Raw genomic sequence first — 144,179 nt, forward strand, 5'->3', positions numbered from 1 at the left:
TGTCTTTCCAGCCAACCCTGATGTTGAACACAACATCACCGCGCAGCTGGGTGCAACTACAGTATCGCCTTCCAAATCGGTCAGAAATCTAGGGGTAACCATCGACAACAGACTACATTTCACAGACCACATCTCAAAGACCGCAAGATCATGTAGATTTACACTCTACAATATCAGGAAAATAAGACCCTTCCTCTCTGAACATGCCACACAACTGCTTGTCCAGTCACTTGTCATAACTAGAATGGACTACTGTAACACTCTCATTGCAGGCCTCCCTGCATGTGCAACTAGACCCCTCCAAATGATCCAGAATGCAGCAGCACGTCTGGTCTTTAATGAACCAAAGAGAGCGCATGTTACACCACTCCTTGTCTCTCTCCACTGGCTACCGGTTGATGCACGTATCAAATTCAAGGCTCTGATGCTGGCATACAGAACAGTTACTGGGTCTGCTCCAGCATACCTAAAATAATTTATGCAGAGCTACGCGCCCACTAGACGTCTGCGGTCGGCTAAGGAACGTCGCCTTGTTGTACCAACACAAAGAGGCACCAAAACACTTTCCCGGACTTTCAGCTTCATCATACCACGTTGGTGGAACGACCTTCCCAACTCCATCCGTGAAGCTGACTCACTCTCTGTCTTCAAAAAACGACTAAAAACGCATCTTTTCCATGAGCACTTAACCAGTCATTAAAAAAAATCAAATAAAAAAAATAAAAAAATAAAATTCTGTTGCACTTTATTCTGTTTTGAGTACTATTATGATGCTAGTGATACTTTGTAATACAGCACTTTTCATACCACTGTCTCCTAAGATGATTCGCTTTTGTTTTCCTCTCTTGTAAGTCACTTTGGATAAAAGCATCTGCCAAATGAATAAATGTAAATGTAAAATTGTAAATTATTCCCTAATAATATCTACATTAAAAAAATGTATGACACTGTCTTTGCCACAACCTAAAAACGCAATTGAAGCCTCAAGTCACAGGTCTTACCATGTTCTAGTTTTAATCTGAGGGTGATAACGCTCTACTTTGTGTTTTATAGATGATTTGTTTAGACAATGTCAAGTGAATTTTCTAAAACATCTTCAAAAACCTGTCAGATTACCACATTCATTCAGTTCCTTTACAATGTACACACATTAGCTCTTTATCTTAAGCTTGATTCACTGAAAATGGCTCCATTAATGTTTTCACATTCACAATTATGAATGACATAAGATTCACGTACTGTACATGATATATTTTCAATTCAAAATGACGAATTTTGCCAAATGGTGAATAGTTTTCACCCTTGGAAATGAATGTCGGTCGGTACAACATTTTAATCATAAAACAGTGGGTAAATTTTGCATGTTTAGTTAGATACTTACATCTTTCATGACACTAACACTATTAACCTGAACTGCTTGCTGATGCACGCCGCTGGAATAATCCACAAAGTTCCCGCTTAGCTTCTGAAACTTGAGTCCCACCTTCATCAATTTGATTGATCTCATATGACACTGACGAGCGGTGTTAGACTACTGAGCACACTAAAAATTAAACTTTTTTTAAACCATAATGTTATTCCTGCAACAACTTAATGACAATTAGACAGCGGTGCATAATGGACTGCAGCAGAACAGCAACAAGGATATCAATTATTTGGGGGGACAATCAGGCCATATTTGATTATTGGGGGGGGGACTTGTCCCCCTCAATGTATCTTGTGGTTACGGCCCTGCCCAGAGGTGAGCAAAATCGGACAAAGCCTTCCTTTGGGGACATTTTGTGACATCCTCATTTGGAAGACCAATCCATAGATAAATTAAATAATTATGTCTATAAATGTCTAATAATGCTAAAAGTTTTCTGTTAGGTTTAAGGTGTGGGTTAGGGTCAGTTTATAGGAATAATAGCTAGCTTTATATAAAAACAATAGCTGAGCAAACAAACAAACAAACAAAATGCACCATAAAAGTACATTAAAAAAAAAACAACTCCAAGTCCATATGACTAACCTTTTAACTGTCCCCAAAATCTCCAAGTAGACGTTTCATAAAAATTCATTTTTATGAACATTTTAAAATAAAAATGCCACATTTTTATTTTTCATTTTAGTTTTTTTCTGTTTTGATTCTGTAATGTAATTACTGTACATTAGGAACAATGGATAAGTTAAAATACTATCTATCTATCTCTCTATCTATCAGTCTGTCTGTCTGTCGTAGCTCTCTCCTCTCAAGCGCTTTCCTGTAGCGACATCCAGCGGATTTTGAAGGAAACGCAAGCGCTGCCAATTTTCCCCAGTGTGGGCTGCGCCTTTAACACATTCGCTCACATACTCTGTCACATTTCTTAGCTGCCAATAAACATATTTCAGAGTATATATGTTTCATGTGAAGTATATAGCTTTAGGTTTCATTTTTTGGTATTTTAAAACGGCATACTCACTCAAAACTGTCATTAATAGTATTATATTACTTGCCCACATTGTAGAGTAGTTTGTGTCGTGTGGGGAAAGTTGCGCGGGTAGCTTCAGTGCTCGTGAATCACAATCCGAATCACAATGTGATGAACACGGAGGATCATATCAAACACACCATATCTCGTGATATCAAACACATCACACCACACATGCTCCCGATGCTCCTGAACGGAACAAACGTGCGCGGACACTTCATGCGTCTCCATTCAAGCTGATGACAAGAGGATCATGAATAAGAAGATGAAGATCTATTAACGGAGAAGGTAAAGTAACTCTTGCATGAAGAATCTTTCCCTGGCATCTTACCACGCTAATAAAATTGATCAAAAATTACCATAGTATTCTAGATAGATGAGTAGGCTACTAATATGTGTGTGTGTGTGTGTGTGTGATATATATATATATATATATATATATATATATATATATATATATATATATATATATATATATTGTGTGTGTTTCCTTTAAAGTATCTTGGAGTACTATGTAAATGCCATGGTAGGGGTGATATCAGCTAATGTAGTCCACTTTTGGGTATATCATCTAGAAAAGCACTAAAATGTCTGTGCGTCCTTTCCAGACTGCTCTTTGTGTGTTAATTTAGGTCTCTTATATCATTTTATTTTAATAAATAAATAAATAAATAAAAAATAATAATAATATGTAACAGAAAACAAATGTTTAAGCCCAAAGAACTATTTAAATGTCAGAAGTCCCCCTTCGTGTCATCATTGCTTTGTTCAGGTAAAATGGGCAAGTTAATCTGTATAGTAAAACCATCACTGTGAACAGAGAAATGTACCCTTTAAATTCATTTACAATTATTTCCAATTTAATTATTGCATTCCTAAAAGTGTATTATGGAATTACAAATAAATGTGTTAAAATGTGTGTAGTGGGGGAGGCTGAGTTGAGAGAGATGAGGTGGATTTAAAAAATATGTAACTTTAAAAGGCAACTTTCCTTACTTAAAGTCACTCAGCTTATTGTTATCATTCTGTGTGAAGCTGCTTGTGTGTGTGTGTGTGGACTTTGAGACCAAAATACTTTTTTGTTCTGTAAAGACTTTATATAGCATCAGCATGGCTAATTAGCAGTTGTGATTGTAATTTCTTTTCAATAGCAATTTTATTTGTAAATGTACTTGTTTTTACTCACAACAGTTGTAATAAAAAAAAAAAGGCATGAGAGTGCCTGTGTAGGCAAAAAGGAGGCATGAATGTGTGTTAGGGGGTTGTGTGTGATGGGTACTGTGTTCGAACAATACTAACATAACACAATAAACTTACATTTGGATTCTTTCAATATTATTTTAGTTGTTTTAATGAAAGGAACCATGAAAATATCTCTGTAAGCCAGTTTTGCAGTGCTTGGAGATTAAATCTTAAAGGGATAGTTCACCCAAAAATGAAAATTCTCTCATCATTTACTGACCCTCATGCCATCCCAGATGTGTATGACCGTCTTTCTTCAGCAGAACACAAACAAAGATTTTTAGAAGAATATCTCAGCTCTGTTGGTCCATACAATGCAAGTGAATGGGTGCCAAATATTTGAAGCTCCAAAAAGCAGATAAAGGCAGCATAAAATTCATCCATATGACTCCAGTGGATTAAGCCTTTTGAAACAAAAGGATAGATACCCTCTGCATAGATAGTCATACGTAGATACCTTATTAGCAGCTGTTCCTATGGACTGTGATATTGTTTCCACACAAAAGCAGTTCATGCAGCAGTCTGAGCAAGGTGCTCGGTCTGAGGCATCTCCTCTATTCACTTGCATTTAAACCAATTCAAACAGCTCTCCTTTTTGACTGTTCCAAGATGGCGTAGCAGTTGACGTATCCAAACTAGCCGAATGAGGCATCTATGTATGAATATATATGCTCCTCTGTTGTACACCACACTGCACTTCCGTATTTTCCGTATTTCATGCATCAGTTCTCGCGTCAATTTGCCAACGTACTTGCGTCACGCGAGAGGCTGCGTGACATCGACCTCTTTAAATATTGTTCTATTCCTTACACACACCTTGCGTTTTGCTTCAGAAGACATTTATTAATCCACTGGAGTCATATGGATTACTTTTATGATGGCTATATGTGCCTTTTTCAAAAATTTGGTACCCATTCACTTTGCATTGTATGGACCTACAGAGCTGAAATATTCTTCCAAAGATCTTTGTTTGTGTTCAGCAGAAGAAAGACAGTCATACACATCTGAGATGGCATGAGGGTGAGTGAATGATGAGAGAAGCTTCATTTCTGGGTGAACTATTCCTTTAAATAACAACGATAGTCTAGCCTTTTCTGGCCCATTTCACCTGATGGCCCACTTTAGCTGACATTACCCTACATGAATATGGTATCATCAGTCAGTACCATGGTATACTGTATAACAAGTATCATACTATTACCATCTGAGAGTTTTTACAAATATGCATTTTGATTCTCAAGCACTAAAAGGTCAATCTGATTAGCTTGATTTATCTTGTACTGGGGATTCCTGTTCTTTGCTGGGGTAAATAAGGAAACCATTGGGCCCAATTTGCACTGTGAGTAATTTTTTCCATATTGAGCAGTTATTTTCATATTGCTGTCCAAAGAATGTAGAACATATTTTAATAGTCTGATGCAAAAATTTGTTTAACAAAACCTTGTGCTTTTGGCATAGATTTTTATATTTTTTATTTTTTTATGGTAAATTGTTTATTCAACACAGCCTGTAAAGTCAACATGATATTAGATGATTATTTGTACATATACAGTATACTGTATAATCCTAAACATTTTGTTTGCATATCATCTGTAGTGGTTGATACTAGTGGGAAGCAGTCAGATGGGTTTTTTTTTTTTTTTTCTACAGTGATTCTCGGTGGCCAATTCACTTGCTTTTTAAAGTTGACCAATGAACTCTGAAATGATTTAGATTTCTCAAATTTCCCAAGACTTTTGAGAAAAGTTTCCTATTTGTTCTAGTTGCATTTTTAGTATGTACAGTAAAGGTTTGTTGCCTGGTGGTATTTTGACAGAAAAACTGAAGCGCCTGCAAGCATCTTTGTCTGCGGGGGTGGGAGTGTGAAAAGTGTGGTAGAAAGCCTCCTTGGAGAACACACACACACACACACACACACACACACACACAGTCTGTTCTCACTTTTGCACTGGCTTTATTCACAGCACATTGACTCATACTGTAGATGAAACTCATATTCTGTTTTACATTGCCATAATGACCACTCTAAAACAGTGATGTCATCTGAACTGTTATACAGACGTAACACCTTTGCCATTATTCTATTTTTGAAAAAAGGTGTGCTAGCCTTCACAGTTGAAAAACCATGAGATTTATTTGTTAACGTAAAGGAATAGTTCAGCCAACACTAAAAAATACTCCCATCCTGTAGACATTCTTTCTTACGAGAAAAAAATCTGTGGAGAAATTTTGAAGATTGTTGACATTGCTCTTTTCCATTTACTGTAATGAAAGAAAACTGTGACCAGTAGCTGTTCATTTACCATAACTCTCAAATCTCATTAGCATATGCACATATTGAAACTTGGTGTGTGACTATAGTGTGTAACAATTTTTTTTTATTTATTTATTTGGTTCCTGGGTAGTAAGTGTTATTTCCTAATTACTTATGCCTCAAAAGTATAGAAAATGGCTATTATTCCCCATAAACTTTGCTTTTGTGACCAGGACCTATTTCCCAGAACATTCCAGATAGATTCAGTGCTGAGTAAACTTGGAGTAACTTCTAGACCTTTCCAGTAATATAAATAGTAGTATAAATACAGGGGCCTTAAGCCCACCAGTTCAGTTTATTTCCAGCTGCCTAAGTGGCTACATATCTGCATTTTTCTGAGATGGCATCAAGAGGCTGCAAGCATCCGGCAGACGCATTTTGCTATGTCTGCGGCCAATTTATCAAGATAAGAGCGAAAAAGTGCTCCGTGGAAGCATCTGCTAAGATGTGCGTGGCCTACAAGGCATATTTCGGCATGCCTGTCGGGGATCAAAACAAACCCAGTATATTTAAAACTGGGCACCTCATTTCACCTGCGAGCACTGCAAAAAAACTCTGGAAGGTAAAATGGACAATTGTGCTCGGAATTTTTAAAATGGTAAAAGATTTTAATTTTAAAATGTTTTACAATTTTCAATATTATTGAAAAAATATATCATGTATGAAAAATGTTGCGAGAATCTCTTACACATTAGTCATGGGTGAAATAAATGTATTTTTGTAGGATGGTACAGTGGGGAAAAGAGAGCCATGAAGTTCGCTATCCCAAGAATTTTGCGGAACCCACTGACCACTCAAGCAACTGCTACTTCTGCATGGTGGACCCTTCCAAATGTCGGACTGGCAAGAATGCACCTGCTATCACATATCCGGACCTTCCTTCATCCATCACCCCAGTGCCACACTGCCATGAGCTCCCCGTACCCACTCCTGCAGAGAGCAGCCATCTTTAGAAGAGCAGCAAGTCAGAGAGCGAGGAAGACATTGTAGATCCAGATGACCATTTCAGAGGTGGAGCTGAGGAGAGAAGCCCATACTACCCCAACCAAAAAGACCTCAATGACTTGATTAGAGATCTTGGTCTCACAAAGTCCAATGCCGAGCTTTTGACATCTAGGCTCAAGCAGTGGAACTTGTTGGATGAAAATATGCAAGTCGCAGATCAGAGGAAGCATCACCAACATTTTTCCAGCTTCTTCACCCGTCAAGATGGGCTCTGCTTCTGCCACAGTGTGACCAGTCTGTTCGAGGCAATCAGAATTGCCTGTAACCAGAATGAGTGGCGCCTCTTCATTGACAGCTCATCCAGGAGCCTCAAAGCCGTGCTGCTCCATAATGGTAACAAGTACCCGTCTCTTCCCTTGGCTCACTCGGTGCACCTCAAAAAGGATTACAACAGCATCAAGACCTTGCTGGACGCCTTGAAGTATGATGAGTACATTTGGGGGCTGATTCGTGAAAGTGATTTACAGTATAATCATAAATCTTGAAAAACAACTCACTTCTAAATCTTTTGTAGTCATTTTTGTATTACTTTAGTATAAATACATGTTAATTTGGATTCATATGTTGTTGTTTTTTCTGACTTTATGTGAACGAAACGACACAAATTTGCCCATTTTCTCATTGGAAATAGGTACATTTCAAAATATCACTGTCCTGGTCACAAAAGCAAAGTTTGTGTGGAATAACAGCCATTTTCTATACTTTTGAGGCATAAGCAATAAGGAAATAACACTTACTGTACTACCCAGGAACAAACATTGTGTTACATAGTGCTATCAGTTACGAGACATGTAAGGACCAATGATGGTTGGTGGCTTGACAACAAACCTGGCTTGATGTGTCTTGACACACCAAGTTTGAATAATGTGATTACAAATGAGATTAGAGAGCTTCAGCAGAAGGGAAGATTTTCAGTGAATATTTATTTTGATCCATTTCTTACACAAAGGGTTGTATAGAGCTGTTCAGCCATGATGTCAATTTGTAGGCGAACCTGTAAGTCTAATTCACCATGGGTTCAGTTTTTATATTGGGGTTTTTCAACTTACGAGTAAAATAAGGTCTGTGGTAAACATTACTTGAGGATATGTGGACGTTTTGTTCTACAACATAAATTACACATTTTCATACCTCAAATGTGAATTCTGAAGCTGCCCGTGTGTTTTTAAAAATATATATAATTCAATACGGCTTCAAAATTCACGTTTGATGTGTGACTGTGTGTAATTTATGTTGTAGAACAAAACATCCATGTATCGTTATGCTTGATCCCACTGAGAGTGACACACTCCAGCTTAGTAGGTGGCGGTAATGTGCCATAACTGCTAATAAACATCACAAGAAAAGACACTTTCTTGCCTGTGACAGCGCTATGGATCATGAAAAAACTTAATAGTACATAAATAAAAAGCAATGGTGTTTATATTGGAATTGCTGTTGTATTCAGTTCATAGATGTATTGTATTGTCAGTGCTGTCTTGTTCAGTACACAGCAATATCATATTGGCTGGATAGCTAGCTAGTGGCTACCGAGCTATATAACTGGTTTCCAGCTGCTAGCCAGCTAATACCAGAGATCTTCTATATAGAGATAACACCCTCCACGTTTTTAACATTGGGGAGAACTTAACGGTCAGCTTGGACCACGTGAGTCTTCTCTGGCCAAACAGCTGAGAGAGTTTCAAGACAGTTTTTTTAGTTTTTGTTGCACTTTTTCTTGTGGTAGATTTTGAGATATATCTATATTGGTTAACATATTTTGGGAATGTAATGTTTGTGGAATATGTTTCAGTGAGCAGGAAAAAGAGCACGCTTTTGCTGCTGCAGATTTCGGCACGAGAGTTTTAATCTATTCAATATATATATATATTATTTTATATCAGCATTGTTGGGCACACACAGAAGTCATAATAGTCATTACATTAATATAATTAAATATATAATATATTTATCATTACAATTTATTTAAGTCTAAATCTATTTAAATTTAATTGAATCCTACAAGCCAAAGGGGAAAAAACATGTATCTATTTATTTTTGTTTTTATTAGATAATATACAATATTGTACAAAATTCATCATATTTTAGTACTAAACACTTACTTTAATTCAGGAGACAGTAAATAAAAGAATCTCTGTAGGCTGGTAATAATGCCGTAACTGAGTCCTACCTGTCGCTTCATACTCTACTCTGACATCTCTTATAAAACAGCTATTTTATTGTAGTAAACTCCACACATAGTTAATCTCAAAAGGATTGTTTAGTGTAAAACATGTTGAAGATTAGTGGGCAGGTGGTCAATTAAATAAGTGATGAGCTGTTTCCTCATAAAAGCAGTTTATTCAGCACACAGATGCATCTCCTCCATAGACATCCGTTCAAAAAAATGGCCTCTTGTCTCCTCGCCAGCATACCGCTGCGTTATGCATTTTGATGCTAACCTTGTAGGCTCCATTTTAGAATGGCTCTGCTAATACTTCTTAACCAGCTGATTTCATGATTGTAATTCAGTTAGCTAGTGGTGTGTATAACTTATGAACTGCTTGCATTTTTAGCGAGACGATCATCTAGATGTAGAGATTAGGCTAAATATTGAAAATAACTCAAAAGTTTATCATTGATATACACTGGTGGCCAAAAGGTTAGAATAATGTACAGATTTTGCTCTTATGGAAAGAATTGGCACTTTTATTCACCAAAGTGGCATTCAGCTGATCACAATGTATAGTCAGAATATTAATAATGTGAAAAATTACTATTACAATTTGAAAAAAATGGTCAGAACTTCTTAAACTACTTCAAAGAGTTCTCATCAAAAAATCCTCCACGTACAGCAATGAAAATCCTTGGCATTCTAGCTGTCAGTTTGTCCAGATACTCAGGTGACATTTCACCCCACGCTTCCTGTAGCACTTGCCATAGATGTGGCTGTCTTGTCGGACACTTCTCACGCACCTTACAGTCTAGCTGATCCCACAAATGGTCAATGGGGTTAAGATCCATAACACTCTTTTCTAATTATCTGTTGTCCAATGTCTGTGTTTCTTTGCCCACTCTAACCTTTTCTTTTTGTTTTTCTATTTCAAAAGTGGCTTTTTCTTTGTAATTCTTCCCATAAGACCTGCACCCCTGAGTCTTCTCTTTACTGTTGTACACAAAACTGATGTTGAGCAGGTAGATTTCAATGAAGCTGTCAGCTGAGGACATGTGAGGTGTCTATTTCACAAACTAGAGATTCTGATGTACTTATCCTCTTGTTTAGTTGTATCTGGGCCTTCCACATCTCTTTCTGTCCTTGTATGAGCCAGTTGTCCTTTGCCTTTGAAGACTGTAGTGTACACCTTTGTATGAAATCTTCAGTTTTTTGTCAGTTTCAAGCATTATATAGCCTTCATTCCTCAAAGAAATTATTAACTGATGAACTTCTAGAGAAAGCTGTTTATTTTTTATAAAATTTTATAATATTGACCTTAAGACATGCCAGTCTATTGCATACTGTGGCACTTCAAAAACAGACACAAAGACAATGTTAAGCTTCATTTAACGAACCAAATAGCTTTCAACTGTGTTTGATATAATGGCAAGTGATTTTCTAGCACCAAATGAGCAATTTAGCATGATTACTCAAGGATGAGGTGTTGGAGTGTTGGCTGCTGGAAATGGGGCCTGTCTAGATTTGATCAAATATGACTTTTTTCAAATAGTGATGGTGCTGTTTTTTTACATCAGTAATGTTCTGACTATACTTTGTGATCAGTTGAATGCCACTTTGGTAAATTAAAGTACCAATTAAAGTTCCTTCCGAAACAGCAAATTCTGTACATTATTCCAAACTTTTGGCTGCCAAAATCTTCTCGAAGTTGCTTATTTTTTAATGATTTTCATTACAAGAAAACTCCAAATACTTTTAATGGATACTTATTTTGGAACTTTTAATGGATATATCTGTCTTAGTTCTGAACCTATCTCTGCTGTGTGTGATGCTCTCATGGTGTCTACTGATTGCCAGTATGTCACAATGATCTTTGATAGTGACAACAGAACAGTTTTACAGTGTGGGGCATTAACATATAACTTCAGCATATAACTTTCAAAAGTGTGGCAAAGGTCTCTTTTATAATAAAATATCGGTGATCGGAATTGGCCGATCACAGTGTTACATTATTGGTGATTGGTATTAACTCAAATTTCCTGATCAGTGCACCACTAATACTAAGTGGATAGGGAGGGGCTATCAGTGCGACTTATACATGGCTGGGACAAGCTCTGCATGATTTGGACAAAAAGTCATATTGCGATTATTTTGAAAAATATTGCGATTTATGATAGAAAAAATAAAGTGGTAGTGTTTTTCACATGTTCAACTGCCAAAAGACTACTGGGGTTTTCACACTTGAGTCCTCTTAAAAAGAACCAAACTGAGAACTTTTTTTCAATTTACCCACAAACAAATATGTATATAAACAGTGAAACAAAGAGAAAACAACTACTTCTTCATATTCAAATTGTACCCATCCACCTTGTACCTGTTCTCCAATACCAGTCTCCAATATTCTTTTCATCTTTTCATCTATTTGTCCGATGCCGAAGTTTTTATCAGCAGCTCTGTCAAAACAGGTTATATGTATGCTTTCTGCTCAATGTCCCTGTTGGTAATACCATAGTTGTTTCCTAGTTTTTGCTGTCAAAAATACTGTTGTTTAATTGAATAATTAAATGAACACAAAATATTCCATTTTACTCTTTACTACAGGCCTTAAAAACAAGTAGGCTCATAAAAACTATTCTCTACTGTATATAAAATAGCCCTAAAGAACGAGGCTTAATGTCAAACTGAAGTTGAACTGATAACACATTGGTGTAATTAAACTTAAAGTGAAAGTTTTGGTTCCCTATCTGTCACTCACTCGACGTTGGTGTCGATGTAGTGACACTAGTGGTCACTCTTGGGAGCCCGAGACACCTCTGGTCTTTGATAAAAGGCCAATGAAAATTGGCGAGTGGTATTTGCATGCCCGGACATACAGGTATAAAAGGAGCTGGTATGCAACCACTCATTCAGATTTTCTCTTCAGAGCCGAACGGTCATGCTCATTGAGCTGAATACTACTGTTCATTCACCTCTGCTGGATCTGACGGCGCATTTCAGCGGCTTCTCCCCCCTCTGCACTGGTGCACTGCAGAGAACGCCCCTGGGCGCTTCGGCAGAAAAACTAGAGAGTATATTTTCTGAAAGAGCATTTTTCCCCTCTAAAAGAGTATATATTTCTCTAAAAGAGCACACACACAGAACGTCTTTTTAAAAACGCGTCTTTTTAAAGATGCTTTTCCGATTGTGTGTTATTCCTGGTTGTGCTCATTATCTCTCGCCTTCTAACGGTCACGATCACTGTCTTTTGTGTCTGGGCACTGCTCACGCAGAGACAGCGTTCGTGGATGGTCATGTTCTCATTGTGAGAATATGTCCATGGCAACGTTGCGGTCGCGGCTCGCCTTCGTAAGAAGGCGGCCAAGGGCTATTCGGCAATCCCCCGGTGAATAAAGGCGCTCGCGGTGCACCTATGCCTGCAGAGCGCCGCCACCTGGCGCGGGTGCTCAAAGCCCCCGTCCAAGGCCTGTAGGTTTATGTCGTCTCTGACAGCCAAGGCCTACGGTGCCACTGGACAAGCCGCCTCCGCCCTGCATGCCATGGCTCTACTGCAAGTCCGCCAAGGCGCTAAAGGAACTGCACGAGGGTAGTTCCGCCCCGGGATTGATGCAGGAACTGCGCTCGGCGACCGACCTCACTCTCCGAGCGACGGAGGTCACGTTGCGGTCTCTCGGGCGGACGATGGCCACACTAGTGGTCCAGGAGCGCCACCTTTGGCTCAACCTGGTCGAGATGGGTGAGGCCGACAAGACACGATTCCTTGCTGCCCCCATTTCCCAGGTGGGCATATTCGGCGACACCGTCGAGGACTTTGCCCAGCAGTTCTCGATAGTAGAGCAGTAGATGGATGCTAGCCGGCATATCCTGCCCCGGCGCGGCTCAAGATCCCGCACACCGTCTACTCATTGCCAAGGGTCGTCCCCCTGTGGTGACTGCACCGGCTCCACCGCAGCCCGTCCCTTCGGCCCGGCCCCGGCGTGGAGCCCACCGCAGGAAGCAGACGCCACCCGTCTCGCGGCCGCCCAGAACCTGTGAAAGGCTTCAAAGTGCCCTTGAGACGGGTGACGCCGCGAGGCCCCACCTGCCGGTACATCCGATGACGTTGTCCCTTTGGTCCCCCTTGCGCGGAACTTGGACGCATGGCTTGCGCTTTCCAATCCATCACGAGGGCTGGTCCGGACCGTCCGACTCGGCTGCGCGATTCACTTCGCCGGGCATCCGCCTAGGTTCAGCGGTGTCCACTTCACCTTGGTGAAAGACGAAAACGCTGCTACCTTGCGCAGAGATCGCTACCCTCCTACGGAAGGGCGCGATAGAACCTGTCCCTCCAGCCGAGATGAAGGGGTTTTTGCAGCCCCTACTTCATCGTACCGAAAAAAGGTGGTGGGTTGAGGCCAATCTTGGACCTGTGAGTTCTGAACTAGGCTTTACACAGACTCCCGTTCAAGATGCTGACGCAAAAACGCATTCTGGCGAGCGTCCGGCATCAAGATTGGTTCGCAGCAGTAGACCTGAAGGATGCGTACTTCTACGCCTCAATCCTTCCTCGACACAGACCCTTCCTGCGGTTCGCATTCGAGGGTCAGGCGTATCAGTACAAAGTCCTCCTTTTCGGCCTGTCCCTGTCTCCTCGCGTCTATACGTAGGTCGCCGAGGCTGCCCTTGCCCCGTTAAGGGAGGTGGGCATTCGCATTCTCAACTATCTCGACGACTGGCTAATCCTAGCTCACTCTCGAGATATGTTGTGCGCACACAGGGACCTGGTGCTCTCACACCTCAGCTGACTAGGGCTTCGGGTCAACTGGGAAAAGAGCAAGCTCCTCCCGGTTCAGAGCATCTCTTTTCTTGGTTTGGAGTTGGACTCAGTCTCCTTGACCGCGCGCCTTACGAACGAGCGCGCCCAGTTGGTGCTGGCCTGTTTGAAGGCGTTCAGCATTCCACTGAAATTTCTTCAGAGGCTCCTGGGGCATATGGCATCCTCGGCGGTGGCCACCCCGCTCGGGTTGATGCATATGAGGCCGCTTCAGCACTGGCTCCAGACTCGAGTCCCGAGATGGCCATGGTGCCACAGGACACACCGCGTGGCCATCACGTTGGTCTGTAACCGTCTTTTCAGCCCTTGGACCGACCTCTCGTTCCTACGGGCAGGTGTTCCTCTAGAACTGGTCCCCAGGCACGTCTTGGTCACGACAGACGCCTCCAAAATGGGCTGGGGCGCCGTTTGCAACAGGCACGCAGCCGCCGGCCTCTGGACGGGTCCGCAACTGCATTGGCACATCAACTACCTCGAGTTGTTGGCAATTCTACTCCACTGTGGAGGTTTCGGCCATTGATCCAGGGCAAGCATGTGTTAGTTCAGACAGACAACACGACAACGGTAGCATATGTCAACCACCAAGGTGGTTTGCACTCTCGTTGTATGTCACAACTCGCCCGCCGTCTCCTTCTCTGAAGTCAGCAGCACCTCAAGTCGCTGCAAGCCACTCACATCCCGGGCAACCTCAGCACTACGGCGGACGTGCCGTCACAACAGGTTACCCTCAGGGGAGAGTGGAGACTCCACCTTCAGGTGGTCCAGCTGATTTGGAGTCGATTCGACAGGCACAGGTGCACCTGTTCGCCTCCCAAGAATCCTCCCCACTGCCCGCTCTGGTACGCCCTGACCGAGGCCTCCCTCGGCATAGACGTGCTGGCACACAGCTAGCCCCCTGGCATTCACAAATATGCGTTTCCCCCAGTGAGCCTGCTTGCACAGACCCTGTGCAAGGTCAGGGAGGACGAGGAGCAGGTCATCCTGGTAGCACCCTACTGGCCCGCCCAGACGTGGTGCTCGGACCTCATGCTCCTCGCGACAGCTCCCCCCTGGCACCATCCGGCACCCGCGCCCAGACCTCTGGAATCTCCATGTCTGGCCCCTGGACGGGATGCAGAAGACCTAAGCTGTCTCCCACCTGCGATGGTAGACACGATCACTCAGGCTAGGGCTCCCTCTACGAGGCGCCAGTATGCCTTTAAGTGGCGTCTGTTCGCTAAGTGGTGTTCTTCCTGTCGGGAAGACCCCCAGAGATGCACAGTCATATCAGTGCTTTCCTTCCTGCAAGAGAGGTTGGAAGGGAGGCTGTCCCCTTCCACCTTGAAGGTGTACATTGCTGCCATAGCAGCACACCACGACGCAGTCGACGGTAAGTCCTTAGGGAAGCACAACCTGATCATCAGGTTCCTAAGAGGCACCAGGAGGCTGAATCCCTCCAGGCCGCGCCTCGTTCCCTCATCGGACCTCTGTAGTTCTTCAGGGTCTACAGAGAGCCCCCTCTGAGCCTTTGCAGTCAGCTGAGCTTAAGGCACTCTCCTTGAAGACTGCCCTCCTGACTGCGCTCACTTCCATCAAGAGGGTAGGTGAACTGCAAGCGTTCTCTGTCAGCGAAACGTGCCTGGAGTTCGGTTCAGGTTACTCTCACGTGATCCTGAGACCCTGACCGGGCTATGTGCCCAAGGTTCCCACCACCCCTTTAGGGACTAGGTGGTGAACCTGCAAGTGCTGCCCCAGGAGGAGGCAGACCCAACCCTGTCGTCGCTGTGTGCGGTGCGCGCTTTACGCATCTATTTGGATTGCACACAGAGCTTTAGAATCTCTGAGCAGCTCTTTGTCTGCTTTTGGTACACAGCGGAAAGGAAGCGCTGTCTCCAAGCAGAGGATCGCCCACTGGCTCGTTGATGCCATAACTATGGCATATCTCGCCCAAAACATGCTGCCCCCGGTAGGGCTACGAGCCCATTCTACCCGTGGTGTAGCGGCTTCTTGGGCCTTGGCCAGAGGTCTTTCTTGGGCAGAGCCCTCTGCCCCAGTCTCCATGTTTGTAGTAACTCCTCCCCCATTGGGCAGGATCTACCTTGAAGGCTCTCCACATGGTTGGAAAGACAATGTGATGTATTCTTCCACTTAAATATCCCCCCCTCTCTTGGGGCGAGGTGTGGTCTCCGCGGTGTCCTCCCCTTGGGAGGGACACCCCCCGACTAGACCTGGCGGCCCAGTCGGATAATCCCCCTTCTTTTTTAGGGAGTGGAAAAAGAGAAGGGGAAAAGAGGCCACGACTGGGTTAAGCCTATCTCTATCTTTGGGTAGTCGACTTGTCCCCAAAAAGGGCTGTTCGACACTCATAACTGTGTTGGGGGAGGTTACGTGTTGACCTGGTGTGCTGGCAATGAAGCACACAGCAAGTCTGCCCACCACACACCGCCAGTTCACGTAACACAGTTCAGCCTTGTGGCGTTTTGTATAGGGACCCCTAGTATCACTACATCGACACCAACGTCGAGTGAGTGACAGATAGGGAATGTCATGGTTACTGGTGTAACCTCCATTCCCTGATGGAGGGAACGAGACGTTGGTCCCTCCTGCCACAACGCTGAACTACCTGCTGAAATGGCCGGACCTTATATTGGCTCCTCAGCATAAAACCTGAATGAGTGGTTGCATACCAGCTCCTTTTATACCTGTATGTCCGGGGGAGTGGCATGCAAATACCACTCACCAATTTTCATTGGCCTTTTATCAAAGACCAGAGGTGTCTCGGGCTCCCAAGAGTGACCCCTAGTGTCACTACATCAACACCAGCGTCTCGTTCCCTCCATGAGGTTACACCAGTAACCATGACGTTAGTTTGTCACCATTTAATTACATTTTTATTTATTATTTTATTATATTTCATTTAACAATGCAGTATATTATAGTATCTAAATATTTTATATAGAGGTATTATATGTACGTTCCTTCCTTTTCATTTTGTTGGATGTTGGTAGTATTAGTTCTGCTTTCATTTGTTGCCACTGGGAATGTAATAAGGGCGACACACTCTCTAAAGTTTCTAGACTCTACAGGTGCTACAATGCTGTTTGCTCAGCAATCATTTATTAAAGATGTTTGAATTATACCTCATCATGTGTTATGTATTATTATTATGACATCTGTGCCTGACGGAGACTGAGATGCTGCTACTGCAGATGATAATAACTTCACCCAGGACACGCTGGTTTAGTGTAAATAAAGCACTTAGCGCATGTAAGCAAACGGAACCGAACTCTGAGCTCTTCTGTTACTCTAAGCATGAGATGTTTTTGTGGAGCACAGAACCGCTCTGAAAACATTGTAATAATGCTCTAACTTCATATAGACTGGACAGAGCAGCGCAAATAAACTTTGAGCTGACAATTTATTTATTAAATCGCAGCCTTTTGCGATTTAACAGTCGCACGAGGTCATATCGCGATTTCGATTTTATTTTGATTAATTGTGCAGCCCTAGCTAGGACCCATTCGTGTTTTTTTTCTCTCTCAACAATGGGATTTTGGCAAGGTGTGACTTACTGTTAGTGTGATTTTCAGGAAAATAAGGAACTGGATTAGGATGTTTCCCCCCTGAACTTCCCTCAGCATGATTTGTGTTTTGACATGTCAGGAACACCTGCAGCAAAATTAACACTCAATCTGAGTGGGTTCACCGTCTCCCCTGGTTTAGACATGATCACACGGGAAGTTGTTTCCAACAGTTCCGGTACCCTAAGATCGGCCACATTATGCTGACTCACTAACAAGCCCCTTTTCTTATCAGACATTTTTGCATCGGCTCCAGCGTGTTAACCTTCCCCTTGTGGTGTGGCCGGAAGCATGTTGCATCAGCAGTGTGGAAGACCCGGATTCTGAATTAATCGCGCTCGCATAATCAGTGACGAGTGCAATTCAGAAATTTTCATACTAACATTACGTTTTTACACCACTGATAGTTAGGCTTAGGTTTGGGGTTTGGATACAGTTTATAAGTGTGCTTTTGCACTTGGTTTGATTGCTTGGCTGACCCCTAATTTGTTTTCTCCCCCTCCCCTTTACACCTGGAAAATGCAAGTAGGTATAGCTGCAGGCCGGAGACCTCCAAATGGGGGTGAAATTTCCAAAAGAGGGCAGGGTTATTCCAGAAGGGGGCGGGGTCACTCCAAAAGGGGGGTTGCGCCAACTCCAAAAAGGGATGCCACTTCCACTCACGGTTAAGGTTAGGGAAAGGGCTAGGTAAGGGCTCCCTATATCTTTAATGGCAGGTTGGAGCTCCTTTCCCTTTTTGGAGCACTGCCTACAGCTATACCCTTCTCGGAAAATGGAGCTCACATGTGCCCAGGGCCGGCCCGTGGCATAGGCGACATAGGCGGTTGCCTAGAGAACAAAATGACATCGAGGTGCTGCACAAGTTTTTTTTTTTTGTTGTTGTTTACAGAAGTGCGCCCTCTTGTGATGACAGTGCACCCCTCTACCCATATACAGAGCACTAGTGTTATGCGATTATTTTATAATCGGATCCTTATCATAGTATGTGGACAAAATGAGTGAAAAAAGAACCAAATTATCAGGTGCACAAGGCAGGAAGCAGCACAAAGAAATCACAAGTTAACGACTGTCCTATTGATGTTTATTTACTACTTTGAAATAGCTTATTTAGAACCTCTTAACTGGCACTGACACTGTGGGCCATTTTTTGCTTGTTTTATTTAAGTTTAGTGCAAGTTAAGTGCAGTGTATTTTCTTTAAAATAAACTTGCGTTTTAAAATGTTGTTTTAATTTCAGTTATATTGCTGCTTGCTTTCACTTCACTAAAAAACTCCTAAGTGTCTTCTTTTAAAAGAGACCATGATTAGGACTGTAGTCTAAAGCATTCATGCTAAGCACTCTCAGTTAGAGCACCCTCATTTGCAGACCAGGGTAAACTACTGCCCGTGGGTCAATTTATCATGAACATTTTTAATTAGATCTTTCATTTATCTGGCTTTGGGATCCATAAGCTTTTAATATGCTCAGGGTTTCCAGATAATAGATGCAACACCCCAGTCAGAGATTTATACATGCACAAATAGGAAATATTTCGCCATACTTAATTTATGCAATCTGGCAACCATGTATGCGAGTGTGTGCGCTCTCTCCTTTTCAAAAAAAAAATAAAATAAAATACTTAGTGCTCAATAGTGAAATATTCTGCTCAAAGAAAAGTGTGATGCAGCCACTCCGTGTACATTCGTGAGGCTGCGTGTGCTGTTTAGTGCTAAGTCTGCGAGCAGACCTTTTCACTGATGAACTTTAGTAAAATCCCAATAGATCTTCGCATCATTCGCACACGGAGGGGACACACGAGCAAAACCAAGTGAGAGAGGAAAATGTTTGTTCTTTGTGTTAATTGTAAAATGCTGAAGTCCCTCACACCTTTATGCGAATGTTACTCTGTGTCATGAAGCCTGTTTTATTCAGTTGTTTGCTGAATGGGATGCCAAACAAACCATTGATGAGACTCACATCATGACCCATGAGCATGTAAAGGGGTTGATAATGTTTTCAGAATAAAACAACTTAATCCACTTTGCATCAAACATTAAAATAAGCTTTTAGAATCTATAATTTCAGAATGTTTTATTTTACTATTAAACCAAACTCCTGATGTAGAGTGTTAAATTGAATACTAAATTACCACTGCATTGAAGTATGGTAAAATAAACAATTAATAATTGTATTCAGCCTTTATTCATTTTTAGTAGCACATGATAGAAAAGTAGCAGCAAAACTTCAAGCAGTCGCAGAATGGTCCCATCAGTCTGTATACACTTCAGAAAAATTGTGCATCATTCATTGAGTGCATGAGTGCACTTCTACTTCTGGGCTTTAAAGATACAACTATGCAGAAATGTATCTTCTCTCTTCCAGGATCTACTTAACGGCTGATGTGGCCCCAGTACCAAAATAATCGCACGCACCTGCTCAATTGAACATGTAAGAATACATAAATTGGCAAGCAGATTTCCTTGAATCCCAACAAACACAAAAATCCCTGCATTTTGTGAACACACAAAATGCTGCATCAATGTATGTCCTAATCTGCAGGTGCAGCATTTTGCTCTCATTTTCAGCGACATGTGGAAAAAAAACAAAAAACGAAGCAGTAAATGTCAATCTAAAATCTCGCCTAGAGCGCCAACAGAGCCTGGGCCAGCCCTGCATGTGCCCATCCACCCAACAGCACTTTGGCCACTAGGGACAGTGTTTCGGTAAGACAGACCGATTTTAACTAAAGAAAAGTCAACCTACTGATTCCGATTTCACTGTAAGGTCAGTCTGGCTTAGGAAAATTTTTAACTGCCCTCACCTAACTATTATTTTTTAAATGTTTTATTTATTTATTTTTTGCTTATTGAGAGCTCTTTACCAAATATTTTTCCCATACACTTTTTACAAAGACACATATAGCCACTTTCGACTATTGTGAGCTCTTCAGCTTTGCTGTAGGGATGCATCATTTGATTATTGTGGAGAGAGACAGAGAGAAATTTGTTTTTGGATGTACATATAAAATGAAAAAAGTTTTGAGCTCATATTGTGATCTCTGACTGTTGATTGCAAACTTTGGAACCGTATCTTAGCAAATATGAGAACAGTTTTAGACATTGTTGAGATCTGTCTATCTCCAATTGAAATGTTACTGTAAAGAGATCTTATCTGTGATTTTTCTTTCATACGAATAGTGCTCCAAAGTAAAGCCCCTCATCTCTGTTTCTGTTTTCTCCCATTTGTCAATTCTGTCATTCTGTAATATGACTTTAAGGACAGCTTTATATTCAGGCTCCTCAGTGGGCAGCTGGCATTAGGACCCCTGATTTTACACATCCCACCTCATCTTATCCGTCACTTTAGGCCTTTTTTAGACACATGCACAATCCGCCACGGCTGCGGTGTGTCATCTTTCATCATGAGCTTAAAAAGACTATGACACCATCAGTGCACTAATAATGAAACGCATATAGACAGATTTAAGACAAATGACATGCAATCATTTAACAATTGAAAAGCAGATTTTTTTGATAATGGGAGTTGCTGGCACACTTTAACAACTGAATAGAACTGACCAGAACTGAATAGAATTGAACACTGAACTGTGCTGAACTGAACTGAGTTTCATTGAATTGAACTGAGTTGAATCGAAATAAAATGAACTCTAAATGAATTAAGTTGATCTTAACTGAACAATAAATTGTTAAACTGAACTAAACAGTCAAATTGTTGAGTTGAATTAAGTTGAGATTAATTTAACTAAACTGAACTGAGCTGAACTGTGTTGAGTTGGATTGAACTGAAATGAGCTGAATTAAGTCAAGCTGAGTTTTATTTAATTGAACTGAATTAAATTTAACTAAATTAACTATGTTCTTAATTCTCAATTGTAGATTTGGGATCAGTCTGTACAGTATGGGCCTTTAAGTAAGAATATTTTGTTTCAATTGGGTCATAAAAATATTAATGTTTCACTCGGACAAACTGTCAAATTGTGAAGCAATATATTGTTTCCTGACGTCTTTCCTTGACTATATGTTCCACATGCCCACATTTCTCACTGCCATCCTCATATACCACAATCTCTCAGTGATACTGTTACTTTCTCTCTGTCTCTCTGAGCTGCATTATTCTGACAGCTGCTGCTGCTCATTTTACTGTTGAAGGTGCAGTGTTGTCGTCCTCTGCATGGTTTCCTGTCTCTTTCCTTACTCCCTCCATTCTCTCTCTCTTTCTCTCATTGTGGAAGTTACTGGAAATGTTGAGAGAGGTCTTACAGAAGTGCAGCAATTGTGAAGCCATCTGACAGCCTACACCAATCAGCCACAACATTAAAACCACTAAGCCTAATATTGTGTAGGTCCCCATCGTGCCGCCAAAATAGCGCCAACCCGCATCTCAGAATAGCATTCTGAGATGCTATTCTTCTCATCACAGTTGTACAGAGTGGTTATCTGAGTTACCGTAGACTTACTGTGGCCATTCTCTGTTGACGTCTCTCATCAACAAGGCATTTCCATCCACAGAATTGCCACTCACTGGATGTTTTTTTTTTTATTTTGGCACCATCTGGAGTAAATTCTAGAGACTGTTGGGCGTGAAAATCCCAGAAGATCACAGAAATACTCAAACCAGCCCATCTGGCACCAACAAACATCCATGCGATTATCTAATCAGCCAATCATGTGGCAGCAGTGCAGTGCATAAAATCATGCAGATATGAGTCATGAGCCTCAGTTAATTTTCACATCAACCATCAGAATGGGGGAAAAAATGTGATCTCAGTGATTTGGAGCGTGGCATGATTGTTGATTTTCCTTAATATTTTGACATATAAGAGGTCTATCTACTATAAAAACATACTGTAAATTTCAGAACTCAAAACTTAATCCCCAAAACGTAATCCCCAATGCAATAAAATAATTAATTTAACCAAACTGCGAAAAGGGCTGGTTCTTTACTTGAAAACCAAAGGGGACTCACCTGGACTATTTTGAATTATTTTTGTATTTAAACATGCACTACATAGGCTTTGACCACTTGATACATGTCTGATGGATTGGATGGATTCTCCTATTCAGAGTTGTAACTTGACACTTCGTCTTTTAAAAGTGGCCCAAGATACAGTATGTATCAAGCAGTCAAAGATGGCTGTCTGTGCATGTTTAAATATAAAAATAATTGAAAATAGTCTAGATGGGTCCCCTTTGGTTTTCAGGAATAGTTAGGCCACATTAGGCCTTGTTTGTCCTTCTCTCTCAGTTTACAATCTGAAGCAGTGGGCGGTGCTAAGGGTATGTTGATGTAAAAGTAGGCATTGATGTTTTTGAGCTGTAGAGGCAGTCATGAATTAATGTATCCCTAGTGACGTATGGAAGTAGCGGAAGTAGAGAACGATGAGTTTTTGCAGCTTGGTTTCAATAAATGCTTTTAGTGCATTTGGGATTAAGATTTGAGTTTTGACATTTACAGTATGTTTTTATAGTAGAAAGACCTCTTATATGTCAAAATATCAAGGAAAATTTGATTCCTCATGACATGACCCCTTTAAGCGCAAATGTAAAGTTTACATAGAAATAGTTGGATGGAAACTCTGCAGTTTCTGTCTTTGCCTTTTAATTCCTTAAATAAATTTCCAGAGAACTGAAAGTGAAATTGTCCCTGCTAATAAAGTATCCTGGAGAGAAATTTCAGAGCAGTGTTTGGCTGACGAAGGTCCAGTGACTAAAACTTTGCTAAATACATTTTGATACTCTTTGCAAGCCAAGATGGTGTGCGGGATTTTTTTTCATTTTTTTGTTTTTTCATTTCATTTACTTTGCTAGAGCAGTGTTTGGGAAAGCCTTTTTGTTATGTGCTCGTCTGAGCTCTCCCAAAATATTTACTCTGAGAATAGATGGTATGAAAGTGAACAGATTGTAAACGAGTGGGATAAATACAGATTTTGTGGGGAAAAAAAGTGAATTCAGCAACAGGAAGTTGAAAGTTCTGCTGCTGAAATCAGTCTGCACTTACCGAAATTCAAAACACTGCAGTGGATGAAGCTGAAAGTGCTGTTGTGGTGAAATGTCCACATGGTGGCACTAAAGGCAAGTTCTATTTCTAGTTGTAGATGATAAAATACGGTCAACAGGAATGCATATTTTATTAACCAAACACACTGTTGTTTACGGAAGATATAATTACTTCCTGGTTTCCATGGGGCTTATGAACCCATGTCTTGAAGATTGCTCACGCAGTGCGCTACCAGTAGGCCACAGGTAAATGTAAACTTATTTTAATTGATGCAAAGATGTCTAATGGGGGAATGCTGTTTGTCAGGAATTTGTGAGATGGGGGAAGGACTTGTCAGTAATTTGGCAGAAGAGGTTCCATTTCAGGGTAAATGATCATTCGGAAGCAGCATGTCGATTTCCTGTGTGATCATGTTGAATGGGATGCGGTGGTTGGTACATTATACTGTATTTAGATTTGATATACTGTATATTATATTTGGTGGATATATATAGATATATATACACTCACTGAAAACTTCATTAGGAACACCTGTACTCCTACTTATTCATGCAATTATCTAATCAGCCAATCGTGTGGCCTTTTTTGCAATTAATAATATCAGGCATATATGGGTCAGGAGCTTCAGTTCAGTTCATCAACCTTCAGAATGGGGAAAAAATTTGATCTCAGTGTTTTTGACCATGGCATGATTGTTGGTGCCAGATGGGCTGATTTGATTATTTCTGTAACTGCTGATCTCCAACGGAGAATGGGCAGACTGGTTCGAGCTGACATTAAGGCTACGGTAACTCAGATAACCCCTCTGTACAATTGTAATGAGCAGAACAGCATCTCAGAATGCACCACACGTCAAACCTAGAGGCGGATGGGATTAAACAGCAGAAGACCACGTTGGGTTCCACTTCTGTCAGCCAAGAAAAAAAAAAGCTTAGGCTGCAGTGGGCACAGGCACATCAAAACTGGGCAATTGCAGACTGGAAAAACATAGCCTGGTCTGATGAATCACAATTTCTACTGAGACACACAGATGATAGGGTCAGAATTTGGTGCAAACAGCATGAATCCATGGACCCAACCTGCCTTGTGTCAACAGTCCAGGATGGTGGCGGTTTTTTAATGGTGTGGGGAATATTTTCTTGGCACACTTCGGGCCCGTTAATACCAGTCAATCATTGCTTGAATGCCAAAGCCTATTTGAGTATTGTTGCTAATCATGTGCATCCCTTCATGGCTACAATTTACCCATCTTCTAATGGCAACTTCCAGCATGATATTGCACCATGTCACATGAGTTCACTATTCTTCAGTAACCTTCCCAGTCAACGAATCTGCATCCAATAGAACACCTTTGGGATGTGGTTGAATGGGAGATTCACAGCATGAATGGGCAGCTGAAAAATCTGCAGAAATTGCGTGATGCAATCATGTCAACATGGACCAGAAACTCAAAGGAATGTTTCCAACATCTTGTGGAATCCATGCCATGAAGAATTGAGGCTTTTTTTAGAGCAAAGGGAGGTCCTACCCAGTATTAGTATAGTGTTCCTAATAAAGTTTTCAGTGAGTGTATATGGATACATATTTGTAAATCAACCTAGACCTGGTCAGAATGGATGATGTTTCAAAATAAACATACTAATATAAAATGAGGGACATTATAAAAAGAACAAATATGACTAACTATACTTTAAAAAACTGACTACGGCCAAAATTGATCTTTATTAAGTCTTTAACTTAAGTACTATAAGCCCTTCTGTGATAGTGTGTAACATTTTTATATTTGTACAATAACTTGTAGCGGTTACAAATGTTTGGAATTGTGGTAATGTGTGAATGCGTAATATAATGTAACACACTCTTCAGGAAGCATAATGGCCAAATAAAAAGCACATTAATATCATCTCAATCTTACTTGGGCTAGGCGGGGTGTTTAGCTTTAACTTACATCTCCCCATGTTTTCTCGATCCTTCTAATGTCTTCTTGCCGTGAAGTTAGACAAAATCGAAGGGGTGATGCCAAATTAGAACATGATTATACGCAGTCAAACAAAATCACAATGTGCAACAGAGATTTCTGAATAAACAACTTAATTCAACCTTACGACCTCAGTAGGTAAATATTCAAGCCAAAAATGAATACCTCAGGAAAATTTAACTTTTTAATACATTTTAATGACCCTTTATTTCCGCACTGTAATTACAGATTTCATAATACTTTTTAATGACAAGCAGATACCCTGGGTAAAATATGAAGGCCAACCAATTCACACTTTATAAATAAAGGTGTACTGGGGGCCTGGGTAGCTCAGCGAGTAAAGAAGCTGACTACCACCCCTGGAGTTGCGAGTTCAAATCCAGGGCATACTGAGTGACTCCAGCCAGGTCTCCTAAGCAACCAAATTGGCCCGGTTGCTAGGGAGGGTAGAGTCACATGGGGTAACCTCCTCATGGTCGCTATAATGTGGTTCGCTCTCGGTGGGGTGTGTGGTGAGTTGTGCATGGATGCCGCGGCGAATAGCTTGAAGCCTCTACACGCGCTATGTCTCTGCAGTAATGCGCTCAACAAGCCACATGATAAGATGCGCGGATTGACGGTCTCAGACGTGGAAGCAACTGAGATTCGTCCTCCGCCACCCAGATTGAGGCAAGTCACTATGACACCACGAGGACTTAGAGCACAATGGGAATTGGGCATTCCAAATTGGGGAGAAATAGGAGAGGAAATCAAAAAAAAAATTTGTATAAATAAATAAATAAAGGTGTACCAATGGAGCAGCCTATGTGTTGTCAGAGAAGACCAATCGATTCTTTACATACTGTGTGCAATGATAAGTTAAACCTCTGCATCCTGAAATAAATCTTATGTAACACACCATGATAAACTGTTTCAAGCATCTGCAACGAAGAGGCAATAGCATTCCTAAATAAAATATCACCATAGTCTAGTACAGATAAAGAAGTAGCAGTTTCTTTTTGGCAACAAAAGAAAAACAGGACTTATTATTGTACAGACAGCTTGGGCTGTTCAGTTATTGGAGTAATAAAGATGTGTGTGTGTGTGCGTGCGTGCTTGTGTGTGTGTGCACGTGTGAGAGAGAGAGAGTGCGCAAGAGAGGAGCGCAGTTGATAGTGTGTAATGTGTCACTGACAAAAAGACTGTGCTAATCTCACACGTGTCACTTCTACAAGTCTCAACAATGTCTCAAACAGATTTGCTAGGATGCCAAAGTCTGCAATCAAAAGTCAGATATGTCAATATTTTTACATTAACATGTATTCAGTTAGCAGATGCTTTTATCCAAAGCTACTTACAAATGAGGAATACAGTAAAAGCAAATCATCCTAATGAGGCAATAATATAAGAAGTGCTGCAATACAAAGTCATGGAGGTTCTTGAAAATTGCAAGAGACTTGGCTCCTTGGGTGAAGTTAGAAAGGTTGTTCCACAAGCAAGGAACAATGGAAGTGAAAGTCCAGGAAAGTAATTTTGCACCTCGATAAGATGGAACACTGAGGCGCTGCTCACAAACTGATCGGAGGCTTCTGGAGTGCACAGACTTGAAGAAGTGAGTCTAGAAAGGGGGGTGCGGAGCCAGTAACTGTTCTATGTGCTAGCATCAATGCCTTGAATTTGATGTGAGCGATCATCGGCAGCCAGTTCAGTGAGAAGAAGATAGGCGAGATGTGCACACTCTAGTGCTTGTTGAAGACCAAGAGGGCCGTGGGTTTTGAATCATTTGCAGCGATTTGATTGTACATGCAGGAAGACCTGTCAGAAGAGCATTGCAGTAGTCCATTCTAGATATAATAAGGGACTGGACAAGGAGTTGTGTAGCATGCTAAGACAGGAAATGTCTGATCTTCCTAATGTTGTACAATGCAAGTCTGCATGATCGAGCTGTCTTTGAGATGTGATCTGTTCAACAGATCGTCGAACACTACCCCAAGGTTTCTGGCTGTGCTGGATTGTATAATCATTGACAAGCCTAGCTGAATAATGAACTCAAAACATTTTCTGTAAAGCTGCTTTGAAACGATATGTATTGTGAAAACTAGGGTTGGGTTTTGATACAGATTTCCCAAAATGATTGCGATTTTAATTCGATATCGATTCATAGGTTTTTTTTTTTTTTTTATAATGTCCCTTTTGCTTACCTATGAAAGAAATGCTCTCCCAGCTAATGCTGTTAAAGGGATAGTTCACCCAAAAATGAAAATTATGACATATGAAATATATGACTTTCTTAAGCAGAACACATTTGAAGAAAAATAGAAAAATATCTCAGCTCAGTAGGTCCTTATAATGCAAGTGGATGGTAACACGATTTTTGATGCTCCAAAAAGCACAGACAATCAGCCTTAATGTCATCCAAACGACTCCAGTGGTTAAATTAATGTCTTAGAAAGTGATACGATTGCTTTTGGTGTGAAAAAGATCAATATTTAAGTACTTTTTAACTATAAATCATCGCGTCCGGTAAGCAGCAGTATGCATGTTTACAAGAGGGCTGAGGGTACGCGGTCTTTCCAGCGATGGCATGGCAACGTTCCATTTGTTGCAGCAGATGCTCTGCTTTGTTTAAATTTGCTTCAGTTTGTTTACGCTGTTTGGTCAGTACAGCATTCCTGCAACTCAGTTGGAAACAGCACTGCTCTTCCGGGTGTGTTGCGCATGCGTCACTTCTCGCATGAACATGCCAACGCCAGTACGTCACACGAGAGACCACGTGGCCTCAGCCCTCTCATGAGCGTGCATACTGCTGCGTAACGGAAGCGATGAATTATAGTTACTTACTTGGACTTAAATATTTATCTTTTTCACACAAAAATTATCATATCGCTTTATAAGACATTCATTTGGATGACGTTAATGCTGATTGTCTGTGCTTTTTGGATCCTCAAAAATTGCGTTACCTACTATCTACTTTCTTTATAAGGACCTACTGAGCTGAGATATTTTAACTTTTTTCTTCAGATGTGTTCTGCTGAAGAAAGGAAGTCATATACATCTGGGATGGCATGAGGGTGAGTAAATGATGAGACCATTTTCGTTTTTGGGTGAACTATCCCTTTAATTATACAGGAGAACTTATAAATAGGTGCATTACGAAAATAAAAATTTTACTAATTATATTTTATTAGCTTTTCATAATTTTGGTCACATCATGGCTTTTTAAAAATGAACAAATCCATGTATTCAATAAATAAATAAGATATTATATTTAATATATTATTTTTTGTTACATGTTTATTGTTTAATTGCATAATTTGTACATTGATTGACAAACCGGTTCTGTCTCTTTATCAAAACCGTCATTTCTGTAAAGAGCATTTGTAGATGAGTGGATGTTAACGAGAGAAGGCTTTATCTCATCTGTGCCATGCATGATTAGAATTAAATGTTTATTTTTTGTTGTTTTTGATCAATAACTGACTGTAGAGACAAAAAGGGTATTAAAAGAGACATTATTCAATGACAAATGGGTCATGTGGATCTCGTTTGTGGATGCATTTCACGGACCAACTTTTACCCTCAACACGCAGGGAAAGGATCTCGCTGCTGAATGCACCACTATACTACACAATTACTGGTTAGTGAAATCTAAACATTTACCAGCCAGTTGCCAAATATATACATTCTAGTCGCATAGTACAAAATTTGGTTGCAAATGCAAGTGATTTCCTCTCATTGTAGTGGATTGTTACGCATAGAGTAGGAGACTGATCTGGGGATTTAAGAATCGATATCGTTCAAAGAAGATTGCGATGCATTGGAAAATCAGTATTTTTACCCACGCCTAGCGAAAACCATTATACAAGTAAAAATTACTTAACTTGACCTTTCTAATCAAATTCTCCCAAGACAAAATTATCTCTCCACAGTAATTTTTTGTCAGCATTTGCCTGATTTGTTTCTATTTCTGTTTCCTCTTATAGAATTTTAGGAGAAACCTCTGAGACAAAGTTGATACTTAAAAGAATCACCTGAACTCTGAAACAGAGCAACCAATGAGCAATAACATTTTCCTCTGGGAAGTATTGGGAATCTAATACATAGGAATCTGAAAACAGCAAGACATTTTTGTGCTTATAAAAATTCAAAAACTCTGAATTGATTCGTAATTGTTATCTTTCTGATCTCAGACTTAAAAATAGCTTCGAGGAAAAAAAAGTTTTTCAAGAGGAGAAACTCACTGCTTGAATTTAACTCAACTCCCTCCATCTAGTTTTTCTTCTCTTCCTGTGTTTCTTACTGTACATAGCTTAATTGCATAACTGCATGTGTAGGCTGCTTAGGGTGTTATATAAGGAGGCCTACGCTACCAGTGGGTATCACTGCTCTATCGCTCTCTATTCTCTCATGTTGTACGGTTTGCATTATGAAGGTTACTGACCCATCTGTATTTTATGGATAGATTTGCGTGCTGATGGCACTCATTCTCATGTTATCTTTCAGTGGTTTAGTGATTGAGTTTGTTGGTGGGAAAGTCACCCAGGTTGGTAATGTGATGTTTACATAATAAACTCTCTCCATTAACCTCCAGTAGGTGATAGAGGTGTAAAATGTACACATGGAATAAACAAAGGAATATTGAGAGCTTGGATTGAGTTGTAATGTATTTGCTTGCTATTTTCACAGTCTTTTTAATTCACATAGTTCCATTCTGTAAATACACAGAAATCACATTAACTGCTGCCTAGCTGTCTACATAGGCATCAGCTTTGTTAGACCCCGTTTCCACCTGGTATTACGATGCATCTCAGGTGATCCGATCCCATTTGGTCAGGTGAGACACATCGCTATTTACACCTCGTCACTTAAATGTGTCTCCTGTGACCACTTGTGTTCGGATTTGGAAGGGAGGGTCTCTGTTTCATGACGACATACATCAATCACTATGTCAGTGTGTTACTGCCTGATATTAAAGCTCAGCAAATTCAGAAAAGACAAATAAAGTTAGAAAAAAAACGGTTGAAATTTAATCAAATGCAACATGTCAAGCAGAATTGTCCATTAATTTTGTGTAATACCTGTATTAAAGGAGCTTCAGATGTTCGTGCTTCTCATCGTTGTTGATAACAGACATACTGAAGAAGATCCATGAAGCTCTCCTGATTGTGTATGTATCCGCTTTTTTACATTTTCAAATCGGACAGTTATTTCCTTTTAAAGCCACTCATAAACAGGGGGCAGTGGTGGCTCAGCAGTTAAGGCTCCAGGTTACTGATCAGAAGGTCAGGGGTTCAAGCCCCAGCACTGCCAAGATGCCACTGTTGGGCCCTTGAGCAAGGCCCTTGACCCTGCCTGCTGCAGGGGTGCCATATCATGGCTGACCCTGCACTCTGACCCCAGCTTAGCTGGGATATGTGAAGAGAAAAAAAAAAAAAAAGAATTTCACTGTATATGTGCAAATGTATAATGTGTGATAAATAAATAAAATTATTATAATATAAATTATAAACAGCAAAGTTTAAACTCTTGTTTAAGCACAGCGGTTGATTGACAGGTGAGGGGTGGTGCTTCACTGCTTCCGGGACACATACAGGACAGAATAGCATTTACACCTATAATGCAATCTGGTCACATGTGTTTTTGACCACATTCATATGTGAACAAACCGTTTTAGACCCTGTTTATACCTGTATTTAGGGCTGCATGTGTAGAACTGAACAGAAAGTCCTGCAGACTTCTGCAAAAATTGGAACACACGTCATTCATCAAGGCCACATCCACACCAAGCCGTTTAAGTTTCTAAACTCCGTTTTCAGTTTCCAAATGTAATTCGTTTTCAAAAGTATGCAGTTATGGAAAGCGTTTATTGAAAGTCTCCATTTTTGGGGGAAGGAAAATTCTGTTCCAGTGCAGATGAGAGGCGTAAACTTAGCAAAATCAATGTAATTTCAAATGAAAACATACTGTATTTCTGTGGACATGACCAAAGTCCTTTGCATATTTGTTAAATATTATTTGGTATAATTTGATCATGTTTTGAGCTGCCAACATGAGTACAGTACTCTGAGCTCCATTTCACACATTTGACCATGTTTAAATCCAGCATTAAAAAACAGCATTCACATATTTCCACATATATCCACATATCCTCCCCAAAAATCATTGAAATGATTTGAAATACTCTACATAGGCAGCAACTCCACATTACACAATTTGCACTCCTCACATGAAGCACACAGGAGACTCAACTCACAATGGATTTCAGTTGAGTTTAGTGTTAGCAAGTTACTAAGCTAACAATGCAACCAGTATTTTGTCATTGTCACGATTTACGTCAAACACGGAAGTGGTGGCAAAAAAAAAAAAAAAAAAACAGAGCGAAGAATAAGCAAAACAATGTTATCTAGGCTTAACTTTTGAAAAAATGTATTCACCTTTATTACAGCCATAAACTGAGCTAGCTACTGAAACTAACTGATGCTTAGCATTTATTGTTGTAGTATACACACGTTTTAGTCCAATAGCGATACAAACAGAACATCCCCTGCCATGCAGGCCCTTACAGAAATTTTAAACAAGCCGCAAACTTGCAGCAAATTTGCCACTTGTTATTTTCACATGCAAATGAGCTTTTGATTCACACAAATATTTGCCAGAAGTTAGCTGCTCTTCGCCGGTAGTGGTGAACCTCCGGCAAACCTTTCGCAACATTGGACAATTTTCCGCAAGTTTGCCGCAAAGGTTATTTGCATGTGAAAATTAGAATTTGCGGCAAATTTGCCATGAACTCTTAATTTTCATAAGGGGGTGCAGTTTGCAGTCAGTATGTAGGGTTCTATTCAGATGTGATCATCCTGTGCTCTATTCCCTTCGAAGACTTCACCCTCCATTTTGAGAGTTCAAGATGGCCGAAAGGTGTAGGACTCATAAATAACAGTCATTTGGAAGTCTTTAAAAAAAAAAGTCATTCTTATTGTAATCTCTGTTTGGAACAACTCTACAACATGGCTACCATAATTTGAAGTGGGCAATAAACAGAACAAAATTGTATGACATGACTTTATGCTATTTAGTCATGAGATCCAATGAGATTTGATGTTATTGATGTAGCTGCCATATTTGATTCAAGTGCTTTATTAATATGATTTGATTTGACAGTGAATTACGACTTGAATTTCATTCTGTTCGTCGCACAAAGTTATTGTCAGAAGAATTGGAATATAGTGCATGTACCATTTATTTTTAATTTGGTTTTTGTGCTTTTGTCCATTTTTCGCTTAAATTATGGTTTTAAATCAGCTTTTGTGTTACACGGTAGGAAGAATGTCATATGGGTTTGGAATTACATTAGAATGAGTAAATAATGACAGAATTTTAATTTTTGGTTTTACTCTTCCTTTAATTTTAGATTAATGTAAAATAATGACAGAATTTTCATTTATGGGTGAACTATTCCTTTAATTTGTGGGTTTCAAAAACAGGATAAAAATAACATGAAGTGCTCTCTGACTCTGCCTGAGAAAGAAAGGGCAATAGAGAGAGACATTAAAACATCCTCTCCACTTTGCCAACAGTTCCTTGCCTTTTTAGCAAATTGTGTCTTTTGTGTGTATGTGTGTGTTACGGGTGAGTAGGTGTCTGTGGCTGAGTGGGACTGCCTGGTAGGACGTGTAGGCATCTGTTGCCATGGCAACCATCTGCCGTTATGTATAAGCATCCTCTCGGGCTGCCCACACAGTGCCATCGTAATGAGAGACCGTTTGAAGAATTGACTGCCGTACTGTTCATTGTCTGAGTGTTTTTGTGTTGGTCCAGACAGAATCTGCAGACTTTTTTGCCACTTCTGCACTGATTTTAAGGGATTAAAACATAGTAAATTATGTTAAACAGTGCTCCGAGTACTGGCATGAATAGAGTAAATTAATTTTTGGTGTCCATTAGAAGCACAAATTATGTTTACTTTTTCCGAGAACTATTAGATATGTTGGATAAACTATTTTATTATACAACCCTCTGAAATACTTTTAATAGTGGCATTTAGTGGTGAAATATTTCTGAATAATGCTTGTTAGACCCCGCTTATGGATTGTGTGTGTGATTTTTGTTAAGCATTTAAATAACTGATTACTTTAATAACTTATTTTAAATCATTTTAAGTCATCTTTCAGCCCCTTGAAAGTTTGCTGAGGCCCCCTAGACAGCCCCGGCCCCCTGGTTGAGAACCACTGAATTAGAACATGTACATCTGATGGTCAACAGCTAGTGTACAGTGGATCAGCTCTAATTTACATTATATAAATTACAATATACAATATTGTATAATTACTGTATATAAAAATATACATTTCTATAATCTTATATTAATTCAATATATGTTTATCAATTACTACAGACTAACATGAAAAACAGGCTAGCCCTTACTAACTAATGTAGTTTTTTGTTTGTTTTAATTTTTTCATGTTATAAATATTGTCTGTATAATTTTGATGTTTATCTAATATTGGAAATAAAAATAAAAAAATCGCACAAATCCGGGTTTTTAACCTGTTGGTTGGTACTCAATTCATGGAAAGTACACTCTACTACTGTACACTACTGTGGCTAATCATTGTCATGTCTGGTTCCGGATGTAAAAATCCCATTCATTTTTTCCATACACTAACTGATTTTCAACAAAAACTTTCAGTTCTCCGGATTGAGTCGGTTTCATCCCATGTAGTGGCAGGCACAAGCAGGTAAGTTCTGGGACAGCTAAAGGTTAAAAAACCTTTAAAGACAGACCTACCGTGAACTCTCTGAGGTTGTTCATTGAAGGTATATGCTTTTTTAAAGCCATCAATCTGCGATATTTCAACTTTATTGTTTAAAAATCGTGTTTATGTGTGGAATTCCTGGTGAACAACTACACTATACCCAAAATCCTGAAGAGAGATCCACCAATCAGAGAACCACAGCCAACAAAGCCCGCCAAAGAGGTCTAGCAGCGAGTGCACACTTCCATGACGCACTGTGAATGATGCATTCGAATCTCCCTACACCCTGAAACTACATTTATATTTGTTTATATCAGAATATTTTTCAAAAAACTTAAAATATCTTGTTTCTATACTTATCAACTAACTAAAATCAATAGTTTTATATATTTCCATTGTTTTTTATTAGATTACGTATTCACAATGCTTCATGGGGTTGTAGTTCATTTGTGAAAGACAGTAAGTACACAAGTAAAGTCTTGTACCTTTATCATTTTGTCTGATTTTCAAATACTTTTTTGCTTCAAATCAAAGTTTGTAATGTTGTGATTCACCCCGGAGCTGGTTGGTTTGGTTCATGGCTTAGAACTTAGAAAAGCCTATAGAAAAATTAAATGGAAAAAATAATTTGGGAACACAAATGGCTGAAAAGGTGGATGGGCACTGTTGTGCTCTATTGTGTAAAAATCTTAGGTCTGTGGGCGCAGGAGCTGTGTTGGCCTGGTTTTATGTCTGTTTGCTCATTTGTTGACCCCTGTTCTCTGCATTATAGATGGACTTGTCTCTCCAGAGGAGTTTGAGTGTTCTGGATCGTCTCCTCCTCACACACTCCATATGGTTGCAGCTGTCAGTCAACCTTGACTCCGCCTACCAAATCCTACAGCGAGAGATAGTAGGGGTGGGACAATCCCAATCAGTCACTGAGCATCAATTCACTATAACAGTTACAATTACAATTAATCATCTAATCACATAACTTGGTATGACTAGCATAGCAGTAGTAAAATGACTGTAATTAGCAGCTAATAAGCCAATTATACTTATGTACATACACAGCCAAATACCATCAGCAGTGTTGGATGTAACACATTAAATGAAAAGTAATCTGATCTGTAATCAAGTAATGAAGTAATTTAGACACTACTCTTTTTTTTTTTTTCCAACAATCCCACTGCGCTTATTGTGTCTAATTTTCATGAGTTGCACATACTATTTAAATTAACATTGGTTACTTTAAAGTTAAAATTTCATGGTTTCATTTAAATGGTTGCGCTTTCTTAGGTTGGCATTTAACAATATTTAGGGTTGCAGGTCCAACGTAGAGTCAAATGCTCAAGAGTTAGTACAGTACTTTGTAAAATGCTCTGATACCAAAAAGCAATGCTGTGCTGCTTATGTACAGTGTCTGCTGTGTTAATGTCCTACAATATAAATTATGTATTTTGATTTAATGGTTTCTTGGTGATCAGCTGTTGTGTCCTGAATTTGATGTCATCAAAAATTATCTTAACAGTTCATAAAAATATCAGTTTCACCTCAAATCATCAGTCACACTCTACTGGGCTTGACAATTAGCTTTACTAAATATACAGGTATCGGTATCATTGAGTACCAAAAGAAAATAACTGACAGACTAAAATGACTTTACCTATATTAATTCTGAACATTAATACACTATAAAAATAATCATAAAAAATAAAATAATAAATTAAAAAGATTTTTAAAAAACAAGGTGGGAAGCCCAAAGTAATATTCAGTCAGAGGGCCCAGAATTTCTAGCTATGGTCCAGCACTTGAACTGCTCTAAAATGGCTGAAAACAGAGTATCAAGAGCCCGCGGGTGAAAACAGAACAGCGCGTCACCTGTTCACTTTGAACTGCATGCACAGACCATGTATTAATTTGATTAAATCACAGACTTTTTTGCTTTAATAATTACATAAGACATATCGTAATTTGTTTTGTTATTTAGATTAATTGTGCAGCCCCAAAGGATGATGAAATTTGTCTAAAGATGTGTTATTTAGGAAATGTAGTGGCCAAAGCACATTAAAATCATCACAATATTCAAGATATTGCTACATTTTTATATCCCCAACAAAAATCATTGTAATTATATCGTGAATATTAATTATAGGTTATACGTATTTTGCTTATATGTAATGGTAGAACGTCCTGGTTACTTTTGTGACCTCCATTCCCTGATGGAGGGAACGAGACGTTGTATCGATGTAGTGACACTAGGGGTCCCTATACAAAACGCCACAACTAGCTGAACTGTGTTACGTGAAGTGGCGGTGTGTGACGGGCAGGCTGCTGTGTGCCTCGTAGCCAGCGCACCAGGCCGTCACGTAACCTCCCCCAACGCTCTTTATGAGCGTCGAACAGTCCTTCAGGAACAAGTCGACTGCTCAACAAATAGGGACAGGCTGGCCCAGCCGAGGCCTCTTTTCCTCTCCCAAGGGGAAGACACCATGGAGACCACACCCCGCCCAAAAAAGGGGGGGTACTTCAAGTGGAAATACATCACATGGTCTTACCGAGTCTTGTCAGAAGTATGTCATGTGGAAAGTCGCATGGTAGGTCCTACCCAAGGGGGGAGGAGTTTCTACAAGCATGGCGACCGGAGCAGAGGGCCCTCTGCTCAAGGAAGTTTACCAAGAGGGAAACAATTTTACGGAAGATATAACACACGGGGTTACCTATGGGGAACCACCACATGCGGAGCACCTACCTCAGTACAGGGCCTTACCAGCGCACTTACTGAGCCGGCAGTGAGTTTCTCCGCAAACTCGACTGCCACAGGGCTAAGGAGGAAAGTCATCCAGGGATCACAGTCTGTGAACACTACTGGGAGTCAAGAGCATACGTCTTCCCCTCAAGGGAGGGGAAAGACACTATGCACAAGCAGTACACCTGGCCAGCTGTCCCAGAACTTACCTGCTTGTGCCTGTCACTACATGGGATGAAACCGACTCAACCCAGAGATTGTAGAACCTCGCAAATGTGTTTGGTGTTGCCCAGCCCGCTGCTCTGCAGATGTCTGCCAAAGAGGCGCCAATGGCCAGGGCCCAGGAGGCCGCCACACTCTTGGTAGAGTGGGCTCGTAACCCCGCAGGGGGTGGCACGTCCTGAGCTTGATATGCAATAGCGATGGCATCAATGACCCAGTGGGCGATCCTCTGTTTGGAGACAGCGCTTCCTTTCCGCTGTCCACCAAATCAGACAAAGAGCTGTTCGGAGCTTCTAAAGCTCTGCGTGCGATCCAAATAGATGCGTAAAGCTCACACCGAACACAGCAATGCCAAGGCTGGGCCTGCCTCCTCTTGGGGCAGTGCTTGCTGGTTCACCACCTGATCCCCTAAAGGGGTCGTGGGAACCTTGGGCACATAGCCCGGTCGGGGTCTCAGGATCAGAGAGTAATCCAGACCAAATTCCAAGTGCAATTCGCTGACAGAGAATGCTTGCAGTCAGGAGGGCAGTCTTGAAAGAGAGTGCTTTAAGCTCAGCTGACTCCAAGGGCTCAAAGGGAGCTCCCTGTAGACCCTGCAGGACTATAGAGAGGTCCCAAGGGGGAACGAGGCGCGGTCTAGAGGGGTTCAACCTCCTAGCGCCTCTCAGGAACCTGATGATCAAGTCGTGCTTCCCCAAATACTTACCATCTACTGCATCATGATGAGCCGAAATAGTGGCTAAATACACCTTCAAGGTAGAGGGGGACAGCCGCCCCTCCAACCTCTCCTGCAGGAAGGAAAGTACTGATCTGACTGCGCACCTCTTCGCACTTAGCGAACAGACGCCACTTCAAGGCATACAGGCACCTCGTAGAGGGAGCCCTAGCCTGAGTGATCGTGTCTTTCACAGCAGACGGTAGGCCACTTAAGTCCTCCACATCCCGTCCAAGGGCCAGACGTGGTGATTCCAGAGGTCTGGTCGCGGATGCCAGATGGTGCCCCGTCCCTGAGAAAGAAGGTCCTTCCTCAGGGGAACTCACCAGGGGGGGCTGTCGTGAGGAGCGTGAGATCCAAGAACCATGTCTGGGTGGGCCAGTAGGGTGCTACTAGAATGACCTGCTCCCCGTCCTCCCTGACCTTGCACAGGATCTGTGCAAGTAGGCGCACTGGGGGAAATGCATACTTGCGTAATCCTGGGGGCCAGCTGTGTGGCAATGCGTCTATACCGAGAGGTGCCTTGGTCAGGGCGTACCAAAGCGGGCAGTGGGAGGATTCCCGGGAAGCAAACAGGTCTACCTGTGCTTGACCGAATCGACTCCAAATCAGCTGGACCACCTGAGGATGGAGTGTCCACTCTCCACTGAGGGTAAACTGATGTGACAGTGCATCCGCTGCAGTGTTGAGGTCGCCCGGGATGTGAGTGGCTCGTGGCGACTGCGCTGCTGACTCCAGAGGAGGAGACGGCGGGCGAGTTGTGACATATGATTGGAGCATAGCCTTGGCGGTCTTCGCTGTGTTGTCCGTCCTGACCAACACATGCTTGCCCTGGATCAACGGCCAAAACCTCCACAAGGTGGCAGTACTGCCAACAACTCTAGGCAGTTGTTGTGCCAACGCAGCTGCAGGCCAGTCCAAGAACCGGTGGCTGTGTGCCCGTTGCATACGGCGCCCCAGCCCATCTTGGAGGCGTCTGTTGTAACCACGACACATTTGGAGACCTGCTCTAGGGGAACCCCTGCCCATAGAAATGCCAGGTCTGTCCAAGGGCTGAAGAGGCGGCGACAGATTGGCATGATCTGTAAAAGGTGCCTCCCATGACCTCGTCAGCTCCTTATGCACTTCTGGGAAGAAAGGAACAGGGGAGGGGCGCGGCTGTGAGCGGCGCCCCGAGCCCAGGAACCAATCGTCGAGCCGTGAGGGTTCAGGGGAGAGTGGAGGGTTCCACCCTAGCCCGACGCTCACGGCCACCCGGGAAAGCATGTCCGTCATTTCCGCGTCGGCCTGAGACTGGGCAACCGTTCCGGAAGGTGAAAACCCAGCCGAAGCCTCAGCGCCTGTGGGACGAGCCCACTCTCCGATGCTGCGCTCGATAACTCATCATCTTCCGGGGCACCAAACGAGATGTCGAATCCGCCCTGAGATGAGCCGGCGATCTTGTCAGAGCATGCGATCGGGGCAAGCAAGGGTGTTGGGGAATGGTCCCCGGTGGAGGTGGTCCCATTGAGGTCCCCAAATCGGCCCCAGTGCTAATCGGCACAGCCTCATACCCGTAAGTAGAAGGACCGAGGCGGGGAGCCGCTGGGGTGGCTTGCTTTCTTATGAATGCAAACCGCGACCGCAACGTCGCCATGGTCATTTTCTCGCAATGAGAACATGATTCATCCACGAACGATGTCTCCGCGTGGGCAGCGCCCAGACATGTAAGACAGCGATCGTGGCCGTCGAAAGCGGAGAGATAGCGACCGCGACCAAGAATAACACACAAAAGGAAGGGCATCTTTAAAAAGATGTGCCGTGTGTGCCGCTCTTTTATGAATGGAAAATATACTCTTTTTCAGAATATACTATTTTTTGCTCTGCCGAAGCGCCCAGGGGCGTTCTCTGCACTGTACAGGCACAGAGGGGGAGAAGCCGCTGAAATGCGCCATCAAATCCAGCAGTCTTTAGCGAGGTGAGTTTTTCTAGAGGTATTGTATTCAGTGCACTGAATGCAACCGCTCAGCTCTGAAGAGAAAATCTGAATGAGTGGTTGCATACCAGCTCCTTTTATACCCGTATGTCCAGGGGAGTGGCATGCAAATTCCACTCGCCAATTCTCATTGGCCTTTTTTCAAAGATCAGAGGTGTTTCGGGCTCCCAAGAGTGACCCCTAGTGTCACTACATCGACACAACTTCGAGTGAGTGACAGATAGGTAAACATGGTTACTTATATTTTATGTTACAAACCAGAGACTAAAAACGAAATGTTTTTCATTTCGGTTCGTTCTGAACAAAACTGTATTTTTTCGTTCCGGTTCAGAAGTTCCGCAGCTTCCTTTCCAAAAGGTTACCGGTTAGAACAAAATAACAGAACGTTAATAACGTTCTTTTAAAATGACAGTATCTGCACTAAGGGCTGGGTGAAATACCAGTTGCAGTATTGCCAGATCTCACAAAAGAAACAAGCAACGTGGTTTGGGAAAAAAAAGCCCAAAATAAGCCACTTGCCCCAACAAAATAACCGAAAATAATCAGTAAATTTTTTGTGTGTGGTGGATTTAGCGGCATAGAAATCATAACAAGCAGTTAATTAACAGTTAAGTATAATTTTGTTTACAGATCTGCTTCTCAGTCAAAACCCGTCTGCATCAAATCTGTATTAATGCATCATATCTTACAGTAATTAAGTGAAGACTTAGAAATGACAACTGAGAAATGTACTTTTACCTCTAATAATATTTTCCTTGTATCTGTATTGTGCATGTATATGTAGTATTTATACATAGTTGTTAAAAAGGTCTTCATTCAGAAAATGTGACATCCACAACAGGCAATTAGGCAAAGAAATGTGTGATGCAGCAGTTTCCTTCAGGATCAAAAAACATGTTTCATTTTTTCAGGCAACATGAAGTTGTGTAGTTCCAAAAATGTACTGTGATTAATCCTTTGGCCTTTAATTTCATGAAAAAAATATCAGAACAAAATGAACTGGTTATAACCACTTACCAGCATTTAAAAATAAAGTTTTCTCTCCAGAACAATTGAAAATCTCTTTGTTCCAGTTTTTGATTACGTTCTGCTAAAAAGTTTGTTCATTTTCGGTTTTCGTTTCGTTCCTTTTTTAGTCCCTGTTATAAACTATATTCTATTTATTAGTTCTTAAACTAAAAGCACAATTTGGTTTCTAAGAAATGAGTTGCATGATTAGTGTACTGACAGAATAACTAGTAATCAAAAGTAATCTAATTACAATCTAGAAAACTAGGTAAGCACAGAAATTTTGGCTAACAAATTTTTTAGGCCAGATGCAATAAAGTGACATTTTCGGTTTTGAGCTGAAATAGTAAAAAGGTGAAAATACTGCCAGAAAATCTGAACAGAAACTGTTACTTTAAAGTCCAATAACTGAAACACTGACATAGTGGAAAAACAGCTTTCATTTGACATAGTCCTGGTTTAATTACTTCTAATGTAAATGCCAGCTGATGATGGATAATATTGATAGTAACAAGGTCACACTTACAGGTGAGCCACTATGCACACCTTCCTGTGTGTGTGTGGTGAAAAACCAAACGTACGAGTGCAAATGCAATAAAAACTCACTGTACTTTATAGATATGTCCTGCTGTTAAATATCCCCACCAACTGTTTGACTCTGCATTAGTGGTGTCAAACACGGCTCGTGAAGGACTCCAATCCTTCAACACGCAGAATAAATCAGTAGGGATAAAGGAGTTTAGTACTCGCAGTCTCGCACATTTGTGCAAATTTGCACTTTTCATCTGTAAATCTGTACATTGTTTATGTTTTTTATCTTATTATATCATATATAATGAGTTTTAATTAATTGTACCTGTTTTTCCTCTGTCCGTAGACATTTCTGGTGTGTAAATGTAGTGCCTCCCACAGGAAAGTTCTGTGTGTGCGAGTGCAGGAGGCCAGTGTGAGTGTGTCACAGTATCCCATCCGTGAGGAAGACTCAAGTGAGTTTAACACATCACACCCACACACACATGTTCAGTTTTATATCATGCCCTGCCTCCCATAAATTTCTAGACTTGTTATAGATGAACTTAAACTGTTAAGCTGTTTTAGGATTCCCATACATTTGGTCCGCACAAAGATTGCAAAATTGTTAATTATTTTAAAGAAATAACCACCATATGAGACACGCTCTCACAATTTCTGTATTAAACAATAGCTAAGGTTGGCAGACATAGTTTTATATCAGGTAACATTTTAAAAGAGTTCACTGTGCTTTGTCTCTGTTCAGCGTTTTCTTTAGAAAGTTCAGCCCTGAGCTTCCCAGATCTCTGCAGATTAGTGGCCTTTTACACCGTCAGCAGGTACAATAAACCAACAAACTTTACAGGACAATGATTCATGTAGAGAAAATGAGTATTTCTCATTATGTAATTGCCACATATAATCAACTCTTTGTGTGTGTGTGTGTGTGTGTGTGTGTGTGTGTGTGTGTGTGTGTGTTTCCAGGGATGTATTGCCTTTCCCATTGGAGCTCCCAGAAGCAATTGCACAGGCCACAACACACACACAGCTAGAAAGCATTTCGCATCTGGGTTTTGGTAAGATACATAGATATAGACCGATTGAATAGAATAGAGGCAGAACAGAATTGAATAGAAAAGAAAAGAAAAGAAAACAGTGTAAAAAAGTACAAAAGAATAGAATGCAAATGAATAAATTAGAAAAGAGCAGAATAGAACATAATATAATAGAACAGAACACAAAAAATAAAGTAGAATGGATTACATTAGAGCATAACAGAACAAAATAGAACCGAACAGAAAAGAAAAGAAATTTAATAACTAATGTTTTTTTTAAAAAATTGAGCTGTCAGAATTAACACGTTAACACTTGCGATTAATTTAAAAAGATGAACGCGTTAATTTTTCTTAATCGCGATTAACGCATTTACCCTTAATACGCATAAACACTTGTGTGAAGGGCGGAACCTTTGTAATATGTCCGCCCAGAGTCATTACACTGACACACACTTAATAAAAAGACAGAGTGCCAGAGCCCTTCTACCAAGATGAGCCTACAAGCTTAGCATAAAATAGCATAATGCGGCGGTCCCATTGACATTCTATGGGTGGTACTGTTGTAATACTATCCTATGATAGAGCCATGGAGGTTGTTATTTCAGTAAATAAAAGAATCTCTGACAGCTTACCTGTCAGTGATAAAATGATGGAGACAGGAGCTTTTAGCGCTATTTGATGTACAAAACAAATCCAAATGGGACTTGTAAGGGCATTGTAATTACAACAGAAGCAAGTGAAGTCTGAACTATCACCTAAACGTAGAATGAGACGTTTTTGTCTGGAAGCGCTTTTCATGGTGATTTCAAAGCAGCTCTGGACGCTAGCGTTGACGCTCTAACGTGAATCATGAACGCAGCTTCACGATTGCTGTAACAAAGAGGATAGTCACAGTCTACTGGCAGATTAATATTGCGGAGGATGAGAGATTAAGAGATTTAATGCCCATTGCAATGAATATGCAAAGTTCTTTCAATTAGTCAAACTCTCATTTAGACTTTGGGAAATGTTTAATGTTAATTTAATTATTGTGATTAACTACAAAAAAAATATGCGATTTAATCGCGATTCAAATGTTTAATTGACTGACAGCACTAATTTTAAATTATTAATCGTGAGATTTGAGAAATAATTCATGATCTAAAAGTCTGTTTACCATCTCTATATCTATTTTGTCTCTCTTTCAGACTTCTGGAGCTCCCAGACATCCTCTGGCCTTCCTAATGGACCCCCTCCACCCTCAGCACCCCACCGGACATCCAGAGTGTTTAGCCCCTGTTTCATCAACCCCCTTTTCCTGCAACCGCCCCAACCCAGCAGAGCCGCCTCACACAAGCGCCACCGCTTTAAACGCAGCCTAAGGGTCCGGGTGTCCAATGAAACTTCTCTCAGTCTGTCGGGCGGAGAATCTGACCCAACCCAGGGTGAGACGCATGGACAGAATTCTAGCCAGGGAGGTCCGAGACGGACTGGTGGAATGAATGTCCTCAGGAGGACCCTGGCACTGTCTCCAACTTCAGAAGAGGAGGACGAACAGATGTTGGGACATATACCGCCTGTAAGTATGTGAACTCTTGGTTGATCATGATTTTGCAAGGTAGATTATATTCTTGTATCAACATGCTTGTTGGTTTTGTGACCAGTATTTATGGTTAGGGATAGGCCTTGGACTTGATCAACATTCCTATTAACCATTTTTATGTATAGAAAAAGGTTAGTCTTAGGGCTATGGTTGGGGCTTGTACAACATTCTTAACTTATCATTACACCCTGATTTAAGGGTAGTTAAGGTTAAGTTTATGACTAGGACTATGTAATGTTGCCAGTAATGTTGTTCCAGGACCAACAAAAGATTTTGATCTAGGAACATATTCTAGATGGCTAAATCATGGTCACCGTACCCAAGTGGCTTAGCATGACTAGACATGTTCCTGTGTTAATATCCTTGATGGATTAGGGCTAGGATTACGGCAGAAGCTTGAAAAGCATTCCTAACAGCCAGTTACATTTTATGGATAGGGTTAGGCTGGTAAGGTAAAGCATTATATGGATAATACTTATCAACCAATCAAATTATAGGGATGGGAAAGTGTAGAGTTAGGCTTACAGCTGTGGTTAAGGCTTGTCCAACATTCAGATCAATTTATCATGATCATCCCTATGATTTTAGGGTAGTTAATGGTTAGGGTTAGGGATAGTGTAAGGACTAGGACTATGTTTTACAGTAGTGTTGTTTCAGGACCAACACAAGAAACACATCCTACATGGCTAAATCACAGCCACCATGCATGCGAGCATGGGTGGAGAGAGGTCAGCGCAAATATAACCTTTACTGATTGAACCGCCTCTTACAAACAATGTAATGATATTCCACATACCGTGCCTACACTACACTGTAGTTATGAAAGGTTGTGACCGGGATATGTTTTTGAAAGTATTTTTGTAATGCCAAGTGGTCAAATGAACTTTGTTTTACCTCACCCCCTCCTAGAGCAACTCTTTACCCCAACAAGGCAATGCTGAAAACAAAGATCCCGAAGATGGTGAGGTTTGTCTTGCTTTGGAGAGGACTCGAGCTCCTTCCCTTGCCGAACTGGACAGTAATAGTTCCTTCAGCAGTCTGGAGGAGGAGGATGCCCAAGCAGACTCCACCCACCAGTGGCCCCCTGCCACAAGGGGAACCCGTTTTCCCTCCGCAAACCCAACCTCAACTCTTCGCCGCATGACCGCTGCTTTTGTCTGTGTGTTTGCTCCTGAACGGCGAGTGGCTCGATTAGTGGATGAACTCTCCTGTGACAGACGGTCCACGTTTGGATCATTGGTGCAGGACTTCTTAGAGAAACAGAGGCAAGAGATGGAGGCCTCAACACAGACTTCTACTGTGGAGCTGCTTCAGGAAGTGAGGCGATTTCTGTCCCAAGCCAAAAGCCTTCTTCTTGAAGCAGGAGAAATAGAGCCTCCAATTGAGACGTTGGTGCCAGAGAACGAGAAAGGTAAGGAGGCATCACTGTTTTGGTAAGTTGTTACTTAGTAGACACTTTAATCCAAAGTGATTTAGACCCAAAATATAATCTATGTCAATGCAAACTCTTATGCAAGATCGATTTCTACAAATTGCTGCATCCAGCACTGCCACAAGGGGCGCTATAACAAGTATTAGTGCCATCTTCCACAGTTAAGTCACAGTTTTTATTTGTATAGTGCTTTTTTCTTTTTTTTACAAATCACATAGTTTCAAAGCAGCTTTACAGAAAATTATGCTGTAACAGAAAATTATGCTGTAATGTCTTTAATGACTTTAAATCCTCACTGAGCAGTTTAAAAGAAAACATGCTTTAAAGATTATTTGTCTTTATGCCCTCAGTGAGCAAGCCAAAGGCGACTGTGACAAGGAACCCAGAACTCCATAAGATGTTATTTAATGGAAAAAAAACATGCTCAGTTGGGGGAGCCAGTTCCCCTCTGGCTAAACAGCATGAATATAATGCCAATGTTAGTCATCTATGTGTAATAAAAAGTCATGTATTAATTGAGTCAACTGAGTAGATGTTGGTGGGCAATGATTAAAACTAAAGGATATTGACTGAACTGTAAGATTAATAATTAAGTGTCTTTGAAGTCCATTCCGAATTGACTGTGAAAGTGCACGTAGATGCAGTTTCCTTTTTTATTTGGCTGATGAAGGCTATAGTTGGAATTAATTTATTGTCTGTATTCCATTTTAAGAGAGTATAGTACATCTTATGACCAAGATGAAGCCAGAGGCAGTTCATTTCCGGTGAAGTCCATCCTAAGTCCAAGGTGCAGGCAGTGGCCAGTGAAGTATCCCTTGTTATTTGGTAGGAGTTGGCAGCAGTTCATCCTCTGTGAAGTCTATTGCAATAGATTAAAGTGATGCAGTCAGTGATAATTGAAGCACCCCTTGCTGTCTGGTTGGCAATGCCTGCAGTTAGTAGTCATTGCTCAGGGACATATAGCGGTGGGAGTCGAACATTGGGCTGGACCAAATCTGGATCTAGCAGGCTCTGATATGTATCCTGAGGATGAGACAGTGAAGCAAGTAGAATAATATTAGTGGAGATGCCACTGACTTTAAAGCAGAATTATAGAATATAAGAAATGTTTCTGGTTCTGGCAGATCTGACTAATGCAGCATAACTACAGGTTTTAGGATAAGTTAGGTGTATGCCTGGCTGAAGATATGAGTCTTTATTCTAGACTTAAACTGGAGTGTGTCTGAGTCCTGAACAGTGTTAGGAAGGCAATTCCATAGTTTAGGAGCAAAATCGGAAAAGGATCTACATCCTTTTGTTTATTTTGATATTCTAGGTACTATTAACAGGCTGGAATTTTGTGATCATGGTGAATGTGATGGGTTATAGCACAATAGAATGTCACTTAAGTACTGAGGAGCTAGGCCACTCAAACCTTAATCCAAAGTTATTGGAAATATTTTAAAATTAATGCAAAACTTAACAGGTAGTCAATGTATTGGGCTGATATGATGATATTTCTTGGTTCAGTTAGCACTCTAGCTGCAGCATTTTGAACTAACTGAAGCTTATTTATTGAGTTTGCAGAACATCCACCCAGTAGTGCATTACAATAATCTAGTCTTGTGATCATGAATGCATGAGTTAGCTTTTCGTCATCAGAAACACATGTGACGTGGTCGAAGAATGCTGTACTGCAAACACTGGAAATGTGATTTTCAATGAATAGATTGCTATCAAACATAAAACACAAGTAGCTATCATCTGCAGCAAGGAATACTTCATCACTCTATAACAACAATAAAAACCCACAAAAATGCCAGACATCAAAAGCGCTGAGGAAACGGGGACGAAACAAGCACTACTTGCAAAATGCTCTTCTACGCAGATCCGAGATAAATAGACAGATCACAAAAGATAAAAGAGTCTACGAGGAGATACAGCAGGAAATGATGCATGCCGGTGTTTGGTGTCCTCTGCAGCTGATTGAGTTATTAGATTTGCCAACTTTGTTAGCTTTCCTTACACTCTTCAAATCTTATTTTGTGCATTGTTTTATTCAGTAAGGGGACTACCCACTAAGTTAGGAAGATCGTGGCTCTCTGTTTAGTAAACCAGTGGCATTCTCAATCAAGACGTAAACATTATATTATTTGCTGTGGAAAAAATCCAAATACAGCCATCTGCTACATCAATGTTAATAACGATTCCACTGTTACAGTTTATAGAACTTATCAAGTTAAGCCACATTGAAAAGTATATTCAAAATAATGTAATTTCGTTACCTGCCATCTTGAGAGTTGATGTCGTCCCTGGCAATCCTGATTAGCAATGTAATACAGTAAAAGCAAAGCACAGGCTCGGCACGAGAACCACTGCAATTTCAGTGGAAAAGGGCTACCAGTGAATCATATATAAGGAGAAAAGCAGAGAACCTAATACTGAGCCTTGTGGCACTCCATACTTTGCTTTTCAGTAAAAGTCAACATAGATAGGAGGACACTAACATTTTCTAGTATTTTAGACTTAAATGGGAGATTTGAGATTGGTCTATAATTAGCAAATTCTCCAAGATCAAGCTGTGGTTTCTTGTTATGCGGTTTGATAACAGCCAGCTTAAAACTTCTGGGGACATGTCCTAATTTATATAGCAAGGAGTTAATAATATTGAGAAGAGGCCCTGAGATTACAGGAAACACCTCTTTCAGTAGCTTAGTGTGTAGAGGGGCTAGCATACATGTTGTTGATTTTGATGCTTTAATAAGTTTTGTTAGCTCTTTCTGACCTTATAACAGCAAAGGACTGCAGTTGCTCTCAGGAAATACTATGAGAAACTGTCTTCTGAAATGCTGTGGCAGACGATTGCATAATTCCAATTTTCTTTCTGGTGGTCTCAATTTTATTAGTGAAGAAATTCAAGTCATTACTGCTGTGCTGCAAGGGAATATCTGGATCAGTTGAAGCTTTGCTCCTTGTCAATTTAGCCACAGTACTGAATAAATACCTAGGATTGTTGTGGTTGTTTTTCTATAAGTTTGCTTAAAGATGCAGACCTGGCAGCTTTTAGAGCCTTTCTGAAGCTAGCTACTATACTTCTATGCACTGTGGAACACCTCTAATTTTGTACTCTTCCACTTGAGCTCCATTTTTCGAGCTGCTCTCTTGAGAACATGAGTGTGATCATTGTACCACGGTGTGGGGCTTTTCTCTTTAACTTTCTTTAATCAAATGGGGGCAACACTCTTTAGAGTGCTAGAGAGAGATGTATCTATATTCTTTGTTACTAAATCAAGTTCTTCTGAACTTTTTAGCTTACTGAGTATTTAAGACAAATCTGGAAGATTATTAGTGAAGCTATCTTTAGTGGTCGAAAGAATAGTTCTACCTGATCGATAACACGGCACAGATTGAATGGCAGCTTCTACTGTCATGATCCTGCCACTTCTGTTGATCTTGTTTATAATTTTTGTGGCTGGATCCTGACACTCATGTTTTTTGTTGTATGAGTGCATGTGGCTTTGTTGGTTTTTCATTGCCATGTGCACATCGTATCTGCTGTGTCTTAAGTGAAACCCAGCCCCTTCGTTTGCCTGGTTATCTAGTCATCTGTTATACCTGCCCTGTCTCGCTAACCTCCTAATTTCTTATTTAATCTCCCTGTGTTCTCTGTCTTGTGCCAGTTCGCTGTGGGATGTTTGTTGTGGATAATTTCTACCAGAAAGACTCTGAATAAATTAGAATAATCATGATATGGGGTAGAAAATTTTCCTTTGGCGTAAGCCCAGTCCTACGGTTCAGCATTCAGAATTTTAACTTCAACCGTCAGATCCTGCTGGAAGATGATGACAGCAGGGGAGAATAACTTACCCCTACAACAGGACCTTAACTGGTGGTGAAGGGGTGGATGGGGGGTGAAACCAGTGCACAAGACAAATGATGAATGACACCTGCGGAACTTATAAAGCAGATACTGAATTTTGATTGGATGAGACACCTTAATTTAATGAATGGTGTAATGCTACCCTAAGTCTTCCTGACAAAATTACTGTTGCACTTCCATTTCTACCAGAAGGACTTGGAATGAATGAGAATAATGATGATATGGGGGAAAAATAAGCCCCGTCCTATGGTTCAGCATTCAGAATTTTTGCTCGAACCGTCAGATCCTGCAGGAAGACAATGATGGCAGGGGAGATGAACCTACCCCAAAAGGAATTTATTATTATAGGAATATTATTTATTTATTTATTTATTTATTTATTTATTTATATTTGAACACAAATAACCAGAAACACAAATACCTTAATTTACCTGCTACTTAAATGTTACTGCCCGATGAGGACCATAGCAGCAACTGCATAGATAAGAATATAGAACGATTAGGCAGAAAACACACCAAAGTTGCTGCATCTTGGAACGCTAGTCTCACAGCCAAAAAGACACGCTGCAGTTTCCGCATTTGGACGGCACATTACGCTGTTTAGGAGAAGCTGTGGAATAGTTTACCACTGTCTATTAGGTCCTCCGCCTCTATTAATATGTTTAAAACCCACCTCAAGAATCATCAGTTTTCTTTGGCCTTTGAAATGTAATGGCCATTTTTATGTTTTGATATTTGGTTTTAATGTTTTGAAATGTGCATATAAATAACTTGAACTTGAAAACTTAGATGACTGAAGGTTGAAGAACTGATGAATGCCACAAGAAGCAGATCAAGAGGGCAAATATGTAAATGCGAGCTATGATGAGATGAAGATACCTTAGCTTTGTCGAAGTCTTAGTAAAAAAGAAACACAAATTGATTCATGAAGTGTGAAGCTTAATCGACTAAATATTAGGTATCTGCTTCAAAAGAATATACCTAAAACTGTCCCAGAACAGTGAAATCTTACACAGAGTGAAAATACCATCACTTACCTAATTATAAGATGTTGACAAAGCATGCATTGAGAACCATTTAATAGAAATGTTTAACATATTGCCAGAATAGAACCAAGTACAGAAGCTTAGACAATAATTCCAGTATCAATAATGAAAAACACCACTGTTAAATGTTATTAGATGCATTAAGTCAGATTAGCCAGGTACACTCAAAATAGATGACTGCCCATCTTAAGAATATTAAAATTACAATTCAGTGTACACTCATAGAAGCGGAGTGTAAAACTTTGTCGAAACACCATGACAAACGCCAATGACAAATTCTCCAAAAGATTAATTATGATGTCAAAAGCATCATAACCACTCCACAGTCAAAATAATTAATATACCATTAAATAATTTGCAAAAATCTCACACATGGACCTTAGCAATAAACGGCATGACACATAATGAACCATGCGATAGTTAAATGCAATTATTAGGTTAGCACAATTGAAAGGCCTTGCACTACCAGCACATATCTGAAAAAATAAACACAAATCTGTAAATGTCATGAATTGCTGTACTAGATAAAAAGGGGAAAGGGATATCAGGAATTGAAAAAGTATATATTATCTAAAATGAGCAGACAATAAAATTAAAACATATAAATTATTTAATAAGGAAGAAGCATAGAAAAATGCCTTGGAAGGGTGTTTCATTACTATTTGAATATTTATCATGATCTAACATCAAGGGACATATTTGTCACCATATTTGAAATGGCCCAGGCATGCTGCTCTGTTATTTGAGTGTAATTCAGTAATTTTGTTTCACAACATCCTACCACCAGGAGTCAGAAGGCACAAAGCAGCCTATGAGCATTTACCTTTAAGAGAACAGCGTACGTAAACATGCGAAGTAAATCAAAATCTACGTGATTTCACGTGCGATTGGAGTGACGAGAGAAACACGAGACTTGACAGGAACTTGAAGGAGATACACTGCCTGGCCAAAACAAATTTTTGCATACTCTAAAATTTCATTGGACCGCATTTAGCTTTGATTACAGCATGCATTCAGCGTAGCATTGTTTCGACAATCTTATGCAATGTCACAACATTTATTTCCATCCAGAGATGCATTAAGTTTTGTCCAAGATCTTGTATTGATGATGGGAGAGTTGAACCACTCCATAAAGTCTTCTCCAGCACATCCCAAACCTCAATGGGGTTAAGGTCAGGACTCTATGGTTGCCAATGCATGTGTGAAAATTATTCCTCATGCTCCCTGAACCACTCTTTCACAATTTGAGCCTGAGGAATCTTGGCATTGTCATCCTGGAATATGCCCATGCTGTCAGGGAAGAAAAAATCCATTGCTGGGATAACCTGGTCATTCACTATTTTCAGGTACTCAGCTGACTTCATTTTATTGCCGCATAACGTTATTGAGCCTAAATCTGACCAATTGAAGCAACCCCACATCATAACACTGCCTCCAGAGGCTTGTACAGTGGGCACTATAATGGTTACATCACTTCATGCGTTTCCCTTCTTACCCTGGCGTGCCTATCGCTTTGGAATAGGGTAAATCTGGACTCATCAGACCACATGACCTTTTTCCATTGCTCCACAGTCAATCTTTATGCTCCCTAGCAAATTGAAGTCGTTTTTTCTGATTAGCCTCACTAACGAGTGGCTTTCTTTTGGCCACAAAGCTGTTTAGTCCCAATCACATTGTGCATGTGGAAATGCTCTTACTTTCACTATTAAACATAGCCGTGAGTTCTACTGTCGATTTTTTACGATGTGACTCCACCAAGCGTTTTGATCATTCAAGATTTTTTTCCGTCCACATTTCTTCCGCGAAGCTGATGGTTCACCACTATCCTTCCAGGTTTTAATAATGCATTGGACAGTTCTTAACACAATTCCAGTGATTTCAGCAATATCCTTAGTTGTTTTATTTGCTTGATGCAGGCCAATAATTTGCCCCTTCTGAAACACAGTAACATCTTTTCCACAACCACAGGATACGTCTTCCAACATGGTTGTTTAAGAAATGAGAAGCTACACACTGCATCAGTTATGGTTAAAATAATTGATGCCAGCTGAAACATATTAATCACTGCAATAATGATCCAATCATAGGCTCTTAAGTATCTGCTTATTTAAATCCAAACGGTGACTTTTTTGTTTTTTTGGCCAGGCAGTGTAATCAGACCAAGTACACTGAAGTACTATGCATAATCGATGTGTATGATATAGAAACTGATTTCCCAATGCAGGAATATAATCAGGCATGCAAACACTGTTGATATGAGCAATGAAAACCTCAACAAGGCTCACCCACATTACACGCCGCCACGCTGGAAAAACATACCAAGTACGCTTGAAAATGAAACCTTGCCGCTTGAAAAGCCATACTGATATGAATATATGATGATGAGGGAATTGAGATCATTGATAGCAAAACCTAAACTCCAATGACCACCAGCTAGATGTAATTGAAAAATTGTTCCCCCAAGAAAAGAAAAAACTTTGGACTTGCATGTCTTGCTGTTGAGACCAGCTGCATAGATCAATGTGAATGTCTAGGTGAGTAAACCAGCAATATATAATCCAAATATGAAGCGATTGTTTGCTTGAAAAGCAAAGCAGCATGAATGAAGATTATGTTTCACTCATATGCGAATGAGTGAAACCAGTGCGCATGACAAACAATGAACAACACCTGCAGAACTTATAAAGCAGATGCTGAATTATGATTGGATCCTACCCCGTGTCTTCCTGACAGAATTTCCGCTGCGCTTCCATTTTCCTGTGATGTGCACTCATGAGAGGGATGACGTAAGCTCGTTGGTAAGGTCACGCGTCACGTGGAGGAGGAGTCAGGAAGCGCGCCATTGTTTACATTGTTTTTTTATTATTATTATTTGGAAATTATTATTATTATTTTATATATATATTGTTTTTAAATTGTTTTGGACTGTTTTGGTTTGTGAACGGCACAAGTTTCTCTTGTAAACAATGACACGCTTCCTGACTCCTCCACGTGACGCGTGACCTTACCAACGAGCTTACGTCATCCCTCGCATGAGCGCACATCACAGAGATGTACGGAAGCGAACATTTCTAGTTAAAAAGTATATAAGTATTGTTTTGTTTGCGCTTCCATTTTCCTGTTAGGTCTCTGTCGGTTGTTCTCCTTGGTTTTGGATCCCTGTCGGTTCCTAATAAGAAGCCTGTCTAGTTTCCCTGTTGGTCCTACAGTGGATATAAAAAGTCTACACACCCCTGTTAAAACAGCAGATAAATCATATAATAATTTTTGCACCTTTAATGTAAAAATTACAACCTATGCAATACCACTGAAAAAAAAAAGTGACACATTTCAGAGAAAAAAATAAAAGTGTGCATACCCTTTTATAATTGGGTATGTGGCTGTGTTTAGAATCAACCAATCTTCAAGCTCATGTGAAATAGTACAAACCTGCCTTCACCTGAAGTGACTCTGATTAACTCCAAATAAATCTCAGCTGTTCTTGTAGGATTTTTCTGACATCTTCTTGGTTGCATGCTACTACAAGAGCCATGGGCCACAAAGAGCTTACAAAGCATCAACAGGATCTCATTATTGAAAGGTATCGCTCAGGTGAGGGCTAAAAAACATTTCCAAGGCATTAGATATACCATGGAACACAGTGAAGACAGTCATCAACAAGTAGAGAAAGTATGACAAAACAGTGACATTATCAAGAACAGGACGTCCCTCCAAAATTGATGAGAAGACAAAGAGAACACTGGTCAGGGAGGCTGTCAAGAGGCCTATAGTAACATTAAAGGAGCTGCAGCTCTTTCTGGCAAGTACTGGTTGCTCCCTACATGTGACAACTATCTCCCATATTCTTCTCTGTTTGGGCTAAGGGGCAGGGTGGCAAGATGCAAGGCTTTTCCGTCAAAAGAAACATCCAAGCCCAGCTAAACTTTGCAAAACATATATCCAGTCTCCCAAAACCATGTGGAAAAATGCGTTATGTTCTGATGAGACCAAGATTGAACTTTTTGCCCCAAATTGTAAAAGGTACACTGTCGTTCAATAGTTTGGGGTCACTTACTCATTCTTTATTATTATTTTTTCTTCACATTTTAGAATCAGAGTGAAGACATCAAAACTATGGAATAACAGAAATGGGATTATGGGAATTATGTTGTGACTAAAAAAATCCAAAAATATGTTATATTTTAGCATCTTCAAAGTAGCCACTCTTTGCTTAGAATTTGCAGAAACGTACTCTTGGCATTTTCTCAACCAACTTCTTGAGGTATCACACTGGGATGCTTTTAAAACTGTATTAAATGAGTTCCCATCTATGTTGGGCACTTATTGGCTGCTTTTCTTTATTATTCGGTCCAAGTCATCCATTTCAAAAACTTTTTTTTTTTTAAATAACATTTTATTTTTGTAATGAAATAAATTAATATGTTGGCACAATTATATTTTTGTCTACAAAACTAATTTCAAACATTTAAGCATACGCCTTCAGATCAAAAGGTTTTTAAGATCATGAGAAACATTTCAGTCAAGTGACCCCAAACTTTTGAATGGCAGTGTATGTTTGGCACAAAAACAACACAGCACATCAGCAAATGAACACCATACCCACATTGAAGCATGGTGGTGGCAGCATCATGCTTTAGGGCTGCTTTTCTTCAGCTGGAACTGGGGCTTTAGTGAAGGTGGTGGGAATCATGAATAGCTCCAAGTACCAGTCAGTTTTGACACAGAACCTTCTGGCATCTGCACAATTGCACAATGACAACTCTCCTTCACTGTAAGAATCTGGGGAGAGAGAGAAGAAACATCCAAGTTATAAAACCTGGTAAAGTTATTAGATTCCCAACCTGCAGCCGGACAGATGTCCTCCAAGGACAACCCTTCTTCCAAACCCAGGAGGAAGCCGAACTCCTGGTAGAGTGGGCATTAACACCCATGGGACACTGATTGCCTTGCGAATCAAAATCGAGCGCAATGCGTGGAAAATAAAGTGAGAAAATCTTTGCTTGGAGATGGCCAAACCTTTTGAAATGCCTCCAAAGCAGATGAAAAGCTGATCTGTCAGCCTAAATTGACTCGCACTGTCAAAGTATATGCCTAACACCCTCACAGGACATAGCATGCGTAGTCTCTGTGCCTTGTCCGATTCAAATGGAGGAGGATTTGTTGAAAGCGTATTAGGTTACAACCTGATCTCTAAATGCAGTGGCCAGAACCTTGGGCACATAACCATTCCTAGGCTTGAGAATTACTTTTGACAAGCTGGGTCTGAATTCTAAGCAAATATCATGGAGAGACAGGGCCTGAAGATCCTCAACACGTTTGTCTAAAGCCAAAGCAAGTAACAGCACGGTCTTCAAAGAGAGTACGCGCAAGCTTACTGCATCCAGTGACCCAAACAGAGAACCTGTAAGCGCATTCAGTACAATGCATAAAGTACAATCTTCACATAGCTAGCACGGCTAAGAATAGCGCGTACTGGGAGATGTAAGAGACCATGTCGCCACATGTGATGAGTGACTCCCAAGTTGACCCAACATTGGAGAGGTCTCATATGTAATAAGGCCATGGGGTTACAGCAGCCACAGCGGCCCTGTGGAACCCACTGGAACTGTTGCAGTGGTAGGTCTATCCCTCACTTGAACTCGTCAAGCACCAGAGGATTGATTGAGTGCATTTGTCAGCCAGATGTGGTAACATGGCCACCGAATTGAGTTTCATTCCAATATGAAAACTTGCCGACTGGCACCAGTATGCTATCAATATGCCAATTGACTTTGAAGCCCAAGTGCTCCAGATGTGCAAGCAGCCGATACCTGTGCCTGCATTGTTCCTCAGATTGTGCTTATAGCAACCAATTGTCAAGGCAGTTCAATACAAGGACACCACTCAGCCTCAACAGAAAAAGCGCAGAACCCACTGATTTCATAAATGTGTGGGGAGCCAGGGGCAAACTGAAGTTCAGGATTTTGAACTGGTATGCAGTCTTCTCAAAGGCGAATCTCAGAAATGGCCTGAGGCTATCTGAAAATGAAAGGACGCGTCTTTCAGAATGGTTGACACGAACCAGTCCAGAGGAAGAATGTGAGACATAATCTGTCTCTTGAGTAATCATCTTAAACAGACACTTCCTGAGTGTCTGATTTCGCATTTCTGCTGTCGGTACGCTATGTCAATCTCCACTGAACGTGATGGTATCAAGTGTGCAGATCGCCACAGCCGTACTGGACAGGCTGGGATGGGAGAAAGTATTTTGACATCGGAAACAATTACACACATCAGCTTTAAAAAGCAATGTTTTCCAATAATTACTTTAAGAAGCAAAATCTTCCTATGTTTAGCTATGTTATTTTGGAAAACTCCACTTCGGTTATTATACCTTGGTTAGAAGTTAGACTCAAGTTGAAATGAAATTTTATTTTATAGATTTTTTTATATATACAGTATATTATGGAAGAATCAAAACACTAAATGAAAAACATCCAGTATTTTATAATTTGTGTCCCTGGAAGAACTAAGATGAGTTATCATGAGTTATCTCCCCCAAATCAAAGCAAGCAATTTTAAAACCGACCCATATCTCTGGGTCTGTAGGGATGGATGCTGTTTCAGATTTTAGTGGAGGCATTTGCATTTTCCTCTTTGCATTTATCATTAGCACATAGCACATTCCCACGCATACTTCAGGAAGCACAGAGAGAGAGAGAGAGCGAGAGAGAGAAGAGGAGATGGGTGTGATATTTCCTTTTTGCTATAATGTGTCTGGCTCTTTCTTGTTCTGTACAAACAATAATTTGTATTGAACAGAGGAGCTTATTTATCTATTGTCAAGCTGCTCAGTGGCATAAGCGTGTTAAAATAGTGCTGGAGCAAATATTGTACATGTTCAGAAGAAATTAGAATTAGGCACAGATTACTGATTAATAGGCATATGTGGAATCTGTACACTTATTTTACATGTTCTGTGTTGTATTGGAAATCTGCAGAATTTTGCAGAATGCTTTTAAATATGGTAAAAATAAAAGCATTAAACTGAGAGGACTACACTTTTATTGGTACTTAAGAGCATTATCAAATTAGCCAAACTATTTAAAAGAATGTTCTGGTTTTAATACAAGTTAAGCTTTGTCAATAAATTTGCACTTTTAATGGAAGTCTATGGGGCAAGGTGTTGCACAGGGATAGACGTTAAAATACACATTGTTTCAAAAATATAACCACCAGACTTAAACATTATACATGTTGAAATGAGAGTAGTCTTATAAAAACACTTAGTAACCTTGTCTGTGGAATGTCATGACCGTGTAAATCTGGTTAACAAGGTAACTTTTACCCAACACATGCAAGGATACCAGAAAGGAAGTGATTACACACAGAAAAATCCACCCACAAGAATTACACAAGTAATGGCGTACGGGATGCCGCTGCAGCCCCCATGATGGGTGGGGGTTGGGGGGCAACCCTACAACCCTAATCCTAGGAAGACAACTTTACAACTCAACACATTTTTATGCATAATACTAGAATAAGTGTTTTCACAATAATACATGCTGCTTTAAACCCTCAGAAATGCCTTCCATTGTGAGTGCAGTACTGTAAACACAATTTTGGTTTATTTTTACAAACTGATGAATGAGTCAAAATTGCCACAGATACTGTCCATAGAACTTAACTTGTTTTGAACCTTAAACATTTCTTTAATAAATATGCATGTGACGGGAAGTTTGTGAATGGCAGCTATTCAAATTCTGCAGCCACAGAGTTCATGTGGGCCTTCTGTTGACCATTTCTCCCCAAGTTAACAACACACATGCACAAAAGAAACTCTGCAACATGCAGACTTATTATCCTCTTCCTTTACTGTCATGTGACCCACAGATCTAGCACTGGAAAAGGCTCTGTTTGGCTGCGTGTTAAAACCATTGAAGGTTCAGATGCAGCAGACGCTTGTCTCTCTTCACACAAGGGATGGCTCTTTACAGAGGATCACTGACAGTATGCTGGCCTGCCAGGAGGGGGCACTAGAGCATCTGGGTGTACGAGTGGGGGTCCTTGACGTTCATGGCATAGAAAGAGCAAAGAAAAAACTCACGTTAATGCAACGCAGCCATTCGCCAATTGACAAGGTGTTGCTTTTGCTGCAGGTGTGCAAGAGTGTGTACAGAGCCATGGGTACAAAGCCTGGTGAGTAAAGATTTACTGTCACAGCTGTAATTTATAACTTTCTAAATAGTTTATAGTTAGGAATAGGACTTCCCAATTAACTGTTAAATTTAAATAGATAGTCTGAAATAAATTCATAGTTAAATAAATAGAATTATCATTTTGGGGTGAAATTTTTATTTTGGGGTTAATCCATGAAAAGTTTACTATCCTATTTTCTTTCTACAGATAATGAAGTGGGGTCTGAGGACTTCCTACCAGCATTGTCTTATGTGCTAGTTCAGTGTAATATCCCGCAACTGCTGCTAGAGACGGAGTACATGATGGAGCTGCTGGATCCATTATGGCTGACAGGAGAAGGTAAAAAATCACCTCAAAAACAAAATGCTCTTTTGCAAACCCTTGTGATCTGGTTACCAAGACAGCATTTTTTAGCATCATATGCAGACTCCCAAAAATTTACTTTAACCAGAGAAATTATAAGGGGATGAAGGCTGTTGTCCCACCTTATAGTTGAAAGAGCCAGTTACTTGTTTACTATAAAATGTGCATGCACATTAGCTGGAAAAGCCTGAAAAATAGCTATTTTTTGTTTTATTTTAGCTACATAGTTACTGTGTACATATTATCATTTTTTTGCGACATTAGGGTTTTGCACTTCGTAGCACATGGCAACAGCCTATTCACAATGTGAGTTATGTATTTAGCAAGCAACTTATTTCAAGTTCAGCTGTGCCTTCACTTCATAGTCTGTGCAGCCCTACTGTTGAAATTGTCAGTAGACAAATGTCAGATTCAGTTCAGTTGTGCATCTGCATTACCGTGAGGTGCGAGCACTCTTTACAGAGCACGCTCACTTAGAAATTAGCCACCTGCCAGTAAAACAGTGTGTGGGTACCTGATTGAGTCAATACTTTATACTACCTGTACTGCAGAAGGCTGGTATTGTAACATCTTTTTAATATTAGTATCCACTTGGTACCAAGTTCTGGTACTTTTAACATTCATATTTGGTGCCCATGAAGAGCAGTTCCATTTTAATTAGGATGCTGCCTTAGCACATCTAAGTCAGGGTAGATGCTAGTGTTGGGTTCACGCCCATTTTAGTCAAGTCCGATGTCTATCTGCATGGGTTTTGGAAAATACATACAGTTGTGCTCAAAAGTTTGCATACCCTGGCAGATTGTGAAATTTTGGCAGTGATTTTGAAAATATGAATGATCATGCAAATTATTTAAGGATAGCGATCATATGAAGCCATTTATTATCATATAGTTGTTTGGCTCCTTTTTAAATCATAATGATAACAGAAATCACCCAAATGGCCCTGATCAAAAGTTTACATACCCTTGAATGTTTGGCCTTGTTACAGACACACAAGGTAACACACACAGGTTTAAATGGCAATTAAAGGTTAATTTCCCACACCTGTGGCTTTTTAAATTGCAATTAGTGTCTGTGTATAAATAGTCAATGAGTTTGTTAGCTCTCACATGGATTCACTGTGCAGGCTAGATACTGAGCCATGGGGAGCAGAAAAGAACTGTCAAAAGACCTGCGTAACAAGGTAATGGAACTTTATAAAGATGGAAAAGGATATAAAAAGATATCCAAAGCCTTGAAAATGCCAGTCAGTACTGTTCAATCACTTATTAAGAAGTGGAAAATTCGGGGATCTCTTGACCTAGCCAAGGTCACATAGACCAAGAAAGATTTCAGCCACAACTGCCAGAAGAATTGTTCGGGATACAAAGAAAAACCCACAGGTAACCCACAGAACAAAATTGAGCTGCATGGTCGAGTTGCCAGAAAGAAGCCTTTACTGCGCCAATGCCACAAAAAACCCAGTTACAATATGCCCGACAACACCTTGACACGCCTCACAGCTTCTGGCATACTGTAATTTGGAGTGACGAGACCAAAATAGAGCTTTATGGTCACAACCATAAACGCTATGTTTGGAGAGGGGTCAACAAGGCCTATAGTGAAAAGAATACCATCCCCACTGTGAAGCATGGTGGTGGATCACTGATGTTTTGGGGGTGTGTGAGCTCTAAAGGCACGGGGAATCTTGTGAAAATTGATGGCAAGATGAATGCAGCATGTTATCAGAAAATACTGGCAGACAATTTGCATTCTTCTGCATGAAAGCTGTGCATGGGACGCTCTTGGACATTCCAGCACGACAATGACCCTAAGCACAAGGCCAAGTTGACCCTCCAGTGGTTACAGCAGAAAAAGGTGAAGGTTCTGGAGTGGCCATCACAGTCTCCTGACCTTAATATCATCGAGCCACTCTGGGGAGATCTCAAACGTGCGGTTCATGCAAGATGACCAAAGACTTTGCATGACCTGGAGGCATTTTGCCAAGACGAATGGGCAGCTATACCACCTGCAAGAATTTGGGGCCTCATAGACAACTATTACAAAAGACTGCACGCTGTCATTGATGCTAAAGGGGGCAATACACAGTATTAAGATCTAAGGGTATGCAGACTTTTGAACAGGGGTCATTTAATTTTTTTCTTTGTTGCCATGTTTTGTTTTATGATTGTGCTATTTTGTTATAACCTACAGTTGAATATGAATCCCATAAGAAATTAAAGAAATGTGTTTTGCCTGCTCACTCATGTTTTCTTTAAAAATGGTACATATATTACCAATTCTCCAAGGGTATGCAAACTTTTGAGCACAACTGTACAAATGATTAAATATACTAGTAATTAGTACTCTCTGAGAAATAATATTAAACAATTTGACAGCAAATGCTACTTCCATAACACAGAAAAAGCCCACATTACTAGTTCATTTGCAGATTTGCTTGTGCTATCAAAACCCTGCTGCATCCACGTACACAGCTCTTTGCAGCAGGTGCTGCCAAAGATAGAAATATTTGATCTTTTATTGGGTGACAGCGGTGCCCGCAATACAACCATTATCAGGAATCTTCAAAAACTAACCATAGAACATTTCACTGAGCTCTTGGAAAAGTCTTAGAAATATATTTTTTTTTTAATTTTTCATTAGCTAAACGATCAACACCAATTAACTCAACGCTACAACCCTGTAGACTGTAGGCAGTTCATTAGGGTTTGAAAAAGGATTAAAGATATTAGAGAGTTCTGCTAATTTGTTGTCATTTTAAACTTTTAAGCATGCAGACATTTGTGCAGAGCCCTGAATTTTCTTTTAAACCATGATTTTACACCCTCCCCTGGGGAACAGGTAAACGTAAAAGTAGGATATACAGGCTTGTCATGACGTCTTTGTGGTTTTTCTTCCTTTACAGGTGGATACTACTTGACAAGTGTTTATGCCAGTCTATGGCTGATTCAGAGCATGCCTGGGAGCATGCCCACCTGTAGTTTGACCAGTGAGGCTCAAGAGAGCTTGAGGAAGTGGAGCAGGAGGCGGGGCCAAGAAGCAAAAACCCAGAAGGACAGTCAGCAGAAACAGGTTGAAACCAAGACACATACACCAACCGTCTTAATTGTTCCTTTTCTTTACTACACTCTTTAATTCACTAATAGCCAGATTATCAGGAAGAATTCTTTAAATGAGAATTCAGATTTCTGAAAATAACAACTTGGTGTGAAAAAGTTTGAAGACCCCTGCTTTAACCTCCTGAGACCCGAGCGTGAGTGCCGTGTGCATTTTCTATTTCCCTTTTTTGATTTGTAACTAGTAGCACCTAATAAACATGCAACAAAAAACAAACAAAAAATTCTAGAGAAAATAGTTCTCCTAAAAATTGATGGCAGCTTATGTGGACAGCAGGACTAATTTTAAATAATACCAAGTTGTAGAAAGTGATTTTTTTTATTTTTTTTTATTTTATTTTTTTTTATCAATTGTTTATGATGTTTGCAGTAGTGTTGGTTATTTATGTTTTTGAGATGTTACAGACATAACATCAGAAATTAGCATAATTAATTTGGATTTAAAGTAATGACCAGCCTCATCCAATCACTGCCAGTGCCAACCATGTTAAAATAAAATTATACATTATAAATTCTGAATCTATGTACTGATTACCATTGTTCCGTGTCTGCCAAACATGATGAGTGGTCCAAACATCATCTGCAGGCTGAAACTGAACTTTTGGTCAGATTTTAGGAGTGAATGCACTTAGCTTCATAGGGAGCTATAGGATGCTCCCTTGCTCCCCATTTAGTGAATGACTTAACCTCCAGTGTGCTGTCTGTCTACACTGGTCTCAGAACAGTTCGAAATGCACCATATTTTAATCCCAACTCCATATTAACCTCTGAAAGCAACATTTTTCAGCTTTTGGATGAACCCATTGATTCTCAATGTGATAATGCACAGTAAATATAGGATTTCTAAGGAAAACATTTGCTAAAGTACACATTAGTGTACATTGTGTTTAGCCAGAGATTATTTAGCAGAGATGAGTCACTTCTATTTAAATGAATGTCCCTTATTTTAAGTAGATAGGAGCTGCACTGGCATGACTGGAAATAGCCCCCGAGGGCATTCCAAAGATGGCCGACAGTGGACTGACATGCTAGAAGGACTTTGGTTTAGCAGAGTAGCGTTTCGTGATAAATCGCTCAAATTTAAAAAATGGCATATCAGATGACACTAGAGACTTTAATCTTTTGACTCTTTTAAACAAGTTTCAATGTAAAAACCTAATCAGGTTTCTTACCACATGTAGTTTTCTTGGCATTTCTCCCAAAGATAAACTCCGCTGTGAACTGTGCCATGTCGTTTTGTCAGATGACTCCGTACATCGAAAGGTGAACCCTTTACTGATATCACAGAGTCTCCTAAACTGAGATCAGTCAGTTTAAATTTATTTAAATTGTGTGTTGCGTTTAGCAAAGTGAAAATACAATGTCCACGCATGTGTACGCGGGGTCGCGAGAGGTTAAACCGCTTTGTCAACACGTAACTTCCGTAATGTGACGTATTTCTGAGTGAAACAGAATATCAAGACATGATCTAGGGCGGGGCTTGATTTTATCCATCAAGATTTGATTGGATCATGAGGTGATGTAACATGCTTCGATATTATTGGATATAATTGTTTTCCCCCGCTACAACCTTGATAAGGACAGTAGAAGAATAGTCATTTCAGAGACAGAGGAAGAGCCTTGCTGAATTTTTTATTCAAGTTTTCTAATTATTTCTCAGTACTTGTTGTATAGTTCTCAAATCCACCCCTAACTCTGTGTGTTTGTGTTTCTTGTGTAGAGGTTCGTCCGCGTGTTATTCCAGGATGACAGTCGTAGTGCAGTGCGGACAATTCTCTGGAAGGCAGGGGATAACATAGATGTGCTGGCCCAAACCTGCGCTGGTCTGTTTGGTGTGAGTGATCCCCAGCACTATTGTCTGTTCTGGAGGAGTGAAGGGGAGATGCGTCCTCTACCTGCCCATGTTCAGCCCCATGAGCTGGGCATGCATGAGGGTGGATCTCTATCGTACCTCCGCTCCGATCACGACTTTAGCAAAATGCGCAGACTGACTCGAGGGGGCGCAGTCGATCTTGGGGAGTCAGTGTGTGAGGAGTGAAGAGAAACAGGTGTAGAATTACTTTTTTGCTACATTTGTGGCGATTTGGATGTCACAAGTATTTGAATGCTGTATATATGTCTATGGATGATGGTGATTATTTTTTGCGTGCATGTGTGTTCGTGTGGGTGTGTTGTGTGTTATAAATCAGAAAGCACAACACCATTTTAGATGAAATGAAACAGATTATTCATAGGTGTGACTTGGTAATAATGCAAAAAGCAATATCTGCCAAACGAGAGGATCTGGAAAGAGTTCAGCTATTTGAGATTTAATAGTAACTTATCGATTGACTTGCCAGAAGTGTGTATTGCCAAACAACAATACCAAAGTATTGAATATGAATAAAAAATATTTATAAAAACATGTTTAAAAAGTACATAATATATGTATGCATCTGTGATGCTCTGTGTTTGGGTCATTCTCAGGAGATGGTTCCATTTGCCATTTGCTGTGTGTCCCCATGACTTACTTTAGATATAATTAACAGAATACTGAACTTTAGGAACATTACTTGTTGCTAACTTGTTTAGTGTGTAATGCAAAAAAAAAATAATAATAATTGGAAAATTAGCCAATCGGCATATCTTCATTGATCCCCATTACATTTAATGGGCTATAATGTGCATCTCAAATTGTACACATTTTGTAGTCTAGTAGGGTGAGTAATATGTTTACCCTGACAATGCAATGAAAAGAAGTGTACTACGAGTACCCAGATGTGTGTAATGTGGGACACTTCATCTCTCTGCAGTCACCTTTGCCCTACATACACACCAGGAATAAATGTACCAGTGAACTTGTGAAAAGCAACATTTATGTAAAAATGCATTGTTATTTATTCTGTAGCTGTGTCCCACTATGCACTCGGCTATCTATTGTATACATTTTCAACGTGTAATATGTCCCAAATGGAAGCATTCATCATTCAACACCTGAAGGAAGTGACGTTTCAAATGCATGCGATGTGTTGCCTCTAGCTTTAGTGCGTTAGCCAACCTCAGTTCAACACTTATCTCTCAAATAATGTACACCGTCACACAGCGTGTGATGATGGCAAAGCATTCTACTAACATTTGCAAGGTGCTAGTAGCTATTTTCACCATTAATTACAATTGTTTTGTCAGGCCAACATTGTGGCCAGGTTATCTCACCCCTTCCGCTATTAAGGTAAATGTATTTGACATGCTGTTCATAGTGGAGGGGCTTGAGAGCGGGACTGACCTTGAGCACTGTCTGATATTACTGTCTGTAATTCCTCCCCCCAAAGAGCGCATTTAGGTGATGACCAGCCATGTGAGCTCTGAGAAATCCTGGATAAAGACCGGCCCTTGGAGCACCAAAATGGCAAGTAGCAGAAGACAGACTGGAGATGAAATGGATAGGAGGAGATGGGGACTGCAGCTATAATGGCATAGGGAATGGGATAATGTGAAACAGTTAAGGAGAAAACACACAGTTGTGGTGGCGTGGGACGCTCAGTAGGATAGGGCTTCAGCATGTGAAGCATGGGGGTGGCAGCATCATGTTATGGGGGTGCTTTGCTGCAGGAGGTACTGATGCACTTCACAAAATAGATGGCATCATGTGGATATATTGAAGCAACATCTTCAGCAGAAGATTGGTAAAATACTGCTGTGGCAGTATTGGCTGACAGAGGGGCCTTACATGGCTACTGTGGTAGCTGAGTATTGCATCCCTGTGTTAATGCCAGGGTGGGTGAGGGGTAACCCTCGTCGTGCAATCTAAAGTTACGAGCTGAGTACGACGTCACTGCGCTGACAGTAGCAGAAAGCAGAATAGTTGATGCAACGCTACAATTTCAGCGTTTGATATTCATGTATGATAGACCTCCTGCAGTCTGGCCTCAGCGGGATCAAAGCTTCCTAGAACCTTTTAAGGGATTAGAAGAGAGCTGTTTAACACACCTGCATTTCTGCCAGAGAACACTGCTTAAGACCCTGTAAACAATGTCCTCCTCTGGCTGTACAGTACGTGATAAGCCAATATTATTTAGCTATATACAAGGTACAGAAGGAACTGTTGCAAGCAGAATTGGGATGGATTTACCTGTATTTCCTTAAAGGGTTTGTCCAGAGTTATCCAAAGCGACTTAAAAATGAGGAACATAGCAAGCAATTAGTCACACAAAGTTCAACAATATCTGCAGTGTTGTACTGCCAAGTTCTCAAGGTGGCTAGAGTAGTATAGGTGCTAGCGCATTAGTAGTTGGGAGGAAGAGTGCCCAGTGTATTGTTGAATGAGCTACATATCGAGATCTCAGTGGCATTTGAGCAGAAGAACCCGATCAGACTTGGGAATGTAAGGTTTTAGAATTATTAAAAAATTTCCACAATTGATCAATTGCCAGAGCAGATACTGTTGTGATGAAAAGTTATGAGGAGAGGGGCTGAACAGAGAAAGGTAACTAGCACAGGTAGAAGCCCAGAGCAGCTGGCATGTGCGGAGACAGCCTCACGCTACGGTCTGCTCTAGGATAAGGAAGATAGAAATGTAAAAAGCAGCGGTCGCTAAAATGGAAAGAATTGTGAGCTGCTGTGGTAGCTCCTGTTCAACAGCAACACTACTTGAGATGAGGAACATCTTGTTGGATGAGGAACAGCTTGAACATTGAGAAGAGAGCCATGGAAGCGTGTCACGGGTGAGTAGATGGGGACAAATGCCGGAACACTCATTGCCGGAGCAAGGGAAGCAGCCGCATATACACTGATGAGCCAAAACTTCATCCTCCGCGTGCCACCAAAACAGCGCAGATCCACGGATGCATGGACTCTACAAGACCCCTGAAGGTGTCCTATGTTATCTGGCACCAAGACATTAGCAGCAGATCCTTCAAGTCTTGTAAGTTGCGAGGTGGATCCGCTGTGGATCGGACTTGTTGGTCTAGCACATCCCACAGATGCTCAATCGGATTGATATCTGGGGAATTTGGAGGCCAGGGCAACACCTTGAACTATTCATTATGTTCCTCAAACCATTCCCGAACAATGTGTGCAGTGTGGCAGGGCGCATTATCCTGCTGAAAGAGGCCACTGCCATCAGGGAATACCTTTGCCATGAAGGGGTATACCTGGTATGCAACAATGTTTAGGTAGCTGGCATGTGTCAAATTGACATCTACATGAATGGACGGACCCAGGGTTTCCCAGCAGGACATTGCCCAGTGCATCACACTCCCTCCACTGCCTTGTCATCTTCCCACAGTGCATCCTGGTGCCATTACTTCCCCAGGTAAACAGCACACACGTACACAGCCTTCCAAGTGATTTAAAGGAAAACAGGACTCATCGGACCGGGCAACATTCTTCCACTGCTCCAAGGTCGAGTTCAGCCGACCGGGAGCACCCTACAAGTCTTGCCGTTTCAGAGATGCTCTGACTCAGTCGTCTGACCATAACCATTTCGCCCTTGTCAAAGTCGCTCAGGTCTTTACTCCTGCCCATTTCTCCTGCATTCAACACATTGACTATGAGAACTGATTGTTCGCTTACTATCTAATCTACCCAGACCTTTACATGTGGCCTTGTTAGGAGATGATCAACATTATTCGCTTCACCTGTGAGTGGTCATAATTTTTCGGCTCGTCAGTGTATATCCTTTGGATATGATTGGCAAGCCAAGATGAACAAGATTCTCCTGAACTGACATTTGGAACTTCATTTATTGGAATTGAAATATCATGTTTCAGTGTCTTTTTTACTTTTTTGAGTAGGTTTATATATATATATATATATATATATATATATATATATATATATATATATATATATATATATATAAAATATGATTTATTGTCTGAGAAAATGCAGAATTTGTCCCTGTACTTTCTGTTCAACCCCACTATGCTGTGACATTGCCCCTTTTAGAAATAATGTTTGATTTTTCTGGGAGTGACTTTTTTTTTTTTTTACCACACAATTCAAACAGAAGCAATTTTCTCTTCCAGTTTTTCATCAGTACTTTTTTATGTTTACACTTATATTGCCTTTGTCTTACCATATATATATATATATATATATATATATATATATATATATATATATATATACACTGATCAGCCACAACATTAAAACCACCTGCCTAATATTGCGTAGGTCCCTCTTGTGCTGCCAAAACAGTGCCAACCCACATCTCAGAATAGCATTGTTCTCACCAAAATTGTACAGAGTGGTTATCTGAGTTACCATAGAGTTTGTCAGTTCGAACCAGTCTGGCCATCCTCTGTTGACCTCTCTCATTAAAAACAAGGCATTTCCATCCACAGAACTGCCCCTCACTGGATATTTTTTTGTTTTTGGCACGATTCTGAGTAAATTCTAAAGACTGTGTGTGAAAATCCCAGGAGATCAGCAGTTACAGAAATACTCAACCAGCCCAAATGCTATTCTGAGATGCGGGTTGGTGCTGTTTTGGCAGCACGAGGGAGACCTACACAATAATAGGCTGGTGTTTTAATGTTGTGGCTGATCAGTGTGTATATATACTGTATGTGTATGAGATATATATATATATATATATATATATATATATATATATATATATACACACACACACAGTTGAAGTCAGAAGTTTACATACACCTTAGCTAAATACATTTAAACTCAGTTTTTCACAATTCCTGACATTTAATTGTAGAAAAATTCCCTGTTTTAGGTCAGTTAGGATCACTACATTATTTTAAGAATGTGAAATGTCAGAATAATAGTAGAGAAAATGATTTATTTCAGCTTTTATTTCTTTCATCACATTCCCAGTGGGTCAGAAGTTTACATACACTTTGTTAGTATTTGGTAGCATTGCCACAAGCTTCTCACAATAAGTTGCTGGAATTTTGGCCCATTCCTCCAGACTGAACTGGTGTAACTGAGTCAGGTTTGTAGGCCTCCTTGCTCGCACATGCTTTTTCAGTTCTGCCCACCAATTTTCTATCAGATTGAGGTCAGGGCTTCGTGATGGCCACTCCAATACCTTGATTTTGTTGTCCTTAAGCCATTTTGCCACAATTTGGAGGTATATTTGGGGTCATTGTCCATTTGGAAGACCCATTTGCGATGAAGTCTTGAGATGTTGCTTCAATATATCCACATGATGCCATCTATTTTGTGAAGTGCATCAGTACCTCCTGCAGCAAAGCACCCCCATAACATGATGCTGCCACCCCCATGCTTCACGGTTGGTATGGTGTTCTTTGGCTTGCAAGCTTCTCTCTTTTTCCTCCAAACATAACGATGGTCATTATGGCGAAACAGTTCCATTTTTGTTTCATCAGACCAGAGGACATTTCTCCAAAAAGTAAGATCTTTGTCCCCATGTGCACTTGCAAACTGTTATCTGGCTTTTTATGGCAGTTTTGGAGCAGTGGCTTCTTCCTTGCTGAGCAGCCTTTCAGGTTATGTTGATATATGACTTGTTTTACTGTGGATATAGATACTTGTCTACCTGTTTCCTCCAGCATCTTCACAAGGTCCTTTGCTGTTGTTCTGGGATTGATGTGCATTTTTCGTACCAAACTACATTCATCTCTAGGAGACAGAATGCGTCTCCTTCTTGAGCGGTATGATGGCTGCGTGGTCCCATGTTGTTTATGCTTGCGTACTATTGCTTGTACAGATGAACATGGTATCTTCAGGCTTTTACAACAAATATTGTACCCATTTATCTATGATGGTTACTGGCGAAGGTGGGAAACCAGTAACTTTTTTTAAATTTATTAGTATTAGCATAAATGTGATCATTTCCTGAGAATAACCCATGCGGTATTAGGACTATGTTGTGAGCTACAGTGGTGTGAAAAAGTGTTTGCCCCTTCCTGATTTCTTATTTTTTTGCATGTTTGTCACACTTAAATGTTTCAGATCATCAAACAAGTAGTCAAAGATAACACAAGTAAACACAAAATGCAGTTTTTAAATGAAGGTTGTTATTATTAAGGGAAAACAAAATCCAAACCTACATGGCCCTGTGTGAAAAAGTGATTGCCCCCTAAACCTAATAACTGGTTGGGCCACCCTTAGCAGCAACAACTGCAATCAAGCGTTTGCGATAACTTGCAATGAGTCTTTTACAGCGCTGTGGAGGAATTTTTGCCCACTCATCTTTGCAGAATTGTTGTAATTCAGCCACATTGGAGGGTTTTCGAGCATGAACTGCCTTTTTAAGGTCATGCCACAGCATCTCAATAGGATTCAGGTCAGGACTTTGACTAGGCCACTCCAAAGTCTTCATTTTGTTTTTCTTCAGCCATTCAGAGGTGGACTTGCTGGTGTGTTTTGGATCATTGTCCTGCTGCAGAACACAAGTTCACTTCAGCTTGAGGTCACGAACAGATGGCCGGACATTCTCCTTCAGGATTTTTTGGTAGACAGCAGAATTCATGGTTCCATTTATCACAGCAAGTCTTCCAGGTCCTGAAGCAGCAAAACAGCCCCAGACCATCACACTACCACCACCATATTTTACTGTTGGTATGATGTTCTTTTTCTGAAATGCGGTGTTACTTTTACGCCAGATGTAATGGGACACACACCTTCCAAAAAGTTCAACTTTTGTCTCGTCAGTCCACAGAGTATTTTCCCAAAAGTCTTGGGGATCATCAAGATGTTTTCTGGCAAAAATGAGACAAGCCTTAATGTTCTTTTTGCTCGGCAGTGGTTTTCGTCTTGGAACTCTGCCATGCAGGCCGTTTTTGCCCAGTCTCTTTCTTATGGTGGAGTCATGAACACTGACCTTAACTGAGGCAAGTGAGGCCTGCAGTTCTTTGGATGTTGTTGTGGGGTCTTTTGTGACCTCTTGGATGAGTCATCGCTGTGCTCTTGGGGTAATTTTGGTCGGCCGGCCACTCCTGGGAAGGTTCACCACTGTTCCATGTTTTTGCCATTTGTGGATAATGGCTCTCACTGTGGTTCTCTGGAGTCCCAAAGCTTTAGAAATGGCTTTATAACCTTTTCCAGACTGATAGATCTCAATTACTTTCTTTCTCATTTGTTCCTGAATTTCTTTGGATCTTGGCATGATGTCTAGCTTTTGAAGATCTTTTGGTCTACTTCACTTTGTCAGGCAGGTCCTATTTAAGTGATTTCTTGATTGAGAACAGGTGTGGCAGTAATAATAACCCTTAATAATAACAACCTTCATTTAAAAACTGCATTTTGTGTTTACTTGTGTTATCTTTGACTAATATTTAAACTTGCTTGATGATCTGAAACATTTAAGTGTGACAAACATGCAAAAAAATAAGAAATCAGGAAGGGGGCAAACACTTTTTCACACCACTGTATGTGAGTTTTACAATAACACTACTGGTACTACAGCTTTCACTGACTGCTCACTTGTACGAGTATTACTTGGAAGGCACCAGCTATTTTATTTGCTGAGCATTTATTAAATGAACAGTCGTGAATCACCACTGAACTGATTTTTGTGTTTATTCGATGAATTCTATCATGTTCTTCAGAAATCAGATTATTTCAGTGTTTGAAGAATGTACAGTAGTGAAAATGTTACATCATAATCAATTGTAAATCAGACTCCAATGAATTAATCGGATGTATTTCATGTGTTCAGCCTGAATAATGCATCATGCCGAATTCACTGAATGTACAACTGTAATTTCACTCTATGGTGGGCAGATAAACATGGTGACACTGTCAGAGACTTAAGTTTGATTTATGACTGCTTACTCATACCAGGAAGAAAAGCTGTTAAAGGAATAGGTCACCCAAAAGTAGAAATTCTGTACTCATACTCACATACTCATAATCTCATGTCTTTTGAAATCAGTATGACTTTCTTGATGTGTGGAAGACAAAATTAGTTATTTGTAGTAGAATGTCCAAGCTCCTCTTTTCCTCTCAATAAAAGCAAATGGAGACCACGGCTGTCAAGTAAGATTTTCAGTGAATAATAACTTAACTTTCATTCTGTTCCTCACCCAAAGCCATATGGCTTCAGAATACTAGGAATATAGTGCAAGTAGTACTTCTGTGATGCTTTTATGGTGTTTATTTTATTTATTTTATTTGTCTTTTATGGGGCTTGACAGACTCTGGTCACCATCCACTTTCATTGTATGGTGCTTTCATTCTGCTTCTCCTTAGGTGTTCCATGTGTAAAAAAAAAAAAAAAAAAATCGTATTTGGAGTGTGGTGAGTTAATTATGACTATTTATATTTTTGGGTGAACTATCCCTTTAAGTCAGGAGATTTCCCTGTTAGTTTGGCGAAAGGTAGGTGATACTGAGTAATTTCACATACTGGTTTTAGTTTTAATCTAAAAACTGTTCCATCAAATGCTATTTTACTGAACTTAATTTAATGTGACATTGTAACATTTGTTTTCTCCCGTGTATTAACTATAATGTAATTCTTATTCTACATGGGTTTCTGATGATGAATTCAGTTTTCTTTGCTGGATCGCTTTCATTGCTGGATCAGTTGAACTCTTGATATTTGACCTCTGCATGCATTTGTTTGTGACACAGTTCATTTTGATGCATGAATGAATGTCATGCATCTCATCTGAGCACAATTTCTTTATATGTTTACTGCCTACAGAAAGGTGCTGTATGCTTATTCACTGACTTACAATATTAAACTTGAATGTGGATGCTTACTGTTCAAGTCTATCTCTATGGAGCTTTTCAGTGTTTTTCTGGGTGAATTACTTGCAGGGAAAATAACATAGGAAAGTTTGTGGTGTTTATCATCAAAGTAAATAACGTGTGTTTGTAGTCCACTAGATGGCAGCAGTAATTTAGTAATCATTTCTAATGTAGTTTTGAGAATGTTGTCCTACTTTGGAGCAACAAGTTGTTGTATGTTAATTTCTTTGAAAAACAAGAGAGATCTAAGTATTGTGCAGACACAGTAAGTACTCAATCAGTTTTAGTTTTTTTTTTAGTTTTAGCCATCATTCATTATGCCATCTAAAAACCATTTGTTACTTTTTCTGTCTGAAAAAAAGTGATCTTTTTTTTTTTTTTTAAAGGTGCACACATTTTGTTCCTCATAAAAAAAATAAATAAATAAATAAAAATCACATCCACACTTATCCGTTTAAGTTTGAAAACTTACTGAGTGCACCTTTAATATATACAAATGTGTTAATGCTGAAATGTGTAATTTTTGAGCCACCAAACGAAATTGCAAAAATAAACATTGTCTTCAAACCTCTTGTTCAAACAATCCCCCATCTGCCATTGATCGAACAAATAGATTACCACTCACGCCATTGGTTGAGTCAATGGACCCTTTTTACAGGCAGTGTTCATGCGTTTCTGCATTATGTAGAAGCGTAAATCTAAAACTTTTTCCTATTAAATTTAGTTTTAAATATTTAGTGTAAAATTCTAACATTACTCTATAGATTTTTTAATTAATGACAGGGTAAAATAATACATTTAGCACACATGCAAATTATTTTGTATTTTTTGAAAAAACAATATGGAGTAACTTTTATTATTTCCTCTTATGTAAAGTTGTGAAAATGTAAAAATGGACTTTTTCTTTTGCTGTTGGAGCAAATGGGCACACTTTCCCATTCACTGCTAGTTAAGTTTACCCTGCTTCAGTATATTTGACATCCAGGTTCCAAACCAGGAAATGTAAAAAATTTTTTTTTTAAAGGGTCCATGGCTGGACAGGCCGCTCATAACAAACAATTTTTATAGTGCCACATAAACAGTGTTTGCTTGGATAGGAGAAAGTATTTTAACATGAAAAAGAAATTATATTTAACATTTAGCCAGGCTAAATCCCTCCATTTACACATTCCCAGAAGAATAGCAAAACCTGAAAGAAATGCATTGCTAAATGTTCCCACATAGAAAAAGGTTCATAAATTGACCAAATATAGTCTTAAGGGAAAAGTGTACTTAAGTGTTACAATTATGTTATATTAGTAACAATGGATGTGAATACAAGCTTTTGTGTGTATGAAGAATCCCATTCTTGCTCTCTCATCGTAGACCACCTCCCAGTTTGTCCAGCACCTTTAGGCCTTTCTCCTCGTAGTCCGCTCTTGACATCCAGAAATTCTCTTTATCTTTCATGATGTTGGCCAACACCGCCCCACCCATAAACACCATGTGTTTACGCCGTGGAGGGTCTTCAATACGGATTTTAAATTTCTGTGTGAGAATAAGTGAGAGAAAGAGAAGTGAAAAGTGTATTCTAAATGAGTCCACATTCACACTAATAGATGGCAGCCTATGAATGCATTGTTAAAGATAATTGTTACTTCGCAAAACCTTCACAATGCATTCCTTCAAAGGTGACGGGAAGTTTACTCAGAATTGATGTCCGGCGTAAGAACATGTGGACAATTGCGTTTCAGATCGCACATGGAACGGTGATTTGTTGCATGCGCAGTAAGGGGATTTAAGCATTTTCATACGTTTTATTGTGGACAAGCTACTTTTGGAAAACACATAAAAATGGCAGTGTAGGAGCCTGAGTAGCTCAGCGAGTAAAGACGCTGACTACAATCCCTGGTTGTAGTGCTGAGTGACTCCAGCCAAGTCTCCTAGGCAACCAAATTGGCCCGGTTGCTAGGGAGGTTAGAGTCACATGGGGTAACCTCCTCGTGGTCGCTATAATGTGGTTTGCTCTCGGTGGGGCACGTGGCGAGTTGTGCATGGATGCCGCGGAGAATAGCTTGAAGCCTCTACACGCGCTAATAATGCGCTCAACAAGCCACATGATAAGATGCGCGGATTGACGGTTTCAGACGCGGAGGCAACTGAGATTCGTCCTCCGCCACCCAGATTGAGGCGAGTCACTACGCCACCACAAGGACTTAGAGCGCATTGGGAATTGGGCATTCCAAATTGGGGAGAAAAAGGGGTGAAAATAAAAAAAAAACAACAACAAAAAAACGGCAGTGTGGATGGAGAGCGTTTCGAAAACTAAAACGCCATTTTCAAATGTATCCAGATTAATATGGATGTAGTCTAAGCTATCACTAAGACGGGATTGCTAGCTTCGGACCAAATGTTGGTTTTCAGATATTGATAAACTTATATTTCCCATAAATTAAAGAAAAATAATTGTTAGATTTTTTTCCTTACAATAACTTTGTTAACGTGTTTGGTCGAGCTTTATGCGGAAACAGGATTGTATGGAAAATGTGAAACGCAGCTGAAAGAAATTACAGCTAAATTTTATGTTTTTAGTAATATAAAGTTTATTTAACAGATTAGGTCAAAAGTTTAGTTTTATAATTGTAATTGTTGAATATAGTTGAGAAGGTAGAACAGGCTAAAATCACCATTTTAAGGAGGGTTGTGTTTAAAACTACACAGTTTTCATGCTATGTTCATTCTATATTAGTTAAAGCTGAAGTGTGTGATTTCTACGCTACTAGCATCACCAAAAGGAATTGCAAAAATAAACATTGTTTTCAAACAGCCTTCCGAATACCTGCCATTGATCAAACAAACAGATAGCCCCGCCCCCAACTCATGCATTGGTTGAGTCAGTGTTGATGTGTTGGGCTAGACAGGTCACTCAAAACAGAGACAGTGTTTACAGTTATGGAGAAACTTAACCTATAAATGGCTTACTTTACTTCTAGTTTTCTCTGCACAGTAAGCTGGGATAGTAGAAAGTATAAGATAAGAGATGACCCCAATTTTTGTACCCTGTTCGAGAAAAGTGCCAATATAGATACATGTATTGTGTGTTTCAGTGGATAAAGCAATGTGCATTTAAAATGATCACTTTAACAGTTATAACTATTACTATTAATTGGATAACAATGGATGAAAATGGGAAGTCACCAAATATGGAACTGAGTCAGAGAAAGTGGAACTTAGCATATTAGCAACACACATATTAGCATTGAGCTTACAGAGAGTTTCTCAGTGTCTCCCTTCAGAACTCTCTCCAGGTAAAGCTGCTTGATTTCACGCTCCAAACGGGAAGGAAGTCCAGGGTACATGGTGCTGCCTCCAGACAGGACTATGTGCTTGTAAAAGTCCGCCCTTCAGATGGACAATAACACATGAAGCGCATGAACCACATTAAAAGAATATTTCAGGTTAAATACAACTTAATGCTGTCAAATACTACAAACGATAATCTCTCAGTTTGTAAAAACATATCTACACTTTTGTAGGGCACTTCCAATGGAGGCAAGTGTACTCAAGGGTCTGAAGGCAGAAATGTGTAGGCCATGTTTTGTTAAAGCATTTACATTAATACTTCAGTTCAAAATTGAGCTGTCTAAATTGTCCTTTTCTTGGTGGGTGTTTCTTTTGCACAGATATTTTGTAAAAGTTGCCAGGTATATCAGATTATGGTCATTGCATGATTTGAAAGACTGGATATACTGTAACTTTACACAGACAAGGTAGGTAAGCTAATCGATTGCACCATTATGCTAAACATTCATTCACTATGCTGTAGATCTGCACCATGGGCTCCCATTGTAAGTGTATTACTGTACACAAATTTTTCCTTTGTTTTCACAAACTGTGGGATGAGTCAAAATTATTTTCTTTTCCAATCAAAAATATGCCGCAGATGCTGTCGATAGAGCTTAAAGCTGAAGTGTGTAATTTCTGCAACACTAGTGTCACAAAACGTAATTGCAAATGTAACCATTGTTTTCAAACAGGATTCCAACACATTCCCTGTCTGCCATCAGCCGGTTAACAGATAGCCCGCCTAACACTATTATTTAACACAATGTTTCTGTGTCAGGCTGGGGTGCTTTTCCCATACAACGTTGTAACTCACTGATTAACTACCATACACTCTTAGAAAAAGGTTCTTTGGGGTTCTATATAAAACCCTAGGGTTCTTTCCTCGGCTCCATAGAACCCTTTATGCCAAATAGGTTCTATTTACAAAGATTTATAGAATAAAGAACACATTTTGCACACAAGGGTTCTTTGGGTTGGCAATTGCTTAATGTGAGTATGTATGTGTATGTTTAAATTACATAATTGAAAGTTTTGTTTATAAATAGTTTTGAACACTACTCTACATTACTTTTGTATTTGCATTTCATACTGCAGAAAAATAAAACTTTTACAATGTGCTTCTACAGCTTTGGTTTCGATTAGAATAGGATAAATGACAGATGATCAGATCCAATGTCCTTTCTCTTTTAGATGACAGGTTTATCTTAGTATTAATATACAGTCTGTTGTATAGTTTATTCTTGACTCATAATTCAACAAAAGATGCACAAAATTGTGTTTACCATAAACAGCAAACAACTTGAGTGTGTAGCGCTGTTTTTACACCTCCTATATACATAGCACAAAGGTACATTTAAGATGCGTGCTCGCAAAGTGATCAAAATGCGTGAGCATCCTATTTCAAATTTTAGCAGTCAAGGAAAGTCGGTTGAGCTGAAAGCTTGAGGGTGATGTTACCCTGGTAGGTAAGAAATATAAATTAATTTGTTGATTAATTTTATGTTTTTTTATTTATTTTAACCTAACTCCTTGTCATTTATGACTTACACATTTATTTCAGCAAGTCGACAAAACTGTTTCGTCCAGGCCTGCGATATTCTCTGCCAGGAGGTAAGTAATTTCAAACTTGCAAAATCTCTGTCATGGATTGACTAGTAATCCTGGTACCAGGTTATGTTATAATGTAATTTTCTTTGCATCTAGAAAACATAGGAAAAAACAAAAACTTTTCCAGGAGCGCATCACAGCACTGAATTAAGCCAACTGCACTGATATAAAGAGATTAATCACCTCTGTTCAAGAGTGTGAAAATCAGTGGCAGAGGTAGGCTGTGGCCACCATGGACTGAAGCCTGGCCACCCCATTGGCCACCCATTTTTTGTCTTGGGCATGACCAATTGTGCCAAAATGGCCCAACCAGCCATGGTTTCCGGAAATGATGGAGATATTAGGTGGCCCTCCATGGAAAATACCGCTGAAGAGGGATCTGCTCTCTCAAGCACAGGGCATGATTTGGCATCCCCAGCCAGAGCTGTGGAACCTAAACCTAAGGCCCCTAAACGGAGCACAGCGAACAAGCCCAAATTAGCTTAGTCTGTAATGTACACCATTTTGCAGGCTAGAGCACCATCTACGAGACGCCTCTATGCACTAAAACTGCGTGTGCTTGCGGACTGGTGCTCTTCACACAGCCAAGACCCAGTGAATTGCTCCATAACAGAGATCCTTACATTCCTTCAAGAGTGGTTGGATGCAGGTCTTACTCCGTTAGTGTTTAAGGTCTATGTAGCGACCATCTCAGGCATTTCACGCCCCAGAGGCTGGCTCCTCTATAGACAGATATGATTTTATCATAAAGTTCCTTAGGGGAGCGAGGCGCTTGAACCCCCTTTGCCCTGCTACGGTTCCAACATGGGACTTAAATCTGGTGCTGAGGGTGCTCACAAGCCCTCCTGTTCGAACCATTGGAATTCTTTCAGTTACATGTACTCTCTTTAAAGGCTGCACTGCTATTGGCTCTGGCCTCAGTCAAACAGGTTGGTGATATACAGGCGCTGTCGTTTGACAGTTCATGTCTGGAATTCGGTCCGGGGCTTTCAAAAGCCACCATCAAACCCAAAAAAGGCTATGTGCCTAAGGTGCTTTCCATGCCCATTAGGGCTCAGATAGTGCACCTACAAGCTTTCTCTTCACCATCTAATTCGGACGAGGAGCTGTTAGCGCATTTATTATACCCCGTGCATTGCCTGTTTAGACTGTCAGATCAGCTCTTCGTTTGTTATGGAGGATGCACTAAAGGCATGTCCGTCTCCAAACAAAGGCTTTCTCACTGGATCATTGATAACGCCTCTACGTGAGATGCCCTATTGGCGTAAGGGCACATGGCTTCCTCATGGGAATGGACAAACGGTATATCCCTACAGGATATATGCTTTGCCGCAGGATGGTTTTCGCAGAACACGTTCACAAGGTTTTATAACCTAGACGTGGCGTCCATCACTTCGCGAGTCCTCTCTGTCTTGAGAGCTACTATTCCATCACCCAGCGGGTGAGCCCGAGCTCCTTATTACAGGCGGGCTACCTGTTATAATTTTAATACAGCCGCAACCTGTGTAGGCCGCAACCAAATTTACTCCCATTACAATTCACGAGCACTTCCAATAGAATAAAAACTCCCTCCCTACCTCTGATTATGAAAGGGTTAAATTATTCTGTGTGTAGTATATGACTCATTTAGCTCCTCAGATTAAGATTAATTTCCCATTTGGTTTTCACCATGTGGGGTTATTCATTTTCATACACACTTGAAGACATATCATAATAAGTCACCGCCGAAGGGCCCGTGACCTCATATACATATTCTTCTAAGTGTTTATACCCTGGTACATCTTAAGGTATAACACTACATAGTGCGGTGTGATGGGACTCTGTTCCCCATAGCGTTCAAATGCAATGTTGAATGAACTGAATCGATAGGGAATGTCTCCGGTTACTCAGGTAACCTTGGTTCCCTGAGATGAAGGGAACGAGACATTGCAAAACTTCGAGTTCAGTTCAGTCAGAAAATTCTGAAGAAATGGTGTTTGACCATTGCCAATCATCAGATTGCCATTATGATACAAGGGCTTCAACTAGGTTGTGGAAAAGGAATTCCCCCATAGCGTTCAAATGCAATGTCTTGTTCCCTTCATCTCAGGGAACTGAGGTTACATGAGTAACCAGGGACGTTTTATTGTCATGTACAAAAATATGATAATTATGTATTTATTTTTATTGAAGATTCCATATTAACTGAACATGGGTTATTAGCAAAGGCCTTCACCTAACTCAGAGCACTTCTGAAGTTCTGGACATCAACATAATCAGAGCCATGACAAGTGGAAGTCAAAGGGGACATTTGTCTTCAAAACAATGACATAAATAATGTCATAAAAGGTACATATTTTTCTATTATTTCTCATTATTTTGCATTGTATTAAGGTTTTTATTATACTAAATAATGGTTAATTTCTGTTGCAGTGGCTCTGGAGTGCAGCATTACTAGTTTGAACATCTTCATACAGATAAAACACAACACTCCTATTCATGTAAGATTTAAGATGCAATTTAGAGAAATACCAATTTATTTGTTTTTAATTACTCTGCATACTGACAGCAGGTCTATTAAATGTTTCGCATACTTCAGCACATCCATCCTCAACCTGATCTTTCATATGGTGTCCAGACCCCTCAGTGCAGAGAGTTGGCATCAAACTGATGACATGGAGATGGCTGAAGTGAAGTGAAGTTTTGTTTAATTTGTTGTATCCAGAAGGCCTCACTCAGTTTGTCAGACCAGTGGCAACAAAATTATTCTGTATCTGCCCCAGTGCTAAAACTGTTTAACAGCTTTTCATTGGTCATTTGTTTTGATTCATTTTTACTTAGTTTTTTACTTGTTTATTAACCTTACTTGTGAATATAATGTTAACTTATAGTTAACGTTAAATGATTTAATGTTTATGATTTTTATATAAATAATATTAGTACTAATTAACTTTTAGCTTATTATAAACCTGTTGATTTATTAAGTCAATTCTCATAACTATTGCATTATGAATTATGTTAATTATTGCTTGTGTTGTTGTAAATATTAAAAATGCTTTACTTAATAATAATTAAATGTCTCTTATATGGTTATTTCACTTTCTTAGTGACATTGTAAATAAACTATTTAGTTCGCATATCCATTAAATGTTCTCCTGGTAATAAAACAAAAAATAAATTTAAAAACTAAACAAAAAAACAAACGTTACGGTTGCATGTTGGGAACCCTTAAAAGGTTCTATAAAGAACATTTCAACCTGGCTCAAAGAACCCTTTAGGGTTCTTTTGATAGAACCCTTAAAAAGGGTTCTATACAGGGGGTATAGCTCAGCGAGTAAAGTCGCGAATTCGAATCCTGGGCGTGCTCAGTGACTCCAGCCAGGTCTCCTAAGCAACCAAATTGGCCCGGTTGCTAGGGAGGGTAGAGTCACAAGGGGTAACCTCCTCGTGGTCACTATAATGTGGTTCGCACTCTAGGTGGGGCACGCGTAACGTGCTCAACAAGACACGTGATAAAATGCGCGGATTGACTGTCTCAGACACGGAGGCAACTGAGATTCATCCTCCGCCACCTGGATTGAGGCGAGTCACTACGCCACCACAAGGACTTAGAGCGCATTGGGAATTGGGCATTCCAAACTGGGGAGAAATGGGAGAAAAAAAGGGTTCTATACAGAACCTTTTAGGAGATCCAAATATGAAGCAAGCGATAGAACCCTTTAGGGTTCTATATGGAAACTTTTCTTCTAAGAGTGTAGTAGGTTAACTAGCTAGTCGCAACTTTTCCCAAATCCGTAGTAACCATGTTGCACATTCATCGATCGAAGCACATTGTTTCAACAGTGTAGAGCTGCAGTTAATGACATTGCGCAGGGGGTGGAGTTCTAAATTCTGTGGATATCAAATGGACATCAAATGAAAATAGCTTATATACATGAACACCATTCTGCCGTTTAATGTGAGAAATCTGCTGAAGACACAAAAGCGGCGTGCACTGTATAATGCAACAAATGCATTGCGCTGCAGTAGTGGGGTTTCCCTCTACATCAGACTTTGGGGTTCCCCTCGACACACTTAAGCACATACATACGCATGTGCACTTTTCAAAAACATATAAAAACGTCACTTATGCATTGTTCTTCGACAGAAATTAAAGCACTTCCTCTTCACAGCGTTTAATCCCTTAAACGTGATTAAACATGAAGTTTACATGACCTTTCAGAACGCCGTTTTCTGCAAAACCCCAGAATAAAATATTTTAAGTGCAGGTAAATGTGGGCAAAGTCTTATGGAACAAATATTGGATTAGTCAAATGACGTCTACACAGCAAACTAAAACTGAACTATGCTTCTAACCAAAGGTGGAGAGCTGAAACGGGAAACACCAAATCGTTGAATTATGATGGTAATGATGGCCTTGCAACCATAGTTGGTTAATGATGCTAAAAGAGCGTTGTTTTGATAGCACAACAGAGCCAGTGTTTTCACTTTTTGGGGTTTCAGAACGCTCTTGGTTAAAAATATCTCCTACATTTCTGTTTATTTGCTAAAGAACTTGACAGCAGAAAAATCTGTCCAATTACTTTGCTTAAACACATACTCAAAAAAAGAGTAGAATGTCAAGCCCTACACAAAGTGGAGCACTAAACGTCAACTAATTGGCAATGGTAGTGTAGAATAATTCTGACCTTAAGTCAATGTCTGCTGCTTGGATGGTGTTGAAGAGCAGTTCAGCCACACCGACACCCTCCACATTAACAAGATGAGGCTGAAAAAGGGCCTCTGGGGCTCCAAACCTTTCACCTCCAACCATTATTATCCGGCCATCTGGTAACTGCAATAAGGTCAGTAAATTTCTCTTATATGCTATGAAGGGAGCAGTCCCCCCCCTTTTGGATTTACCTGGATATCTGCATAAATTGGTCATCAAAATTAACAGTAAGCAAGCACAGTCTGCTTAAATAACACAAAAACAACTATATGTTTTCAAATCTTTACTGAACACACTGTGTAACCATTCACAGTGCACGATGTACAAGACCCTCCTTTGGCAGCAAAAACCTCCAGCAAACCTTTCAGATTTTATTACAGATAAGTCCTTCAATGTCACGAGTTTCCTCTTTACAAAACTGTTTCAGTTCAGCTGTATTCTTGGGATGTCTGTTGAGAATTCTTGAGAATTGCTCTGTTGTGGTCATGCCAAAGCATCTCAATGGCGTTGAGGTCACAACTCTGACTGGGCCACTCCAGAAGTCATATTTGTCTGTTGTTGTGACTTCAGATTCATTTTAGGCTAATTTATGCAGAAATCCAGGTAAATCCAAAGGGTTCATACTTTTTCTTGCAACTATATATTCATATGCAATAGATATGAATTTAATGTTATTTTTGACTGATTTGGGCATGGGCTACATTCATTTTCAACAACTACCAGCATAAATACATTTTTAGATTTTTTTCTTTAAAGTGTATTACCGTGTAGGACTCCACCAGAACTGTGGTCTCATTGGCCAGCTTCTGTTCCTGCTCGATGTTGTAGCCTACAAAACACAACTTCTCCTTCATCATTCGCACTGTCTCAAAGTCTGCGGTATGGTTGAAGACATAGCCCCTCAGAAGCAAAAGCTAGATGGATAAATGTTTAAATCCGGGGGTCAGAGAAAAGAAGATAAGAACAAAATATGCACTTCAGTAACTAAAGATTTTACCTCAACCTAACACTGTTATTCGATAATTTCATGCACTCATTCCATATACTGACTTTTTATTTTTTTAAAAAATAAACTTTTTTCAAGATTCAAGTAGAGTTGTTTCAGGTTACAAACAATAAGCCTACCTGTTGCTTTTTATCTATTTAAATTAGAGCTGTTAACGCATGTGATTAATTAAAAAAATTTTATGCGTTCATTTTACTTAATGCAATTAACGCATTTATCATTAATGCAGCATAAACACTGGTGTTAAGGGTGGAACCTTTGTAATGTGTCCGCCCGGAGTCATTACACTGACGCACACGTCACAAACATAAACACAACAGCGCCAGAGCCCATAACATAGCATATTCAATATTCAATTTTATCATCAAAATGGTGTTTAAATAAATTAATTCATTCAAACTCTAATCAAATAAATTATTATTAGTAGTAATAGTAATAGAATTAGTAGTTTTACAGTGAATATTACACAACTATACAGTAGTGATATATTTGTCATACTTTCTTTCCCATTTAAATTGAGCTTTTATTTTGGCAGAAGCTTTTATTTTGGATTGAAGCCCTTTCTGCTTTTGTGTGTTTTTGACGGTAGCTTCTCACTTCCATAAAAGCAGGTTGCTACTTGATCCAGTGTGATTATTAAACCACAAAAGGCTGCTATTTAATTAAATCGGTAGTCTGTATATGCCTTGCGCTACAAAGTGACTTTGCGCTCTGCTCGCTGTCATCTGCTACAAACAGAGCGCACAGTGCTTATGATGGTGTTTTCCGTGTATGAGCCAAGGAGCTTTGAATGGTATGAGCAGCCAGCTCCTCACAAGCGCTCATATTTGAAGTGCACAGCACACGCAAACTACATATTTATCTCATTAAATTGCCGTCTTTGCTGTTTAATAATCACACTTGGACATAACGTGATTTTAATTTGTAATTCGTACGTCAAATGGCTTCGGGTTTTGGAATCTGAATATTTTTATGAGTACAAGTACATGAGCTTGGGGTCGGAAGCGATTCCAATACCAGTATCGGTATCCCTAATGGCGATTCTTTAGAAACAGTGTGTACTGTGACGTTTATCCAAGTGCAGTGCCTTGCCCCATAGACTTCTATTGTAACATTTTTGTTTATTTTTACAAACTGAGGGACAAGACAAAATGATTAGCCTGTCAACATAGCTGAACTTAATTTGAACCTGGAACATTCCTTTAAGTTGTCGTCATCAGATTCCATAGTGAATGTACTGGAATAGAATAGAGGGTACCATGTCACCTTTATGAGATAACGTGTGATATCACGTCCTGCGATGTCTAAACGGCGAGTGAGGTGGGGAAGAGAGAAGCCCTCATACACTGGACAAATATGAGTCACTCCATCTCCTGAATCAATCACCACACCTGTTAACAAGCCTGCCACAGGAAGTCAGCACTGGTTAACTAACCTAATATGACACTAATAATAAGTGGTTCTCATACACTGAAAACAATTAAAAATCAAACCATTCTCAAATCCTGGCAATGCAACACAGAACATAACAGATAGAACACTAATAAAGGTGTTGAACCCAAAGCGAAACTGAGGGAATGAGCAAAACTCTAGCTTAAGTGCTTTACCCTGAGCGTAGAGTGTCAGCACTGCCTGTATAGCAATGTAGACGCCATGGAATTTGTAGGTTTCAAACATGACCTCAGCAATCTTCTGACGGTTCTTCAGCGGGTTCAAGGGTGGTTCCGTCAGCAGAACCTTACAGTCAGGAGGGCTGACATTCAGCCGCTGCGGACCGAAGGTGTGATCCCACAGATGCAGCATGTCCTCCCAGCAGCGGACGATTCCATTCTCCATGGGATACGAGACCTCCAACATGGAGCGGCATTCACTCGCCTCCTCCCCAACCATCAGATCCTGACAGAAAGACAGGAGGATGGAAGTGAAGATTGATTTAAATAATAAACAAGTAAATAATCAAACATTTAATTCATCTCATTTATTATAAATACAATCCATTTATGAATTCCAAGAATTTAATACTCTATGAACCTAAAAAGGGGATTCATAAACATTTGTACATCCATATGGGTAGCTGACATTTTCTGCCATGTGACATGCTATACTCCATCGAAAACTATTTTAAGTAAAACAGCATTTTACTAATAAAAGACTAGAAGACTCCAAGTTGAGACTACATGAAATATATGTCCTTTTAAAAATGTATTTGTAACACTGCAGGACCATTTAAAATGAACTAGTGAAGGCAAAAAGATGATTAAAAATGGGGGATATAGATACCATGTTTTATATTTGTATTTATTTTAACATTTTATTTTTAGCTGTGATGTCAAAGCACCATTCACAGCAGTCATTACTCCAGTTTACTAAAAAAGTAATGTGTCACAAAATTCAGATCCAATTTATATGAGATGTCTTTAACAACTATGTACGTAAGCATTTGATACAATGTACTTTTTATTACATTTTGTTGCATTGAACATACAAAAAACCTGCATTTAATTACACCTGTAGTTACACTGTTAACCTTACCCTAATCCCTAAACCTTACCCTACTCTAACTCTTATCTAAACCATAACACTAACCCTAAACCTACCCGTACCTCAACTTCAGTAGCAGCAACTATGAAACTTGTGAGAATTTTGCAGAACAGCATATAGTTACATAATAAGTACATTTTATTGTATGTTTTGACCATTTCTATTGCGTTCAGAATCTGAATACACCTTTTGAATTCACGGTTCAATTTTGACCCAGTGGAATTCAAGCTTATAATTAATTCAGAACCCGATGGTCTTCATGTAAAACTATAGTGTAAGTCATTAACAGGTTCTTAACTGTTCGTAAAAAAGATTGATATTTTGGTATAACTAACAAATATTTTTTTTTTAAACTATGTATATGCCTTTTTTTTATAATAAATGTAGAAATTCTTTGACATTTGAAAATATACATTAACTACAGCAAAACCAGTGTGTTATATGTGAAAACATCTTTTTTAGCAACATTTCTGTAACATTTTAGCTAATTATAATATAATATGCCATTTATATTAACATCTAATGAGAGAATTACTAGTAATTTGAATGAATTTCCTATTAACTGCTCAGTGCAACTTGGTGGTCAAAAATTGAGAAACCAACATATTCTTTTTCAAATAAACATCAAAACAACTGTACAACTCAAGTATACACCATTTAAATCTATTCTATTTACTTGCATGAACTGCCAAATATTGATGTGTGAGTATGCTGTAAGCTAGTTCAGCATCAGATGGCTGCAGAGTAAAATGTGGATAATTTCCTCATTCAAGCCCTATTTAGACTAATGTGTGCATGAACTTTTGTTCTTGCCACACCCACTTTAGACAGTAGTACTTTTGATTTAGTTTATTTGTTATGTTTGTGACATCTGTCATGTCTGTGTGTGTGTGTGTTTGTTTTGTTTGTTTGTATGTATGTAAACAAGATGCTGTCCCAGTGAGAGACAAAAAAGTGTATGAGAGAGTATGGGAAAGGGGCAAAATGTAAGTGAAGTGTTTATAAGTAAAAATCAATTCACAGATCTACAAAACATCTACATAATATCATGTGTTAAGCCACAATTGATTCCCGGGTCAAAACTGACCCACGAACGCAAAAGATGTAACAATGTGGTATTTAAGAATTATTATCTACCTCTTCCCGGTCAAAAATGACCCAAACCCAATAGGAGGGTTAATGTTAGCACATAGTAGTTTACATACCAAAATTTCAAAGTGTTTCCAAACTTTTGAAGGGTAGTGTATATTCATATTCATACACATTTTAACTTGATGTTGAAATCTTGATGTTGATTTAAAAAAGTCCATGGACACGTTATTCGTCAACAACCACGTATGCAAAAGGCTTTCCATTTTAGAAGCAATCCATACATTGATGCTGTGCACACTGGCGACTGTTCAAAAGTAAAAAAGAAAAAAATGCCTCCGTGCTTAAACTGCATATATGCACACATACCTGTGCATACTAACAACCATGCTGTCAGTGTAAAATCAGTGTTACTGTTCCGTTTAACTCTGTGGTCATGAATTACTTTAGATTTAGGATGGATTTACAGTTACACTGAACACTGAAGACAAGGATACAGCATGGGACTGACTCTGGAGAACTCACCTTGATCTCTATATTTCCTACTTTTGTATTTGACCGAATAATGGGACGACCCACCAGGGCTGGGAAGATGTGGTCGGGGAAATTGGACCCAGCAAAACCGCACTTGACAAACTGCAAATAATTGGAGAGAGGATGACAAGTGAGCAGTCTAAAAAGATAAGATGCAATGCGGTTCATATTTCAGGGGTGTCAGGACACGACTGCAGATAAAACATTTAATATTGCAAATACTGTATTGATGTTGTTGATGTGCTGAAGTGTGAAAATCATGCATGATTTTTGAAAAACTATGTCAGGATCAGAAGAGGAGCTTTTTGTGGGGAGTAGTGTGGGGCTGTTAACTTCCCATTTAGCACTTCCTTAATTGTGACCAATAACCTTGTATACTTTTCCCTACCACCTTTTAAGGTGATGTGCTCATCTGCGTTCCTCTTGAAACATGTTCAAACAGATTCAAGCCATTTTAAACGCCCCTGCGTGAACACGAGTCAGCATGCATCTGGCATCTATTGCAGCACTGAAGTGACCAAACCATAAAGTTCTATGATGAACTTATTTACTTAATAAAACATTGTTAAAATTGTTTAAAAATATTAAAACAGCAATTTATATAGTTATGCTACGGTATAATTATAATATACAATTTTACAATATACAAAGTAAAAAAACATTGAAAATATTAATTAAAATATAATTCATTGGAATGGCCTAAACATGTGACATTCATAAATATGATATGAAATCTCTATCACAAGTTTAATATCCAAATACTTCTAAATCTCTTACCCCAGTACCATTGTCACAAACGACCACTTTTCTGCCCTCGCTGTCCATGGTGAAGTGTTTCAGGTGCAGGCAGACACCTACAATGCTTTGTGAAAAATGACTTATAACGCCCAACCTATATGTAAATACATTCAGTTATGGAGATGTTCGCATCAGCCGCAGTGTTTTGGTGAAGTGAAGTCAAAGATGAAAGGGCCGGTTTACCTACAGAGAAACTCCGCCTTCTGCGTTTATGCTTACAGCACGGGAACAACACTCATCCTCCTTAAATACGCTCCATTTATTATGGAGAGTTAAGGGGCGTTCACACAGGAGGTGTTATTGATGACTTGACATGCGTTCCGTCTCGCGTACGCCTCGCGTCGATGCTTTTGAACGCGTGAACTTCACTCTAGGCCCATAATTTTAAACTAGGTTTCCGTGGAGAAGATTGAAAAATATGTTTTTTTTTTTTTTTAACTTGACCATAGATGGCACTAAATCTCATCTCAGCATCTTTACTGAATGGCTGTGCTCCTCTTAATCTTGATATTTCATCTCAGTATCAACATTTGTGAGATTTATTCCATCCAAAGAGTTTTGAGGTTAAATTATCAAATTTTTTTTTCTTTGGAAAATAGTGATCTGTGACATTCTATTATGTTGGATATTAAAAGGGGTGTATGTGGACATTCGTATGGTGGGTCATTTAGATTTCTGGAGTAAAAAATATTGTTTTTATTTTGAAGTGACAAGGTAAAGTTAGACCCTTGACCCCCATCCCCTCAAAATTTGGGCAGATGGTTGTTTCTGGTATCAATTCTTATTCAATGTAATAATTAACTTATGGGGTTATTGTTAAAGACTTCCATGCATTAGATGTACATTTTAAACATCTTCTATATTCCTTATAACCTAATAGGCAAGAGGAATTCAATCTATCTTCAGAATCAGAATGAGCTTTTTTGCCAGGTATGCTTACACATACAAGGAATTTGTCTTGGTGACAGGAGCTTCCAGTGCACAGCAATACAAAACAGCAACAAGACATAGACAATAATAAAAAATAATTAAAAATGGAAATTTAATAGAAAAAAAGTATATATATATAATACACAATAAGACAGTATATACAGTTGTGCTCAAAAGTTTGCATACCCTGGCAGAAATTGTGAAATTTTGGCATTGATTTTGAAAATATTGATGCAGGAACTGCGCTCGGCGACCGACCTCGCTCTCCGAGCGACGGAGGTCACGGCGCGGTCTCTTGGGCGGACGATGGCCACACTAGTGGTCCAGGAGCGCCACCTTTGGCTCAACCTGGTTGAGATGGGTGAGGCCGACAAGACACGATTCCTTGCTGCCCCCATTTCCCAGGCGGGCCTATTCGGCGACACCGTCGAGGACTTTGCCCAGCAGTTCTCTATGGTAGAGCAGTAGATGGATGCTAGCCGGCATATCCTGCCCCGGCGCGGCTCAAGATCTCACACCCCATCTACTCATCGCCAAGGGTGTCCCCCTGCGGTGACTGCACCGGCTCCGCCGCAGCCCGCCCCTTCGGCCTGGCCCCGGCGTGGAGCCCACCGCAGGAAGCAGATGCCACCCGTCTCGCGGCCGCCCAGAATCTGTGAAAGGCTTCAAAGCGCCCTTGAGACGGGCGACCCAGGGACAACGAAACCCGCTGCTCTGGAGCTGGTAAGCAGATCTTCATCTTTTTGTTACCTTTTGCATTTAATTGCGCTGCATGCCCAAGTGGCTGCAGTACTCAAGAGCTCAGCAAGAGTGGTTTCCTTGTTTCCTGGGTCACATATCCGGTGTTTACGGCTGGCATCACGACCACCATCCACCACTCCATTTGGCAGGTTGGCGCTCCAGCGGCGGTCTCCCGCCCTGAGTGCCCAGCTGTGGCACAAATCCGCCCCCGATGTGACAGTCTCCACGGGTCACAAGGACAGGCCTCTTCCTCCCCCATCCCAGGCTGTTCCTGGGGTGGTCACAAGGAGCCAGGTAAGTGCTTCGATGTCCTCGGACTCAGCACGGCCACGACGTGGTGTGGCACCTCAAGCTCCGCCACGCCGCGAGGCCCCACCTGCCGGTACATCCGATGACGTTGTCCCTTTGGTCCCCCTTGCGCGGAACTTGGACGCATGGCTTGCGCCTTCCAGTCCGTCACAAGGGCTGGTCCGGACCGTCCGACTCGGCTGCGCGATTCACTTCGCCGGGCATCCGCCCAGGTTCAGCGGTGTCCACTTCACCTTGGTGAAAGACGAAAACGCTGCTACCTTGCGCGGAGATCGTTACCCTCCTATGGAAGGACGCGATAGAACCTGTCCCTCCAGCCGAGAGGAAGAAAGGGTTTTACAGCCCCTACTTCATTGTACCGAAAAAAGGCGGTGGGTTGCGGCCAATCTTGGACCTGCGAGTACTGAACCGGGCTTTACACAGACTCCCGTTCAAGATGCTGACGCAAAGACGCATTCTAGCGAGTGTCCGGCATCAAGATTGGTTCGCGGCGGTAGACCCGAAGGATGCGTACTTTCACATCTCGATCCTTCCTTGACACAGACCCTTCCTGCGGTTCGCGTTCGAGGGTCAGGCATATCAGTACAAGTCCTCCCTTTCGGCCTGTCCCTGTCTCCTCGTGTCTTTACGAAGATCGCAGAGGCTGCCCTTGCCCCGTTAAGGGAGGTGGGCATTCGCATTCTCAACCATCTCGACGACTGGCTAATCCTAGCTCACTCTCGAGATGTGTTATGCGCACACAGGGACCTGGTGCTCTCACACCTCAGCCGACTAGGGCTTCGGGTCAACTGGGAAAAGAGCAAGCTCCTCCCGGTTCAGAGCATCTCTTTTCTCGGTTTGGAGTTGGACTCAGTCTCCTTGACGGCGCACCTTACGAACGAGCACCACCAGTCGGTGCTGGCCTGTTTGAAGGCGTTCAAACAGAAAACAGCGGTTCCACTGAAACTTTTTCAGAGGCTTCTGGGGCATATGGCATCCTCGGCGGTGGCCACCCCGCTCGGGTTGATGCATATGAGGCCGCTTCAGCACTGGCTTCAGACTCGAGTCCCGAGATGAGCATGGCGCCACGGGACACACCGCGTGGCCATTACGTCGGTCTGTCACCGTCTTTTCAGCCCTTGGACCGACCTCTCATTTCTACAAGCAGGTGTTCCCCTAGAACTGGTCTCCAGGCGCATCGTGGTCATGACAGACGCCTCCAAAACGGGCTGGGGCGCTGTTGGCAACGGGCACGCAGCCGCCGGCCTCTGGACGGATCCGCGGCTGTGTTGGCACATCAGCTGCCTCGAGTTACTGGCAATTCTGCTCACCCTGCGGAGGTTCCGGCCGTTGATCCAGGGCAAGCACGTGCTAGTTCGGACAGACAGCATGGCAGCGGTAGCATATGTCAACCGCCAAGGCGGTCTGCGCTCCCGCTGTATGTCACAACTCACCCGCCGTCTCCTCCAACGGAGTCAGCAGCACCTCAAGTCGCTGCAAGCCACTCACATCCCGGGCAACCTCAACACTTCGGCGGATGCGCCGTCACAACAGGTTACCCTCAAGGGAGAGTGGAGACTCCACCTTCAGGTGGTCCAGCTGATTTGGAGTCGATTCGACAGGCACAGGTGCACCTGTTTGCCTCCCAAGAATCCTCCCCACTGCCCACTCTGGTACGCCCTGACCGAGGCCTTCCTTGGCATAGACGCGCTGGCACACAGCTGGTCCCCTGGTATTCGCAAATATGCGTTTTCCCCCAGTGAGCCTGCTTGCACAAATCCTGTGCAAGGTCAGGGAGGACGAGGAGAAGGTCGTCCTAGTAAGCACCCTACTGGCCCGCCCAGACGTGGTGCTCGGACCTCACGCTCCTCGCGACAGCTCCCCCCGGGCAAATTCCCGGTAGGTAGGACCTTCTTTCTCAGGGAAGGGGCACCATCCGGCACCCACGCCCAGACCTCTGGAATCTCCATGTCTGGCCCCTGGACGGGATGTGGAAGACCTAAGCTGTCTCCCACCTGTGATGGTAGACACGTTCACTCAGGCTAGGGCTCTCTCTACGAGGCGCCTGTATGCCTTTAAGTGGCGTCTGTTCGCTAAGTGGTGTTCTTCCCATCAGGAAGACCCCCAGAGATGTGCAGTCAGATCTGTGCTTTCCTTCCTGCAAGAGAGGTTGGAAGGGAGGCTGTCCCCTTCCACCTTGAAGGTGTACGTTGCTGCCATAGCAGCACACCACGACGCAGTCGACGGTAAGTCCTTAGGGAAGCATGATCTGATCATCAGGTTCCTAAGAGGTGCCAGGAGGCTGAATTTTTCAGGGTCTACAGAGAGCCCCATTTGAGCTTTGCAGTCAGCCAAGCTTAAGGCACTCTCCTTGAAGACTGCCCTCCTGACTGCGCTCACTTCCATCAAGAGGGTAGGTGACCTGCAAGCGTTCTCTGTCAGCGAAACGTGCCTGGAGTTTGGTCCGGGCTATTCTCACGTGATCCTGAGACCCCGACCGGGCTATGTGCCCAAGGTTCCCACCACTCCTTTTAGGGACCAGGTGGTGAACCTGCAAGCGCTGCCCCAGGAGGAGGCAGACCCAGCCCTGTCGTTGCTGTGTCCGGTGCGCGCTTTACGCATCTATTTGGATCGCACGCAGAGCTTTAGGATCTCTGAGCAGCTCTTTGTCTGCTTTGGTGCACAGCGGAAAGGAAGCGCTGTTTCCAAGCAGAGGATCGCCCACTGGCTCATTGATGCCATAACTATGGCATATCTCGCCCAAAACATGCCGCCTCGGTAGGGCTACGAGCCCATTCTACCCGTGGTGTAGCGGCTTCTTGGGCCCTGGCCAGAGGTGCCTCTCTAACAGACATTTGCAGAGCAGCGTGCTGGGCAACACCCAACACCTTTGCAAGGTTCTACAACCTCCGGGTGGAACCGGTTTCGCCCCAGGTAGTGGCACGCAACACAAGCGGATAAGCCCGGGATAGCCGGCCGGGTGTATCGCTTGCACACAGCGCCTTCCACCCCCTTTTGAGCTGAAGACGTGCGCTGTTAATTCCCAGTAGTGTTCACAAAAGTTGTTCCCTGGTTGACTTCCTCCAAGCCCTGTGGCAGTCGAGTTTTCGGAGAGACTCGCTGCCGGCCCAGTAAACGCGCTAACTAAGAGCCCGGTTCTGGGGTAGGTGCTCCGCATGTGGCGGTTCCCTGTAAGGCTAACCCCATGCGATCTATATCTTCCGCTAATTCATTTCCCTGCTGGCAAACTGCATCTTCCTTGGGCAGAGCGCCTCTGCCCCAGTTTCCATGTTGTAGTAACTCCTCCCCCATTGGGCAGGATCTACCTTGAAGGCTCTCCACATGGTTGGAAAGACCATGTGATGTATTCTTCCACTTAAATATCCCCCTCTCTTGGGGCGAGGTGTGGTCTCCGCGGTGTCCTCCCCTTGGGAGAGACACCCCCCGACTAGACCTGGCGGACCAGTCGGATAATCCCCCTTCTTTTTTAGGGAGTGGAAAAAGAGAAGGGGAAAGAGGCCACGACTGGCTTAAGCCTGTCTCTATCTCTGGGTAGTCGATTTGTCCCCAAAAAGGGCCGTTCGACACTCATAACTGTGTTGGGGGAGGTTACATGTCGACCTGGTGTGCTGGCTATGAGGCACACAGCAAGTCTGCCCACCACACACCGCCAGTTCACGTAACACAGTTCAGCCTTGTGGCGTTTTGTATAGGGACCCCTAGTGTCACTACATCGACACCAACGTCGAGTGAGTGACAGATAGGGAACGTCATGGTTACTGGTGTAATCTCCGTTCCCTGATGGAGGGAACGAGATGTTGGTCCCTCCTGCCACAACGCTGAACTACCCGCTGAAATGGCTGGACCTTATATCGGCTCCTCAGCGTAAAACCTGAATGAGTGGTTGCATACCAGCTCCTTTTATACCCATATGTTCGGGGGAGTGGCATGCAAATACCACTTGCCAATTTTCATTGGCCTTTTATCAAAGACCAGAGGTGTCTCGGGCTCCCAAGAGTGACCCCTAGTGTCACTACATCGACACCAACATCTCGTTCCCTCCATCAGGGAACGGAGGTTACACCAGTAACCATGACGTTTTGCCTGCTCACTCATGTTTTCTTTAAAAATGGTACATATATTACCAATTCTCCAAGGGTATGCAAACTTCTGAGCACAACTGTATACATATATATACATATACATACATACACATACATATATACACATATACATACACAAACGTAGTGCAAAACTAAATACAAATCTGTTATATACAGTGCAAGGGAATGTAATGGCAGAAGAGGTTGGATAATATAAAAAGACTAAGCTGTGTATTGTACATAATTATTGCTCAATGGAGCAGTTTTAACTGTTCATGAGAAGAATAGCCTGGGGGGAAAAACTGTTCCTGTGCCTGACGGTTCTTGCTCCAGTATTGGGGTAAGATGACCCCTTTTCATATTTTTTTATTTTGTGCTATGACAACAAAATTAGCAAATGTTTCTATTTATTTCCCTTGATAATATGTTGGGTGATGCATCATCATTCATCCTGTACATGCTAAAGGTTTATCTATATATGTTACAATTTAAAAGTAAATGAACATTGTTCTTAAGGGGGGGCATCTTACCCCATCTTACCCTATTAATCTGTGTTAATGCTAGTTACAATTATTAATTGTTAATTCATATAGTTCATAGTGTATTAACTAATGTTAGCATGTACAACTTTTGATTTAAAAAATGTATTACCAGGGTTGAGGAGTAACGGAATACATGTAACGGGATTACGTATTTAAAATAAAATAAAAATTACTAACGGTATTTCACTAAAGTTACATTTTAAATTGTCGGTAATCAGAACATAGTTACATTCAAAAAGTATTTTGATTACTGAAGAGATTACTCTAAACATTTAATTAAACAAATGACAATAAAATGCAGTCTATTCAATTAGAAAACATTTATCCAAATAAATGATGCGATTCGTGGAGTGTCGAAGGCACTCTCACACTGTAATGAGTGAAAAGGTAGATTTGAATTCACTGAGGAACTTTTCCTTTATGAGATTAATAGAGTGAATGCACATAAGATCAGAAAAAGATGTCATTGTGTACACTCTGTGGGGTTTTTAAGATGGCTTGGAGCAGCAGAAATAGTTAACCTTGTGTAAATTGCCATGTGAACATTTAGCTTTATGCTAAGCTAAAATGCTATTTCTAGCCCTTTTACATGCACCTCCACTTTATATCATTTTCCCCCAGTAGTTAGAACTTTGATATTAGGGCAAAAATCTTATTTTTGTAGAGAATTTTTGTATTGTTTTCCTGTACAAAATATCAAAAAATCTTTCAAACTTGATCCTGTTTTAGAAGCTACACTGCACAAGATATGTATATGATATGTATAGGATACTTCTTACTGTACTGGCAGATTTATTTTCACTTGTTATTAACCTGTTTATAGTCAAAACAAGTGAAAAAATATGTGCTGAAGAAGTAATCCAAAGTATTTAGATTCAGATACGTTACTGAACTTGAGTAATCTAATGGAATACGTTACAAATTACATTTGTTTTATACATTTAAAAATAAAAGTAACCCTCCCAACCCTGTGTATTACTATACGTTGAAATTAACATTAACCAAGATTAATAAATGCTGTACAAGTATTGTTGATTGACAGTTCATGTTAACTAATGTTGTTAACTAATGTTAACAAATAGAGACCTTATTGTAAAGTGTTACCAAAGTTATTTTAAAATGTTATAGGCTATCAAGAAAACCTCACCTTTTATAGGTCTCTGGAGTGGCTGAGGGTCTGAGTCGGGGGTCACTGGGTCTGAAAAGGCTGCACTAGGCTTGGCAATTTAAGTGTCAAAAATAGTCTTGTTTCAAAAATAATTTCATTTATTTCAAAATTTGCAATCAACAGACGCACAAAAACAATAAGGTCGCCCTTTTCATGTAACTTCGGTGAGTATGGGTGTGGAAATGAAAAATGAAGGACACTCATATAACATTGTCCTTGAAGTGTAGGCACATAAAAATGACTTTAAAGCGACTTTACTTGGTATGTAAAAATAAAAAAATAAAAGTCAGTATTATCTTTGTGTAGGGTATATAGAAGTTGATTTAAGGTGAAATATTTCAAGTTAAGCAGCATCACATTAATATTTATCACTAAACTGTCAGTTCATCTATGTTAATTCAGACTAAGACATTATATTCTGTAAAAAAAAAAAAAAAAACAGTTCAGTTCAGTTGACCTATATCCTCACTGATGCACAAAATGAAAACAGAACAAAGACGTTTGTAATGTTACCTCATGTAACTTCACTATATGCTTACAAAAACATACAGCAGCAAGTTACTTGTACCTTTCATTTATCAATATTTCCCTTTTTAGACATGCAAGTTAACCAGATTTTAAATAAGATAAGAACAAAGAACATCAGAACAATATACCTTCATGGTATTCACTATTAAAGGGAAAACTGTAACATGAGGTGTATAGTGCTATGAAAGTCCTGGCTCTCAAGACATGAGAAATAAGGACCTGAATAAACTGCAGAAAAAAAAAAAAAAAAAACTTCTTAATCAGTCTTGTTTTCCAGTACAAAATATATATATATTTAAAATCCTTAAAACAAGATCAATTTACTTGAGAAGCAAAACTGCATGAGATATTAAGATTGTTTTCAAAGAATATATATCTTGAATTAAGTTTATTTTGCAAATAGGTTTAAACAAAATTAAAATAGGTTTATTTATAGTGAAAAACAAGACAAAAATACTGATTAAAGAAAATGAAATTGATGCAATGTTCTTAAGTGGTAGCAAGACTAGACTTCAAAATAAACAATCTGCATTATATATCCTCATGCAAGATATGTCTCTCATATTCTGTGCCACCTGAGTGTTTGGATGATTTAAAAAAAAAAAATGAATAATTGATTTCTGGATTGGTAATGTCAATGAACCACAAGAGATTTATTTGACATAAGCCTTTTAAGAGGTCCACTGGAAGTCAGTTTCAAGTGCACAGTTTAGTCATGGTCTGCTTTGGTAAGGAAGAAACTAAACAAGAAGGAAACATTGCATTAAAAACAAAAAAGCATTAGCTTCTGATTGTGTCGTTTTTCCCAGAAAACCCAGAGCCCAAATGTGCCTGCTTTGACAATTAAAAAAATCTGTTTAAAACAGCAAAATCACATGTAAAATAGTCCCTTATACGCTGATTTAAAAGATGTGGTCAGTCGTTCCTTTAAGTGCATCTATCAGCTTTCAAAAAATACTTTATAGCAGTCCAGCCTCCTCCACGGTGCCCTCAGAACTCTCCAGACAATATATATTCATTATTTATATGTCTTTTCATTGTTTTTGGTAGTCTGTGCAGTATAGATGGCAGGTCCAGGAGATCTTCATGACTCAAACTCACTGTCACTGCTGACTGATATGTCTGGCGTGGAAGCCCCGGTCCCCCTAGGCCCTGTACCCGAGCTGCAGTCACTGTTCTCTGGGCTGCCAGGATGTCGTGGGGAGGAGCCCTGGAGGTGGGGGTTGTGCTCTGAGGAGGAACATTCCGGAGAGCTACCAGAGGGATGGTGGGAGGGGTCTTGCTGCAGTCTGGTAAAAATAAAAAAATTAAAAAGTGAGAGAGAAAAAAATTAACTCAAGAGTTTGAAAAGTCAAAGCAAGCATGGTATCCTAGCTCTGTGCAGTGCCACAAGTTTCAAGTAACAAGCAATTTGTCTGTCCACACCAAAGGGGAAAATTCTGCATGACTTGACACAGCCAATCAGAAGATATTTCAGTATGAATGTACAGTTATGTGAAACAGTGGGTGGGGCTACTGAGTGTGACGCCACAGAAATAGAAAACAACCGACAAACAAAAAAGCTAATTGCTGGTTAGGACAGATTTACACACTGAAAAAGCTATTTTGTGGTGAGGTAAATACAGCAGAAAAGATTAAGTACTTTATTTACACTCCAATAAGTTAGTTTAAAGGTGCTCTCAGTAACTTTTGTCTTTGTGTCATCTTAGACTCTGACACGTAGCGGCTTGGATGCAGCATCATTTAAAATCAATAGTTTTCAGTTTCAGATGTCATTGTAGAAATGTAGTATTCACAGTCAGCCATGATTACTTTAATCAGTGAGTGAAAGTGTCAAATAACAGGACGGTTAAGCGAGATTAAGCGAGTAGTATCCGGCTGGTCATGTGATTCTAACATGGCAGCCCCCATGTGCGGACCCTCTCCATGTAGAATAAAACAGCTTTTATATGGTTACTGATATGACTGGAGTCTTCATTTTAATGTGAGTGCTCATGATTTCCTACATATAATGCAACATTACAATGTATGACTTTAGGAGTTGAAAAAAAAATGAAAAAAATGACTGAGTGCACCTTTAAGCGTGAACTTGAAAATATTAAGTAAATTCTACATTTGTACTTAAATTCGAACATGTTAAAATTAATGCTCTAGCTTATAAGTAAATATTATTTGTGACTGTATGTTATCTTTACAATGCGTCACCATGTGTCAGTCTTAGAAAGCCCTGTCATATTTACATTTTGACTACAAATTTCACAGATAAATAAGTCAATTTTACGTATTTTTTTGAAGCAGCACTGCGCATGTATTAAGCTTCCGTATGTCATGTACTACATGCTTAAACATGTTTTTATAAGGAAAGTTTAAAATGTGAAATGTTCTAATAAAATGTTCACTTAAATTTTACTAAGTATATTTAAGTACTGTGTACATATGATTTGTTAGTAAAAGTTACTGTATTAACTGAAATGTTTATGTTAAATGTACTCATGCTCTATAATCAATATTATATCATAAAGTTAAGTACATTTAACTTTATTTTATACCATTACAATTTAATAAAAAAATTAAGTAAATCTTACTAGTAATTTTTTTTTTCAGTGCATGGAAGAGATAGCTTGTTGCTTTATCATGTCGTATCTTTTTAGGACACAGTGTAAAGCTGCTGTAACCACATTTTTTAATACTATGCATAAAATGCTGACCTAGTTTTTTCACCAATCAGAAAATCAGGGGGCTGTCTCTGTCTGTCAGTATATTTTGCTGATCTGTCTTTGGAGGGCAGGATTTTAGAGAGAGGGTGTGTGGTTGAAGGGATGGGTTAGGTGCGGTGTTGCAACTGTACAGTGTTTATGTACCTGTTTTTAGCAGATGCCGCTCTGTCCCGCTGCCTTCTGTTTTTGAACCAGTTGCCCACCTGAGTGGGTGTGAGACCTGTAACCTGCGCCAGATGCCGTTTTCTGGAAGGGTTTGGATAGGGATCCTGCAGGTACCATTCCCTCAAGAGACTACGGGTTCTCTCCTGGAAAATACAAAATATTAAGATTAGGTTAAATCACAAATAATAATAATAAAAAAATCTGGTAATTTGTTTTATGTGCATGGAAATCCAAGGAAAAAAACAAACAGTTTCAGAACTCATGAACTGTGGCAAACATGTAGGTTTCACTGTTAAGAGTCCATTGAAAAGCTCCAGACTCAATCTTCTCAAGAAGGTTAATGGCATTATATCTTATTAAGCCAGAGTTAAAATAACTAGTCTTCTGGGTAAGAAGTATTTAAAGATCCCTTGCAGGAGTAGCATTTAACCAGATATCTGTAGACCCCTATGGGTCTGTAAAGGTACTGCAGGGGGTCCCTGGACTGATTAATAAAACACTGAGGAATTTCTAATAGATTTTTTCATGCTTCTAAATGTTTTAAATATTCTTTATTTCTAATAACAAAATTACGGTAGAAAAAAACAACATCTTATATCATCTTTGAATGGTTTGGTTGCTTTGGTAGAGGGTAAAAACTATAGTTAAACTATCTCTTTCTATCAAAAAATACCACAGTACCATGGCAACGGATGTAAATGTTGACCTAAGAAACTAGGTCAGCACTAGTTTGGCATAATGTAATGTTATTAATGAAAGCTGTTATAAAGAGTCAATGAGAAAATTTAACAGTTTTAGATTAGGGGTTGGCTGAGAGTCTGGGTTGGGGGTCCCTGAGTCAAAAAAGGTTGTTAACTCCTGATCTGAAGGAATACTGCCTAAGGCTTAAACTGTTGGACTTAGTCGCTATACCAAACACAGTTCTGGGATCAGGGCTTCTAAAGTCCATCCTGCTTTTGTCTGATGGCCACCAGATACATGCCATGGTTCTACAGAGAACCACTGACCGTCTTATCTAATTTAGAGTCTGCTGGAGTATTCTGTCTACTGCTTAGCGATTACGGTTAATTTCCTGTGGTAGTAACTATTGACCACCTTCATAAAGTGACACCACCCCTTACACTTACGCACAGAGAGCTTCATAATCTCTTATCCACTTTCCAATGCAATTCTCATTCAACCAGTCAACAAAAACAATTACAGACTCAAGGAATTGTTATGAGAGCTTTGCAAAGCAGTTTAACGGTTAGTTAATCTGACGACTTGTGTCTGGAAAATGGTGAAGCTGAAAAGGTAGAAAGTCATCTGTGCGGAATGAGAGCTTAAATGCCACAGGTGGTCCTTGGCTCAAGAGGCTTAAGAAACATAGTCTAATAGTGACTTCTCAATGTGGTGTGAGAGCTTGTACACTCTTTACAATGAGCATGCATTGAGAAGTCTCGGCATGCTATCAGGCTTAATGCAGTATTTACATTGTTGCATCAAGAATGCAGTGCAATTAAGTCCTTATTTGTTTGTACTGTGACAGTTTAAATACAGTTGTTGCCTAAAGGAGCTATTTCTAGACAATCTAACCCTTAAAACGAATTCTAATGGTGTAACGTAAAGTAGTCAGGTCGGCTGAGGCATTTTAAATCATAATTTTCCCTTGAATAAAACCAGTTTTTAGATGCCAAAACATTTTTACAGTGTTTAACAGTGTAGCCAACTACAAAGCAATCGGCTGTTATTGAAAGTTAAAGTCAACATTTCAGAGACTTTAAGATTCTGCACTAGGTCACTAATCAAATAAGCAAATTTGTGACATTTGTGTGCCCATTTTAATTCTTTTGTGTAAAAGGTAAGATTGCCTTGCTTCAATAGAGGACACAAGATACTAATCTTAGAAAAAATTTCAGATCATGCTGGAATAACATGGATCATCATGTTGCCAGCTGAGTTCATGCTATCATTAATGCAAAAGGAGGACATAACAATTACTGAGAAAGTCTGAAATTCATTTTATTTTTCCAGTTCAACTTTTCACTCAAATAGTTAGTTAATGATATAATGTTTCTCTCTATTTTTCATGGAAGCTTTTCTATTTCTAAGCAAAAAAGGAGCTTTATCACTAGTAAACTTTTGAACCAACTTTATAACAAATTCTTTTTTGCACTTAGAAATAGTGGTATTGACTACTTCTCAATCTTTTGATCCTCTTTCTTGAGCAATTTGGCTTACCTTGAAACAATGTGTCTTCTGCTCGCCATCCCAGATGGTGCGAGGGAGGGGAAACTTCTTACGGATGCGATATTTCTCCACCGGACCCAGCGGTCTCCCTCTCAGGCGCTCCGCTTCACGGTAGTGCGCGTCCAGCCACAGGTCCTGCAGTTTGGCGTGGGACTCTCGCGTAAAGCGGTGACTCTGCAGGATCTGGTAGAGAGCTTCAAAATTTCCTCCATGGAAAGCGACGAGCGCTCGGGCTCGCATCACCGACTCATGGCGGTTGAGAAGTTCACCGGCCGAGCCCGGAACGGCCACGGGCAGGGACCAGAGGAAGCGCCCCAAGCGCTCAATATCTCCAGTTTCCTCTAGATTCTCACAGACTCGAGCCACCTGTTCAGGTGTGAACATCGGTAAAGGAAACATGACTAGGTCTGCTTCTTTCAAATGCAACTGAAGTAACAGGTTTGGACTAGTGCGTAAAAGTATCCCTATAGCACCATTGCGCGAAGGCGTCTCCAAAGCGCACTGGGACCTAATGCACTGGAAGTGTTTGTCTTTACGAACCTCACCCTTGCTACTTAGATGGATTACACTCTAACTGATTCAATTAAACCAAAGCGTTGCAACCTCGAGAAAAAAACAAAACGCTCTGATTGATTTGAGGATTCACCTGTTATATAATGTACCACTAGACTGTCTGATTTCTCGGTAGGATATGGGTGAGCCCATGGAATACTCGTTTTTCCCAGTTTACTGGTGCCAGTTGAAGGAAAGAAGGAGCAGCAGAAGTCAAGCCTATTTATAGAGAGATTCAGTTAGCATCTTTGTGCTTGTTTTGAGGGGGATTATATGCCTCAGTCATTAGGCACTTAGTGGGGGGTTGCTGTTCATGGAGGTGACTGACTGGATGATCAGATTGTTAGCCTAAACTGAGGAACACATCAACTGTCAGTATGGCTGGCATGCAACAATTAAGGTTGTTTCATTAAAATATCTCATGCAGTCACTAAGATGGGTAGCTATTATGGTGTATTTTGTGCCTGATATGGGTTTACCTGTGGAGAGATGAGAGTCAGCAGTGATGCCAACAGAATATTAAATGAGACATAACGGAAATTCATCAGGCTGGTGAATAATAATGATTTGGATAGGCATTGACATAAATTCAGCAACCAAATTATTACTTATTTAATATTAATTATTTGATTATTTTGTGATATCTTTGCCTATCTATCTATCCATCTATCTATCTATCATATGTTGACTACTCGATTAATAAACTCGTTTACAGTTTTTGCACACAGATTTTCTAAGTAAATCTTAATGGTATAAAACTAAGTAAACTCTACTTAACTTTATGACAAAATATTGATTAAAGTAAGTAAACTGAACTTAAACATTTTAGTTAATTCAGTAACATTTACTTACAAATATCATATACATGGTACTTAAATAAACGTAGTCAAAATTAAATAAACACTATTATAACATGTCACATTTAGAATTTTGAAAGATAAAAGGTTGCACACGGAGACCTCAAAACTTGATGCACAAAACACAATTGACGGTGACAATCAACAGATCATTTTTTTTATCATGAACGAGTAATTATGAGTAGAAAATGAACTTAAGACTGCACAAAACACGAAGTTACCAAACGTAACAACAAAATGAACAATAAATATGATGTAAATAGACTTGCAAACAGTGAAATCATGCAAGCTCATTAATTATTTAAGCCTAGTGCATGCCAGGAACACCAGCTTCAAAAGTTACGTAAAAGTTTATTTACCTGTGAAATTTACTCAAATTAGCAAATAAATATGACAAGGTTTTCTACTTTAGGATTAATACATGCTGAAACTTTGTAAAAATAAAAATAAATCATAAATAATATTTACTTATCAGCTAGACCATTCATTTTTACTTTTGTATGTAGAATTTACTTAATATTTACTTAAGTTCATGCTTTAACTTATTTAATGTAGAAAGTTCTTATATATTTACTTAACCACAAAAAGAAAAAAAATTAAATGTAGACTTAACTCAGATTTGCCATTTAAATGTTGTTGTTTCAGCTTAATAATTTTAGTTGAATGAACTCAAATTTAGGTAATACAATAACACAGCTTAAACAGAGAATATTGAAACTAATTCTAGGTCAATTATTAAATAAACTTATTTCTCCACAGAAATGCATAGACATCTGTACTTCAGTTGCACATGCACAAGGAGAACTGAGATAGTGTTAACAGGATCTAACTTGACCAAAGGGGACACAGATCTACCTTATAGTGACATCACACCAAACAACTATTTGCAACAAAACAACATAAATAATACTACAAAAGACCTAAAAACCTCTATGAATTCTTAAAAACAACTATTTAAATGCCCCGTTTGTTCCCTTTAACCAGGGAAACGTAATTAAATAATTCAAGTGTTTAGTTTAGGTTGAGTTTTTAACATTAAAATCTTAAGTCTATGGATTTTTAAGATAAATAAGTTCAAGGAACTTACATATTTGAGTGGAGCCCAAAACTTGAAATTTCAAGTAATGTTTAATTAAGACAATTTGAACTTTATATGCTCAAATTCTGTTTCAACATACTTTGCATTTGTTTCCCTTTGTGCTATTTGGACTGATGATCAGACACTGTATGTGATAATTGGCTAATGTTGTCAGAGGGTAAATGGGCCAAAGGGCGCCAGTGCTGCTGTACCACCTTTAATTGGGATTTCATTTCACAGAGGCGCTTAGGTTCTGGAAATCACTATCACATGTGGTTTTGAGGAGACGTTTTGAGATGCATGCTGCCTAAATAGCTTCAGAATCCACCACAATCCCGACTGACTAATACCTCCTTAATTAATCTGGACATGGTTATACCGAATCTTCCGTGACCCTGGAGCAGCTCTGAGCACCCGGGATGGTGAATGCCACCTTGAGCCACATTATTATTATTATTAATCCATCCTCTAAAGCACATTTCAGGATTAGTGTATTCTGCAAGTTATGAGTGTTTGTTGTTATAGAGCACATAAGCCTTTGTTATGCCTTTCATTGAGAAATCAATTAACATCTGTTACCTACAGTACATCACCAGCAACAAAGTACAATACAGAATAGTAAAAGATGGTGAAATCGCATGAAAATTCTATCGTTATTGTAAAACAAACCCTAACCATATCCATAAAGTGTAATAACGTATATCTAAACCCTAAACCTAACCATGATTTAACGAGGAAAATCACTGTTGTGTACCATGGAAGCAAGAAAACATGATAGTTCAGAAGAAGACGAGGGGCGTATTGTAATATTGTAATTGTAGTATTGTAACCTGTAGGTTATTCACATACATCAGTCTTTTTATTGCGTCTGCATGAGTAACTAAATTTGTTCAGAGAGGTTTCCTTAGACATGTAAAAGAAAGTATTGGATAGGAGGTTTGAAAAATTGTACGCATGTATTGAATCAATTTGAAATTGTGTTTGTTGATTGATTGGTGTGTATGTAAATAACAGTTTTGTACGATTTCGTCATGTCATACAAATTATTAAGAACTGGCAATTACACCAACTTTTATAATGAAAAATAGATTTGAGTAAAATATAATTTCATCTTTAATAAACAAATTATTCTTAAATCTAGGGCTTGTCGATTTAACACATTAATTCAGTGCGATTAATTATATAAAAAATAATGTGTTAAGCAATTAATCATGTCCCCGGACCATAATTAAGGAATATTCCTTCCATCTGAGCAATTCTAGCATGTAGTACCTCTTGTTTTCTCCAGGGGGCAGTAAGTGAAACTCGTTTTATAGGTAACGTGCAGCTTATATTTATGTATACAATTAATTGCGATTAATTCAATTAATTAATCGGCATACCACTCATTTAAATATAACTATTTATAATTATTTAATCATTATATATTGAATTATTGTTACTTGAGGGTCTTTCTTAGCAAATATTTATGTATGCGATTAATTGTGATTAATTCGATTAATTAATCGGCATACTATGTAATTAATTCTATTTAAAACATTTATCGATTGACAGTCCTAGTTAATTCAGATAACTGAAGATACTTAATTCAAAATACACAAAAACTCATTTGAGTTATTTTGCATTCATATGTGTTTTCCAGTACTTTAAAATCACATAAAAAAATTAAATACATTGATAATTGTATGTGTGAATTGATAAGACTATAAATAAGTCTTTTTGATCTTTTAAACTTTTAATCTTTTGCATAATAAAGTGATTTGATTATTATTTTTAATAATGACTTGTACAATAATATAATTATGGCATTCTGTGGTCAAATATTTTTGTGTAATGACTGCTAAACTGTATAATTTATCATTTTTTCAAGCAAGTAATTTCCAACAGAGCTGTGGCAACATTATTTAAACTCAAATCAATATTCAGTGTCCATTAATTTATTAAGAAGCTATGTAAATAAGCAGTGCATTGTACAGTCAGCCAGTCATTAGACAAGAGACAAGAGTCCTGATTACCTTATTGGTATATAATATAATATAATATAATACATTAGTAAATATAGCAGAAACGATTAAGTACTTTCTACATTCAAAAAGTTAGTTTAAGCATGAACTTGAAAATATTAAGTAAATTCTACATTTGTACTCAATTCAACATGTAAAAATGATTGCTCTAGCTTATAAGTAAATATTATCTATGATTGTTATCTTTACAATGCGTCACCGTATATTGTGTAAAGTAGAAAACCTTGTCATATTTATTTGCTAATTTGAGTAAATTTCACAGGTAAATGAAATAAGTACATTTTACTTAACTATTATAAGCTGGTGTTCCCAACATGCGCCGGGCTTGAAAAATGTATGAACTTACATGGTTTCACTGTTTGCAAGTTGATTTACACCATTTTTATTGTTGATTTTCTTGTTAAATTTAGAAACGTCTTGTTTTGTGAAGCCTGAAGTTCATTTTCTACTTAAAATTACCTGTTCATGATCAATAAAAATTTTCTGTTGATTGTTACCGTAATCGTGTTTTGAGCACCAAGTGTTTAGGTCTGCATGCGCAGCTCTGGATATTGTTTCTATCGCCATTAAAGCAATGTGATGTTGTCTAACAGACTACATAGCAAGCATTAAGCTACCCTTTGGAAGGCTTCCTTCCGTGTGTCATGTGGTAAATGACTAAGTACATTAAAAAAGCATTGAAATCTTAGTACACTATTAAAAGCATGGCTTAATTCAGTGCTACATTGTTTAAGTAAATGTATAAACAAAGAGTGAGTAACATTTATGTGTATTACAAAGTAAATTTTACTTGAGAATTTCTAATTAAATTCACAAGAATTGTGTGTAGCCTTTACTTTAAAATATGGTCTGTTAAATTTACTAGTAATTTCTGCATGGAAATTGTTTCCCAGGTGTGTGTTTGTGGGTTTGGGTGGTTAACGAGGAAATTTTTTTAGGTTGCAAACTGGTAATTACAAGGGTATTATGCTATAAATGTGGTTTATGAGGACATTTCTAGTGTCCCCATAATTCAAATCGCTTAAAAAAACATACTAAACGGGGGCCTGGGTAGCTCAGCAAGTATTGACACTGACTACCACCCCTGGAGTCGCGAGTTCGAATTAGCTCTGATTAGCAAACAAATTGGCCCGGTTGCTAGAGAGGGTAGAGTCACATGGGGTAACCTCCTCGTGGTCGCTATAATGTGTGGTTCTCGCTCTCGGTGTGGTGTGTGGTGAGTTGTGCTTGGATGCAGCTGAGAATAGCGTTGGCCTCCACACACGGACTGACGGTCTCAGACGCGGAGGCAACTGAGATTCGTCCTCTGCCACCCAGATTGAGGTGAGTCACTACGCCACCACAAGGACTTAGAGCACATTGGCAATTGGGCATTCCAAATTGGGGAGAAAAAGGGGAGAGAGAAAAAAACATACTAAATGATGTTTTTTGAAAATGTAAAAATGCAGAATGTTTTTTTGTGAGGGTTAGGTTTAGGGGTTAGTGTTAGGGGACAGAATTTATAGTTCGTACAGTATAAAAATCATTATGTCTGTGGAGAGTCCTCATAAGGACAGCCACACCAACATGTGTTTTATTGAAGTGTGGATCTATACTTCTGCCAATTAATCCAGTTTGGCCAGATCAGATTAAGCACTTTCTTGGCTTGTATAGTTGTTTCAATTTCTCCCTCAAATTTAAAATAATCATTGGCCTTCAGATTCCAACTTTTAAATGTAATTTCCCCTTGAATATATTCAAAAGTTATTCTATGAAACTCAGGTCACAACTTACAGGTCATGTCATATTATTTTTCAAAATGTTGTTTAATATGTATAACATTAAAAAATAATGTTCAGTCATTGAAGTATATTTGAAAATAAATTACACTAAAAAATATAAACTCATAAAAAAATTTAAGTAATAAAGTTTTCAAGTCACATTAATTCAAATGAATATTTGCTGTAATTTCTGCCATTGAAATGGCATTTGTCTGCAAACTGACCAGACGAAGCAGATTACAATTTTCAAAACAGATTAAAAAGTTACTAAACCAATTAAATGCTAAACGTATGCACATATGCATACTTATTAACTAACGTATGGTTTCGTTCATACCTATCCCAGCTACAGTTTTGATCCGATAGCTGAGTTCATACATGAAGTGTCTCTTCACATTATTTCCAGTCTTTGCCATTAACTCCACTTGGCATAATTAATTAGGCTTAAATTCAGCTCCTTCTGCTTAAATGAGCTGTTAACATAACCAACAGGCAAAAGCAGCGGGTGTGTATGTGTGTGTGTGTGTGTTGGGAGTATTACCACTGGCTTATAAATCCACACAAACACAGTTAACAAGTCAATGGGTGGAGAACTAATTAGTGTTATCTCCTTATCACAGAGCATCCTCATTTACCTAGGACAAGAGGGTCACACAATCACAAAAAATGCCCCCCCCCCCCCCCCCCCCCAACACGAAGGTGATATTCGCAAAATAAATGACTGCACCACTTCCCCTTCTGTTGTTGTAGAGTGGATGAGAAAAGATAAGCTCTTTTCCAATCAGTGGAATATGAAGAGTACACACACACACACACACACACACAAGTGGTGGATAAAAAGTTATCTGAGCAGCTAAATGTTACACTTGATTGAATTATTAGGGTACAAATGTGAATTTAATTTCCAGAAAAGACAGGAAGGTTTTAGTGCTCGTAAAACAAAATGAAGTGAACACACATTTTGTCTGGAATAATTAATAACTACAGATGTGCCAACATTATGACCTAATATGCCTAATATGTTGTTGGTCCTCCGCGTGCCACCAAAACAGTGCCGACATGTCGAGGCATGGACTTTACAAGACCCCTGAAGGTGTCCTGTGGTATCTGGCACCAAGACATTTGCAGCAGATCCTCCAAGTCCTGTAAGTCACGAGGTGGAGCCGCCGTAGATCTGACTTGTTGGTCCAGCACATCCTAAAGATGCTCAGTCGGATTGAGATCTGGGCCAGGGTAACACCTTAAACTCTTCATCATGTTCCTCAAACCATTCCCAAACAATGTTTACAGTGTGGCAGGGCGCATTATCCTGCTGAAAGAGGCCTATGCCATCAGGGAATACCATTGCCATGAAGGAGTGTACCTGGTCTGCAACAATGTTAAGGAAGGTGGCACGTGTCAAATTGACATCCAAATGAATGGCTGGACCGGGGATTCCCAGCAGAATATTTCCCAGAGCATCACACTACCTCCACCAGCTTGTCGTCTTCCCACAGTGCATCCTGGTGCCATCACTTACCCAGTTAAACAGTGCACACGTACATGGCCGTCCATGTGATGTAAAAGAAAACGGGACACATCGGACCAGATGACCTTGCTCCAAGGTCCAGTTCCTATGCTTGTGTGCCCATTGTAGGCACTTTCAACGGTGGACAGGGGTCATCATGGGCACTCTGACTGGTTTGCGGCAACGCAGCCCTATACACAGCAGAGTGCAATGCAGTATGTGTTGACACATTTCAACCATAACCATCATTAAAATTTTCTGTGACTTGTGCCACAGTAGACCTTCTGTCGGTTCAGACCAGACGGGATAGCCTTTGTTGCCCTCGTGCATCGATGAGCCTTGGGCGCCCAACTCCCTGTTGCCAGTTTGTGGTTTGTCCCTCCTCAAACCACTGTCGGTAGGTACTCACCACTGCTGACCGGGAGCACCCCACAAGCCTTGCTGTTTCAGAGATGTTCTGACAGTCATCTGGCCATAACAATGTAGCCCTTGTCAAAGTTGCTGAGGTCCTTTTTTTGTTGTTGCTCAGGTCTTTAATCCTGCCCATTTTTCCTGCATTCAACACGTTGACTACGAGAACTGATTGTTCGCTTACCATCTAATCTACCCAGACCTTGACATGTGGCCTTGTTAGGAGATGATAAATGTTATTCGCTACACCTGTGAGTGGTCATAACATTTTGGCTCATCAGTGTACATGCTTAAAAAGGGATAGTTCACCCTAAAATTCAATGACGCAAATTTCGTCATCAGCAGAGTGCTCGAGCACTGAACACGTGGCCCAATTTTTCGAACCGTGCAAACTCTGAACGCGCAGCATGGAATTATTTTTCACTGATTAGCCGGTCCACAAGGTGGCAGCACTCACAGTTAAGCTGTTTCTGTCACAAAGAAGCGCTAGTAGAAGATGTAATCACCGCTAAACAACAGGAGACAAATGTAAAAACAACAATAGTTGATGTGCAAATCAAGAGTGTGTGAGAGGTGGTCAGGAGACACCTGCATTTGTATAATTCGAGTCTGAGGGAATATAAAGACATATTTATGGGTCTAAACTCATGGAAGATAAATTGTCCAGTCTCTCATAGCAGTCGTAGCGTGCATGCGCCTGTGTATGTGCGTACAGTCAAATGAAGTATACTTTGAAAGGCTAGCATTCAACTGTACGCATTCGTGTTAAAACCGAAGTATACTTTGAGCTTAAACTTCCATTGAAAGTGCATTAATGGAAACATGAGTTCAGTTTATGAGTCAAAATAATTTTCTGGACCATTCATTCCCAGGAATATTCGTTTAAGTTCTAAATGATACTTGAAAATACTTGAAATTCAAGTTACACTGTTCTACGGTCATTCTTTTTTAAATCCATCAGACACGACACACACACACACACTGTCTCTCTGACTCTCAGACAGTAAATGTCCCACCCACAGATGGATCATGGCTTGAGATCAGCTTACCAAAGCCCAAAGTAACCAGTGTAGCTAATTTAAGCCTCTCAGTTCATAGAAAATAGTTCTAGGTGGATCAGTCTCCTGTTTGTTTTTGTTTGTTTGTTTGTGGGCTGCAGTAGAGGTTAGTCTCTGACACACTTAGATGGCATGACAGTAGAGAAAGAAAGAGAAAGAGAGTGTGAGAGATAGGAAAGGTAGATAGTTTTACACTTTCCATGCAGCAGGGCCTCAGCAAACTTCTGAGATTGTGTAACTTTCTGAGTTTTAGAGTAACTTGATTGAAACGTACACTACTATATACTGTTTATATGGGTGATTCTTCAGTTAGGGGAACTTTTCTGGTCCTAGGTCAAATTTTAAAGAAAGAAGACACAATTATTCTAGTTTTAAAGGGATAATTCACCCAAAAATGAAAATTCTCTCATCATTTAATCACGCTTATGAAATCCCAGATGTGTGACTTTCTTTCTTCAGCTGAACTTTCTTCTGAATGCAATTGAATGGTGGCCAGAACTTTGAAGGTCCAAACAGCACATAAAGGCAGCATAAAAGTAATCTATATGACTTCAGTAGTTAAAACCATGTCTTCAGAAGCAATATGATAGGTGTGGATGAGTAACAGATAAATATTTAAGTCCTTTTTACTTTAAATCTCCACTTTCACTTTCTCATCTCATTCCTTCTTTTGTTTTTGGTGATTTGCATTCTTTGTGCATATTGCCACCTACTGGGCAGGGAGGAGAATTTATAGTAGAATTGATGTGTTTCTCACCCACACCTATCAAATCGCTTCTGAAGATATGGATTTAACCACTGGAGTCGTGTGGATTACTTTTATGCTGCCTTTATGTGCTTTTTGGACCTTCAAAGTTCTGGTCACCATTCACCTGAATTGTATGGACCTACAGAGATGAGATATTCTTCTAAATATCTTAATTTGTGTTCAGCAAAAAGAAAGTCATACACATCTGGGATGACATGAGGGTGAGTAAATGATGAGAGAATTTTCATTTTAAATTAAACTATTCCTTTAAAGGCTGAATTACATAGCTGTAAAAATTTCTGTTGTGTCTTGTATTCTGTGTCTTTAATCTTATTTTATTCTCTCTTAACTAAAAAAGCCATAAAATAATCAAAATAAGATCACATATCTTATGAAGTATAGCACAGTAATATAATGCAATAAAATAAAAAGAAAAATGAAAAGGTGTCTAGTTTGAAAAACTAGTTTAAATAAATAAATAAATAGAATGACATACTCTTTCCAAAGTGTTGAAAGGTTAAAGTTAGGCTGAATGTTGCTAAATTTGACCAAAAATTGTATTACAATTTGTTAAGAATAAAAAAAAAAAAAAAACTAACATATTTTAACCCTAAAAAAGGCAACGTGCACCACAAGATACATACTCTTTAGTTTATTTTAGGGGGTATGAGAAAGAGTTTCTCACCCAATCTTCTTATCATTTATCATAGTTTTGAGTATGTGGGTCACATGACTTGGTTCAAATTTTCTGTGATCTTTAAGTCAGCCTGACGGACATGCAGGACATGCTGACTTTGTGATAATTCATTATATATTAATCTCAATTTTCTTCAGTAAAAAAAACAATAAAACAGCTCATGTTAATTGTGAACATTGTCTTTAGATTAAGTCATATGTTCATGCTTTTATTTAGCACATTTTTAAGTGTGCATATCCCCTGAGATACGTTGGCAGATTAAGGGAAGAAAAAGGGTTAATCCACAATATTACATATACACATTTATTACTCTTACACATTTCATACATGCAACCTTAAAGCTAAACTTTTCTCAGTTTTGTTACACACAGTGCTGGGTAGTAACGGAAAACATGTAATCTGGATTATGTAATCAGATTACAAAAATCAAGTACTTGTAATTAGATTAAATGTAAAAAATATATATGGATTACATGATTATATATTAAGAAGGCAACGGCAGTAAATTGTTAATAATTTACTGATCACTCTAAACATTCTCTTTTTTTCAATCTTTTGCATTTATCATGCTAAATCAGCACACCGCTGATATACCTAGCAACGTCATTGCTGTTGATTTTATGGTCATTCATTTTTGTTCATTTTATAATAATTGGATGTTGATTTTATGATTTTAAGACCAATTAATGTTCCAAATTTTTCTATTGTATTATGCACTTAAAATGTATTTGATTTCTCAGTGTTTTGAATTATAAACTTTGGCCATGCACTTTCATTGCTGTTAGATTTAATGTTTATTTTATGTTCAGTCATGTAATTTTTATGCACTTTTTACAAATGTTATACGGAGATCTATTTGTTTGTAATAAAGAATTAAATACATTTTCTTTCTTATTTTACTTTTATTTTAAAAATTATACAATGTTATCCCACTCAAATGCATGTGACATAAAATAAAATAGAATTAGGTTGGAAGTAATCGAAAAGTAATCAGATTAGATTACCCCAGAAATGTAATCATCAGTATCTGATTACAATTCACAAGTAATCTGCCCTGCACACACACACACACACACACACACAAACACACACACTCTCTCTCACCCACACTCACACACATACACTCTCTCTCTCACACACACAAGCACACACACACTCACACACACGCACACCGATCAGCCACAACATTAAAACCACCTGCCTAATATTGTGTAGGTCCCCCTCATGCTGCCAAAACAGCGCAAACCTGCATCTCAGAAAAGCATTCTGAGATTATATTCTTCTCACCACAATTGCACAGAGCGGTTACCTGAGTTACCGTAGACTTTGTCAGTTCGAACCAGTCTGGCCATTCTCCGTTGACCTCTCCCGTCAACATGGTGTTTCCATCCACAGAACTGCCGCTCACTGGATGTTTTTTGTTTTTGGCACCATTCAGAGTAAACTCTAGAGACTGTTGTGTGTGAAAATCCCAGGAGATCAGCAGTTACAGAAATACTCAAACCAGCCCGTCTGGCACCAACAATCATGCCATGATCCAAATCACTGAGATCACATTTTTTCCCCATTCTGATGGCTAATCTGAAAATTAACTGAAGTTCCTGACCCGTATCTCCATGATTTTATGCACTGCACTGCTGCCACACAGTTGGCTGATTAGATAATCACATGAACAAGTATGTGTAAAGTGTATCACCGTGATTTGGACCGTGGCATGATTGCTGGTGCCAGACGGGCCGATTTGAGTATTCCTGTAACTGCTGATCTCCTGGGATTTTCACACACAACAGTCTCTAGAATTTACTCAGAGAGTAATTTACTGAGAGAGGTCAACAGAGAATGGTTAGACTGATTCGAACTGACAAAGTCTACAGTAACTCAGATAACTGCTCTGTACAGTTGTGGTGAGAAGAATGCTATTCTGAGATGCGGGCTGGCGCTGTTTTGGCAGCACGAGGGGGACCAACACGATATTAGGCAGGTGGTTTTAATCGGTGTTTGATATGTTTTAAAATAAGAGGGGAAGTCAGAAACTCATAATTGTTTGCATCAAATAAAACATTAATAGTTCATGATACCTAATGCTTTAACTAATGTTCACAAATAGCACTTTATTGTAATGTGTTACAGTTTCATTTTCCCAATCACCCATAGTGTGTATCTGTGTTTGGAAGAAGGGAAGAGAGAATCAATTAGAAGTTTAGACATGTTTCAATGTATTTGAAGGCATGGTACATGAAGTTCATGAAGTTTTCAGCTATAACTTTAAAATATTTCATTTGCATATTAGCACCTTTGTGGCTTCTTACTGTAAAATGAACATTTCCCCTTGTGTGCTGAGTTTTTTATTATGTTTGGCTTCTCTTGACCTCTAAAGTGATCAAGACATTGCAGCTGTTATGGACTGCATGGCTTATTTAGGCTTAGGAAAAATCATTTCAATCTTAGGTGATTCCATGATATAACAGGTGTTACTGGAGTTGTTTAGGAATTCTAAAAGGCTTAGCCTGAAGGCTTATTCTCACCTAATACTTTAATACTCATTAAGGCCTGCCTCTGGACTTCCACCGTCCCGCCTACAACAGCCTGTCCATCTCAGCCCACTGGCCAGGTACCTTATGGGTCTAGAACAGAACAAATACTATTAGTTAGTTATGTACGGAATAATGTACAGCCCAACACCCAAGACCCTGACGCGGAAAGGAGGAGTCTTGTATCACCTAGAAGGGGTTTATTTTGCGATAAGTACCAGCTGACTGTACATTATCCCACTTATTATACAGCTACCTACCAAATAAACAAATAAATGGACATGAAATATTTCCATTGAAATTATGTTATTATGTTAGAAAAAGAAATCTCTAGATACAGTTGAATTCTACCTCCAGTTTGCATCTGAGTTTTGTTGGTGTTTATTTTACAAAAATAACGATCTGATTGCTCATTATCCAGCTTATTACACAACTTGCCAAATAAATAATTGAATGGACATAAAATTTTGATTTGAGTTGCAATTATTTTGTTAGCTTACTTGTAGAGATTGCAGAGTGATACAAGAAGTAGAAAATATGACTCTCAATACCCGGATGACCGGTCTGATGTTGCTTTATCCCAGATGTGCGGTCATTATTCAGAAATATCAAAGAATTGCGCAATTGATCAATCAGAGTAGAATAATCTAGAGAGCCATGTAATAATAGTTATTATTACAGTTAATTATTAACTGTTATAAATGCAAAATATCACTGTGCAGCACCCATAGTTGATTGTTACTTTTAGCACAACGTTCTGTTATGTCAGGGATTATACTGTACCTTCTACCAGAAGGATGTCAGTTTTCTAGAAATAACTCTGCTAAAACTGCTTAACATACAGACTCCAATCACAATTTTTTTGTAGATAATGTCAGCCATCATTGTATCAAAAACAGTAACACTTTACATTAAAGCTGATGTAACTTTTTCAGTGTCAACATGCTTTCTCCTTTCCCAGTTTAATATGCAGAGGCAACTATAAGTAAGCCATTTATAAGTTAATTTTCTATAAAAAAAAAAATAAAAAAAATTTAAAATAACTGTAAACACTGTCTCTGTGGTGCTATGAAAATTCCTCTGTTTGTTTTGAGCGACTCGCTTAGACCCGCCAAAACAACTTTACTCAACCAATGCCGTGAGTTGGGGATGGGACTATCTGACTGTTTGAACAACTGCAGGCAAAGGGCCGTTTTTTGGAAAGCTGTTTTGAAAACATTGTTTTGTTTTGCAATTCCATTCAGTAGCGCTAGTGTCACAGAAATTACATACTTCATCTTTCACATTTACATTTTACAGCCATTTTTCATGGAAAGGTATGCAAAAAATATTCCTACTCCCTGAAAGATATTAATGAAATAAGTGCCCTGAGATATCTCACCGGTCTCTGTGACAACTCTAGACTCTATAAACAGCAAACAAAAATGTGTCTGCGGTCCGCAAACAATGAAGCTTTCTGCCTGTAAATCATTTTGCGTGTTCTCATATTATTGTAGTTGCAGCGAATTATTGAGGCTTAATGCATTTTTATACCATGTTGTTCATAACAGTTGACAGTTGAGGGCGCTATTTTACTACTGTTGTCTCAATTAAGCTCATTTTGTTATCTTTGAAGTTCGGGGTTTTGGAAAGTGGGGGCGTGGCTAATCCAATGGCTCACACTCATGGTAAAATCACTTACAGCACCTTTAATGTTCCTTTTGTTAAGGTTTTATAAAGGGTTTTTTTAATGACTAATAAGTAATTTACAAATGCATTATAAATCATTCATATGCAGTTGAAACAATATAAATAAAAAGGGAATTTCATGCAATATTTGTCAAATAGTGAGCCATTTTAACGTACATGTTATAAATGCTTAATAAATACACTTAATTATACTATATTAATCAAAAACATAAAATGCCCTAATTCATGATTTAGGCACTTTATTTGTCATATTGATCTCAAAAGAATGGTGTAACTCAGAGTGGTGTCCCAACTTAGTCCTAAACTTACCTAAAGTCCTCCACACACACACACACACACAAAACCTTTGAGGTCTTCATGCTTTATATCATATAATAAAGCACGATGACCGTTAATACTGAACTTCATTTACACAGGTTTCTAATGTTGGAAAATCCCTAATACAGTAAATGCTTTCATATGTGTGCACTGAGAGTACACATTTTCATAAGTTACTAATGTTGAATAAGTTCTTAAGCATTTATAACATATGAGGTAAAATGGCTCACTTTTAGGCAGGTATTACAAGTAATTCACATTTCTGCATGTTGTTCAGTGATTTAGAATGCATTTGTAAGTGAATTATAAGTCATTAATGGAACGGCCAATGGATGTAGAAAGGAAGTCCCACCTTGCAGGTAAAAGAGCCAATCACCTTTTAGATACAGACATCGTCTGTCAATCAACTCGAAATGCGCATGCGCATTAGCTATACATGCTGGGAAAATAGAGGGTTTTTTTGCGTAATCGGAGGTGAAAAAGCACAATTTATGATACCAGTGTTGAGATTTTATTGCTGATTTGAAATATGTTCTTTGATCATAATTCTGACCAACTGTTTTTTTTATTTCTGTGTTTCCCCATTCAAGTGTATAGGAGCTGCACTGTCATGACTGGAAATCCATTGAGCGTTCCAAAGATGGCTGACAGTGGACAGACTTGCTAGAAAGACTTTGCTTTAACTCAGTGGAACAAGCAATGCTGAAGTCATGAGTTCAATTCCCAAACTGAGCAAAAATAAATATATTAAATAAAAAACTGACAAAGAAAATGTAGGCCAAAACTTAAAATAAATTGTTAGTTGTTTTGGATAAAAGTGTCTGAAAAATACAAAATGTTGTTGGGTTTTGGATATGTATGTCTTTGTATCATGGCAGGAGGTCCATAAGATGAACTCAAAGTCATGTCTCTTTCTTCAGTGGTCACTATATCATGTCAATTGTTTTTCCACTTGCTCAGTTTAACAGCTCAAAAGAGGCATTAGTGTATCGATTAATCCATAGACTGTCAGTTTTGCTCAGGCGCCCATGTGTTATGATGCTATATGTGTGTGTGTGTGTGTGTGTGTGTGAGAGAGAGAGAGAGAGAGAGAGAGAGAGAGAGAGAGAGAGAGAGAGAGAGAGAGAGAAATCTAGTTATCTTGATGGTGTATCTAGTAATAAATGCAGTTACCTCATCCACTATGCATTTAAAATAAATGTTCGCTTTGTTTACAGAAATCATACTGGTTTAAATCATTAACCCTACTTTAAGTGGTTTTTATTTAAATACTGCGTCACTGACTGATGTACGCACCTGGGCGCCCATCTGTGTTTGAGTAAAATCCTATGAAGCAAAGGCTATAAGACTGCTTGACTCCTCTGTCCCTCCTGCTGTTTTAGTGTCGTCCTTTATTAGAGCTGCCCTACACATGATCACCATATTAGCAGGATTGCTTTAAAACACAGGCAGCCAAAGCATCCAATAACATATGTCTCAGTGCCCCACTGAGATGCATGTGAAGACAGACAGGTTACCTTCTCTCAAAGCTGGGTGAGCTTTTAAGTCCTGGTTTGATTAGGTGAGACGGTCAGTGTGGAGTTGATGTTGTGCAACATGGTTGACCTATGAGGGAGGGAGGTAAATAGGCAGATGGATGGATGGATTTATGGACGGATACATACATTCATACTGTACAAATATATATACATAGATTTGCTCATTGTTTTATTGCCGACAGAAAGGGAGTTTTCAGCACCATGAAAATAATCATTTAAAAAATCCATGCTATTTGTGCGCTGTATTCCGGATCTTCTGATGACGTATGATGGCTTTCGGCATCCCTATCCAGCATAACACCATAGACAGTTTAACTGAGATAGACCACTTGTATATTAAATGAATGGGAAATAATGGAATGCCCAATATGGCAGGTGTAGAAAAGAATTTTCTGCCTTACAGATCAAAGAGCCAATCACCTTTTAGATGCAGACATCGCTTGTTAGGTAACGTCCACACTAATAAGTTTCATTTGAAAATGCATCTTTTTCTCTCCATTTTGGCCTTCCATCCACACTGAGATGGCGTTTTTGACAGCAAAAACTGAGCTTTTTGAAAAATTTATAAATTTGAAAACGCCTTCTTTGCGTTGTAGTGTGGATGGGGAAGACGGAGATATCTGAAAACGATGAGGAATTTGTTGCCATGTGATGCGGTTATGTGATCCATTCAACCCAAAACAATCAAAATGGCGGCCCACATTGTAGTGCCGTTATTGTGCCTGTTATTCACTTTGAGAGCGTTGTTAAAGATAAATGTGTCTTTGTACAACCTTCAAAATGCATTCCTTCAAACTCAGAATTGATCTCTGACAACAAAACACGAGGACAATTGCATATTAGCTCATACATGGAACGTCAATTTTTCACATTTTACACGACGTTTTTGTACAGTTTAGTGTGGAAGAGCAACTTGTGGAAAACGCTTGAAATGTATCAGATGTATCTGGATTAATGTGGATGTACTGTAGCCTTAGTCAACTCGAGAGTGCACAGGCGTATCAGCTGGACCAGCTTGAGAAATAGCAGGCTTTTTTGTTGTTGTTGTTGTTGTTTTGCTTGATCTGAGCTAAAGAAGCACAATTTATGATACCACTGTTTTCAGATTTTATTTCTGATTTTAAATATGTTATCTGATTGTAATCTTAACCAGCTGTACTTGTATGCCGCTTGTATCCATAGAAAATAGCAGCACAGGAGCATTTCCAAGATGGCCGCCGAGTGGACTTGCTTTGAAAGAGATTTTGGTAACACTCAAATTCCATACTCATTTAAACATTTAAAATTGCTACCTCAACAAATGTTGCGACAGCTTTGACGTTGGTGATGTCAAGTGCCATTGAATTTCACGTGTCTTTTGATCGATTGTGACATTGTAATGTTTTGAATTCTATTTTTGAAAAAGATGTGACTGCCTTCACAAAGAGAAAGATTTTCAGTGAATAAAACCTTCAGTTTCACTAGTGTGACTTCGGAGGACTTTGAATGCAGCATTAGTCATTTTGAAAACTTTTATAGAGCTTTTTTGTCATTCTTGGAATAAATGATTGTGACTTGTATCAGCTTGTTCCGTCTTTCACATTGTTGGTTAGTTATATTCAGTGTTGGGTGTAATCTGATAATAGTGTAATTACTTACTGTAATCAAATAATTTTTAAGTAAAAAAGTAGTGTAATGCATTACATTTTAAATACTTGTAACCAGATTACAGTTACTGACTTTCAATTAAGGTAATTACTTTAAGTACATTACAATACATTATTGTACAAAATATTTTCATATGACCATCTGTTTGCATTTATGTGACAGCTGAAGGGTGTGCAACAATAAACAAGGAAATATAGATTTTTTTTTTATTCATTGAGCAAAAAATGAAAACATTTGTGAAAAGTGCTTTAGAAAGTAACTTATTAGCAAAGTAATGAGTAAATAATCAAAGTAATCTGATTTCCATTTTTAGAGAAGTATTTAGTAACTTGTAGTGGAGTAATTTACCCAAAAATGGTTGTTATCTCGTACAAAAATCTAAACTATGCGCAAACTTGCTGCAAATTTGCCGCTCGTTATTTTCACATGTAATGAGCAAATCTGATTCACCGCAAATGTTGCCAAAAGTTTGCAGCTCTTCGACGTTAGTGGTGAACCTCCGGCAAACCTTTGGCAACAATGGCCAATTTGCCGCAAGTTTGCCGCAAAGTTCATTTGCATGTGAAAATTATCAGTGTTGAATTTGTGGCAAGTTTGTGGCAAATTTGCCATGAACTCGCGATTTTCGTAAGGGATGTCAGTACAATTATTGTGACTACATTAACCTGCCTGTTACATGTTGTATATTGTTTATAAGTGCTTCAGTTTAGGAATGGGGTTGGGTTAGGGGATCTAAAATATCGATATGATAGTATAATAATGTAACTACACATACCGTATATATTAATAAGTATACTGAAACATATTGCGGTTAAACTCGCAATAAATCTGAAGGTTGCCATTCCTGTGATGGAATCATCCAAACTGAGGTGAGAACGGTTGACAAGGATGTTTTCATGATGCAGGCAAAAAGTCACTACTAACACTAGTTGGCATCGCATCCCTCTCACCCAAAACTGTGTTTACTGTAGTCAGTATCTAAATCTGCCCACACGAGAGTGTTAGGTTGCGTGTGAAGAGAAACAAATTAGTCAACTTGACTGTGAAACTCAGCCCAAACCCCCTCACAAGGCCCAGCTGTCCAAGGTGCACAGGAAGCGCCCCCACTTCTCTTCTGCCTCAGGTCAGCTAATCTGTGGACTGCCTCCCTCCTGCTAGAGCTCGTGCTAATTGTTTGTGTCATAAAGCCTTGTGACCCAAATAAGCCTTGCTCCCCAAAGCTGCAGGGATAAGCCCCACTTTACCTCACCAAACCTGCTTAATAAAACGCCTTATCCACACCAACCCCCTCACCCATCATGCCTTCTGCTTCCTCGCACACATTTCTTTAGGCCAGAGAAAACAGAGAAACTCAGTTAAAGTATGTAGGGAAACACAATAGAGGATGACGGACACTTCAGAGATAAAGTAGAATTGTTGACTGTAATACATAGAGCTCTTATTACACATTCTTAAAATTGCTAGGATTAAAGGAATATTTTGGGATCACACTCTATTGACAGCAACTGTGACTTGTTGTTGATTCGCACAGAAAATAATTTAGACTTGACCAGTTTGATAAAGCAAACAAAAACTGTTTGCAGTAGTGGACTTGCAATGGAAGTATGCTGCAAACGTACAATGACTTTGCCATAAAACATTGTGAAGTGCATTTCTGTCAAATTGAGGGACTTGGCAGATGGGAGTAGTTTTCGGAAACCCGTTTGAAAACAGATATTATATTTGCAATTCCGTTTGGTGAGTAAAAAAGACACTCTGGATTTGTGTTGACTGCATTTTATCTTTATTCTATGCCAATAGGAATTCTACAGTTCTAAAGTTCTAAAAATAAAGATTAAAAAAAGTTTTAGAAATGTAAACAACATAAGTACTACTACTGTGAATGTAAAACCTGATATATTGTTTTTTTATAACTACTGCAGTGTTAATTTGTCTCTTTACCATTTGTCTTCAGCATTTATTTGAAAAGAATTATGAAGCTTACCAAAATGATTTAAAGGTACACGCAGTAATTTTTTCCTCATTTAAAAGTTTTATGAGCAATCACATGAGATGAAGACTCCAGTCATATCAGTAACCTTATAAAAGCTGTTTTATTCTACATGGAGAGGGTCCGCACATGGGGGCTGCCATGTTAAAATCACATGACCAGCTGAATACTACTCGCTTAATCTCAGTAACCGTCCTGTTATTTGACACTTTAACTCTTGTATTAAATTATTCATGGCTGACTGTGTATATCGAATTTCTACAATGCCATCTGTAGCTAAAATGACTGAGTTTGAATGATGCTGCATCCACGCCGCTAGGTGTCACTGTGGGTCCAAGATGACACAAACGCAAAAGTTACTGTGTGCATATTTATTATTAACCAAATTTTAGATTTTATGATGTGTCACATTCATTTAGTAAAGAATTATCAATCATTGTCAGAGCATTTACACCCTTCGTCATCAGTATGAAGCACAATAGTTTGTTGGCATCTGAAATGTTTAACAACATAGACACTAACTGAAGCAAAGTCTGATTGTTTGTTTGCACTCTTCTCAGCATGGGGTTATTGTTGCAGGTGAAGTTGTCTCAGTCTCACCAGACATATTGAGGCAGATCTAATCAACTGAGGTGAAGAAGGGTTAAACCATATGACACAAAAACACACAGTCAAAGACATGCAAACATACAGTATGCACAAAGGTCACAGTATCAGGCAGCAAACCTCACATGTGCCTCACACTTCAAAAACATCCAAAACCCTCTCCACTTATTCTCTCCTCTCAAACATGAAACCCCTTTAAAAAATGTAATTTTAGTAGAATTAATCAATATCACGTGAGCATAGGGCTACTGCTTTTATACAACAACCCATAAACAAAAAGTTTCTGTTGTGTAACTTATATTTTAGACACAATATGGTAAGTTATACAAGAGAAGACAAAGCGGGATCAACAGTTGCATCTTGTTGAGCAACACACAAACTGAGAGCCTGTCTGGAGTGCTGTAACCACAGACAAGTGGAGAGATACAAACATTCAACACCACTTGTCCAATCAAATTAGAGGACTGGAACTATATGTTAAAGGAAAAGTTTACCCAAAAATGAAAATTCTTTCATCATTTACTGCCCTCATTCAATCCCAGGTGTATAACTTTCTTTCTTCTAGAAGAATATTTCTTGATTACACTTCCTAACGGCATCTAGCGCTTTGCGCATACGTCAAGCACTAGGAAGTGTAATCGAGCTTGAAATCATGATCGTGCCTAGAGACTGCAATGGCAAGATGTTAAGTGAAACAGGAGTTACATTTTGGTCTGTTCTCACTCAAAACCTGTTAGATCCCTTTAGAAACCATTATTAAACCACTGGAGTTTTAAGCTTTGGGTATACCTCCATTTTGACAGTCGTACGCGAGCCTGTCAAAGTATGCTCCATATTACTGATCGCACATTCACAGCTGCTTTGGACATGTGCACTACAACTGCTATGAGACAACGGACTTTCTCTTCGGGAGTTTAGACCCATAAAGATGTCTTTATATTCCTTCAGACTCAAGTTATACAAATGCAATTATCTCCAGACCTCTTCACACACGCGCTCTTGACTTGCACATCCACTGTTGTTGTTTTTACCTTCATCTCTTGTTGTTTAGTGGCGATTACATCTTCTTAGTGCTTCTTTGTGACAGCAATGGCTCAAATGTGAGTGTTGCCACCTTGTGGACCCACTAATAAGTGCAAATAACTCCAGGCACATGCGCATTCTGTACATTCAAAGATGCGCGTTTAGTGCTCACGCACTCTGCTGATAACGAAATTTGCATCATGCGTTCTCCCTCATAGTTCGCGTTTGACCGAAGCATACTTTGGGCTTTATGGATTACTTTAATGCTGCCTTTATGTGCTTTTTGGAGCTTCATATTTGTTTTAGTCCCATAGTTTTAACCCCATTCACTTGCATTGTAAGAACCTACAGAGCTGCGATGTTTTTTTCTAAACATTTTTGTATTCTGCAGAAGAAAGATTTGGGATGGCATGAGGGGAGTAAATGAGAGAATTTTAAATTTTCGGTGAAGTTGAGTTTTTTCTGTGTAGTATAAAAGATGGCAGAATGAAACTGTTTGGTGCCCAAATTAAAGCTGCTGTGAATGATTTCTGAGTCACCAAATGGAATTGCAAAAATAATTACTGTTTTTATGATGGATGTCTGGCATGCTGTTTAGTCGGCTAGCTAAGCCAGCTCCATTCTCATCCTAATTTATTATTTCAGCACACATAAACTTGCACTTTCTTATTATTTGAAATAATTCACAACAACATGGTTTCTGTTTAAAAAAAATAATAATACAAAAAAACTTTAAACATTTGTTGCTTGGTGAGGCATACACTTGACGAGCAGTTTAAATGTTTGTTTTATGAACTTACCCTTTTTCCTCTATTTGTGTATGGCATGACTGAGTTGCCGGGTTCCAGTCCATCGCTAAAAGGGGTATGAGAGTGGAAACACGGACAATATATATGGTTCCAGCCGGTGATCAGGGCAGTACCATCATTGCAATGGCCAAGGGGATTCCTGAAGTCATTGTTCATTTGTTAACATTAAAACAAATTTTTATTTTCATGATGTGTTACTGCAAAAATTATGTATTTAATAAGAAAATGTATATATGTATTCTTAATGTGATTATTTTTGTCCAGTTTGTTTAATGGCCATTAATGTATGTTTGTGTTTCCCACTTTTTATGTTTATTGCCGCTAGACACTAAGATATAAATTCCCCAGTGTTGTGTATGTCGGTCAGTCATGTCTTGGAGTGATTTAGGGACACGTTACCTCTGAACCTGTTGTTTACTGTAGTTTTTAGACCTCTTTTAGTATTTAGGAGGCTGTAGCAGTAACAACTTTTTTTCATATACAGGTGCATCTCAATAAATTAGAATGTTGTGGAAAGGTTCATTTATTTCAGTAATTCAATTCAAATTGTGAAACTCATGTATTAAATAAATTCAATGCACACCGACTGAAGTAGTTTAAGTCTTTGGTTCTTTTAATTGTGATGATTTTGGCTCACATTTAACAAAAACCCACCAATTCGCTATCTCAAAAAATTAGAATATGGTGACATGCCAATCAGCTAATCAACTCAAAACACCTGCAAATTTTTCCTGAGCCTTCAAAATGGTCTCTCAGTTTGGTTCACTAGGCTACATAATCATGGGGAAGACTGCTGATCTGACAGTTGTCCAGAAGACAATCACTGACATCCTTCACAAGGAGGGTAAGCCACAAACATTCATTGCCAAAGAAGCTGGCTGTTCACAGAGTGCTATATCCAAGCATGTAAACAGAAAGTTGAGTGGAAGGGAAAAGTGTGGAAGAAAAAGATGCACAACCAACCGAGAGAACCGCAGCCTTATGAGGATTGTCAAGCAAAATCGATTCAAGAATTTGGGTGAACTTCACAAGGAATGGACTGAGGCTGGGGTCAAGGCATCAAGAGCCACCACACACAGATGTGTCAAGGAATTTGGCTACAGTTGTCGTATTCTTCTTGTTAAGTCACTCCTGAACCACAGACAATGTCAGAGGCATCTTACCTGGGCTAAGGAGAAGAAGAACTGGACTGTTGCCCAGTGGTCCAAAGTCCTCTTTTCAGATGAGAGCAAGTTTTGTATTTCATTTGGAAACCAAGGTTCTAGAGTCTGGAGGAAGGGTGGAGAAGCTCATAACCCAAGTTGCTTGAAGTCCAGTGTTAAGTTTCCACAGTCTGTGATGATTTGGGGTGCAATGTCATCTGCTGGTGTTGGTCCATTGTGTTTTTTGAAAACCAAAGTCACTGCACCCGTTTACCAAGAAATTTTGGAGCACTTCATGCTTCCTTCTGCTGACCAGCTTTTTAAAGATGCTGATTTCATTTTCCAGCAGGATTTGGCACTGGCCCACACTGCCAAAAGCACCAAAAGTTGGTTAAATGACCATGGTGTTGGTGTGCTTGACTGGCCAGCAAACTCACCAGACCTGAACCCCATAGAGAATCTATGGGGTATTGTCAAGAGGAAAATGAGAAACAAGAGACCAAAAAATGCAGATGAGCTGAAGGCCACTGTCAAAGAACCCTGGTGTTCCATACCACCTCAGCAGTGCCACAAACTGATCACCTTCATGCCACGCCGAATTGAGGCAGTAATTAAAGCAAAAGGAGCCCCTACCAAGTATTGAGTACATATACAGTAAATGAACATACTTTCCAGAAGGCCAACAATTCACTAAAAATGTTTTTTTTATTGGTCTTATGATGTATTCTAATTTTTTGAGATAGTGAATTGGTGGGTTTTTGTTAAATGTGAGCCAAAATCATCACAATTAAAAGAACCAAAGACTTAAACTACTTCAGTCTGTGTGCACTGAATTTATTTAATACACAAGTTTCACAATTTGAATTGAACTACTGAAATAAATGAACTTTTCCACGACATTCTAATTTATTGAGATGCACCTGTATTTAACTTTTCTTTGAAAAGTTTATATATATAGAGAGAGAGAGAGAGAGAGAGAGAAATTGTGAAATTTTGGCATTGATTTTGAAAATATGACTGATCATGCAAAAAAACTGTCTTTTATAGAAGGATAGTGATCATATGAAGCCATTTATTATCACATAGTTGTTTGGCTCCTTTTTAAATCATAATGACAACAGAAATCACCCAAATGGCCCTGATCAAAAGTTTACATACCCTTGAATGTTTGGCCTTGTTACAGAAACACAAGGTGACACACACAGGTTTAAATGGCAATTAAATGTTAATTTCCCACACCTGTGGCTTTTTAAATTGCAATTAGTGTCTGTGTATAAATAGTCAATGAGTTTGTTAACTCTCATGTGGATGCACTGAGCAGGCTAGATACTGATCCATGGGGAGCAGAAAAGAACTGTCAAAAGACCTGCGTAACGAGGTAATGGAACTTTATAAATATGGAAATGGATATAAAAAGATATCCAAAGCCTTGAAAATGCCAGTCAGTACTGTTCAATCACTTATTAAGAAGAACTTATTAAGGGATCTCTTGATACCAAGCCAAGGTCACATAGACCAAGAAATATTTCAGCCACAACTGCCAGAAGAATTGTTTGGGATACAAAGAAAAACCCACAGGTAACCTCAGGAGAAATACAGGCTGCTCTGGAAAAAGACGGTGTGGTTGTTTCAAGGAGCAACCACACCATCTTTTTCCAGAGCAGCCTGTATTTCTCCTGAGGTTACATGTGTGTTTTTACAATGTGTGTTACAGACACACCTTGTGTGTGGCCATTTGGGTGATTTCTGTATCAGGGTCATTTGGGTGATTTCTGTTACATTATGATTTTAAAAGGAGCCAAACAACTATGTGATAATAAATGGCTTCATATGATCACTATCCTTAAATAATGTTTTTTTTTTTTGCATGATCAGTCATTGTAGAGCCGAGGAGGGCGGGGCCGGGCTGGAATGACGCACGCCTGGTCCCCAATCAGCCTGATGGGGCGCGCGAGGGATAAAGGCGGCCGGGGACGACAGTTCGAGAGAGAGATAATTACAGGCAGCTGTACTGTGTGTTTATGGTTGTGTGTTTTTTTTAAAGTTGTTTATTAAACTATTATTTATATTCTTAAGCCGGTTCTCGCCTCCTCCTTTCCACTGAACCCCCTTACACTGGTGCTGAAACCCGGGAAGGAGGAGGGATTCCCGTCGCAGAGTCCTCGACACTGCCGTCCACCCAGGGGAGCGCCGCTGCCATCCAACGGGGGACGGAGTAGCCCGACCACCCGGATGTGGGGAACGGCCGCCGTCCGCGAGGCGAGTGGGGACGGGACTCACCGACCGCCTGGAGCGAGGGAGCCGCTGCCGGGGGCGGAGGAGTGCCCTGCCGTCCCCCGGGAATGCGGAGGGGTTGACAGAAGACCGCCATCCGCGGGGGGAGGAGGGAAGCAACTCCCCAACCGCCTGGAGTGGTAGGGCCACTGCCAGGGGCGGAGGAGTGTCCCCACGGGAAGCCGGGAACGCGGAGGGGCGTTCTGTCCGCTGGGGTTCGGAGGTCTGACACCGGTCCGCCCGGGGAGGAGCAGCTGCCGTCCGCCTGAGAGGGTGGAGGAGTGATCGAGGACCACGTGATGGCGCATCAGAGAGACCACGCTCTCTCTCTCTCGCTCCGTGTTGGCCTTTCCCTCGCCTATTTTGTTTTGTTGTTGTTTTTCCCCTCCTGTCTCCTCCCAGGTCGAGGAAGGCGGGGATGTACGTCATGCTGGGGGCTCCCCGGCCTGAGGCAACGCCGGGAGGAGTGTAGAGCCGAGGAGGGCGGGGCCGGGCTGGAATGAGGCACTCCTGGTCCCCAATCAGCCTGAGGGGGCGAGCGAGAGATAAAGGTGGCCGGGGACGTTTGAGAGAGAGAGAATTACAGGCAGCTGTACTGTGTGTTTATGGTTGTGTGTTTTTGTTTAAGTTGTTTATTAAACTATTATTTATATTCTTAAGCCGGTTCTCGCCTCCTCCTTTCCACTGAACCCCCTTACTGTCATATTTTCAAAATCAATGCCAAAATTTCACAATTTCTGCCAGGGTATGCAAACTTTTGAGCATAACTGTATATACTTAGACATTTTCTTTTGTCACTTTGGTTTATCCCTTGATTGGGTTTTGCATTGGTAGCTCATTTTTGTACCCCTGTGCTTGGGCAAATAAACCCCTAAAATTCTTTTTGCACAATTTGCTGCCTCTGTGGCTGCTTCTTTGGCCATATCCATCACAGTTTTCATAAAAGTTTCACAAACACTGGCTCGTCTTTCAATGTTTGGCAAACAGGTAGTCATGCACCAAACTCTCACAAACACGTGTGAATTCTCTGGACACCTATTTTAGTGATATCGGTCTGGTATTAGGGACATAGCATGTGCGCTTTTCCAAATAAATTGGAAAGTGGAATTTACTGATACCGATAACTTAGCACCATGCTCCATGCCGGCCTGGCCACCGGTCTGACAAACCCCCGAGACGCTGCCCTTCCGGCCATTCTGTCAGCCGATGGCCCACCCCGCCTCCTGTGAACCTGGGGGAGAGACGAGGAGATGCGTGGGGAGAGGGAAAGGACGAGCGGAGAGTTAGAGAGTGGAGAAGGAGAAAAAAACTTGTTCGCCGGCTCCCGGACGAGCTGTCGCCCGGTTCTCAACCACTCCTCCGCCCTCTGGCAGATGCCAGCTCGTGCCTCCTGATTGTTACTGCATGACCCAGATTCCACATTGGACATCAGTGGCAGCCTACCAAAGAACCAAACTTGTTTATCGTACAAAAGTTTTTAAAAAGAACTTAAATGATTTCATGCTCTCAGTACTAATTCACTGCACAAAACACATTGTGTTCATAGCCGCATTTAATAGTCTGGGCAGAGTCTATTTAGCAGAGATGGGCCACTTGAATGGGAGAAATTGGAATGCCCAACGGCAGCAAATGTAAAAAGGAAGTCCCGCTTTACAGGTAAAAGAGCTAATCACCTTTTAGATACAGACATCACCTATCAATCAACTATAGCTATACATGCTGGGAAAATTTAATTTTTTTAGCGTAATATGAGGTAAAGCACAATTTATGGTTCCAGTGAATCATAAATTGTGTCAGACTTTACTGCTGATTTGATTTAGAGATTTCAGTTTTTCCCCATTCAAGTAGATTGGAGCTGCATTGTCATGACTAGAAATAGCCTCCATTGAGCATTCCAAACATGGCTGACAGTGAACTGACAGAGTCTTTCTAGACTTTGGTCTGGGTCATATTTTTTTTTACCTTGATAGGCATGATTTTTGAGGATAAGGGCATGTCACGCAACCTGTTCATGTTGGCATCTGCCTAAGTTGGCGAGGTTCGACCAAGTGACAGATGAAGAGTTTGACTGGATGTAGAGTTTGATTGGACTCAGAGACTTTGACGTCAACAAAATATATAGGAAGTGTTGTCTCCTCCCTTTTAAAGTTGATAAACCTATTTATTGTGCTGCCCTAACAATGCTAGTTGAACAATGTTATTTACTGTATGTTTAACGTTGTTTTTTCTGTGCTAGAGCTGAACAGACCTGTGTCCCATTTTTGACCCACTCATCGAAAAACAGCAAACCTCTTTCAGCACAGTATTAGAAGATTTAGAAAAGGGTATTGTGCAATAATGCACCAGCTATAGAATTTGAACTGAACATAGTCAAACCGAGAAAGACAAACTTAAAGGGATAGTTCACCTAAAAACGAAAATTCTCTTATCATTTACTCACCCTCATGCCATCACAGATGTATATGACTTTCTTTCTTCTGCTGAACATAAATGAAGATTTTTAGAAAAATATTTCAGCTCTGTTGGTCATGTCAACAGGGTCCAAAACTTTGAAGCTCCAAAAAGCATATAAAGGTAGCATAAAAGCAATCCATAAGACTCCAGTGGTCAAATACATGTCTTCAGAAGTGATATGATAGGTGTGGGTGAGAAACAGATTGTGACTAGGTGGGGGGCGTGGCCGGTGCTTAGTCAATTAATCAGCGGGAGAGAGATAAAGGGGAGCCAAAGATGCCAGTTCAGGAGAGAGAGACACACGCGACTGCACTGTGTGTGTTTATGTTAAGTTCATTTATGCATAAAAAGTTTATGTTGATTGTTCAGCCAGTTCCCGCCTCCTCCTTGCCCATCCTTTACCTGTTACACTGGTACCGAAACCCAAGAAGCAGGAGGGATGCGCTGTTGTGGAGTCCTCGCCGCTGCCGTCCACCAGGGGAGTAGCCGTGACCGTCCGCCGGGGGACGGAGTAGTCGCTGCTGGCCGCCGGGAGTCGGAGGAACTGCTGCCATCCGCCAGGAAGGGGAGGAGCCGTTCTGTATGCCAGGGGTTGGAGAACTCGCTGCCATCCGCCTGGGGAGGAGCAGCTGTCATCCGCCTGAGGGCGGAGGAGTGGCTGAGGACCAGGCAACGGCGTGTCCAGGGACCGGCGGGCAAGTTTTACTCTCTCTCTCTTCTCTCTGTGTCTCTCCCGCTCACCCTTTCCCTCTCCCCTCTCCCTCCCCAGGTTCCCAGGAGGAAGGTGGACCATCAGCTGGCGGAACAGGGGGAGTAGGCCAGTCTGGATGGCGCCCCGGCCTGAATCGGGTGGGAGTGGAGTGTGACGAGGAGTAGGGCATGGTCGACGCTGAGTCAATTAATCAGCGGGAGAGAGAGATAAAGGGGAGCCGGAGACTCAAGTTCAGGAGAAAGAGAGACACGTGCAGCTGCGCTGTGTGTGTTTAAATTAATTTATGCATTAAAAGTTTATGTTGATTGTTCAGCCGGTTCCCACCTTCTCCTTGCCCATCCTTTACCTGTTACATAGATCAATATTTAAGTAATTTTTACTATAAATTCTCCTCCCTGTACAGTACGTGGCGATATAAACGAAAACTGGGAATCGGCAAAAACGAAAGAAGAATGTGAAAGTCAAAGTGGAGATTTATAGTAAAACAGGACTTAAATATTGATCTGTTTCTCACCCTATCATATCGCTTCTGAAGACATGGATTTAACCACTGGAGTCGTATGGATTACTTTTATGCTGCCTTTATGTGATTTTTGGAGCTACAAAGGTCTGGTCACCATTCACTTGCATTATAAGGATCAAAAGAGCTTAAATATTCTTTTAAAAATCTTAGTTTGTGTTCAGTAGAAGAAAGAAATTCATACACATCCGGGATGGCATGAGGATAAGTAAATGATGAGAATTTTTATTTTTGGGGGAACTATCAATTTAAAGATTGTGACCAACACAAATGTTGTGGGTTTATGTAACAAAGTACAATAAAACTCAAAGGTCAGTATAATTATTAATAATAAGAAATAACTCACGTAACTTGTTCATTCAAACAACAACTAAAATTAGTTTTGTGAATAATCAGATAATTACATGGGCTTAGAGGTGTTGCCATATACAGAGAAAACAAAATCATATAGTTGGCGCCTTAATGTGTCTCTTTTGCAAAATCCTGATTTCCAACAAATGTTAAGGACTGAAATCAATGTTTATATGGAGACCAACTGGTCCTCAGTATCCTCTGTGGGCATGGCTTGGGAGGCACTTAAGGCGGTTCTTAGGGGTCGGATCATACAGTATGCCTCATTCACCAAAAAATCCAAAGCACAAGAACTCGTGGAGTTGGAAGGAAATATTAAAAGTGCCGAGGCAGAGCTGAAGCGCCGTATGTCATCTGATGGCCTCAGAGAATTGACCCGATTGAAATATAGGTATAATACTATTTTGTCGCGGAAAGTGTAGTTTTGGTTATTCAAGGCAAGACAGTCATACTTTGAGTCGGGTGACAAAGCAGGGAAGCATTTAGCTAGATATATAAAGCAGAGAGAGTCTCTTTCTACCATTCCCTCAGTGAAATCTGCTGGTGGTGAAATTTTTACCTCAGCCAATTATATTAATAATGTGTTTAAAGTATTCTATCTTGATCTTTATAGTTCCACGTCTTCGTCTACTGATGAAGATATTAGAAACTTTGTGGAACCATTAGATCTTCCTAAATTGACGATTGAGCAAAAAAACTCTCTTGATTCTGAGATAACCTTGGAGGAGCTTGACGAGGTAATTAACTCCCTACCTACTGGCAAAGCTCCGGGGCCAGATAATTTTTTAGATCCTATGCTACAGAACTGGCTCTGCTTTTGCTAGAAGTTTATACGGAATCATTAAAGAACGGAAAGCTTCCTCCAACCATGACGCAAGCCCGGATCAGTCTGATTCTTAAAAAGGACAAAGATCCAAGCAAGTGTAAAAGTTACTGTCCAATCTCCCTGATCCAACTAGATGTAAAAATATTGTCAAACATTTTGGCTAACCGATTAAGTAAGGTTATGACATCTCTTATACAGGTGCATCTCAATAAATAAGAATGTCGTGGAAAAGTTCATTTATTTCAGTAATTCAACTCAAATTGTGAAACTCGTGTATTAAATAAATTCAGTGCACACAGACTGAAGTAGTTTAAGTCTTTGGTTCTTTTAATCGTGATGATTTTGGCTCACATTTAACAAAAACCCACCAATTCACTATCTCAAAAAATTAGAATACATCATAAGACCAATAAAAAAAACATTTTTAGTGAAATGTTGGCCTTCTGGAAAGTATGTTCATTTACTGTATATGTACTCAATACTTGGTAGGGGCTCCTTTTGCTTTAATTACTGCCTCAATTCGGCATGGCATGGAGGTGATCAGTTTGTGGCACTGCTGAGGTGGTATGGAAGCCCAGGTTTCTTTGACAGTGGCCTTCAGCTCATCTGCATTTTTTGGTCTCTTGTTTCTCATTTTCCTCTTGACAATACCCCATAGATTCTCTATGGGGTTCGGGTCTGGTGAGTTTGCTGGCCAGTCAAGCACACCAACACCATGGTCATTTAACCAACTTTTGGTGCTTTTGGCAGTGTGGGCAGGTGCCAAATCCTGCTGGAAAATGAAATCAGCATCTTTAAAAAGCTGGTCAGCAGAAGGAAGCCTGAAGTGCTCCAAAATTTCTTGGTAAACGGGTGCAGTGACTTTGGTTTTCAAAAAACACAATGGACCAACACCAGCAGATGACATTGCACCCCAAATCATCACAGACTGTGGAAACTTAACACTGGACGTCAAGCATCTTGGGCTATGAGCTTCTCAAATCAAATCAAATCAAATCACTTTATTGTCACACAGCCATATACACAAGTGCAATGGTGTGTGAAATTCTTGGGTGCAGTTCCGATCAACATAGCAGTCGTGACAGTGATAAGACATATACCAATTTACAATAACATCAAATTAACACAACGCAATTTAAACATCTGTTATACATAATTAAACTCGACTTAAAACATCAAATTAACACAACACAATTTAAACATCTGTTATACATAATTACACAACTTAAAACATCAGATTAACACAACACAATTTAAACATCTGTTATACACAATTACACTCAACAATATACAATAATAACATACATTGTACAGTATACAATATGCTGTTTTTTTTTGTTTTTTTTTTTTGTTTTTTTTACAATATAGATACTATATAGAAAACATCGTGTATATAGAAAACATTCTCCACCCTTCCTCCAGACTCTAGGACCTTGGTTTCCAAATGAAATACAAAACTTGCTCTCATCTGAAAAGAGGACTTTGGACCACTGGGCAACAGTCCAGTTCTTCTTCTCCTTAGCCCAGGTAAGACGCCTCTGACGTTGTCTGTGGTTCAGGAGTGGCTTAACAAGAGGAATACGACAACTGTAGCCAAATTCCTTGACATGTCTGTGTGTGGTGGCTCTTGATGCCTTGATCCCAGCCTCAGTCCATTCCTTGTGAAGTTCACCCAAATTCTTGAATCGATTTTGCTTGACAATCCTCATAAGGCTGCGGTTCTCTCGGTTGGTTGTGTATCTTTTTCTTCCACACTTTTTCCTTCCACTCAACTTTCTGTTAACATGCTTGGATACAGCACTCTGTGAACAGCCAGCTTCTTTGGCAATGAATGTTTGTGGCTTACCCTCCTTGTGAAGGGTGTCAATGATTGTCTTCTGGACAACTGTCAGATCAGCAGTCTTCCCCATGATTGTGTAGCCTAGTGAACCAAACTGAGAGACCATTTTGAAGGCTCAGGAAACCTTTGCAGGTGTTTTGAGTTGATTAGCTGATTGGCATGTCACCATATTCTAATTTTTTGAGATAGTGAATTGGTGGGTTTTTGTTAAATGTGAGCCAAAATCATCACAATTAAAAGAACCAAAGACTTAAACTACTTCAGTCTGTGTGCATTGAATTTATTTAATACACGAGTTTCACAATTTGAGTTGAATTACTGAAATAAATGAACTTTTCCATGACATTCTAATTTATTGAGATGCACCTGTATATATAGATCAGGTGGGATTTATTCGGGCCGTAGCTCTTCTGATAACATCAGGCGCCTCATCAATATCATGTGGTCAGTGGCGAATGATCAGTCTCCGGTCGCTGCCATCTCACTTGATGCCGAAAAGGCATTTGATATGGTAGAATGGGATTATCTTTTTAAGATTTTGGAAATGTATGAGTTCGGGAGTACATTTATTAGTTGGATTAAGTTACTTTATAAACACCCTGTAGCAGCGGTACAAACAAATGGATTAATTTCAGATTATTTTACTCTGGATAGGGGCAACCAGCAGGGTTGCCCTCTTTCCACTTTATTGTTCTATCTTGCCCTGGAACCATTAGCAGCCGTGATAAGAAAGGAGGGTGATTTTCCAGGGGTGATTGCGGGAGGTGTGGTGCATAAGCTTCTGCTTTATGCAGATGATATTTTATTATTTGTCTCTGAACCTACTAGATCTATGCCTTGCCTCCACAGAATTATTAATTCCTTTTCCAAGTTCTCAGGATACAAAATCAATTGGTCTAAATCCGAAGCTTTGGCTTTGACAGCGTACTGTCCAGTAACGGCTTTTCAGCTGAGCGCCTTCCAGTGGCCCAAACAGGGCATTAAATATTTGGGGATTTTATTCCCAGCAAAATTGTCTGATTTAGTTAGTGTTAATTTTGACCCTTTAATAAAAAGATTTTCAAGCGATGTGGGCAGGTGGGCTTCATTACATTTATCGATGATTGGGAAGGTTAATGTTATTAAAATGAATTGTATTCCAAAATTTAACTACCTGCTACAATCTCTCCCTGTAGATGTCCCCCTCTCTTATTTCAAGCAATTTGATAGCATAGCGAAGTCCTTCATTTGGAATGGCAAACGTCCCAAATTGCATTTTAATAAGTTACATAGGCTGATAGACAAAGGTAGGCTAGGCCTACCCAAGATTTTGTTTTATTACTATGCGTTCAGTCTCAGACATTTGGCTCGTTGGTCACTTCCACCTGAGAGAGCCCCTCCCTGGTTTGTTATTGAACAGGCAGTTCTTGCCCCTATTTCGCCATTACAAAGCATCTCTATCAAACTAATCGGAAAAGTTGTTACACCCCGTTATTTCGCATTTACACTCGGTATGGACTAAAGTGTCCAGATTGTTTAAATTGGACACTTATTTAAATGTTGCCTCAAGTATATGGCAGAACCCAAGATTACGTATTGGCAAGTCCCCTTTCTGCTGGCCAGAGTGGATTGTGAGGGGGGTTGCTACACTCGGTGACCTATATGAAAGTGGAGTGTTGAGATCGTTTGAAAACTTGGTCCAACATTTTGGGATCCCCAGACCTCAGTTTTATAGGTATTTACAATTGCGCCACCTACTTTGTACTATTTTTGGAAGTAGCACACACCCCCCTATGGAGGCAGATGCTTTGGGTGAGGTGATTGCGGCTTTTGGAAAAAGTCATGAGGCATCAGTGTACTACTCCCTGTTAATTCAGAGTATGAGGGACGGAGCCTTAACTTCTATTAAGAGATTATGGGAGAAAGATTTGGATTTGGTATTGGAGGATGGAGTGTGGACTAAGAGTCTGAAAAATGTCAAGTCTGTATCTAGAGATGCCTTATTCAGTTCAAGATTTTACATAGATTCTATCAGACCCCCTCTAGACTGTATAGGCTTGGTCTTAAAGACACACCTACCTGCTGGCGATGCCAATCGGAGGATGGAGATATAACCCATGTTTTTTGGAGGTGCGTTGAGATCCAGGGGTTTTGGTTGAGAGTTCAGAATTTTGTATGTGAGGTCTTGGGCACTCGGGCTTCATTTTGCCACAGACACTGTATTTTGGGAGGTGGGGCAGAAATTAATGTGGAGGATAAACATGTGGAGGACTGGGTCCTGACCTGTGTTATGGTCGCCGGGCGGGTGATTTTGAGGGGTTGGAAGTCGGTCGGAGCACCCCCGATTTCAGTAATGGTGCTCGGAGATGGGGAGAGTGGCAGCCTTAGAGGAGGGGTCTTATAGAAGACTGGGGAATCCGGATCTGCTTGTGGGAAAATGGGGTGGATATTTAGCATTCTTGGAGGGTTCTCGGGTGGAATAGTGGAGAGAGAGGGGTAATTGTCAGTGTGTGTGATTTTTATACTTGTATATATGTTTTTTTATTATTATTATTCTTATTCTATTTTTTCCTCTTTTATTTGTTTGGTTTTTGTTTTTGTATTCTTCTATATGTGTTCATCTAAGACCACAGAGATGTTTGTTGAGGTTTGGGGTGGGGTTAGGGAGGAGGAGGGGTGGTAGTGGGTGTTAAAGTTGATTTTGTGTATTTATAATTATGTTTTGTTTTCCTGTGTTTAATAAATAAAAATGTTAATCATAAAAAAATAATTACATGGGCTTTATCACTATGGTCATAATTTTATAAAACACAATTTCATAAATTTTTCTTTGTAAGGTTTCTTGATCAACAGTGTTTCTCCAGTGTTCAAACATCACAACATCCATGCTTACATCATTACACAACACTATCAGGATAAACATACAGTTGTTAAATAACCAAAAACACTCTTGAGGCTAAATTAATTGGCAAAATAAAACTACTAAAAAAACTAGAATAAAAACGAATGGAAAGATAAACTCATTCAATAAGATAATTTTGTCAGCAAAAACTTAAAAAGGAAAGTTCATTTTTAAAATGTAGTCTTGTTTGAATTTTCCAAAACAAAGGGCAATACAAACTAGCCCCTTTAGTGTTAAAACCTATATCTCTTAAAAGTTCATGTAAATATGTGACATGTATAATATTGCTTTTTAAATGCATTAAATTGCACACTGTACGGTGACTACAGTCACTACAACCTGTAAATTCCTGCATTAATCTAATTTTGTCATCTTCCTTTAATCCACGAGTCAGAAATAATTAAAACACTAACATGATTTTCAGACACAACTCTCTGTTTGTGTAATATCATAAGGGTTTACCAGCCTCTTTGGATCCGTTATTAGCATAAAAGTGGCCTAACGACCTTAATATGTTAATAGCTTTAAAACTAATCTCGGGCTCTTTATGAGAGGAGATGTCTCATGAGTAACACAAACACGTGTAGGCATACAGTCACAACATCAGAAAGCTGCACAACATCTTGGGAATACTTTAGGTGCATCTTAACCATGTAAAACACATTGCACTTTACTGTTAATTTGACAAAGGTGCAGCACCTAGCCCCTGCTTACACAATTTGCAAAGTATACAAGAATTGTAGACATTTCTGAGGTAAGAAATAGTTCATATTCAGTGAACTTAGCATCAAATATTCAAATAAATAAATTAGCTTTGAAGATATCAAAGTATGTCTCTTGCTCTCAGAAACCTTTTGAGTCCTTAATTAAAGGTTTGTGGGTGTGCTGAAAACAAAAATACATTTTGGTATCAATAAAGAAAAAACTCATAACCTCAAACTTTATTTGACCAAGTCTGGCATTATGTTCTCCATTTAAAAAGCATGAAAGATGATGTCCGCAACATCGTTATCTCTTGTTTTTGAGGTACTTTGAAACGCACAGACAGTTTTGTGCAGCTATTAAATCCAAGCTTCTCTAAGTCTGGAAGATGCTGATTAGGGTTTGATTGAAATGCGTAGTTGTAATTGACTTTACATTTCCGACAACCATTGTCTTAGCAGCGGTGAGGAGAGTTGGGATACTTGGCCTTCAAGTTCTCCTTGAAGCTCCGGAAAAGGAGGCGGTTTTTACGGTTCTCTTCGTCCTTTCTGCTGTGGAAATCTCCCTGGACCTTAAACCCTTTGTGCACCACAAAGGCATTGCTCACCACGCAGAACCTGTAACCTGCTATGTGAAGCTCACAGGCCTAGAGAAAAGAGTAGAAGAGTCAGTGAATGAGTATGTACCTGAGAGTAAATGAATAAAAATAATTGAATGAAAATATTGGACAAAATGAAGGTTAGTTACCTAAATGTAAGGTTAGTAGACAAAATGTAAGCAACCAGTCAAATGTTAGTTTGAAAATCAAACAAAAAGAGAAAGGTATAAGAAAGGCAGCCAACTTAACATCTTTTTCGAGGGACTGAACCACTCTTCGCATGAATGATTATTCCTGTTTCCATACAAGTTATGAATTTAATATGTGTGCAAAACTGGAATATCACACAAACAATTTGCGAATAAAACAGCATTTCCATCCCAATCGTCACTTCTGGGGAAATTGGTGCAAAATAAAAATGAAAATGGAAGTTGAAGCCACTGTGGCTCTTTTATTAAATGTAATAAATTTCTTGCGGCTTAGAGTGTGTATAAAAACGCTCTGATGAACTTCATGTTCGAAACGGCGTCTGAAAAATATGCCTTTTCAAATGAAACCGTACATTTGAAAATGCATTAATTTCATCATGTTTATGGCTCTCATCCTGGAACGGCAATGAAAACTTTCAAAAACGCTCTCCATAATCGCATTCTTTGGAAAACGATGACATTAGAACAGGGCGGGGTCATGGGTTTTTGGAGCCTTTTTTCAACTTTTCAATGGTCATAGAAACAGCAAGCATAGTAATTACAGTATACAAGTAAATGCTGTTTAAAATAGTTTTAGATGAAGAAAGTATGTCACACTGCATGAAAATGCAGACAATGCTTGAAATTCTGTCAACTACCCACATAATTATGTGTAAATGTTTATTCAGTGCAACAAAATCAATCAATAAAAACAAAACATTGGCCAGAGATTAAAAAATCAGTCAAAATCAGGAAGTCACAGCAATACAATTTTAAATTGGGCCTATAAACATAAAATTTATATTATATATATATATATATATATATATATATATATATATATATATATACACTATATTGCCAAAAGTATTCGCTCATCTGCCTTTAGACGCATATGAACTTAAGTGACATCCCATTCTTAATCCATAGGGTTTAATATGACGTCGGCCCACCCTTTGCAGCTATAACAGCTTCAACTCTTCTGGGAAGGCTTTCCACAAGGTTTAGGAGTGTGTTTATGGGAATTTTTGACCATTCTTCCAGAAGCGCATTTGTGAGGTCAGACACTGATGTTGGACGAGAAGGCCTGGCTCGCAGTCTTCGCTCTAATTCATCCCAAAGTGCTCTATCGGGTTGAGGTCAGGACTCTGTGCAGGCCAGTCAAGTTCTTCCACACTAAACTCGCTCATCCATGTCTTTATGGACCTTAATTTGTGCACTGGTGCCAAGTCATGTTGAAACAGGAAGGGGCCATCCCCAAACTGTTCCCACAAAGTTGGGAGCATGGAATTGTCCAAAATCTCTTGGTATGCTGAAGCATTCAGAGTTCCTTTCACTGGAACTAAGGGGCCAAGCCCAGCTCCTGAAAAACAACCCCACACCATAATCCCCCCTCCACCAAACTTCACAGTTGGCACAATGCAGTCAGACAAGTACCGTTCTCCTGGCAACTGCCAAACCCAGACTCGTCCATCAGATTGCCAGATGGAGAAGCGTGATTCGTCACTCCAGAGAACACGTCTCCACTGCTCTAGAGTCCAGTGGCGGCGTGCTTTACACCACTGCATCCGACGCTTTGCATTGCACTTGGTGATGTATGGCTTGGATGCAGCTGCTCGGCCATGGAAACCCATTCCATGAAGCTCTCTACGCACTGTTCTTGAGCTAATCTGAAGGCCACATGAACTTTGGAGGTCTGTAGCGATTGACTCTGCAGAAAGTTGGCGACCTCTGCGCACTATGCGCCTCAGCATCCGCTGACCCCGCTCTGTCATTTTACGTGGCCTACCACTTCGTGGCTGAGTTGCTGTCATTCCCAATCGCTTCCACTTTGTTATAATACCACTGACAGTTGACTGTGGAATATTTAGTAGCGAGGAAATTTCACGATTGGACTTGCTGCACAGGTGGCATCCTATCACAGTACCACGCTGGAATTCACTGAGCTCCTGAGAGCGGCCCATTCTTTCACAAATGTTTGTAGAAGCAGTCTGCATGCCTAGGTGCTTCATTTTATACACCTGTGGCCATGGAAGTGATTGGAACACCTGAATTCAATTATTTGGATGGGTGAGCGAATACTTTTGGCAATATAGTGTATATATACACACACACACACACACACAGTGCATTCAGAAAGTATTCAGACCCCTTCATTTTTTCACATTTTGTTATGTTGCAGCCTTATGCTAAAATGCTTTAAATTATTATTTTTTTCACATCAATCTACACTCCATACCCCATAATGACAGCAAAAAAACTGATTTTTGATAAATTTGCACATTTATTAAAGAAACAAATCTGAAATATCACATTGACATAAGTATTCAGACCCTTTGCTATGACATTTGAAACTTAGCTCAGGGGCATCCCATTTCTCTTGATCATCTTTGAGATGTTTCTACACTTTGATTGGAGTCCAACTGTGGCAAATTCAATTGATTGGACATGATCTGGAAAGGCACACACCTGTCTATATAAGATCTCACAGCTGAAAATGCATATCAGAGCAAAAACCAAGCCATGAGGTCAAAGGAACTGCCTGCAGAGCTCAGAGACAGGATTGTGTCAAAGCACAGATCTGGGAAAGGCTACAAAAAAATGTCAGCTGAATTGAAGGTTCCCATGAGCACAGTGGCCTTCATAATTCTTAAATGGAAGAAGTTTTGAACAACCACGACTCTTCCTAGAGCTGGCCGCCTGGCCAAACTGAGCAATCGGGGGAGAAGGGCCTTGGTAAGGTCACTCTGGTTGAGCTCCAGAGATCATGTGTGGAGATGGGAGAAATTTGCAGAAGGACAACCATCACTGCAACACTCCACTGATCTGGGCTTTATGGCAGTGGCCAGATGGAAGCCTCTCCTCAGTGCAAGAAAGCAAAAAAAACACCTAAAGGACTCTCGGACTGTGAGAAACAAGATTCTCTGGTCTGATGAAATGAAGATTGAACTGTTTGGCCTCAATTCCAAGCGCCATGTCTGGAGGAAACCAGGCACCACTCATGACCTGTGCAATACCATCCCAACAGTGAAGCATGGTGGTGGTAGCATCATGCTGTGGGGGTGTTTTTCAGTGGCAGGGACTGGGGGACTGGTCAGGGTTGAAGGAAAGCTGAACGCAGCAAAATAGAAATATCCTTAATGAAAACCTGGTCCAGAGCGCTCAGGACCTCAGACTGGGCCAAAGGTTCACCTTCCGACAGGACAATGACCCTATGCACACAGCCAAGACAACGCTTACAAGAGCGGCTTAGGGACAACTCTGTGAATGTCCTTGAGTGGCCCAGCCAGAGCCCGGACTTGAACCCAATCGAACATCTCTGGAGAGACCTGAAAATGGACAGAGCTTGAGAGAATCTGCAGAGAAGAATGGCAGAAAATCCCCAAATTCAGGTGTGCAAAGCTTGTCGCATCATACCCAAAAAGACTTGAGGCTGTAATCACTGCCAAAGGTGCTTCAACTAAGTACTGAGTTAAGGGTCTGAATACTTATGTCAATGTGATATTTCAGTATTTTCTTTTTAATAAATTTGCAAAGTTATTAAAAATCTGTTTTTTGCTTTGTCATTATGGGGTATGGCGTGTAGATTGATGTGAAAAAAATAAATAATTTAAAGCATTTTAGCATAAGGCTGCAACATAACAAAATGTGAAAAAAATGAAGGGGTCTGAATACTTTCTGAATGCACTGTGTGCGTGTAAAGTTGAAACACATACCTTTTGAAGAGCAGATCTTTGCAGAAAGGATAGTTTGGTTATTTTGCAGATTAATTGCTGATATTTTCACACTGTGTGAGTTTTTTGCATCTTTATGTCGACAGTGTCTGAATTCTTTCCCCAGATTATTCTTGAAAAAACATGACAAGTCTTATGCTTTGACAAGTGCTGTTTCTGCCATCCATTAAACAAAGTAAGCCTAAAAGACTCAAGTAGTCAAAAATAAATATTTTCCATCAATTTTTTTCTTTGCGTTTTTTTGGTCAAACGCAAGCATTTTTCAGTAAGGTTTGCAATCTGTGTCTAATTGTGATAAGAAGCGGCACTCGAGTTTCCAGCAGAGCTATGAATACATTATGCAGATTACTGTGTACACCTTTACAAAAATCTAACAGTTCTGGTAAACTTGCCGCAAATTCGCCACTCATTATTTTCACAAGCAAATGAGCTTTGCGGCAAACTCTTCATTGTCGCCAAAGGTTTGATGCAGGTTCACCACAACCGGTGCAGACTTCTGGCAAACATTTACAGTGAATCGCTAGCTCATTTCCATGTGAAAATAATGTGTGGGAAATCTGCGGCAAGTCTGTCAGAACTCTAGATTTTTTGTAAGGGCAGAGCTTTACTTTTTGATTATTTTATTTAGGCTTACATTTACGGTTATTGTATTTGTTGTAACTTTCAGTTATTTGTCTTTTGGTGATTATGCAGAGCTCCTCTTATACTAAATATGTTGCTTTTGGTTGTCACCATTATTGTGATTTGTATGTTAAATGATACAATGCATACCTTGAATGTAAATCGCTTTGGATAAAAGCGTCTGCCAAATGTAAATGATGAGGTCCATCAGTGTTGATCGAACTCAATACGTGAAATGGGATGCAATGAGCCATGTGGAATTTCAAAATAAATGTTATGCATGTTTCTTAACATTATATGTTTCTTGACTATACACTTTGTCGTGGGGCCCCCCAGGCAGGTTGGGGCCACCTATATAGCCTGAAGGAAGGAAACTGAAAATTTAGTTTTTAAACTTTAAAACTGAAAAAGGATTAGTGTGGTCATAACAGCACTGGTGCTCATGGTAGGTATATGTTGAAAAGCTTATTCACTAAAAATCTATTTTTCTAAGAAAAATTGTAGATATATTTTTTACTTCCGGAACACAACTGTTGTACCTATAAGGACTGGCCATGTCCACACTAATCCATTTAGGTTAAAAAAAACAACAACTCAAATTTCAGTTTCCTAATGTCATAGTTTTCAGAAGTATGCAGTAATAGATAGCATTTTCTAAAGTCTCAGTTTTCGGTGGAGTAAAACGGCATTGATGCGCGGGCAGGAGGCGTAAAGGTAGCCAAATCAGTGTGTTTCCAAACGAAAACGTATTAGTGTGGACGTCGCCTTAGTGTCGTTTCCTTGAGTGTACATAAACGG

At 39.9% G+C, this 144,179-nt stretch overlaps 4 protein-coding genes and 1 long non-coding RNA gene across 10 annotated transcripts in view; 2 read left to right on the plus strand and 3 right to left on the minus strand.

Moving 5' to 3' along the window:
* Nucleotides 1-2,615: 2,615 nt before the first annotated feature.
* On the plus strand, nucleotides 2,616-64,506 carry LOC127452912 (ras and Rab interactor 3-like). 2 transcript variants are annotated; one of them, XM_051718793.1, is made up of 11 exons: nucleotides 2,616-2,741; nucleotides 35,017-35,142; nucleotides 41,773-41,881; nucleotides 42,172-42,244; nucleotides 42,390-42,481; nucleotides 43,648-44,018; nucleotides 44,952-45,453; nucleotides 58,252-58,557; nucleotides 58,765-58,896; nucleotides 61,826-61,992; nucleotides 63,757-64,506. In XM_051718793.1, exons 2-11 carry the CDS (start codon nucleotides 35,017-35,019, stop codon nucleotides 64,072-64,074), a joined length of 2,196 nt encoding a protein of 731 aa, XP_051574753.1. In that variant the 5' UTR covers nucleotides 2,616-2,741; the 3' UTR covers nucleotides 64,075-64,506. The 2 variants fall into 2 exon arrangements, with proteins under 2 accessions (XP_051574753.1, XP_051574760.1); XM_051718800.1 differs by having other exon boundaries at nucleotides 35,017-35,136.
* A 6,825-nt stretch (nucleotides 64,507-71,331) lies between these two features.
* Nucleotides 71,332-88,504, minus strand: zgc:101810 (uncharacterized protein LOC493612 homolog). 4 transcript variants are annotated; one of them, XM_051719120.1, is made up of 9 exons: nucleotides 88,264-88,504; nucleotides 87,878-87,994; nucleotides 87,478-87,588; nucleotides 84,930-85,218; nucleotides 84,589-84,725; nucleotides 83,081-83,230; nucleotides 82,294-82,439; nucleotides 75,943-76,075; nucleotides 71,333-74,221 (listed from the first exon to the last, which is right to left on the minus strand). In XM_051719120.1, the coding sequence occupies exons 4-9, from the start codon at nucleotides 85,210-85,212 to the stop codon at nucleotides 74,051-74,053; spliced, it is 1,020 nt and encodes a 339-aa protein (XP_051575080.1). In that variant the 5' UTR covers nucleotides 85,213-85,218; nucleotides 87,478-87,588; nucleotides 87,878-87,994; nucleotides 88,264-88,504; the 3' UTR covers nucleotides 71,333-74,050. The 4 variants fall into 4 exon arrangements, with proteins under 4 accessions (XP_051575051.1, XP_051575080.1, XP_051575070.1 ...); XM_051719110.1 differs by having other exon boundaries at nucleotides 87,856-87,994; XM_051719091.1 differs by having other exon boundaries at nucleotides 71,332-74,221; nucleotides 87,478-87,994.
* On the plus strand, nucleotides 76,082-82,275 carry LOC127453383 (uncharacterized). The gene is made up of 3 exons (XR_007899404.1): nucleotides 76,082-79,954; nucleotides 80,039-80,106; nucleotides 80,205-82,275. It is a non-coding gene; the product is annotated as an uncharacterized LOC127453383 (long non-coding RNA).
* An 8,347-nt stretch (nucleotides 88,505-96,851) lies between the features above and the next one.
* Nucleotides 96,852-102,271, minus strand: six7 (SIX homeobox 7). The gene is made up of 3 exons (XM_051719490.1): nucleotides 101,687-102,271; nucleotides 99,446-99,609; nucleotides 96,852-97,873 (listed from the first exon to the last, which is right to left on the minus strand). The coding sequence occupies exons 1-3, from the start codon at nucleotides 102,092-102,094 to the stop codon at nucleotides 97,669-97,671; spliced, it is 777 nt and encodes a 258-aa protein (XP_051575450.1). The 5' UTR covers nucleotides 102,095-102,271; the 3' UTR covers nucleotides 96,852-97,668.
* A 35,156-nt stretch (nucleotides 102,272-137,427) lies between these two features.
* LOC127453025 (beta-1,4-glucuronyltransferase 1-like) overlaps nucleotides 137,428-144,179 on the minus strand; it is an 8,255-nt gene continuing 1,503 nt past the window's right edge. The window contains exons 2-3 of one of the 2 annotated variants that reach the window (XM_051719021.1): nucleotides 142,743-142,872; nucleotides 138,744-138,886 (exon numbers count right to left, since the gene is read on the minus strand). In XM_051719021.1, the coding sequence (XP_051574981.1) occupies nucleotides 138,879-138,886; nucleotides 142,743-142,872 (138 nt within the window). In that variant the 3' untranslated portion in view covers nucleotides 138,744-138,878. Of the gene's footprint in view, nucleotides 138,887-142,742; nucleotides 142,873-144,179 lie in introns of both variants that reach the window. The other variant, XM_051719015.1, reaches the window with a different exon arrangement.

Source organism: Myxocyprinus asiaticus, chromosome 2, assembly GCF_019703515.2.
Source record: "Myxocyprinus asiaticus isolate MX2 ecotype Aquarium Trade chromosome 2, UBuf_Myxa_2, whole genome shotgun sequence".
Classification (NCBI taxonomy): Eukaryota; Metazoa; Chordata; class Actinopteri; order Cypriniformes; family Catostomidae; genus Myxocyprinus; species Myxocyprinus asiaticus.

Bases quoted from the DNA above. Each gene is read 5' to 3' on its own strand.
- zgc:101810 (XM_051719091.1), bottom strand. From the start codon at position 87,654: ATGAACCGCATTGCATCTTATCTTTTTAGACTGCTCACTTGTCATCCT. The intron at 84,726-84,929 runs GTAAAGCACTTA...TTCCTGTGGCAG, and splicing joins GCTGACACTCTACGCTCAGG to GCTTGTTAACAGGTGTGGTG. The intron at 82,440-83,080 runs GTAATACACTTT...ACCTTATTGCAG, and splicing joins TTCTGGTGGAGTCCTACACG to TTACCAGATGGCCGGATAAT.
- six7 (XM_051719490.1), bottom strand. From the start codon at position 102,094: ATGTTTCCTTTACCGATGTTCACACCTGAACAGGTGGCTCGAGTCTGT. The intron at 99,610-101,686 runs GTAAGCCAAATT...TGTATTTTCCAG, and splicing joins AGAAGACACATTGTTTCAAG to GAGAGAACCCGTAGTCTCTT. The intron at 97,874-99,445 runs GTACATAAACAC...TATTTTTACCAG, and splicing joins GCGGCATCTGCTAAAAACAG to ACTGCAGCAAGACCCCTCCC.
- LOC127452912 (XM_051718793.1), top strand. From the start codon at position 35,017: ATGGACTTGTCTCTCCAGAGGAGTTTGAGTGTTCTGGATCGTCTCCTC. The intron at 42,245-42,389 runs GTACAATAAACC...GTGTGTTTCCAG, and splicing joins GCCTTTTACACCGTCAGCAG to GGATGTATTGCCTTTCCCAT. The intron at 44,019-44,951 runs GTAAGTATGTGA...ACCCCCTCCTAG, and splicing joins TGTTGGGACATATACCGCCT to AGCAACTCTTTACCCCAACA.